This window comes from Phyllostomus discolor, chromosome 3 (genome assembly GCF_004126475.2).
Source record: "Phyllostomus discolor isolate MPI-MPIP mPhyDis1 chromosome 3, mPhyDis1.pri.v3, whole genome shotgun sequence".
Lineage (NCBI taxonomy): Eukaryota > Metazoa > Chordata > Mammalia > Chiroptera > Phyllostomidae > Phyllostomus > Phyllostomus discolor.
In genome coordinates, this window is record NC_040905.2 from 127,710,115 (window position 1) to 127,854,293 (window position 144,179).

Below are 144,179 nucleotides of genomic sequence, written 5' to 3' on the forward strand. Positions count from 1 at the left end.
CCTTGCTGGGTGATTTTGGTGTTTAATACACTTTTCAGGAAGGAAACTTTAAAGGTCCTGGTATAATTTAAATAGCATGTTTCCATGAAGCATGAACAGTATGGCCTTATCTCACATCAAATCTGATTCATTAATTTGTTCATTCATTCACTTATTCATTCAAAACACTTATTGTTTGTCTATATTGCCAGGCACTGTTCACAGCTTAAAGATATGGCAGTGCCCATGAGGGTGAATGTTCTTCCTCTCTCATGGAGTTCATGTCTTGGAAGAGAAGAAACACATAACATACAAGAAAGCACATACTCAACATAGTTGCTGACAGTGGGAAGTGACAGGATGATATGATGAAAAGCGTGGGGGCTATTTTATAATGGGGGAATCGGGAGCGGCCTCACCCTGTCTTCTCCATGGCCTGCCAGCCCAGCGTGACAGGGCACAGCAACCTTCCACTGTATAAAAGCTCCCCCACTCTCAGGGAGCAATCTTAGGCAAATCTCATCTCTTCAGTCATCGCTCTATCAATTATTTATTCATCCATTATTCACTCTTCATTCCATCTTTCCACTCATCGGACATTGTGCATATAGTAACGTGCTCTCCCAGCTAAGGATACAAAGGTGAAAAGGAACCACTACTATACTCAGGCAGTGATCTCAAACTTCTTTGCACTAAGGGAATTTGAAAAACAAATACATTCTCTTCATAGATTTTTAACTTCACATCTAAAATTTTTCATCATAAAAGGGGACGTTGAACTGCCTTATGACCCAGCAATTCCACTTCTGCGTAATATGTCTGAAGAAACCCAAAATACTAATTGGAAAGAACATATGCATCCCTATGATCATTGCAGCATTATTTACAATAGCCGAGCTATGGAAACAGCCCCAGTGCCGACCAATAAGATGAGTGGACTAAAATGTGTGGTCGTGTATACAGTGGAATATTGCTTGGCCATAAAAAGAATGAAGTTTTAATCATTGCAATGACATGGGTGGACCTAGAAGGTATTATGCTAAATGAAATAAGTCAGACAGATAAGGACAAATACTACATGATTTCACTTAAATATGGAATCTAAAGAACAAAATAAATGAACAAACAAAATAGAAATAGACTCATAGATGCAGGGGAGGAGGATTGGGGGACTGGGTTAAAAAGGTGAAGGGATTAAGAGGTACAAATTGGCAGTTACAAAATAGTCCTGATAATGTAATGTGCAGTGTAGGAAATATACTCAATGATATTTTAATAGCTATGTTTGGTGTCAGGTGGGCACTTGAAATATAGGGGACCACTTTGTAAAGTAGATGATTATCTAACCACTATGCTGTACGCCTGAAACTAATTAAAATAATATTGAATATAAATTGTAATTGGAAAATAAAAACTAAAGTTTTTCATCCTACCTTTTTTAAAATCATTTTTATTGTTATTCTATTACAGTTGTCCCAGATGCCCCCCCCCATGCCCTCCTCAGCCTATCCCATCCCCACTCCCACAGTCAATCCCCACCTTGTTGTCCATGACCATGGGTCATTCACACATGTTCTTTGACTAGTCCTTTCCCCTATTTCTACCATTACACCCCTTCCACCTCCCCTCTGGTCGCTGTCAGTCTATTCCATGTTTCCCTGCCCATGGTTCTATTTTGTTCATTATTTTATTGATTAGATCCCTCTTATAGGTAAGATCATCTGGTATTTATCTTTTGCCAACTGGCTTATTTCATCATTTACATATTTGCAGAAGAAATCATTTCTATCACATTGTCAACTTTAAATAAAACCATTAGATCACTCATTTGAGTATTCAGTGACATATAACTACCACAGCAATTTGTTTTAATCATTTAAAAATTCTGTCAAAGTAGAATAACTCTTGAAAGGCAACATATGATATTTAAGGGCATAAATGCTAAACTTCCTGATTTTTTATTATAGGGTATATTTTAAATAATAGATGTGAATATATTGTAATAACTATGTATGGTATCAAATGGGCCCTAGACTTAGTGGGGTGAGCACCTCGTAAGTTATGTAGATGTCTAATCACTGAGTTGTACACCTAAAACTAATATAACTATTGTGTGTCAACTATGATTGAAACATTTTTTAAATTAAAAATTATGTATGTGAGGGTTACATAATCTGTGAATTTTATTTAAGACTAGTAAATGTGCTACCTTAGTGGTGTGGCTACAAGCAAGTTGTTTAACTTTCCTGTATCTCTTTTCTTTGTCTACAAGTGAGGATAAATTATTGTAGCAACATTATGATTGTTGGGAGGATTAAATAACTACATGAAACTCTTAGATACTGGCTCAGATACTTGCTTAGATAGCAAGAAATATTTAAATTTGATATTGTTGTTGTCATTATATTATTGTTGGTTAATTTATTGAAAATAGCCTTATAAGAAAAAATAGCAGAGTTAAAGTCTTAAATAAATTAAATGCATACTTGTAATTTTCCCTGAAATAAAAGAAAGATAGCATATTAAAAAAAAAATAAATAAATAAATAAATAAATAATATAAAATAAAAATAAATAAATAAAATAAACTTACAGAAAAAATTGTGAGGATAACACAGTGTACCTGTACAACCCAGAACAAGTTCTCTGTTATTAACAGCTTCCACTAGTAAGGCACATTTTTCACAACTAACAAGACAGTTATGTCAAGTTCATTTTATTCTTTGTTTTTGTGTTTTTCTTTGATGTTTCTCTCTTTCTTTTCTTTCATGAGGCTTTTCTCAACTCAGTGGTGACTCAGATGACCTTTCATACTTAAGAGCTAGGAAAATCATGAAAAGTCTTTTCCAAAGATTATAGTAAGGTATATCACTATATTAACATCTACTATATTCAGTTTCTGTAAGGGAGGAGCCATCCAAGGTAGGAAAAAATTTAAAAGTTTAGAAATATTTTAAAAAATATACTATAAATTAATATCTGATGTGATCAAATAGAAGTAATATCTCAAGAAATATGGTTAATAGAAAAAATGAGAGAAAGTTGTAAAGTAAATGTACTTACTATATCTAGAGAGAAAGGTCCCAGTCAGAGCCTCTGTGCTGCTTGTCATCTGTACCTGTATACCCTTCCTTGTGATTTACAATGGCATCTAGTCACTAGACTACCAATTTTTTATACTTCTATTCCTGACCTCTTCTCTGAACTTCAGATCCAAACACCCACCCACCCACCAATGGGACACCTCCATGATGATGTCTAACATCCACTCCCAAACTTGCTCTCCTTCAGTCTTTCCCAAACAAGGGAATGCTATGCTCTCAGGGTTTTAAGCTAAAGAGCTTGGAGCATGATTGAGCCCTCTCCTTCCCAGCCCACAGCAGCAAATCCTACTGGCACTACCTTCAAGTGGCACCTCAGGTGACAACTTCATACTTCATCCATCTCTTACACCTGGGTTTAATTAAATCAGAACTTTCACTCACCACACACCAGCCACACTCACATCTTTTGTGTTTCTTGAACTGTCCAAACACTTTCCTGTGCATGGAAACATTCAGCAAACACTCATAAGTGTCATTCCTTCACTTCATGAAAAGTTCTATTCAAACAATATCTCTTGAGAGAGGCCTTCACTGTCTACTCTCTAATCCTTTGTCTCTAAATGCACTTTCCTTTTCTTTGTAGCATTTCATAACATTAAACCCATGGTTAGATATTTATGGAAGTTCCAAAAGGGTACCATACTATTATTTTGTGCATTTCTATATTCTAGTGCCTAAGAAAGTGCTCAATAAATATATGTTGATGAATAAATGAAGTAAATTCCACATCTAGAATTTTAAATAATTAACATTCCTACAAGTTAAAAATGATCACTGAAATCAAATTTTAAATCAATGGTATGATGGGCCAAATAGACAAAACTATAAAATTACTGGACTAGAATACTGACATCAAGAATTTTACCAGAATGAAAAAAGAACAAAATTAAAATGTTGGGAAAAAGTTAATTTATATAAAAGATACACATACACATATAAATAAAAATGGAGATTTTATTGTGGTAAAACATATATACATAACACATTTTAACATTTTAAACACTGTTAAGCGTATAATTAAGTAGTTAAGTAGTTATGTGCTTAGTGACTATTTGTATATCTTCTTTGGAGCAATATCTACTCAAAACCTTTGCCTGTTTTTTAACTGGGTTGTTTGCTTTTTTGTTGCTCACTTGTAGGAGTTCTTTATATATTCTGGGTGTTAATTTCTTCTCAGATAGAATAGTCTGCAATTATTTTCTCTCAGAAGTAGGAACTTTTTAAAGAGATGACATAAATAATGAGGAGGAAATAGTCAAAGAAATACTCAGAGGAATTGTTTTAAAACTGAAGACAGACACAGTTTTTCAGTTTGAAAGATGCCATCAAGTAACCAACAGTATAAATGAAAAAATGTTTAACCTTAGTACATATAATACCTGTGTGTACATGTTGTGTGGGTCCCAGCCTATTGACAGTGATGTTCTCAGCTAGGAATGCCTGAAGCACTCACTCGGACTTTATTATTTGTGGCAGCCCCCACAGACATTTCTTCCCTTGGGGCCAGTGTTGTGGCTGAACCAGCCCTTGTGGTTCTTCTTTTTTGTTTTATTTTTAATTTATTATTTTTAAAGAAGGGAAAGGAGGGAGAAAGAGACAGGGAGAAACATCAATGTGTGGTTGCCTCTCACATGCCCCATACTGGGGCCCTGGTCTGTAACCCAGGCATGTGCCCTGACTGGGAATGGAATCACAACCTTTTGGTTCTCAGTCTGGTGCTCAATCCACTCAGCCACACCAGCAGGGACTTGTGGTTCTTATTATGATTTTAAGATGCACCTCAGCAAAACCACCAGGGAATTTTGTGGAATAAGATTTATCAACCCCAGGGTGTGAATGGTACACAGCATGCCCAAGAGCCTGACACAGTGAGGTCATGGGGTGAGGGGAGTGGAGGAGACAGAGGAAGTGAGAGAACCTGGAGCTCTAGCTTTATGAGGGTTCAAGGGTGGGTTTTCTAGTTTCTTGAGTTCACTCTTACTGACAAACTTAAAGTAGGAGAGCAGAAATTAGGGTAGAGGAAAACAGAGGTAGAGTTACTCAAATGGTGAGTTATCTGTCACCCAGGGCTTTCTGAAGGAGGGACCTTCATGGTTGGGACCAGCTTACTGCCTTATCTGGTTGTCACTCTATAGTAGCCACATCATGTAGCTGGCAGTATGTTTAGTCCAGATGGATGTCTTTGAAATCAATACCTCCACTATTGAAAGCTTAATGTCAAGCACTTACATGATAGTACATATAGGTGCACACTATATTATATCATGTAGCTCTATGCACTTAAAATTTTTACATGACTACATCATAAATACATCATTCCCATATTGATGTACCTAGCTATTAGTAAAAATAAACTGGATGCATACATTTTGCATCATAAAAAGGTTACAAGGGTACAGATCTAGCCACAAAACTACAAAGGAGATAAAGAACTATAAACAGCAAACAAAATAGAATGCAGACACGAAGTACTAAATGAGGCAAAAAGGATTGTTTAACACTAATAAAAGCAACAATCATCTGGCGAAAAGACTGAAATAAAATATTCAGCATATGGAGAAAAACAGAATTGTAAACATCAAGCATATAATCAAAAATCCATCAAGGCATTGAGAAAAAACAGCACATGAAAGAGAACTGATGCTCCTGAAAACAGTTACTAAATCAAATACTTATAAACACAGAATTGAGGATAACTGTTTGCTCAGAGGAGACAATGGACTTGTCTATACTCCCTCTGCCATTTCTACAATCCACTCCAATCAGCTTCCATCTATGCCACTGCACACATCACAATTGCTCTGGTCAAGGTCACCGATGATGTTACATCGTCAGAGCCATTGGTTTTTATCTTACTTAGTCTTTCAGCAGTGTGTGGACAGAAAAGTCTATACATGGGTCTTATGTCACAAAGGAAGATGCAGGATGAAACTAAACTAGGTGCTGGCTGATTGTACCTGAGCAGAAGTGCTTGCTAAGCAGCAGCTACCATTAAAAGGTACCTGAAGAACCTGAGGCAAAGCAAATTTGATGTGCAGCAGGGCTAGGCTCAGAGCAGGTATCAGGTTTGCTTTTCCCAACCTGGAGTGGTTGATTTTTCCTGGTCAGGCACTGGCCGATACACTGCTTCTAACATTCAATTTCCAACACAGCAAGCCAAACAGTCCTGACAAATGCAAGTCCAAGTCCATCATTCCTCTGTTCAGAATTCTCCAACAGCTCCATGTCATCTGTGAAAGGGCAGAGTCCTCAGAGGGACCCACAGTCCCATAGAACCCAGTTCCCTCCTCACTCCTAACCTCACCTCCTGCTCCACTCCCACTGTGTCAACCTCAGGGTCTTTGCATCCTCTACTTACAAAGTTCATAGAAGCTGAGAAATTCTTGTAGTATGGAATACAAAAGGACAAAGGTATCCACTGGACATCTGCATGGCTACCTCTCTCATTACTGACTAGTTAGTATTTAAGTAAAAGCTGCGCAGTAAGCCTTCATAGTCATACTACCTAAAATTTCCACCCTTTTGACAATTTATCTCTCTCTTCATTTTTAATTTTTTCTCTAGCATTTACCACCCCCTGGGGTACCATATATCTTACTTGTCTTTATTTTGTTTCTGTCTGGTTCCCTTAGAATATAAGCATCAGGAAGAGAGAGATTTTTTATTGTTTTGTTCACTTCTTTGTCCTTAGCTCCTTAGACTTTAGTGGGTACTCATTAAATATCACTCACATGAGTAAATTAAGAGAAAATGTAGCCTCATGAAAGAAGAACTGGCTGTTATGAATATAAAACAATTATTTTGGGGGGAAGAAAATTAAACTTTATTTATTTTTTAAAACCAGACCACTAGGAAAATGTATCATAGTCCTGAAACAGCAAACAGAATGGCTATATTACTATTTTAAGTAATAAGTTGGTAAAAAGATAACAAGGTCCTTATCAAAATGGTAAGGTGCCAGAGCTGGGGTTGGAACACTACACATTGCAAAGCCCCCAGGCAAAAGTGGTATTTGGTAGTGGAGGGGTTGGGGTGGGGAGGGGCAGCTCCTCTTTTGCTCTAAAGGAGCCACAGCTCACCTGAGTTGCTTACTTTTTCTACCTTGACCTTCCTGTTGCCAAAGGATTGTTTCAGTAGGGCTCTGTTATTTCAGGATGCTAAGTAAGCAATACTGGGTTTAGGTTTCATCCCTGAAAACCAGGTTTTTTCCAAACCCAGTACTTCGTAACTCTCTTAATTAAGTAGTCAACAGTTCCTCTTTCATTGTTCATTCCTGGATATTGGTATACAGCAAAATCAAAAACCCCTCTCCCTTCAAAGTAGAATACCAGTGCAAGATTGTCCTGTCACTCTGCTGCAGACAGGCTTAGGGCCCATCACTGCAGCCAGTGAGAAGGAGGGTCTGCTTCCCATACTCAGCATGACATTGCCTCTTACATTTCTGGAGGATCTCCAAGCTGAAAGATGTCATGATGTATCATAGTCCTGAAACAGCAAATAGAATGGCTATATTACTATTTCAAGTAATAAGCTGGTAAAAAGATAACAAGGTCCTTATCAAAAAGGTAAGTTGCCAGAGCTGGGGTTGGAACACTACACATTGCAAAGCCCCTAGGCAAAAGTGGTATTTGGTAGTGGAGGGGTGACATCATGAAAGATGTCATGATGAAAGATGTGTGAGAATTTAAGAAGTGCACATCTACATCTTCATGGATAGAAACAGCTATCCAAAGGAAGCTTTCAAAGATCTTATCCAAACTACCTTTTCCAACTCCACATATTAAACAATTTCATGCCCTTGTATATACAACAAAACCAAGGAAAACAAATACCCAGAAACTGTTTTTCCCTTTCTAAATTAGTGACCTCATGTATTTTGTTTTACAGCTTATCAAAAATGGTGTGGTGATGCTTATGGTAAACAGGAGGTCGACAACAAAGAGAAACACCTCTCTTTACATTCCACCAGATCACTGGCAGGTGAGAGGAGCCTGTCAGATTGTCGGTACTTCCAAGGGCTCTGTCTTGGTTTGAGGGAAATACCTGCTGCCAGAGTAAGCATTTGCCACATAAAATTTAGGCTCTCAAAAACTCTCTGACCCAAATTTTAGCACCAGTTTTTTCCATTGCACTTTCTAGGATTAAAATATAAAAGAATCAGTGTCCAGAGGCAAGTGATTCATGCTTTAACCTTGCTGCCATCCTTAATTTCTTCATTCACAAACTTTGCTTAAAAGACCAAAATTCTCATTCTTCATTTTAAATAGATTCTTGCCCTCAGTCACAATGGCCAATGGCAAAGGCTTCTATATCTGAATGGATGAGAGAGACTCCTTCACCTTCTTAGTCATAGTTGGAATGAGGCTCATATGGTCATCCACACACTTTGTCACACAACTGTCCAGCTGCCGCTTCACCTGAAGCTCTTTACTCCCTGCATCTATTGAATCTTTGGCTTTGTCATTTGCAATGCATCGTGCATTGGGCCAGGTGGTCCTGAAACTTCTCCAACTCCCTGGTAACCAGGGCCTGGGCTTGTGCCAGAGGCACATGGTAGCACTCGATGCACTGGTATGCCTTGCTGTCCTCACAACAGCCAGTGCTGCACCAGAACATGAAGGCCTGCATCTTCCGGATATTCTCTTTCTCCAGAGTCTTCACCATGGAGTCCACTGCCTCCTGTACCCAAAGCTGCTGCAAGTCCACCATGGGGACCCCATGGTGCACTGCGCCAAAACGGAGCCCACATGGACTCTGCGCCCGGGGCTCACCCCCTCACAACGAGATATTTTAACAACAAAAATATATGACAATTTTTAAAAGTCAATGCAAGGTTGTCTAACAGAATATTCACATCTAGAATGTGAATTCCTGAGCTGGAACATCCATCTGGATACTCTCTCAGTGTGTGGTACAAAAGAAAAAAAGAAGGTAAGTAAGGAGAATAAAGTCAAACTGAGAGACATGCAAGATAAATTTGGGAGCTCTGATATTTATTCAAGGGAAGAAACAAAAAAACTAAATAGAGGAAATATTCAAAGGTATCATTAAAAGTAATTCAACAGAGCCCTGACCAGTGTGGCTCAGTTGGTTGGAGCATCATCCATATACCAAAATATTGCAGCTTTGAGGACTTACAGTCAAGATGGAGGTGTAGGTAATCATACACCTCACAACCACATCAAAATTACAACTAAACTATAGAACAACCATCACTCAGAATCATCAAAAACTGAGTTGAATGGAAGTCTGACAACTAAAAAATTAAAGAAATCACACCCATCCAGATGGGTAGGAGGGGCAGAGATGTGGAACAGGCTGGTCCCACATCACCATGTGGTGGGTAAACATTTAAAAGGGATACCTTGGGAGGGAGGAGTCCCAGTCCCATACCAGGGTCCCACTCCAGGGTTACAGTGCCAGGAAAGTAAGTCCTCATAACTAGTGGCTGCAAAATCCAGCAGGTATTGAGTTGGTGGAAAAAACTTTTGGAGTCCCAAGAAGTTCCTCTTAAAGAACCCAGACAAAGACTTACTCAGACTCACTCCCTCTGAGCTCCCACACCGGGGTAGCAACTTGAAAGTCATCAGTGGTATACAGGGAAGCACTGAAGTGTCTGACATCAAGGGGAGAGCTGGGGAACAGCTTCCTCCTAGACAGAAATGTGGGCAGAGGCCATTGTCCCTTTTCTGAATCCTCTCCCCACAGAGCCACAGAACTGGCAGGCAGGTGCCATATCTGAGATTCCATCAACCTGGCTAACATTGTTTGTCCCACCCAAGCTGTGAACAGTAGCTTTTCCATATGAATGGCTGGTCTTGGCTCATGCTTCACATCTTCCTAAATCTTATCAAACAAGCAACAGCTGGCTTCAGCAAGCCCCCAGGACCCCTAAATCTTGCTAAGTGCCCCAGGCCCAGCACTAGCAGGAACCATCTTCATAGCTTATGCAATATGGCCACAGGCAGAACACAGGTGGGGGCTGACCTTGGCCAGAACCACCTGGAAAACCTCAGAGCTTGAGCACCTAGTGGACAGCTACAGACCATGTTGGAGCACCATCACCTTGCCCCTGTAAGCTGATCCTCCACAGAGGGCAGACATTGGCAGTCAGTGGTCACAACCAGTCCTTAGCTGACCAGCCTGGGTAAATTCATCCCATTGACCTGACAACAGCAATCAATACTCAACTATAAGAGGAGGGTATATTCAACCCACACAAAGAACACACCTCAAGTACCCGGCTTGGTGAAAGCAGAGGTTGTGCTACTGGATCCTACAGGACAACTACTACATTAAGCCACACTACCAAGAAAGGGTAACAGGTATAACATAGCAGCTATACCCAATACACAGAAACAAACACAAGGAGGCTGCCAAAACGAGGAGACAAAGAAACATGGCCCAATGAAAAAACAGATCAAAACTCCAGAAAAAGAGCTAAACAAAATGGAAATAAGCAATCTACCAGATGCAGAGTTTAAAACACTGGTTATAAGGATGCTCAAGGAACTTAGTGAGGACCTAAGCAGCATAATAAAGATCCAGTCTGAAATGAATGATACACTAATTGAAATAAAGAACCATTTATAGGGAAACAACAGTAGAGTGGATGAAGCCATGAATGAACTAAATGATTTGGAACATAAGAAGCAAAAAAACAACCAATCAGAACAACAAAAAGAAAAAAGAATAAAAAAAAAAAAACAAGGATGGTGTAAGGAGCCTCTGGGACAACTGCAAGAGGTCCAACGTTTGCATCATATGGGTGCCAGAAGGAGAAAAGAAAGAGCAAGAAATTGGAAATCTGTTAAAAAATAATGAAAGAAAACTTCCCTAATTTGGTAAGGAAAATAGACATGCAAGTCCAGGAAGCACAGACAGTCCAAAACAAGATGGATGCAAAGAGGCAGGCTCCAAGACAAATCATAATTAAAATACCAAAGGTTAAAGATAAAGAGAGAATCTTAAAAGCAGCAAGAGAAAAGCAGTTAGTTTCCTACAGTGGAGTTCCCATAAGACTGTCAGTTGATTTCTCAAAATAAATTTTGCAGGCTAGAAGGGATTGGCAAGAAACATTTAAAGTCATGAAAAGCAGAGACCTAAAGCCAAAATTGCTCTATGCAGCAAAGCTATCATTTAGAATCCAAGGGCAGATAGAGAGATTGATTCCCAGACAAGAAAAACAGTAAAGAAGTTGATCATCACCAAACCATTATTATATGAAATGTTAAAGGGACTTATTTAAGAAAAAAGAAAAAAACCATAAACAATAAGAAAACCACAATAAGAAGCCAGCTAAGATGGAGGCATAGGTAGAAATGCTTCAATTCTTCACACAACCAAAAGAAGTATAACAACCAATTTAAAAACAAAACAAAACAAAAAATACCTGGCTGGTATGGATCAGTGGATTGAGCACTGCACTGCAAACCAAAGGGTCACCAGTTCAATTCCCAGTCAGGGCATATGCCTGCATTGCGGGCCAGGTCCCCAGTATGGGGTGTGTGAGAGGCAACCACACATTGATGTTTCTTTCCCTGTCTTTTCCCTCACTTTCCCTCTCTCTAAAAAATACAATAAATAAATAAATACAAAGTCTTTTAAAATACAAACAAAAAACAACTATAACTGCCAGAAAATCAAACCGCATGGAAGTTCAATAATCAAGGAGTTAAAGAAACATTCATCCAGACTTGTAGGAGGGCTGTAGATAAGCAGCTGGGCAGGGAGGATGTGTGGCAAAGTGCTGGATCACGCAGGTGAGGTATGGGCTAGATGACTGGGGGTTCCCACATTTCTGCATGGATAAGCTGGGAGGAATAACAGGGGAGCAAGACAGACTGTGAAACCAGGGTTTCAGCACAGGAAACTAAAGACTCAAAACCTCTGGCTATAAAAACCTGTGGAGGTTGCAGCAGTGGGAGAAATTCCCAGTCTCATAGGAAAGGCCAGGTGAGTCCATTGGCGAGACCTATGGGGTTCTAGAATGTACACAAATACACCCACCTGGGTATTAGCACCTGAAAGGGTACAATCACTTGTGGGAAGTGTGGGAAGTGATGGAAAGTAGAGTGAGAGCCAACCAAGTGGTATTGTTTCCTCTTGGACCACTCCCCCACTTACAGAGCTACACTGTAGCAAAGAGAGTTTCTCCACCCTGGTGAATACGTAAGGTTCTGCCCCTTACAACATAACAGGTGCTCCAAGACAAAAAAATATAGCTCAAATGAAAGGACAGATCAAAACTCCAGGAAAAGAACTAAGCGACAAAGAGATAGAGAACCTACCAGATAGTATTCAAAAACACTGGTAATCGGGAGGCTCACAGAAATTATTGAGGTAGGTTGCAAAATGGAGGAAGAAATGAAGGCTCTTTGAAGTGAAATAAAGGAAAATATACAGGGAACCAACAGTTACGGGAAGGAATCTGGGACTCAAATTAATGATTTGGAACAGAATAAACAAGAACTCAAAAAAAAATAAGGAGAGGCTGAGGAACCTCTGGGACAACTTTAAATGTTCCAACATCTGAATCATAAAGATACCAGAAAGAGAAGAGGAAGAGCACAAAATTGAAAACTTGTATGAACAAATAATGAAGTAAAACATCCCCAATGTAGCAAAGAAAATAGACTTCCAGGAAATCCAGGAAGCCCAGAGAGTCCCCCAAAAGTTAGACCCAAGTAAGCACACACTAAGGCACATCATAATTACATTACCCAAGATTAAAGGTAAGGAGAGAATCTTAAAATCAGCAAGGGAAAAGGAGACAGTTACCTACAAAGGAGTTCCCATAAGACTATCAGCTGATTTCTCAAAAGAAACCTTGCAGGCAAGAAGGGGCTGGAAAGAAGTATTCCCAGTCATGAAAGGCAAGGACATACATCCAAGATTATTCTATCCAGCAAAGCTATCATTTAGAATGGAAGGGCAGATAAAGTGCTTCTCAGGTAAGGTCAAGTTCAAAGAGTTCATCATCACCAAGCCCTTATTATACGAAATGTTAAAGGGTCTCATCTGAGAAAAATAAGATCAAAATTACTTACAATGGGTGGGAGAGGGTATACAGGGTGGAGGGGAGTGAAGGGGGGAAATGGGACAACTGTAATAGCATAATCAATAAAATATATTAAAAAAAACTACCTATGAACAGTAAAATGACAACAAACTCACAACTATTGACAACTGAACCTAAAAATCAAAAACAAAAACAAATTAAACAACTAGAACAGGAAACGAATCACAGAAATGGAGATCACATGGAGGGTTATCAGTGGGGAAGGGGCACGGGAGAATGGGTGAAAAAGTACAGAGAATAAGAAAAACAATTTCTGGCACAAAATAGACAGTGGGGAGGTTATGAATAGTATAGGAAATGGAGAAGCCAAAGACCTTATATGTATGACCCATGGACATTAACTAAGAGGGGTGGAATGCAGGAGGGTGGGGATGTACAGGAGGAGGGGTAAAGGGAAGAAAAAAGTTGGTACAACTGTAATAGTATAATCAATAAAATATTCTTTAATAAAAAGAAAACTACAAACAATAAAATGGCAATAAATATATATCTATCAACAATTGAATCTAAAAAGCAAACTAGAAAAGAAGAACAGAGACAGAATCATGGATACAGACAGCATTTTGATGGTTGCTAAAGGAGAGGGTATATGGGGGAATGGGTGAAGAGGTGAAAGGATTAAGAAGTAAAATTAGTTAAAGAATAGCCATGAGGATGTAAAGTACAGTATAGGAAATGTAGTAGCCAAAGAACTTACATATGCATGACAAATGGACATGAACACAGGTGTGGGGATTGCCTAAGGGACAGGGGACTGCTGGGTGGAGGAGGGCTAAGGGGGTAAAACTGTGACAACTCTAATAGCATAATCAATAAAATATAATATAAAAAAATATCATGGGTTCAATTCCTGGTCAGGGTGTTACAGAACACAACAAGGGGGGCCTGGGATGATATGCTATTATTGAAAGAAGGCCCCGGGTCCGTTATGTCCGCCGCCCTAGGAAAGATGTCTCTCAATGCCAGAGATTTGTGAAAAGGAAAGGAAATGTTTATTTAATGCTATACAAACTTAAAGTAGTGACCTAATGTCTTTACCAAAACCCAAAGTCCCTTAAAACACCCACAGACACAGTCCTTCCTTCCTTCCCCCTTTGCCCAGTCCAGAGTACCGTATCTCAGGAAAGGAAATAGAAGTCCATGGCTCAGGCAGTCCTCTGGATCTTCCCAGTTAGTCCTCCATCTCAACTGGGAGACCTCCCTGGGTTCCCGGCACCCTCAGCTGAGTCGCCGGGATCTCTGCTAAAACCAGGTGGTTGTTCCCCCTTCTAAAGCTGTGGGGGTCCCCACTCTGCCAGGCCACGTGGTTCTCTTCTCCAGGGCTGCTGCGTGGTTCCCTCTCTCTGGGATGCGGGAGTCTCCACTCTGCTAAAGACACGTGGTGCTCTCCCTCAGGGCTGCCGCATGGTTCTCCCTCTCTCAGGGCTGCAGGAGTCTCCACTCCGTCAAGTCCGTGTGGTTCTCCTCCTCAATGGCCGCCAAATCTGGGTTTTAAATCCCCATGGCCAATCTTCCTCTGCAGCCTCATTTCCGACTCCTTCCACACTCGGCTTCACATGCCAGAACTCGTGTCCTTCCAGCTTTACTGGGCTGCCCTCATGAGTTTGGGCAGGTGTGGCCCCATGTCCTGGAGCTAATCCTCTCTGAGCTCCCACACAGGCACTGTAATGCAGGGGACCCGCCCGCAGTTACATCGGGGTGGGGAAGTTACTTCCATTCCCCTGGCTTAGAGCTGATCACAGCTACTTAACATATCTATGCAACCAGTCAAAGGTTATAGATATGCCAAACGACCACGCCAGAGCTTAGCTGCAAGGCTGTTGCTATGCTAAACAGCTCTCAATAGCCCTGCTCCATTTGTCCCTTCCCCCAACCTACACCCTGGGCGGGGGGATGGAGACATCCCAAAATCTCCTGGACACCTTAAGTTCTGGACCCCATTTCAGACCCCCCTCTTGGCTGCACCCTGTAAGAAGGGCACATACCTAGGTTGCAGGTTCATTCCCTGGTTGGTGAGTATATGGCAGACAACTGACTGATGCTTCTCTCTCCCTTTTTCTCTCTAAAATCAATAAACATATTTTTTTAATTCTTTTTAAAGTAAAAGTAATTCAACAGAACTGAAGGAAGTTATATAACTACCCGTTGTAAGTGCAAAGCAGATACAATACAATAACAGAAATAATACAATTAAAAACTGAGTAAATAATTTAAATAGACATTTCTTCAAAGAAAATGTAAAAATGGCTAACAAGCACATGAAAGGATTATTAATATTGTAGGTCATAAGGGAAACACAAACCAAAACCATAATGAGGTGCCATTTTACACCCAAATAGAATGAGTACAAACAGAAAGAGGGATGGTGACAAATATTGGTGATGATGTGGAGAAATTGGAACTATCATACATTGCTAGTAGGAATGTAAGATATAATGTTGATTGTTCTCAGTTAATGTCTTTATTTGATTGCTATTAACTTCAACTGGTCTACCCAACCATGGGGCATTGTCCAGTGAGGAACCTCCAGCACAAAATTTTGCAAACCACTTTTGACACATTCAGTCAGTCACAGAATCTTCTCCATACACAGCACAATATATATTTTTTTTGCATTTTAGTTGGGTTTTTACCTTTCTTGAAATAATAAAGCATAATATGCTGAAAATGTTGCATATTTTCTTCCATCTTAATGTTAAAATGGCTACACAAAAATTCACCAATTTTGATGTCTTTTTAAATGTATACTGATACAACAGCTATCACAGTACAATCTAACAAAATTGTTTCAAATGAAGTTAAAGACAACTAAGCACTACTAGAGACATTGTATGGAAAAAAACAAGCAAACTTTTTGGCCAACTCAATAGTAGAGGAAGATGGAAGGAATGGTGATTGAGTGTGTGTCCAACAAGCCAATTGAATTGCCACATTTACCAAGAACAAAATATGACAAAGCCACAGTGTATTTAAACAATATAGTACAAACCACTTAGCCACCAACAAATATTATCCAGAATATACAAAGAACTCTCAAAACCGAACAGTAAATAATTAGCAACCCAATTAGAAAAGAATCAAAAGACACCCCTTCTTCCCTCTAAATTTTTTTTAAAAAGATTGAGGTAGAAATTAGTACATGTCCACAAGCCAAGGAATTACTGGAGCCACCAGAACCTGGGAGGATTAAGAAAAGATTCTCCCCTAAAGCCTTGAGAAGGAGTGCACCCCTTCAGACAATTTGATTTTGGACATCTGACCTACAGATCAGAGAATAAATTCCTCTTGTTTTAAGCTACTGAATTTGTGGTCACTTATTACAGAAACCCTAGAAAATTAATACATACTTTGGTACTTGGAAGTGGAATGTTGCTCTGACAAATACCTAAAACTGTGGCCACAGCATTGGAATTAGGTAATGAGTAAGAGGTAGAAGCATTTTGAGACACATGAGAGAAAAAGCCTAGACTTCCTTGAAGAGTATTAATAGAAATAGGGACTTTAAAGGCAATACTGGTGAGAGCACAGAAGGAAGTAAAGAGTGAGATAAAGTTTCTGTTATCTTAGAAAATGCGCCTTCAGCATGACTAGAATATGGGTATTTAAGGCATTTCTGTTGAGGGCTCAGAAGAAAATGAGGAACATGTTGGAAATTGCAGGAAAGGCAATCCTTGTGATACGGTGGCAAAGAACTTGGCTGGATTTTGTCCTATAGTTACATGGAAAGCAAAACTTGTAAGTGATGAACTTGGATAATTAGCTGAGGAAGTTTCTAAGCAAAATGACGAAGGTGTGGGCTGTTATTTATAATAAAGTATGAGGAAAGAGGTAAATTTATGAAAGAACTGATAAGCAAAATCAAACCAGCACTTGAGGATTTGGAAGGTTTTGGCTTATCTGTATCACAAAGGATGAAGAAAATTAGTAGACACACTTTTGGGAAAGTGTGCTCTGGAAAGAGATCCAAGGGCAGCTGGACAAACTTTTGCTGAAGAGATAAGCCATATGACTCACGGATCGAGTCTATCTGTCAGCAGAGCCAGGAATAGAAATGGGGCTATTCAGGAAAGATCTGTGGGGGACCCTCTTATCTAATGTCATGAATCCTCATGACGTACATACATGGTAGACCCACAAGGTTTTTGAGAATATTCTATCAGCGCAAACACTTTTAGGTTGGCCTGAAAGGACAGAGATAGGACAAATGAAAGAGAGCTATCAGATTTTCAGTAATTCTACAGGTAGGAAATGGGCTGATATAGAGCTACTAAGCTGTAAGCGTATGATTCCCTTCAACAAAAAGAAAGAATAACTACAAGGACAGAATTATGGATGCAGAGGTAGAGGCCAGATGTGGGAGAAAAAAGGCCTATCAAGCTGCCACGGGGACAGAGGCGTATGGAGCTGTAGGCCCAGATGATGTACATTTGAGCCACAGAGGGTCATTCTCAGGCCTTGAAATAAAAAAAAACAAACACTTTCCCGGCTGTATTTCTTACTTGCTTGAAACTGATGACTTCTTTATTCCTTCCATTTTCTCCCTTTTGGAATGGGAATGTCTGACACTTGCGTCACCACTGCATTTTGTAAGTAACCTTGTAGTTTGATAGGTCAATAGATGCAGAAGAATTTTGCTTCTGGATGGATTATATCCAGAGGCCCACCCATACCTGATTTAGATGACTTAGATGAAGATTTGGGATGTTTTGAGCTCATAATATTTAGATGAGGGTTGAGACTTTTGGAGATGTTAGGATGGAATAAATGTATTTTGCACATGGAGCAGATATAAATTTGTGGGGCCAGAAGTTCAACTGTGGTGGGTTGAATGGTAGCCACCAAAAGACATGCTCATGTACTAATCTCTAAAACCTGTGAATATGGTCATATTTCGGTAAAGTTTCTTTGCAGATGTAACTAAGTTAAGGCTCCTGTGATGAGATCTTCCTGGATTATCAGAATGGGCCCTAAATCCAATGATAAGTGTCTGTAGAGAGGCTCACAGAAGGAAAACAAAGAAGAGAAGGCCATGTGAAGACAGATGCAGACATTGTAATTATGCAGCCACAAGCTAAAGAATGCCTGGAGCCACCAGCAGTTGGCAGACACAGGAATGATTCTCCTCCAGAGCCTTTGGAGGCAGTGCAGCCCTGCCAACACTTTGGTTTTGGACTTCTAGCCTCCAGAACTGTAAGAGAATCAATTTCTGTTGTTTCAAGCCACACAATTATTGATAATTTGTCATAGTAGTCCTAGGAAAATAATAGAGAAAATAAAATTGCTTCATAACCAAAAATATCCCAAAGCAGTGTCTTAAAATAACAATCATCATATACTTTGTTCATGAGTTTGGGGGATGTCTGGGTTTAGGTAGGCCTTTCTTACTCAGGGTCTCTCAGATGGTTGTAACCAGAGGCTGGCTAGAGCTGGACCATCTTGAAGGCACTTTCCCTCATGTCTAGCACTTGGACTAGTAAGACTCAAACAGCTAGGGGCTGGAGCTGGGGCCCCTTGGCCATCTCTTTCTTCTTCTGCATGGTCCCCACATGATCTTTCTACATGGCAGCTGCATTCTAGAAGCTGTCACAAATATATGCCCAGCCACAAAGGAAGAGAACATATACTCTACCTCTCCATGGGCATGTAAAGGAATCTACAGGTAGCACCAATGACTCAATTCAGGGGAGATGATAAAGTTGTCTCCTCAGAGTTTTCTTGCTTTGTGAAGCAAGGAAGCTGCAATATTTATATCCCAGCAACGATCAGTTATCCACCAATTTATAGGCTGCTGGGAAAAACAAACATTCTCAGATCTTTCCAATTCTCCATGAGAGCAGGAAACATGGGTTCTGGCAGGCTGAAAGGCACTGTACTGGATTCCTGAGGATGTTGGTAGAGCTCTGAGATAATCTGGGACATAGTATCAACTCCATGTGGAAATGTAATGCATCATGCTGATGCCATTTCCCAGGGCTAGGGAAAGTCAGGATTAGGCAAATAAACAGCACTGGGAAAATTTGTTATTCCATTAGGAAAAAGTAATATTAAGGCCTAAGCCTCTCATCATACAAAAATACAATTTCCTGAGTAATTACATAGCTAATTGTAAACAACAACAAACTGCTGCAAGTATGAAAGGAAAACATATGAGTGGTGAAGATGGTCTTTCTAAGCAAGATGCAAACCCAGAGGTAATAAGGAACAGATTGACACTTTACATAAAATTTAAAATGTAGGTGTGACAGGAGACAACATAAACAACTAGCCAGAAACTGGGCAAAAATAACTATCACATAGGATATGGGAAAACATAAGATATTCAGAATGTATAAAGATATCCTATAAATCCATAAGAAAATGAAAAATAACCAATAGAAAAATGGGCAAAGAATACAAACTGGAGATTCACAGAAGGACTAGGCATGCCAATAAACATGAGAATTTGCTAAATCAGCAGCATGGAAAATAAAACTTAGTACAGTACCATTTTACCTCCATTAAATTGGCAAAAAACTTCAAAAAGATTAATTATCTTCATGAGCTGGAGTGTGGCTATACTTCCACACATTTTAAATTGGTTGAGCCTTCCTGGAGAACAGTATGGCAGTATTTATCCACATTAATAATATGCATGTTCTTTGACTAAAATTCTACTTTGAGGAAGCTCATCAGAAATGCCCAGAAAGATATACACATGTAGATGCTTCGTACAGCATTATTTGTAATAGGGGAAACGTGGGAAAAAACCTATGTGTTCAATGTGAGAAAATGTTTAAATAAAATGGAACAAGAAATATATATAACCAATTATTCCAGATAGTCTTCTTCAGCTATTAAAAAATTACAAGATTTATAGACAAAAAACTACAAGAAAAAAATAATAATAGAAAAAAGCAACTTGTAAAACAGCGTTAGCCCTATGATCCCTGTCGCATTTAAGAAATCAAATGTAAGGGTATGTGCACACCATGTTTGCATGGGCCTACTGTGAAAAAGTACTAAACTTGTCAAGTTGGAGGCTGAGCAGGGGACACATGGCAGACCTTACAAACTAAGTGACCCAAAGTAACTAAATAGGATAGTATTGTTACAGAATGGACCTGGGGATTACAGGGCTCTTCTGTCACTGTGGATTCTTTGCCTGCAACCAGGGAATTGGAATTATGGCTCTCAATGCCAGAGTTTGGTGAAAAGGGAAGGAACTATGTATTCAAAAATTATACAGACTTAAGAGTAATGACTTAATGTCTTCATTAAAATCCTAAAGTCCCTTAAAATACCCACAAACACACAGAGTCCTTCCTTCCCTCTTTGCCATAGCAGGCCAGTCTCAGAACATGCCAGTCAGAAGAACTGTCCTCCAGAAGAAAAAGAACAGAAGTCTACAGCTCACTTCTCCCAGTTCCTCTCAGTCATCCGTGATCGACTGGTTTTCCACTGTCCCCAGCACTATCAGCTGTGTCCCCTCGATGTTCAGTTCTTAACCCAAAACCACATGGCACCTTCTCATGGCCCACCAGCAAGAGTCCTTTCACCCCTTTCCCTCCCTGTAAGGTCTCCCATTGTCCCCATCCCTAGTCCTGCATTGTCTGTCCTGCGTTCTTTTAAACTATTAAGAGCGAGCTCTGGATGGCTGCTACATCTTGCTTTTCTGCTTCCTAAATCTCCTGGTTAAGAGAGCCCCTTCTACTCCCCAAAACCGTGTGGTTAGCCCCCTGACATGGCTGCTGCACCTAGGTTTAAATCCCAGCGAGAATCTTCCTCTGCAACCCCCATCTCCGACTCCTCCCACAATCGGCTACCTGTGCTAGCACTCCTGCAGTTTTCAGCCTTCCTTGGCTGCCATAGTAAGTCCAGGCAGGCATGGCCCCATGGCATGGAGTGAACCATCTCCAAGCTCTCATGCAGGCATTGTAACCAGGGGGAGCTGCCTCCCAGTTATGTCATGAGTCGAAGTTACTCCACTCTCCCTGGTTCAAAGCAGGGCCACAGAAACTTAACATATCTATGAAGCTAGCCAGCTGTTATAGATATGTAAAATAACCGTTTCTGCATATCAGGTATGAAGCTGGCCAACTGTTGTTAAGCAAAATAACTCTTAATGACCCTGCTCCAGATGTCCCATCCCCTAGCCCAGATTTGTGGGTGTGGGGACATCCTATATTTTTATATTTCTTGGACGCCCCAAGTTCGGACCCCGTTACAAACTTTTCACTTGGGGGGTCCTTGCTGCACCCCATTACATTATGAAGAAAAAAATAATTCCTAACTAAGCTGGTCATGGTGATTAGTCAAGTCCCAGGCCTATAGTTTTCATGATAAAGATCAATTTGTACCTTAACTAAGGACTGTCTATCGTCTTGGGGCATCTAGAACAAGTACCTTTGAAATGTCCGAGTAATTTTTTTTCCAGACCCCTGGAAGGCACAACTGTGGGCATCAGAGCAAAAGAAACTTTTCATTATCTGGTTACCTGGATAACATCTGTTGATTGTGAATGTTAAATGTTAACTACCTGGCACCTACCAATGGAAAAGAGGTATGTACGTCTCCATTTCACTTTTAATCAAATCCTAGAGATTAACCGCTCCACCTCCACAGCTGTCTCTCATCTCAATGGATTTCAGGTAACCCTCCTTACCTTATCTCCTCTGACTACAATGTATAAAATGAGCTCAAAACTGCCATTCTACAGAGCATTTTCTTAATCTGGGAAATTGTTCTAGGCATGTCCTCGAAATTTTGGCTCAAATAAACTCATATGAAAAAACTTTTCATTAGGTTGGACATTCTTTCATCTGACACTATTAAGACACTGGAAGGTTCCACACCTACCTGCTCTATAACAATACCTGCAAAGCCTTAGTTCATGCATGGCACACAGTACTGTGTAAGAGTTGGCTAGTTTTATTCATATTTCTGTATCTTTAATGATAATACATTGTGGGTCTACTTATGTAATTTAAAAGGAAAGATTATGGTTTTCAATTACATTAAAAACTCTCCCTCCACTCAAACGCAGGCAGAAGGCAAGGTACGCACTTAATTCCTCCATCCCGAAGCCCAGAACAATGGCTAGCACATCTTTGTCGTGTAGGAATACATCCCAAAACCCAGCGAGTTGTTTCCAACGCTTCCCGCCAGACTGCAAGACCCTCAGTGCGTAAATATTTAACCCAAGCGTCAGCGACCTAGGTCTTTCCCTTCCAGAGCAGTCCCAGCCGCCAAGCGCGCAAGCGCGAGGAGGCGGTGTCCAGCGCTCGGTTGTCCCACCCCCAGGTGCTAATACGTCAATGGGCCGCGCCACGCACGGAAACTCGCCTTCCGGAAGGAAGCTTGCTTGGGTGATTATGGCGACCACCACGGAGCAGTGGGTACTGGTGGAGATGGTACAGGCGCTCTACGAGGTGAGTTCCGCAACCCAGCGGCCCACGACCACACCCGGCCCTGTGGAAGTGGGACGACTCGTGTGGATTTGTGGTCTGGGGCCTGGGCGGAATTGGCTCAGTCACGCCCGGATCCGCGACTGGAAGGGCTCGCTAGAGCGCGTCGTCCCAGCGGTGGAGGGTAGGGAGGGAGCGGCAGGAGCGGGAACAGAAGGTTTAGTTTTGAGCTCCGCCTGGCGTGGAGCCCGCTGTGGGTCCTGTCGTGGCTCTGGAGAGGAACATGTGGGAGGGGGCACAGGAGAGAGGTTGGTCCTTAAAAACCGGAGTTGGGACTGATGGTAAAACGGGTGGTGAAGATACAGTGGAAGAACTCAGTCTCAGGATGTGCAAGGGAAGTCGGGTCCTGAGAACTGTGGAGTAGGAGACGGGGGAAGAATTGTGATAAACTGGAGTTTGTCTATTTTTGTCGAGACGTCAGGTTAGAAAAGAAGCTGAGTTATTTAGGATTTAGGTATATGAAATACAGTCGTTTGTCATTCCTTTCGTATGTCCCATTTTCTACCTTGTAAATGGACAACTCTTTTGGTAGAGCTTTAAAGGAAGGATGGTCAAGAATGTGTTGAAAGTTTAGCTATTTCAAGTATGTTAGATAACATGAAACCAAGTGTCAATCATAGAGAATGTTCATTTGACATGTGTTTAACTGAGCTTCACCACAGTGTCCGATAGAACTTTCTATTCTCTGAGCTATTCAATATAAATAATATTCACTAACTGCATGTGGCAGTGAGGCACTTGAACTGTGTCTAGTGCTACTGAGGGACTACATTTTTTGTTTAATTTAGTTTAGATGTAGATTTAAATAATCACTTGGTGACAGTAGTTAAGGCATTGGACAGCACAGGTCAATATGCAGGGATTAGTGCGGTGAACAAACAGGAAAAAGTCCCTGTGTTTATAGAGCTCACAGTCATTTAGAGTGAATCTCGGTTTTGTATTGACATTTTTTTAAGCTTAACATTGCTGTTTACTGGTGATACCAATAGCCTCACTGGACCACTGGGAGCAGGGGGGGAACAAGAGGGGCTACTTGAGGAGATCATGAACCACCCCAAGCAGTGGGTGGTGGTGGTGTCCAGGTAACAGAGCTCTTGTCTTGCCAACCCTGGGCCCCATTGTGGAATGTCCTGCTCCTGGTTGTATATCCCCTTCCCCAAGCACAATGGTGACAGAAAGAAGTATTGCACTGAGCTTTGGTAAGGCAGGAAGATAATTGGATAGAGGGAAAAGCTCTCCTACCCCCTTGTAGTACCTGATTGGAGGTGGGACCAAGGGAAGGAATGCACACGCATCAGGCATCAAGCAGGGCAGAATGGTGTCTGGCATGGGAAGGAAGGGAAGTGCTCTCTGACCCATCTGGCAAATGGCTGGCTGGTATGTTCATGGGAACTTCTGGCCCTGGAAGCCACATGACCAGTGGCAGCACAGATACCACATGTGGGTTCTAGGAGGGAAAATGAAGCTGGAAAGTAGCCAGGAAAAAAGCTGAGCTGCCTGGATGACACCTCAGTGGCTGCCTGAGGTTCCCAAAGGAGGTACTTTAAATGAGAGAAGGAACTCTGGACACTGCCTTTGGTTTTGGACTGGCTGGACATGTGGTTTTTTTCTCTGGGTTTCTCTGAGGGGGTGGGCTTTGAGACAATAGTCTGCCATTCTTCTGGATTATGAAACATTTGAATAAAAATCTCTTAACGTTTCTCAGTAGCATCCACCTCTAGAATTTGCCCGTTGGTGGCAGCAGGCCCCTGAACTCCCACTTTAGTTTGGTAATTCTAGCATGGCTGATGGCTGATAATGGTGTCTGCCATTGCAAGACTGATCAGGACTTGCTGAAAAACAGTTGACAGCAGATACGGATTAACTGATGTCTAACGTTAGTTAATTATAGTAAAAAAAGCCACTAAAATGTAATTTTTTCATAAAGGAATAATTTTCTGTTTTCTGTTGATGTTCCCATCTTGAAAACTGCACAATTGATGAAGAATTACTCCTGGAAGAAGTACTCCTGGATGTAACATTTCCAGGAAAAGAAGCTGCATCTGTGATATTCGTTAATTTACTACACAATTAATATCTCAGTTTTCCTTAAGATGCTTTTTTTGTGTAGTGAGGATGTTTAGTGACTTGGGCAATTACTGAGAAAACCAAATAGATATCAAGACTAGAGTTCTTATTCTTTCTTTCTTTTTTTAAATTTTTAGACAGAAGTGAAGGGAGGGAGAAAGAGAGTGAGAGAAACATCAGTGTATGGTTACTTCTCTCATGCCCCCCACCAAGGACCTGGCACACAACCCAGGCATGTGCCCTTACTGGGGATTGAACCACTGACCCTTTGGTTCACAGACCAGAGCTCAATCCACTGAGACTCACCAGCCAGGGCTGGAGTCCTTATTCTTTGTTTTTTTAAAAAATATATATATGTATATTTTATTGACTATGCTATTACAGTTGTCCCATTTCCCTCCCTTTACTCCCCTCCACCCTGCACACCCCCTACCATCCACATTCCCCCCCTTTAGTTCATGTCCATAGGTCATACTTGTAAGTTCTTTGGCTTCTACATTTCCCGTACTATTCTTACCCTCCCCCTGTCTATTTTCTACCTACCATCTATGCTACTTACTCTCTGTACCTTTTTCCCCCTCTCTCCTCCTCCTTCCACTCCCCTGTTGAAAATCCTCCATGTGATCTCCATTTCTGTGGTTCTGTTCCTATTCTAGTTGTTTGCTTAGTTTCTTTTGGTTTTGCTTTAGGTGTGGTTGTTAATAATTGTGAGTTTGCTGTCATTTTACTATACATATTTTTTATCTTGTGTTTCTTAGATAAGTCCCTTTAACATTACATAAGGGCTTGGTGATGATGCACTCTTTTAACTTGACCTTATCTGAGGAGCACTTTATCTGCCCTTCCATTCTAAATGAAAGCTTTGCTGGATAGAGCAATCTGGGATGTAGGTGCTTGCCTTTTCTGACTTGGAATACTTCTTTTCAACCCCTTCTTGCCTGTAAGGTTTCTTTTGAGAAATCAGCTGAGAACTCCTTTGTAGGCAACTGTCTTCTTTTCTCTTGCTGCTTCTAGGATTCTCTCCTTACCTTTAATCTTGGGTAATGTAATTATGATGTGCCTTGGTGTGTTCCTCCTTGGGTCCAACTTCTTTGGTACTCTCTGGGCTTCCTGGACTTCCTGAAAGTCTATTTCCTTTGTCAGATTGGGGAAGTTCTCCTTAATTATTTGTTCAAATAACTTTTCCACTTGTTGCTCTTCCTCTTCTCCCTCTGGTACCCCTATAATTCGGATGTTGAAATGTTTAAAGATATCCTGGAGTTTCCCAAGCCTCTCCTCATTTTTTTTAATTGTTTATTCTTTTCTGGTTGGATGTTTCTTTCTTCCTTCTGGTCCACACCATTAATTTGAGTACCACCTTCACTGTTGGTTCCCTGTACATTTTCCTTTATTACACTTAGTGTAGCCTTCATTTTTTCATCTAATTTGCCACCAAATTCAACCAATCCTGTGAGCATCCTGGTTACCAGTGTTTTGAACTGTGCATCTGAGAGGTCGGCTATGTCTTCATCGCTTAGTTGTATTTTTTCTGGAGCTATGATCTGTTCTTTCCTTTGGGCCTTTTTTTTTTTTTTTGTCTTGATGTGCCTGTTATGTAGTGAGGGGCAGAGCCTTAGGTATCCATCTGAGCAGGGCAAACCATGTTGCTGGGTTGTGACGCTGTATGTGGGGAAGGGATCCAAGAGGGAACAATGATGCTTGCTCCACTCTCTGCCAGATTTTAGTCCCTTCCCCCTCTACCCACAAGCAAATTGGGCCCTTCTGGTGCTGATTCCCGGGTGGGTGGATCTGTGTACATTCTTGGACCCTGTGGGTCTCTCCACTGAACTGTCCTGTGGGGCTGGGAGTTTTCCTACTGCCGCCTCAACCCCCACAGGTGTTTTCAGTCAGTGGTTTGAGGCTTTATTTCCTCGCGCTGGGACCCTGGGTTGTGTGGTTTGTCCCACTCCCCAGTTTCACCTGGTTTATCTGCATGCAGATGTAAGATTGCCCAATCCTCCAGCTGGCTCCTTGTGGGCCAACTGCAGCCTTTTGTGTTGTGTCCTGTTCCACAATCTGCTGCCTCACTGGATCCACCAGCTGCCATCTTACATGCCCCAATCTGCCAGCCTCCACTTTACCAAGAGTCCTCTCTGCCCCAGCTGCCCGACTCTGCCGGTCCTACCGGTCTGGATGAATGTGTCTTCTTAAACTCCTTGGTTGTCGGACTTCCATGCAGTTCGATTTTCTGTCACTTCTGCTTGTTTTTTTGTTTTTAAATTGTTGTTGTCCTTATTTTGGTTGTGCGAGGAGGCACAGTGTGTCTACCTACACCTCCATCTTGGCCGGAAGTCTGGAGTCCTTATTCTTTAATGAGTTATGTCCAAGGGGGATCAGCAAATTTAAAAAGTCATCTTAAAGAAAGATTTTGTGCTTGCTCCTAATTTCTAGGTACTTGGTGTGTAGAACCTAAGAGGCTTGTATTGTGTAACCAAAAAAGAAAGATATAATAGTGTGTGTATATACCATATGTATATAGTTTGAAAGTTATTTTTACATTGACCTGAAAGTTTACATATGAATTTTTCAGCAGTTTGCCTGTCTCCACATTCTAATTTTTTTTAATGTGGTGAATCATCATCACTTTCTTTCTGTATAGTGTTTGAAAATAATCATTGTTTACATTTCTAAATACCTCTTTTAAATTTTCAATAACAAACTATTGGTACTAGAGCACCTTGTAACTGACTGGTGTTTAGTTCATGGCGTGGAATCTTCCTCATGCTCTTTGTACGTCCAGTTGAACAAAAGTTAGAAGTCACCTTGGTCTTTATACTGGAAATGTAGAGCTGAAAAGATGTGACATGGAATATTTAACTGAGGTATCTTTATGCTGTTGACCTGGAAAACACTACATATTTTGGGGAACTACAGTAGAAAACCAGACCTGTCCCTTTCAGCATTTATATAGTCTTTTTCTTCAGCCATTTTAGAGGAAAGATTTTAAAAGGCTTACTAGAAAAACACAAACTGTGTAAGACATGCAAAACTCTAAGAATTATGGAAACTGGTTTCCAAATAAGTTTCTTAACTCATCCATGGTAGATGGGGTTATAGAAGGCTTGTGAAGCTGTGAAGTCTTTGTTCCGGTCATCTCCCAGCAGTAAAAGTTTAATTTACCAATAGGATCTCATAGTTGATTTTGTTTGACATGTTGGGATTTTGTATGAGATGTCATTTTAAAGATTTTTTTTATCTAAAGATGTTTTAAATCTGCAATATTAGAGATTTTTAACGTGTAGAGGAAATTGCATACTGTCAGAAATGGGAAAAGGAATCAGGAGAAATGAAAGGAGCTTTGAAAGTAAATTATAAGAAGTAATAGGTTAACAGCAATTGGAAACAGTATTGACATGTGCATTAAATTTCACATGCAGGTTTTAGAAGTGTTTATTTCACGTTCTGTTTTGTTTTCAACTTGCTCTTAGGCTCCCGCTTACCATCTTATCTTGGAAGGAATTCTGATACTCTGGATAATCAGACTTCTTTTCTCTAAAACTTACAAACTGCAAGAACGATCTGATCTTACAGTCAAGGTAAGAAATTAAAGCCCAGTGTTATTTGGTGTGTGATGATAGTTGCTCCATCTTCAAAAAACCACTTGTAGTGGCCAACTATGTGCTCAAATGTTTTCTGGAATGTAAAGAAATCAAGGGGAATGAAACACAGTGTAGGAAGAATATGGGAAAGCCAGGATGAAGTACCTACCCAGAGGAGTTCCATGCCACAACTTCTCTGCTTTGCTAGGGGCAAACTGCAGTCTCACAAGTAGGTGATAAAAGAGAAGCATGGGCAACTACTGGATTTCCAATGTCCAAGTGCAAGATTTTATATGAGTTGCTTGAGAAAAGCCCCACTCTTTCTGAAGTCTGAGTGAGTTTTCCCTGTAGTAAGACTCCTTCCCAGCCCACAGCCCTCACCTCCCCACCCCAAGCCAGGTGAACCTTAGGAATTAGAAGTGCCCAGAGCATCGATGGCACTGCCCACTGCCATCCATTAGTGTGCAGGACGATGTAGGAGCACTTAGTGGCCACCTCAGTGGGAGAGAGGAAGAACAATTTTGACTGCAGCATAGTTTCTGTCACTGAGGTTGTTGTGCCAGGTACTTAGGGAGGCAGGGATTGTGAGACATGTTTTCCTGAAAAAATCTCTAAAATGTTGGTTCACAGGGCAGTATTGGGTTACAACAGAAAGATGAAGCAGTGGGCTTTTCTTTACTTCCTGGAGCATTCACAGAAGGAAATGCAAGTGGAATCACCACAGCCTTATACGATTGCTTCCCTGGTTTCTCTTCTGCTGCTGCTGTCCTGATCATTAATGTTAATCATGAAACCGTCAGGCACTGTCTCCTAGAGAACATGCAGTGTGTGGTTCTGAGGGCAGAAAATTTTGGCAACCCGGGTAAAGCAGAAGAAAGAGGCATCTCATTGCATGATTTCTTATAACCTTTAGTATGCTGGTGCATATTTGACCTCTGTTTGGAGGAATGCCCTAAACTTGACCACAGTTCTCTCCCTCTCCCCCTGCTCCTTTTAACGAATACTTTATGGAATTATCTTGCCACGGAACAAATACTATTTCTGTAGCATTGTAGTAAGGCTGAGCCCTCCAAGTCAGAAATCCTGCGTATACTTTTCCCTTGGTGTTTAGGAATTTTTTGAGGATAATTGTGTGACCATGACACAAATAAGTCCAAATGTTCTTAGTTTTCATTTAAGCATATCAGTCCACACATATATACATTTTCAAAAGAGTGCTATGTAAACCTACTTTAGAGTGATCCTCTGAAAGGAAACTTTGCTAGAACAGGAGTTAGTAATCACTGATACCTTACCCTAACCGCAGTGGAAGAAAAAGGAACTGTGAGTGTTGTGAGTGGGAAGTGCCCTTCTGTTAGATAGGTCTACAGAAGCTCCTCAACAGGAGGGCATCCTGAGTGGATTCTAACATGTGTCTTCATGGTAGCAGTGCCCAGTGTGCATTTACTCCATGTACTCCAGGCTTGTTCGGGCTGCTGTCCTCTTCCATGAGGTCATTGGCAGAAACACATGAGAAATTTAGTGGTTGATTTATTCGGCCAGCGTTTTTGAGTGCCTGAAAATCAGGTGACTGTGCCGTTGGTCCTGCTCTGGAGTTGCCCATCAGGAGAAGAATGCACAAAAGCATTTATCAGAAGTATGAGGATAGATTTCAATGTTTCTGGTTATATTTTGCTTGCTTGCTTGTTTTGTTGATTAGGTTCCATTTAGGGGTGAGGTCACAATGTATTTGTAATTAAGAACAAACTGACAATGACCAGAGGGGAGGTGGGAGGGGATAATGGGAAAGGGGGGGAGGGTTTTCAGGGACATCTATAAAGGACACATAGGCAAAACCAAAGAGGGGTAAGATCAAGGGTGGGAAGTGGGGATGGCTAGGGTTGGAGAGAGCGGGGGCAGTAAAATGGAGACAACTGTATTTGAACAACAATAAAAAAAGGTAAAAAATAAAAAAGCATGAGACTAGAACTCTTAAGAGATGATCTGTTTGCGAGGCAAGAACTGCTGTGGCCATCATGTTAATTTAGGTGCCTCACCTCATCCTGCACCTCCAGACTACATTTCCAAAATTACCTGTTTTTCTGATACGAGACGGGATAAGAAACTCAAAATAGTCAATATAGTTATAACAGATAAAAGGAATAAAATAGCTTTTTATGAGAACTTCCAAGCCAAATCCCATTGTAGGAATCGTGAGAGGTTTTTTTTTTCCTGTATCTCAGCTACACCTGAATTTCCGTGATGGCTTGTAGAAATAGTGCTTTGTGACCTGGTTGATCCCTTCTCATAGTGGTCACCTCCATAAGCACTTCGGGTGTGGCTTCCTGTGTTGTCTTGGAATAGAGGCTGAGCTGACTTACCAGAAATCATGCTTCTCACCTTTGTATTGTAGACTTTCTTTTTGTTTTACAATTTATAAGGTGTACTTCATACTTCTCACAGTGAAAAAAATTCTGACCTAGCAATAAAATTTCTTAACTTTTCCAGTCACCCGAAAAACTACATGGAAAAGAGCCTTTAGCCTGTGGTAAGAGGTGAGGAGGGTAAGTGTCCAAAACTCAGAAGTGATTCTGTTTCATTTCTAGCCACAACTACACCTGTTTCTCACAGTGTGTTCATTATGACTGTTCCACTACAACAATTTACATGCTGCTGGGGTCACTGTCCAGTGACTAGCATTGTGCTGTGTTGTAACACCTTTTCTCCCGTAGGAAAAGGAAGAATTGATTGAAGAGTGGCAACCAGAACCTCTTGTTCCTCCTATATCAAAAGACCATCCTGCTCTCAACTACAACATCGTTTCAGGGTAAATCACTTTGCTGCTCAAAGGACTTGTACTCAGTTTCCTGTGGTTAAATTGCCCAAGTGAACAGTGGTTTCATGGTGTTCCTTTTCTACCTGAAATATAAGCTTTAGATATTTCTGCAGGTCAGAAACTGTCTGCTTCAGTTTCCAATATAAAAATTTCTTTTAGGAATTGTGTGGGCATTTTAAAAACGATTTTATTTATTTATTTTTGGAGAGAAGAGAAGGGAGAGACAATGAGAGGGAGAGACACATCAGTGTGTGTGGTTGCCTCTCATGCACCCCCCACTGGGGATGCCTGTCGTCATGAAAATATTTAGTATTTTGTTTAAAATCATGACGCAGGGTAATGCTCCTGATTGTGTCCTTCTGCTTTGATGTAAGAGAGGCTTGTATTCTTCACTTCCGTGGATTCTTTGATCTTACAAAAATTTTGCATGTTCTGAAATCAGACTTAACCAACCATTAATCTTGTGTAAGAAATCCTTCCCTACCCCAAAGGTCTGATTTGCCTGTTTTCCATGTGATGGTCACTTGTCCCAGCATTATTAGCTGAATGGTTCATTTTTTACCTATTGATTAGAAATTCCCCTTCCTTTGTGTACCAAGAACCCTTATAAAAGGTCTGCTTCTCTCTTTGTTTCTGTTCTTTAGGTGCCCTTGTCTCTCCCTGTTCCAGAACCTCACTCTTACAAATGACACAGCTTGAGAGTAGGCCTTGACAAGAGTGAGCCCTTCTGCTCTTGAGAATAGTCTAGACTTAGTCTTGACTCTGTTCTTCACTGTGAGTTTAGGTTCAGTTGATCAAGTAGGACCAAAAAGTGGGTTTAGATTTGTGACTAGCAGTGCATTAATGAATCTCATCACCCTGTACCTGGGCTGTCACCTGTATACTTAGGTCGTTTATGTCACACAGTAAAGTTACATGACTTTCTTCATAAAGACTTGGCTGCTTATCTTTTTTGTTTCTACTTTCATTTTGAAATAATTGTGGATTCACATGCAATTGTAAGAAATGATACAGAGATCCTTCTTAAGTTTTCCCCAAGGATAATGTTTTGCACAACCATAGTACAATATCACAACCAGGAAACTGATGTCGTATCTTCTAACGGACTCGTCCCTAGGTTCCAGAGTTTTACTTTCTGTCATGAGAAGCAACCTTTCCTTCTGTTCCTGTGTTATTTCACTGGCCGGGGCACCTCCCGTGCAGTGTTGAATAAGAGTGGTAACAAGAACCTCGGTGTCCCTGGCAGTTTATAAGAGATAACCTGTATCAAGTTATGGGCCTGCCATTCTCTTCCTGGTTTGCAAAGGGAACGTTTTGGTTTTCTAATCAGAATATTAAAGTTTATCAAATTTGTTTCTGTGTCTATTGAAAGACTCATGGTTTTTCTCCTCCAATCAGTTACCATGTTAAATTACACTGATTGGTTTGGTTTTTTTTTTGTTTGTTTGTTTTTAAGATTTTATTTATTTTTAGAGAGGGAAGGGAGGGAGAAAGAGAGAGAGAGAGAGAGAGAGAGAGATACAGAGATACATCAATGTGTGTTTGCTGGGGGCCGTGGCCTGCAACCCAGGCATGTGCCCTGACTGGGAATCGAACCTGCGATGCTTTGGTTCACAGCCCGCGCTCAATCCACTGAGCTATGCCAGCCAGGGCACTGATTGGTTTTTAAATTGGTTATGCCTATACATAAATTCTTATTAGAGAAACTGCAGTCCCCGGAGCCTCCCATCCTCACCCCCGATTCCCACTCTGTGGAAGTAATTCCTTTCTGTTTCTTGCGCTCTTTTTCCCCCCCTGCTATTTGCTTCTGTTTTTCTAAGGAACTCGCTTATGCTGTTATTTCCTGAATTTTTTTTTCTTTCGGGCCACAGTAGCCCCTCTAGTGCCTTAGTGTGGACTAGAAAAGCCCCTTCTCCTCTGGCAAACACAGCAGCCTGCTGTGGACCTTGGCTGCACAACCACCTGCAGCCACGCTGTTCATCCTTTCTCCCAATAGAGTTCTGTGTTTGCATCATGTGTTCTTAGATTATTTCATGCTTACATTTTTATGGCTGCATTAATATCATTCATTAGTTAAGGTTGGCATTTATTTTTTCAATATGCAGACTATTTTAATTACATTGTCTTTCTTGTTGTCATTTCTGTTTGCCCACTTGCTTGCTCGGTTTTACATATTAGCCTACTTCATCCCATTGTCTTCCTCCAGAGTTATTTCTTGGGTCCATTTTCATTTTTCTTCCTGGAACCGTTGTCTTCTTGCTCCAGTCCTGACTGGGTGCTACATAGAGCTGCTGCCCAGGGTGGCCCTGGGATCTCAACCTCTGCTTTAGCTCAGGAGTCCCTTTGTCTCTTTCCTGCATTGGGAGTGTCCTCTGTCTGAGTTTACTCCTGTGTATGAGTAGAGTAAAGGCAGACTCCTGAGGAAGGCTATGGAAGGAAAAATTTTTGAAGCCTTATACATCTTAAAATTGCTTTTCATTTAACCTTTTACACTAGAGTGATTGCTTTATCTGTTTTCATCACTCTCTTAGACACGCTCTAAATGCCTGGTGAACTTACACACATTTTTCCCAATATGCAGAATAGTTTCATTGTAATCATCAGCATAATGTAAATAGTGTGCAAGAAAAACCAAACAAATGATGTTTTGTTGATATTGATAAACTTAGAGTTACTCTTCAATTTATGAAGTACCTCTTTACATTCAATACTGGGTTAACACAAGAATAAGTGAGTTTACTTAACTTGGATGGATTTTTTCCCTTTAAAGAACAGTCTTGTGGAAATATAACCCATATACCATAATAGTGACCCTGTTAAGGCACCCAGTTAGGTGACTTTTTAGTATATTCACAGAGCTGTGCAACCATTGCCACCGTCCAATTCCAGAATACTTTCATCAACCCCAAAAGAAACCACACACCCATTAGCAGTCACTCTCCCTTCCCCCCACTCCCCAGCCCCTGGCAGCTGTTTATTTACTTCCTCTGTGGATTTGCCTGTTTTGGATGTTTTGTATAAAAGGAGTCATATCTGTAGTACTTGGCCTTTTGTGTCTGCCTTCTTAGCCTAATATTTTTTGTGTGTCTTTCCCTTAGCCTAATATTTTCAAGGTCCATTCATATCGGACCTTGTGTCCCACATGTGTCAGTATTTCATTCATCCTGATGGATGAATGATACTCCACTCTGTGGGTAGATCACTTACTGTTTGCACATTCATCAGCTGATGGATGTTTGTGTTGTTTCCACTTGGGAGTACATGAAAAAGGAAAAAATACATTGGCATATATATCACTCCTATGAATATTTGTGTTCACATTACTGTGTGGACACATGTTTTCATTTCTCTTGAAAATTTACCTAAGAGTAGTGGAATTGTGAGTCATATAGTAACTCACTTTGAGGAATCACCAAACTGTTTTCCTAACTGCCTGAATCATTTTACATCCTACAGGCAATGAATGAGAACTCTAATATCTCCATGTCCTGGCCAGCACTTTTTGATTATCGCCATCCTAGTAAGTAGGAAGTGGCATCTCATTGTGGTTTTGATTTCACTTCCCAAATGGCTAGTGAATTGAACATCTTTTTATGTGCTTATTGGCCACTTGTATATCTTCTTTGGTGAACGGTCAATACTTAAAAGATTTTGCCTATTTAAATTTGGTTATTTGTCTTTTAATTGAGTGGTAAGATTTCTTTATATATTTTGGATAGTAGGCCCTTGTCAAATATATGACTTGTAAATATTTTCTCCCATCGTGTGAGTTTTTGTATCTTTTTTCCTCCCAGTGTACTTTGAGACACAAATGTTTTAAATTTATTTAAGATGTAAAGTTTTTTGTTGTTGATTGATTTGAGAGAGAAAAGAAGAAAGGGAGAGACTCATCAATTTGTTGTTCCACTTATTTTGCATTCATTGGTTGATTCTTGTATGTGCCCGGGTTTTGGACCTGCAACTTTCACGTGTTGGGATGATGCTCTAACCGACTGAGCAACCTGGCCAGGGCCACATCTTTTTAATTTTAATGAAGTCCAACTTATCTATTTTTATGTTTGTTGCTGTGCTTTTGTATTATATCTAAACATCTTTGCCCCATCCAAGATTATGAAGATTTACTCTTTTGTTTTCTTTTAAGAGTATATCTTTTTGCTCTCAAATTTAACTCTGATTCACTTTACTTTTTATAGTGCTGTGAGGTGTAATAATGAAGATTCATCTTCATTCTTTTACATCGGTATACCCAGTCCAGGATCATTTGTTGAAAGGACTATGCTTTCCCTGTTGAATTGTCTTGGCTCTCTGTTGAAAATCTATTTTTAAGAATGAGACACTGAAATGCTCATTGGAAGCCCTGTGTAAATGGGCTGGGCTTCCTGGCTGGTCGTGGCATCACTAGAAAAGGACCTGTCTGTTTGTTTGAGGGGACCCCCAACTCAGTATTTTCTGCTTTTCTTCTCTTGATTTTGAGTTTTACCTAAAAGAAATCCTTCAGTATATTGGGGTAGGGGTGGGGCAGTCTTGGGGGTGCCTTTAATCAACCTGGTTTCCAGCCTTTGGGAGCTGAGTTGGAGGACAGACAAGGGCCCAGTGTCCCGATTTTATTATGCAGATTTATACTGATTTCTGTTTCCAGAGTGGCACAGGACCCATCACTGGCCCTTAGGACTTTCAGTTTACATCCAGCCTTTCCAGAGTGCATCTCCCACCTTTCTGTGGAGCCGGAGGGGATCTGAGGAAGTGACTCCTGTTGAAGATTTTGAAGTCATCCCCTTGAGCCCACGCTGCCTGCTCCCTACTGTCACAGGGAGCTTTGCCCCCAACCTGAGAGCATTTTCTGGTTTGCTGCTGGGCTTTTCCCTGCCAGCCTACATTCAGCTTTCTCGCTGATCTCTTTGCCTTACCAAATACAGCCTCTTCATTTACTTTCCAGTTTCCAACTTTTTGTTACTGTCATCTCCTTCTGTGTCCTGCTTCTGATCAAGTTAGACATTTTAGACTTTGTAGGCCTTTTTGTGAGAGCTATCAGAAGTGACCAGAGGTTGAAGTGGGGTTTTGTTGTTGTTGTCGTTGTTGTTGTTGTTAATTTTATTTCATTCTGTCTTGTTTAGCAGGATTCACTGGTAGGTTTTTCTATTAGTAAATAATCCTTACATTCCTAGAATAAACCCTGCTTAAGCATGAATATTTGGTTTTTATACATTGCGGGATTTATTTTGCTAATATTTGGGAGTTTAACATCTGTGTCCAAAGCTGAATTCAGTCTCTTCTTTTTACTTTTCTGTGCTGGTCCAGTTTTGGTAACAAAGATATATTAATCAGTCTTACCATTTTCTTAGCAACAGTGTGTATTTCCTGTGGTATTCCATCGAGCGTAGATTTTTCATCCTGAATTCATTGCCTCCAAAGAGTTTGTAAAGCTAATCAGTTTTCCTTCTTAAGGTTTGCTTACCAATATTTAGTCATTGTCCATTTCTTCTGTTTTCAAATGTACTGGCATGAGTAATTTATAGGTTTATCCTGGGAATGCATTGATAGAATACATGCATAAAACTTTATTATACAGATGGCTATAATGATACATCTGTGGAGTTTGTGTCTCCTTCTTTCTCGCTCAGATTCTCCAGAGGCTTGACTTCTGGTTTAGTGATTTTCTGGTTTATTTTGTACATTTTGAGGCTTTGGAGACACAGGCATTAACCGTCTGCTCAGCTTCACTCTTGTCAGCACCCACATGAGATAGTGCTCATTTGCTTTGTTCTTTGTTTTCTTCGCCCCTGGTGCCCGCTTCCACTCTCGTCCCCCTGTAGTATTTCCTTATGCTTTCCATCATCATTTTGCGTGTTATATATTTTTATGTTATTAAAATGATATATTTCATTTTTATATTGTATGATCGAAACCACATGATTTTAATGTTTTATGAATGGATATTTTTAATTTTGTGCTCTAGGCTGCATTCTGATTTTTACGAGATTTTTACTCAACACATTTTTGTCAACAAATACTGGAGCACCTACTGTGTTTAAGGGATGTGCTGAGTACATTGACTATTATAGCAATAAATAAAAATCTTAGTTTTCTTGGGGCAGACAGACCAAATATGAAATAAATATAATATTAGCTGGTGTTGGGTGGTACGAGGAAATATTGAGCAGGGCGTACAGAGGGGTGGGAGTGCTAGATGGACTTCTTGTCATTTCTTCTCACTGCTGCCTATTTTCTTATATAGAGCCACTGAGTTTTACCTAGCTATTTTTCTCCAGATGGAAAAATGCCATCTTGAGGAGAAAGATGCTATAACTACTCCCGCAATTAATAGTCCCTTGCACACCTGTTTGAGTCCTTCTGGGTTTATATAGCCAGCAACGGGGTAATATATGACCACCTGATTTTCCTGAGGGATTTTTCTTCATCATGATTGCCCTGTGGATGCCCCCCTGAGTTTGTTTATTGGGGTTCCGGTCCCCTCACTGCCTGGGTTGGTTACATTGTTTTATTTTGCGTTTCTCTGATTATGTGAGCCTGTGAACATTATTTCATCTCCTTATTAGCCATTGGGGTTTTGCCCTTCTGCGAATGCCTCTTCATGTCTTTTATATCCTTCTCTTGTCACCAACTTGTCAATTAATTAGCAAGAAACCCTCAAACCGTGCAGATTCTGATCCTTGGTCAGTCTTTGATGTAACACTTGAATGCATTTATTCTCCAATGTACTTTTTCCCCTCTGTTGTAAGATCTCTGAATTGGAAGTGAACCTTACAGCTGCTGTAAATCATTGTCAGCCAGGGGGCATGGTGGTTGGTGGTTTTCCTCACCTGTGTACCAGTGAACTTGGTCACAACTAGGTTCACTGCCAGCACTTCAGCTGAGTTATGTGCCCTGCTGGTGAGGAAATCAGCTGATGGCAGGAGACATGGCCAAACCACTCTGGGCAGATGAACAGAGGCTGCTGTGACTGAGGATTTGAACATCCCTTTGTCAGACTTCTGCTGCCTTGGGATGATGCCGGCCTGTTTTGTAGAAAATGTGGCTCAAATGGCAAAAGATGAAACTAGGAGTTTAGTCCAGTAGGAAAGTTCCAGCATTAAAACGTAGAGAATGGGTGACACCACCTTGTCAGGTAATCTTGGAGCTGGTAGGGGAACGTCCTGCTGAGCCAAGGCCTGGGTGTTAGGTGGCAGGGAGCAGAACGTTGTGTGATTGTCCATGGTGTCTGTGACTTAGCAGAGGAGAGCACAGCGTTGGAACTTGGGTCAGAAGTGTCTTGGCTGATTTAATTGCTTATAAGTACAAAAGATTATAACAAAAACCTCTCTCTAAGAGTGCCCAGTGGATCTTTTCATTCAATATAATCTATGAAATTCTAGATGACAAGAAAACATTGTGACCTGACCTTTTAGTCGATAGTGTTTTCTTCCTTAATGGTAGGTAATAATACAGTTGGTGCTTTCTTAGATTTCGTGAGATTCAATACAACAAGTCTCTCTGTTACCCATCTGTTTACTATGTCTTTGGTGTTCTCATTAAGCCAAAATTCTTAATTTTGACATGATCAGATTCATTCATCTTGGCCTTGTGGTTTGTGTGTTTTCAGAGTTGTTTAAGAGAACATTTCCTACTCCCAAGGTCACAAAAACATTTTTCCTACATTTTACTTTATTGCCTTACCAAAATATCCTTTTGGTTTGTAACATGTCTGGAATTTACCTTTTGTTCGTGGTTATACAACTTTATTTTTCTCCATCGAGAAATATCTGTGCGTAATGTAGTTGTTTGTGGGACAGATGCTATTATCTGCCAGTTCCTTGTGTATATACACCATTCTCTTGAGTTCTAGATTCTCTCTTTGGTCTGGTTGTCTATTCTCACAGCAGCACCAAACGATATTAATGGGGTCGGTAATATTTGTTTCTTTCTGGTAAAGCACCATTCTTTCTAAGGTCACATAGCCTTTTGGGAAGCTTTATTCATCCATGTAATTTCTGGCTGTCACTAGTGAGGTGGTTGTTTTGGTTGGGAAGGGTTTTACAATATTTTTGCTCCTTCCCATTTTCTGAGGCCTTGATTGCGGAGGTGTCTTTTTAGTTTGGTTTTATTTGCTTGTGCAAGGTGACCTTGAAGGGTGTTATGCTCCAGGCTGTGTCGGGTACATACCCACATGGAGCACAGATCTGAGCCTTCCATTTCTCACTGGAAACTGTTTTCCTTTTCTTTGTCCCAAGTACTGGGCAAAAATGAGATCCCGGCATCCCTGTGTCGTGCTGCCTCTTGACTATGGTCAGGGACTTCTGGCTGTGTGTATTCACAATAGTTTGATTTCTCTGTGTGTTGCAGTTTTTGGTGAATGGCCTCAACTTGCTCAGCAGCAACCATTACTACAGGTTTGTCTATGTAGGTGTTTTGTTTCTTTTTTTTTTTTAGTTTATTATTTATTTTTAGAGAGAGGAGAAGGGAAGGACAAAGAGAGGGAGAGAAACATCAATTTGTGGTTGCCTCTCACGCACCCCTTATGGGGGGACCTGGCCCACAACCCAGACCTGTGCCCTGACTGGGAATTGAACCGGCAACCCTTTGGTTGGTTCGCAGCCCGTGCTCAATCCACTGAGCTATACCGGCTGGGGCAGGATGCGAGCCGGGGCAGGTGTTTTGTTTCTTAATCTTTTTGTGAGTTCCAGAACCTCCACACCAGAGAGGACTCGGGAAACTTTAAGAAGCCCTGAGAAGGATGAATCACAGTGTGTGAAAAGAGAAGAGATGAAACCATAGGGCAGAAGGAAGAAAATATTCAGAGAGCCTCTCTTTGGGCCAGGCCCATTTATAATGGAAATTACCTTGAGAAAAAGTTCTCTCCCCACTTTATAGATGAGGAAACTGAGGCTCACAAAGCTCAGGTAACTTACACAAGTTTCTGAAGTCATCAGTAGCCTCAACGCCAATGGGATGTCTGACTGATTCTACAACCCATGTTCTTTTCACCAAGTCATCTTGCCTTTTGTGAATTTGTATCTGCTTTTCGGACTTTACTTGAACTTGCTGTTCATTTCCTTCTCTGGTTTTCCAGCATCTTTTTTTTTTTCCTCATAGAAAATCAGTTCTTTTTAAACATACTGATGAGAGCAGTTCCTCAGTCTTTTCTGGCCACAGTGCATTTTCGAGAACAGCCCAGCTTTACGACCAGTGCAAATGTGTAACTGGAGTAAGTTGCGGGCACAGTCCTTTTCCTTGCGCTGGGCTGTGCTTTCTGATAAGCGCAGTCCATCCTATTCTTCTGGTTGCCTTTAGTTAAAATAGCCTGGCTGTGTCAGAGTCAACTGGTCTTACCACGCTGTCATTGCTCATGACCCATAGCTTGGCCCTGTATTTCTGAAGTGTGGCCACAGCCAGTGTTCATCAGCCAAGGACGTGGACTGTCTGTTGGGACGCCACCTGCTGTGCCAGGCATACTCAGGTGCGTGCACCTGTGGAGTTGGCCACTCTATTTCCTGTAAAAAAGTTTTTAGGGGGTGCAGGGAAGAATTTCTGGTGAATAGTATTTCAGCATTAACTTTAGCAATTGAGTACATGTCCCACTTACTCTTTTTAGTGGCTCTTAAACCACAACACCGTAAGATTGTAACTTGCTCTGCCTATTCCTGCCTTTGAACTTGGTCTTTTTGTATTTTCTCCATAGTTATCTTATCCCAGAATTTTTCTGAGGTACTTTATTTAGCTATTCTTTCTTAAGTGAATTTTAAAATCAAAACAAATATTTTCCCTCTACCCGTTTTGGAATTCTAGCACACTTCTTAATTTAAGTGTACAGGGTAGCCTATTAGGAATAAAATTACTGGCTGAGTATTTGATTTTTAATATGCCCATGTCTGATTTTACTTTTTAAAAATAAGAAGTAAAAGTTAGGTGACCAGTATGCAAATAGGGCAGAATAACCACACTTCCATGTCCTGTCTGCTGCCAGGGGCTAATGTGATAGCATGTATGCTGAAACATAAATGTCAGCTGAAGTAAACCATTCTCATTTGTTTTCCCCAGCCCTCCAAGTCACAAAATTGTGGTGAATGGAAAAGAATGCATCAACTTTGCCTCATTTAATTTTCTTGGTTTGTTGGACAACCCTAGGGTCAAGGTAAGTAGTACCTATGGTGAAGTGAGCATAAAATCAAAGACAAATGCAGAACATGAAAAAGGGCTCTGCGAGTGTCTGCCATTACTCCTTTCTGGAAGAGCTGTGACCTGGATTTCCACAAAGGGTGGCAGGAGTGTCTGCTGTGGCTTGGTGTTGTAGGAGGCAGACCTGGTGACCATCAGAGATGTGTGTGGGAAATTGCTTCATCTCCTATTGGAACTGTCGGCCAGTAAATATTTTTGAGAACAGACTTATGTCCACAAATGCCAAAAAGTGTAAAAGCATTACATTAACCAGGATTTGATAATTGAGTTAGTAGAACATCTCCATGTTTTAAGTTATATCCCTAAATCTCTATGTCAGTCTTTTCTTTATGTCCTGTTGTTAGGATGTCATGGTTCCATGAAAGGAAAGAAAATGGAGGGAGTAGTTAAATGGGTTAAAAAATAAGAATTGCCAGCTTTTAACTCCTACTTTCTTTTCTTCCTGAAAGGCAGCAGCTTTGGCATCTCTAAAGAAGTATGGTGTGGGGACGTGCGGACCTAGAGGATTTTATGGCACATTTGGTATGTTTCTGTTGCGTTTCTCAGACTACTGCTTTCAAGAATTGAGATGCCATTTGACTTCCAAATTCCTTGGAAATGATATCCTTAATTAGTTGTAGCATTAAGCTGGTGCTATTGCTTACCCTACTTTCTAGAACATTGTGTGTTTGGAACGTGTGATGGGGCATTGGATGTCATTTGTGGAGAAGACCCGTAGTTACATTATCTGTGTAGAGGTCTTAGTTCAAAGCCTGAGCTGTTGTTCCACGTCCCCCTAGAGGCAGTGATGTGAGGAGACAGTTTGTGTCTGTGGGATGTGACAGTTGTAAAGGGAAGGGTCCTGTGTGGGTTGGTCTGCTCTTCCATGTTGTGCAAGAACCAGGATATCCTGTTTGTTTCTCCAGTGTGGAGAGCACCGTCCTTGTCTGCGTGCATCCAGGTGGCAAATTTAGGGGAGTGCAGGGGAGCAGTACACTTTTAGGCAGGCAAGTAGTGCTGCATATCACTTTGTCCACATTTCCTTGGTGAGACCATAACCCAGCTCCTGCCTCGCTGCAAAGGGAACAGGGAAGTAGCTCTAGCTGGATAGCTAGCACATTACAGGGAGAAAGGCAAGAACGGGGTGGGGGGGGCATGATAGACTCTGTAGCTCTTTTCCTTCTAGAATGAAGATGAAGGGTCATTGTTTTGAGTGTGGGTGACTCTGGGAAAGGCTAATTAAATATTAGGATGCCTATGTGTGATTTCAAACACCATGAACTCCCTAACTGAGACTTTTCAAAGACAACCGTGACATTTTCTGGTTGTGTTTATTGAATGTATATTGGTGTTTTTTTCTTCTGAAAATTTTGAAACTGTTAAATGGTCGTTCCACTGAACATATTCCCGGAAATAACATTCTGGCTTACAAGATGTCTGAGTGTGGGGAAAGTAAAGCTGGGGAAGTCTCTTCTGCCTTTATTCCCACTTCTGGGTCTTTGTGTGGTTTTATTTTTTCTTTCTTTGTTTTCCCCCCCCCCCCCCCTTTCAGTTAAGACGTTTTTATTTAACAAAGCATCTTTATTCCTTAGCATGTTTAGCACTTAAATTTTTTATATTGGAAATAGGTGACAAGGGTTAGTGTTTAAGAATCCTACAGCTGTAAAGAATTTTAAAAATCCTGTACTCCAGCATCCCAACTATTCATAAGGTGAATAGAAAGACCAGAGAGGTTATGTGACTTCCTCACAGTCACACAGGTCATTAACTTCAACCCCAAAACTAGAAACCTAGTGTGCTGACTCATGGTCTTATTTTTTTTCATTGAATAGTTCTTTCCTTAAATATGGTTTTAATTTTTCATCAATAGTTGTCACACAATATCGTACTAGTTTTAGGTTTACAACATTGGTTTGTATATTTTAGAATCACTCTGTTAAGTCTAGTGCTTATCTGACTCTCTCTCTCTCTATATATACATACTTACTATAATATTGACTGTATTCCCTATTCTGTACTTTACGTCCCTGTGACTTACTTTATAACTGCCCATTTATAGTTCCTAATCCCTCCACCTTTTTCACCCATCTCCCCAAAACCCCCTCCCATCTGGCAACCATCAATTTGTTCTCTATATCTATGAGTTTTCTTTTGTTTTACTTGCTCATTTATGTTGTTTCGTTTTGCTTTGTTTTTACATTTCCCATATGAGTGAAATATGATCCTTGCTTTTCTTTATCTGACTTACTTCACTTAGCTTTATGTACTCTTAAGTCCATTCAGGCTGTGCAAATGGCAAGATTCATTCTTTTTTATGGTTAAGTCATATTCTTTTGCATGTATGTACCACCTCTTCTTTAGCCACTTGTGTATTGATGGGCACTGAGGCTGCCTCCATATCTTAGCTATTGTAAGTAATGCTGCCAAGGACATTGAGATGTATATGTCTTTGAATTTGTGTTTTTGGTTTCTTTGGATACATACCCAGAAGAAGAATTATTGGGTCCTTCTCTGTCTTTTGTTATAGCCTTTGTATTAAGGTCTGGTTTTTGGGTTTTTTTTTTCTGGTCCTGTCTGGTGTGGCTCAGTTGGTTTGAGAGTCATCTCACACACTGAAATGTCACAGTTTCAATTCCCAGTTACTGCAAATACCTAGGTTGCGGGTTCAGTCCCCAGTCTAGGCACTTACAGAAGGCAACTGATGGATGTTTCTCTCACACATTGATGTTTCTCTCTCTCCCTCCCTCCCTCTCTCTATAAATACATCCTTTAGGCCTCAATGAGGACTAAAAAAAATAAATAAAATAAAGTCTGTTTTTGTCTGGTACAAGCATTGAGAGCCCAACTTTTTGTTCACATTTTCAGTTGCATTAAATATGTTTTTCCATTCCTTTATATTCAATCTGTGTGTCTTTCAATCTGAAGTTGGTCTCTTGTAGACGTCATATGTAAACATCTTTTTTAGGTCCATTCAGCCACCCTAAGTCATTTGATTGGTGCATTTAATCCATTTACATTCAAAGTAATTATAGATGTGTATGAATTATTGCCATTTTATTATCTTTTTCCTTTTTCCTCTTGTTCTTCTTATTACTTCTTCCTCTTCCTTCCACCTTTCCCTTCTTCTTTGTTTTCTCCTTCCTTCTTCTCCTCCTCCTCCTTCACCTTTTTCTCTTCTCCTCTTTTTCTTCTTATTTCGTTAACATTTCTTATAATAATGGTGTGGTGGTTTTAACTCCTTTAGCTTATTATTTTTTTTTTTCTGTCTGGGGAGCTCTTTATCTGTCCTTTGATTCTAAAAGAGATCCCTGCTGGGTGGAGTAATCTTGGTCATGGGTTTTTGCTTTTCATCACTTTGAATATTTCATGTCAGTCCCTTCAGCCTGCATAGTTTCCATGGAGACATCATTGCCAGTCTTACGGGAGCTTCCTTTGTAGGTAACTAAGTGCTTTTCTCATGCTGCTTTTAAGATTCTCTCTTTGGCATTGTAATTATGCTGTGTCTCAGCATGGGCTTCTTTGGATTCATCTTGTTTGGCACTCTGTATTTCCTGGACTTGTATGTCTGTCTCCTTCACCAGGTTAGAGAAGTTTTCCATCATTATTTCTTCAAATTGGTTTTCAATCTCTTGTTGTCTCTGTTCTTCTTCTCATACTCCCATGATGTGAATGTTGGTATGCTTGATGCTGTCCTAGAAGCCCTTTAAACTATCCTCATTTTTTCGATGGTGGCGGGTGGGGGGGGGGATTCTTTTTTCTTTCTGCTGTTTTGATTGGGTGTTCTGTGCTACTTTCTCCTACAAATTGCCCATTTGCTCCTGTGCTCCATCTAATCTCCTGTTGATTTTCTCTTATGTGTTCTTCATTTCAGTTATTGTAGTCTTCCTTTCTGATGGGTGGTGTTTTATGTTTTCTCCCTCCATTTCTATGGTTTCTGTCTTTTTGTTAAAGTTCTCACTGAGTTCATTGAGCATCTTTAATAACCATTGTTTTGAACTCTGCATCTGGTAAGTTGTCTCCATTGCGTTTAGTTCTTATTCTGGAATTCTGTTCTGTTCTTTTATTTGGGTCATGTTTCTTTGTCACCTCATTTTGGCTGCCCTTTCTGTGTCTGTTTCTATGTGCCTTGGTCTTGGTAGTGGCATTATGTAGTAGGTGTCCTGTGGGGCTCAGTGGTTTTATCCTCTCAGTGGTAACCTGAACCAGATGCTCCTGGTTTGTCTCTTGTATAGGATCTGTGTGACCTCCTGTTGTAGTTGAGCTTTGATTTTTGTTATCAGGTCAGCTGGAAGGATTGACCCTCAGGCTGATTGCCTGTGAGGAACGGCTTGACTCCAATGAAGGAGCTATTTTGCAAGGGCTGACCCAACGCCGCAGGATTTGCTTTGGCAGGGCTCTTGTGCCTGTCGCGTCTGCCCTTTATGCGTGCTGTTTGTGATGGTGGGGGGCAGTGCTCCAGTGTGGTCTGAAGTGGGCCACCTGGTGTGTTGGTTATGGAGCCTCTTGGAAAGCACCGTGGTGCATGGCAAGGTCAGTCGTTGCCCGTGCCCTGCCGTGGGCCATCAGACAAAAGCTACAAACTGATCTGCAGATGGTTGCCACTAGTGCTGGGCTTGGAGGCAGCTGGAAATGTCTAAACTTCTAAACGAGGCTGGCCACAGTTTACGCCTGACTTAGAACTGCCTAGCGAGAGGTATGGGAGTCACTGAGCCCAGATGCTGCTTGTTAGGGATTCGTAAACCCTTGAGAGATTTTTGGAAAGTCCCTAGCATGAGCCAAGACCTGCCATTTGTATGGAAGGGCCACTAGAAGCAACTGGGGTGGACAGCAAATTTGGTGAGGTGGGATCTCAGGGAATTACAGTGTTAACCAGGCAATGGAGCCTCGGATATGGTACCCACTGGCTCTGTGGGGAGAGGGTTCAGCAAAGGAACAATGGCCTCTGCCAGCACTTGTGTGTGGGAAAAAGCTTCCCCTCCTTCCCTCACCCAAAGCCAGACAATTCAATTCCCCCTTGGTGCTGTTTGAGCTGGAGCTCAGAGAGAGTCCATCAGAGTAAGTCCATGCTCTGTCTCTTGAAGAGGAATGCCTGAGACTCCAGAAGCCCTTTATCTCAGCCACAGTCTTCACTGGTTTTCACAGCCAGAAGTTATGCGGACTTCTCTTCCCAGCACTGGGACCTTGAGGTGGGTAGCCTGGTGTTGGGCTGGGACCTTGCACTCCCCAGTGGGGATCTCTGCAGCCGAGATATCCGTCCTCATTTTTACCCACCACAGAAGGGTATGGGACTGGCTTGTTTTGGTCTCTGCCTCTCCTGCCATTCTCAACATGGCTTCTTCTGTATATTTCATAGTTAGAGAACTTCTGTTCAGCTGGTCTTCAGGCAGTTCTCAACGATGGTTGTTCTGCAGTGTAGTTGTATTTTTGATGTGGTAGTGGGAGGAGGTTTATCTACTCTGCCATCTTGACCAGTGCTGACTTCAGTGTTAATGGCAGGTTCAAATGGTTAAATGAGCTCCAGTCAGACTCCCTCCTTGTTCTAAGCCTACTGTAAACATGGGTTGTTTGCATGGTTCTGATCGGTTGAGTTGGGAACGATATCCTTTGTAAGTATGAGAAAACTGGAAAGGCATTTTTCGTGGGGTTGTTTGTTGTAATCTGATCAACAAGACTTTCTTTCTATGAGCTACCTATTGAGGTAGTGCAGTTGCTTTTCTAAAAGCCTCACTGTCTAGTGGGTTTTATTTGCGTGTGTGGCCTTGGCCCCTGCTTGGGAGTTAAACTGAGGTGCTAACTCAAGTCAGGAAAAACAAATGTTTTAAGCCTTCAAGACCAGCTTTCCCAAAGCTATAGAAATATATTGTTATAACAACCCAGTCACCTTGCCATTTGGATCATCTAAAATTTAATGTGCATAGTAGGATGTTATATGCTTCTAAACAGGGGGTCTTTAGATGAATGGCTTTTAAATTAATTCTCTTGACTGAATAATTCAGCCCATGTATACACTTCAGTAGGTTTCTGGACAGAGAGAGTGACAAGTCTTCCCTTTCCCATTGCCATCCCACCTCCCCCCAAAAGGCAGCTTCTATCAGTAGTTCCTTGTTACTTCTTCCAGAGACTGTTTTTTAGCATTCATAAACCACTTCCACACATATATATTTTCCCCCATTTTTGCAAAAATGGTAGCATACCACACACATGGTCTTTACCTTGTTGTTGGAGTGAGTGTTTTAAATTGGATTTGATTTTCCAGGTGTGTGTGAATGTGCCACCTGAGGCAATGTGAGCATACTTAACACATTGTGTATCAACTCCTCTGTCACAGAATCATCTTTATCCTAAGTGTAGCTGAAGCTTTAAACAGACTGTGTCATCTTGTGGGGGAGCTTCGTCCCGCACAACTCTCCCAGCTGCCACAGATGAGAATAAGTCTACCAAGGCACGATCTGCTTGGGGAGGAAAGGCTGACCAGTCTCTCAGAGGAGAAAGGTGTCGAGCCTCTCTCTCACTGGGCTTTTATTTGGTTTAGGTTGCATAGGGATGCATATCAAAGAGAGGAGGTATGGCTTCCAGATAACATTTCTGGGATGATGAGGGTCCTTTGGGTCAGGGTCTCGTAGACGGGGTGATGCCAGTCGACTGTAAAACCTTGGGAAACAAACTCATTTCGTGTTTGGACACTAACATTTTAACTGAGGCCATTCTTAGCCTGCCAAAGCAGGTTTCACAGGATTTAATACATTCTTTCTTAGGCCTGATTGCCTAAGAAACCACTGGGGACCACCAGTTCTGACACAGGGCTGCACCCCCCTTTGGCATTGTTTCAGGCTTGAATCAGGCGAGGGAAGCAAGGCAGCCAAGAGATGACGAGACTTTTTACAGACAGAATGAGGACTCGGGGTATGATAAAGCTGAGGGGTGAGCGTCTTTTGTTCCTCCTCCATAATCCCCTAAGTCCTCCCCTGATTTATGGAGAGAAGTTATTTTTTTTTCTTTAGATGCCCATTTGCTATATTTCTCCCTTTTTTTGTTTTCCAACAGGGTAGTTTCTATGTCTTTCCTGTTTTAGCAGTAATCACTTAAATTATTGTAGCTGTGTTAAATTGTCTTGAAATTTCAGTGTTAGATAAGATCAGAGAAGCTACTTGAGGTCAGGAAGGGTAAGTTTTAAAAGTCTAAAAACCCTATACAATTAACTTACCCTGGATATTTTGGGTACATTTTCCCTTTTCCCTGATTAGTAAAGCAAATTTGGCAACCTCTTTCCTTTTCTTTGTAGTTGCTTGTGTATTCGTGAGGTCTGAGGATCTCTTTTCCTGGTTCCCCAAAATGTTGCCTTTAATTTTGTCTTTTCTTTTTTCCTAAAAGTCTCACATTCAATTTTCAAAGATGAAATATTCTTTTAGCTCTTTCATCAGCCTTATAAATGTGAATTACTTATTCACACATTCTCTCTCTCTTATTTCACAGTAACTATTAGATGGTATTAGGTAATTAATACAGGAAAACAAAATCAAACAACAGTTGAATCAAAATTCATCTAGCAACCCTTGCTGGCGTAGCTCAGTGGATTGAGCGTGGGCCAGGAACCGAAGTGTCCCAGGTTCGAGTCCCAGCCAGGGTACATTCGTAGGTTGCAGGCCATAACCCCCAGCAACCACATATTGATGTTTCTCTCTCTCTCTGTATCTCCCCCCCTTCCCTCCCTAAAAATAAATAAATAAAATATTAAAAAAAAATTCATCTAGCTTATTAGGCTAAATGTTCTCCTGTCTCCTGAAGGCCTGGCTGGCAGAACTAACTGTTTTTATGATAGTCTTCTAAGGACTGCATAATGAGAAGTTTCTCTTCCCTCTCCTTTTATTGTTTTAATGTGTGATTTAGAACTCAGCAAGTGGTTTTAGCAGGCTAATTTGGCCCCAGTGTGCTTCATAGTTTCTCTTGCTGAGAACTTCTTTGTTTGTTTTGATCGTGATGCATGCAGATATCATTTACCTGTGGTTTATTGCTGATTCCCAGTATCTGCTTTGTATATATAATGCTTACTTGGCTCTTTGGTCTCAAGCTAGATCAAAAGGCAGTTAGTGGGAGGATATCATGGTTAGAGAGAGAGGCATTTAATTGTATTCTAAAGCCAACCGTAAACAGTTGTTTGTTTGTTTATTTTTAAATATATTTTCTTTCTTTGTTTTACAATAGTCAACTGAGCCATGACTCCATGTTTTAGTAGGAAGAACATTGGGTCATAAAATTCCCAGATCTGCCACTTTTTCCTCCTAGTCACAGGAGTACACTTTCCCAGAGTAGAAGACAAATAGTCCTTGTTTGCACAGCTAAGAACATTTTGGTAACAATGACATAAGATTCTATGCAAATATTTTTTAATATTTTATTTATTTATTTTGGGAGGGAGAAAGACAGGGAGAGAAACAGCTGTGTGCAAGAGAAATGTTGATTGGTTACCTGTCACACAACCCCAGCTGGGGACCCGGCCTGCAACCTAGGCATTTTCCCCCCACCAAGAATCAAACTGGCAACCTTTCAGTTTACAGGCCTGAACTCTTTCCACTGAGCCACACCAGACAGGGAAGATTCTGTGGAAACATTCTGAGAAACATTTAGCACTTTATTTATGTTCTAATAAGTGCATAAGTAAATTATTTTTACTTTTTTAGACAAACTGTTCAAGTCTTCAGAGATTAAAAAATGACAGTATGTAACACAAAAAATGGAGACCTAAAGAAAAAATATAGTTGGTTGGTTGTATTTTAACCTGTTCTAATGTTGATATCTGCTCTTATTAGAGTAAGAGGAGATATTACATAGATGGGAAATCAAACAAGTAACTAGTTGTTCAATATTCTGGATTTGGATAAATTAATTAGAAAACAGTGTAACTGTTTTTACCTTTTAAAAGAAAACCTTTTTTTTTTCTTAATTCTAGAAATGTTAATTTAATTGAACAAACATAGTTTATTTCCTTTTCCATGCAAGGCATTGTTCGGAGTTTTATAAACTCCAGAGATTCCCTGTAAAGCAGGTTCAGCTTTTACCATTTGACAAAAGAAGGACCTGCCAGGCACAGGGCAGGTTCCCACCTGTCCAGGGTCCACACCTGGTGATGAAGGGAGTAGCCCGGATCTGAACCCCTTGACACTTGCCATGACCAGACCCTGAGCTCAGTGCAAGGCATCCTGTACTGACCCTACCTCCCAGCTTTTCTCTTTGGTGAGGGAGCAGGTGCAAAGGGCAGCCAGTGCTGGAAGAGACAGAGACTTTTTTGGCCACCTGCCCCTATGGCCTCTTACCTACCACTTCAGTTCTTAGTAATGGGTGAATGAGAATGTAGCGCATGCAAATCTTATGGCATCAATTAGTGAAGTAGATCCTACACTCAGAAGACAGGCAGACAGTGGTGAGTAGGCCCTGGCAGTTTTCCTATTTGCTGTCTTCCTGTCCTTGGGTCAAGAGTTCCTTTGTTGAACAGAGTAACTATTATATATCAGGAGAAATTATATAGGTTATTCATATTTACCTATGACAAAACCCACTTCACAAGGCTAACATCACCTAAAACCCAGTGTCTTTAGATAGGAGCAGGACAAGGGCAGGGGTTTTTTTTAAACTTTTAGGACTGGGCAAAAAAAAACAATAGAGATTCTTTGTACCACTTTATGACAAGGACATAAAAACAGTTTTGAGTATATATAATGATGAGAGTATTCCTAACATACAATTTTCATCAACTGGGTAAAAACTCTGAAGCTCTAAAACAAAGCCAGATTTGTTTTACTGTCTCATTGCTAATCAAAGAAAATAGTTCTTTAGAGCTAAGTGTATAGAATGATTTAAAGTCGCTTTTGTAGTTAGCAAACGTAGCTTGCATCCATAGCATTTTTTTTCTTTATGAAATAGTGATGGAATGAAAGCAAAGCCCTGCAGCTTGTGTTGTCCACATGCCTAGCTAAATTGTGATGATTTGGGGTAGGTAGGCAGCATTGTAATTTGAAGGAGACTTTCCACAGGGGATCTGCCTTCGTGTCTAATCGGAAGTGAGAGGTGGCAGGTGGTGGGGACCTGCCTGTAGGGTCACATCCTTGGATTTGGTGGTGTTGATGTTGCATATCTGATGCTCGAAGAGCCAAGCACCCTTTTGGTACCATTTTGACCTAATGGGATATATTCTTTGTTATTATAAAAATCCCAAATTTATTTAATGTTGATGTAATGAAAATGTCAGTTCTATAAAGTGACTATAACTGATTAGTAGTGTAAGTCGTGTTTTTTTCTGTAATAGATTAGACTACGTTGGTATACATATTTTTTAACTTATAAATGGGATGAAGCATGTTTAGATTTTTTTTATCGTCACTTGATTGGAATAAGATAAATAGCTCATTTTTACAATTTTGTAACATGCTATAAAAATCCATAAATAAAGAGGGCACTTTCTGGCTTTTGTTATTGAATTTTCTCGTGTGTGTGTGTGTGTGTGTGTGTGTGTGAATATCTTGAAGATGTGACTTAGACTTATTTTGAAGTCTAAATCTTTACAGAGTCAGCTTTATGAGACTCACGATATCTGTGCTCTGTGGGCTGCTTTGGAATTCTATTCTTTCCTACTGTATTTGAGAAACCAGTCATGATTCATCTTTATTTTTTAATTTTTACTTATTGATTTTAGAGAGAGAAGGGAAAAGAGAAAGTAATAGAGAGAGAAACATTGATTTATTGCTCCACTTACTTATGAATTAATTTGTTGCTTCTTGTATGTGCCCTGACAGGTGATCAAACCCACAACCTTGGTGTATCAGGACAACACTCTGACCAACTGAACTACTGGCCAGGGCTGCTGCTGAATTTTCTAATTCCTTGCCGTATCTCTCTTGCCATCCAGTTGAAGTTTAGTTTAGACCATCTGTGTCTTTCTGGTTTCCACCACCACCTCTGGTTTGTTGTTGAGTGTTCTTTGTCTTTAGTCAGAAATCACTGTGGGTATGCTGTATTTCTGAGTGCGGAAGAGACCCAAGTGTTTAAGACAAGTTTGTTGAAAGCATAACTTCACCCTCTGGCCCAGAGTTCTCTGATGACAGCTGCGGATGGCTCACTTAGCTGTGGTAGAAACCCTGATCCAGTGCTTATCAGAGTATCTGTCTTTATGCAATATTCACTAAATGTTTGATTAGTAAATGAATTAACTGAGAAGATTGTTGGATCCCCCTCATTTGACTACTTTTTTAAAATGTAGGCCTTTGTGAAGTTATAATTTTCATAATTAAACAGCATCATACTTGCCTCATAAATCAGAGAGTATGTTCCCAGATTTTAGATGCTTTGTTCATATGTGCTAAGGAAGTTGTTTGTTTATTTTGTAGCTGAACTGCCCTTACTTGTCTCTCCCTTAAAGGTGGTAAACCCCTTGACCTTGACAGTTAATCTTGTCCCCTACAGTGGAAATACCTACTCCACTTAGAGTCGAGCTTTGTACTCAGCTGGGTTAAGTCATCTCTTGTGTATCTCAGTTCTTCAGGTATTGTCCCTTTTCCCCTTCTCACCAAGAAGGCCTCTGAGGAGGAGGTGGCATACCTGTCCCCCTGGAGTAGGGAAGTGCAGGGCCCTGCCTCCTCCCTAGTCTCTGGAGTGAGGTGCCAGTGCTTCCTGCAGGGAAGGCTAATGCTGAAGGTGGTAACGTTCACTGGTCTCTTGGAGTGATGCTGCCACCCACAGCACAGAGTCTCAGCATCTGGCCTAGAGGGCTGTGCCAGCTCCTCAGCCCTCCTCACCATCCCTCATTGGGGACTGTCTAGGTCCCTGCTGCTGCTGGGACTTCTGAGTGCCCCTCAGTGGCTGTGTTGTAGCTCCCTCTTCCATGGTCTCAAAGTCTGCCTTTACCACCTCTGACCTCTCTTTTCCGTGAAGCTGCAAGTCATCTTTCCTTATCAGCTTCTTAGTTCTCCTTGCGTAAGGCATTGTGGTAAAACCATGATTCAGTTCTCCAGGTTTGGGTCCTGCCATAGTTATAAGTGCTAAAGGAAGTTTAAAATTTTTTTCTTTCCTGAATAATGCATATTTTAAGACCACTTTGGAGTTTTCAGGTTCAAAGCCAGTCTGTGCACTGTTTATTCTAGACATTGCTAGTTCTTCCATCCCAGGGTATAAAGCCTCATGGCTTAGCCTGGGATGGTGAAAGCCTCTAAGAAATCATATGAGAGGGAAAAAACAGTTGAATAATTTCAGTTTGTTTCCATTATTACATCCACATTCTTCTTAGGCTGTCACTATAAAAGGACCACATTTCTCTTAGTACTTTAAATTTGAATTCCGCAGTACACTTGAAAAGGAATTGAGGCAGAAACTCAGTCCTGCAGAGTGATCGCAAATGCTACAACTAGGTACTGACACTAGCTGCAGAGGAGTGAGCACCACTCCTCAAAGTCACTGTCTGGATGCAGAGTATGGGTTTTTTTATGTTTTAAATGAAGTACTTTTCTTGTTTTTTCCATTTAAGAGCTGGTTGACCAGTTGCCTTGGTGCCTGGTTTGGTACCTTCTACTGAAATGCAAAAAGTCATTAATAATTAATATTGTACATTAGTAAAGTACTGTTGCCCTTGGTTGAGGGACATTAAGCTGCTAAAGTCACTGTGCCTTGAATTCTTAAGCTAGAGTTATCAAAGCAAAACCTCAGATTAGAGCCATTGAGTAGCTGATTCACTTCACAGATTTTAGAAGTAATGTTAGCTCAGAATTATCTTAATAGATCTGATGTAATTTATAACTTAAAAACAATTACAGTTTGGCCATAAGGTGACAGTATTAATAACTAAACTTTATTTTTATTCTTTAGTTAGTAGAAAAGTTATATGACAGTTTAACCATTTAGTTTTTTATTATTGAAATAGATGTACACTTGGATTTGGAAGATCGTCTAGCAAAATTTATGAAGACAGAAGAAGCCATTATCTATTCGTACGGATTTGCTACCATAGCCAGTGCTATTCCTGCTTACTCTAAGAGAGGGGACATTGTATTTGTGTAAGTAACCTTTACCTAACATTTCTAGTCAAAATTCCTGTGGAAATAATATTGACCCTCCTGAAGAATTCCTTTCTTAGAGGTTATCTGCCTAAAATAATAATGGATACTCTGTTTGTAAAGAAATATATATCACCCCAGTCAAGTAATTCTATAGAATATCTGAGACTATCATTAGAAAGATGAGTACGTAAGGTGTTGGTACTCAGTTGTCTTTCATTATGATTTTATTTATTGATGTTGAAAAGCCAAACCTGTACAGGGTGAAGCCAGCCATCTGCCTTCCATATGCAACTCTGTGACAGTATGTTATCCTTGTGAGTGTGTGGTCACAACCCACTCATACTGCCTGGCAGAATCACTCCACTTATCAGCACCCCCACCCCAGTTCCTGGTCTCTGCTGGTCTTGCTTTGTGGTGTGTTGAAAATATAAAAGCCATGAGTTGAGGACTTCCTTCACTTCCCCTGAGCATATCCACACACTCAGACATGTGTGTACTGGATGGGTTGCCATTTATGTGGAGAAGAAGGGCAAAGAGAAGAGGGTCATGGGCTGGGGTAGCCCAGGCAGGTGCTTGTACCTGTCAGAAGTGCCTGCCTCTAGCTCAAGCCTCTGTTATGTTTTGAGTGGTCTGTTAAATGACTTGTTTAATTTTAAAAACAAATTTACTTTTGCTTCTTCTTTTTAACACCATAGCCAGGATAATCTTTTTTAAAAAATGCAAATCTGGTTGTGTTACACTCTTTTAAGAGCTTCCATTGTTCCTAAAATAATACCCAACTTTTTATTTTGATCTTGTGAGTTCTAGACTACTCTTCAGGCTCATTTCATGCCATTTCCCCTCAGGTCATCGTACTGTGGCATCACCAGCCTTATATACTAGTTTCCTCTCACCTCAGGGTTTTTGCATGTACTAAGAATCTTGTTTCTCATCTCATCTCATGCTTAGTTCATGCTCACACTGCATGCAATATCAACCTATGCAGGAAAGTCTCCCCTAATCTCTCAGACTAGGTCAAGACCCCCTGCTACATGTGGAGAAGACCTTACAGAACGAGGAGTCTGGTGCCTTATGAATCTAAGACCACATGGGCGCTCACTTCCTGTCAGAGTCCCTCTGCTCCTCAGGCCTCCTCATGTACACATGCATGTGCACCTACACACCCTTTGCTCTTTGCCCATCTTGCCTTTGACTCATTGGAATCCTCTTTTATTAACACTGTCAATAGTTTATAGCAGTTCATTGCCTATGGCGGCATTTGCCTTTTAATAGTGCTCAGTAAATACCAGTCCAGTAAATGAGTGAATGGAGGCTGGCTCTCCAAAAAGGGGTAGAGTGACTTGGCTTCCCAGCCCCAGTTAACTGGGCCCCTGCAGCCTCCTGCTGCTTTTCTCTCACTGTTAGAATTCCTTCTAGTGTAGCAAGCCCCACATGGGCTGCAGCACTGGCTGCCCAGGGTTTCATGATACATGCTGCACCTTTCCCTGTCACCTTGCAACAACCTGGGAGCTCGCCAGCACATGGCTTGTAACAGTGTTTTCCATGTGACCATGGAAATGAATGCTTTTATTAACTCTTTGCACAGTTAAAAAATCAAATAAGAAAGACTCATCACAAACTTGAGAGCTGCTTACTTAAATAACATTTCTAGTTTTTAGTAAAAACATAGTTACAGACAACTATAATGTCATCCAGTAGCACTTCATACAAGCACCCCACAATAAATTTCTGTTTGAGTTTTAAGTCCAGAAAAAGTGTACAGTTACAACTGAATTTGTATTCTTCCTTTGTCAGATAATAAGCACTATGTCATCTTTGGTTTTAACTACTAGGAAACATAGGCTAAATTCACATTCATACAGTTTCTACTGAGTCATTAGACAATTTATTCTCTTTTTTTTTTAAATAAGACTTTACTTTTTTTTTAAATATTTTTCTTTCTTTATTTTTAGAGAGGGAAGGAAGGGGGGGAGAGAGAGACAGAGAGACATCAATGTGTGGTTGCTGGGGGTTATGGCCTACAACCCAGGCATTTACCCTGGCTGGGAATCGAACCTGGGACACTCACAATTTATTCTCTTATACAGACTTTTAAATATTCTGCTTCAAATTCAGTAGAAGCATTAGAGGTAAAATGGTGTTTAGTAAACTTAATTCATTAGGAATGGACAATATTCCCAGTGCTTCCTTTTCTTTCTTTTTCAGTCAACAGTGATAATGCCTTACCAGTGGTAGGTCTCAGCACAGTGGTTGTTCATACACTTGTCTGCCCTGGTCATTCTAATATCACTTCATTTACCTTTTTTTTAACAAGGTGTTTTATATCGAGATACTTGTAGATGTGCATTCATTTCTAAGAAATACTAACAGATCCTTTGTGTCCTTTACCTAGTCTCCCTCAATGGTCACCTCTTGCAAAACTATAATACAGTTTCACAGCTGGGATTTGACATTGATAAAGTAAAGCTACAGAACATTTCCATCACCAGAAGGATCCCTCGTGTTGCCACTCCCATGTCCCTCTCACCCTACCATCTTTTTTTTATGTTTTAAGGTGAAGTTTATTCTATATTTGATTTAATTAAGTCTGTCAAAATAGTGTCATTTAACATACAATCAATATAAAAAATTTTAGCAAATTATTTTACATTGTGTTTTTTAACTTTTAATTTTTCAATTATGGTTGATATACATTATTATATTAGTTTCAGGTATACACCCCACAGAGCTTACTTAGTAAGCTTATATAACTTACTAAGTGATCATCCCAATAAATCTTGCACCCATCTGACACTGTACATAGTTATTAGGATATTATTGGCTATATTCTCTATGCTGTACTTTATATTCCCATGACTATTCTGTAACAACCTATTTGTACTTCTTAATCCCTTCACCTTTTTTACCCATCCCCTCAAACCTCACTCCCATCTGGCAGTTATCAAAATGTTCTCTGTTTATTTTGTTTTTTCAATTCAATTGTTGATAGGTGTGTATTAGCATTTTTTCATTTTTATTGCAGTTTTTCATTATCATTTATCCCCCTTATAGTCCTCTCCCCCCAACAATCTCCACACTGTTGTCCATGTCTGTGAGCCATTTTTCCTTTTAGCTTTTGTTTTTCTTATTATTATTCTTAAAGAAGGCCCTTTAACATTGCATATGCTACTGGTTTGGTGGTGATGAACTCCTTTAGCGTTTTCTTGTCTGGGAAGCTCTTTACTTGTCCTTTGTGTGATTCTAAATGATAGCATTTCTGGATAGAGTAATCTTGGTTTAGGCCCTTGCTTTTCATCACTTTGAATATTTCTTTCAAATCCCTCTGGCCTGCAAACTTTCTGTTGAGAAAATAGCTGAGAACCTTATGGGAACCCCCTTGTAGGTAACTATTTTTCACTTGATGCTTTTAAGATTCTTTATTTTTAACTTATTGCATTCTAATTATGATGTGTTTTGGTCTGAGCTTCTTTGGGTTCATCATCTTTGGGGATCTTTGAGCTTCCTGGACTTGTGTATCTATTTCCTTCAGCATGTTGAGGAAGCTTTCTTTTACCAAATAGGTTTGGTACCTATACCAAATAGGTTTTTGATTTTTTGCTTTTTTCTCCTTGTAGCATGCCCATGATACAAATGTTGGTATAATTGAAGTTGTCCCAGAGGCTCCTTACACTACCCTCATTTGGGGGGATTCTTTTTTCTTTTTTTTGTTTTTCTTATGGGGTGTTTTTTGCTTGCTTATATTCCAAATTGTTGATTTGATTCTCAGCTTCATTTACTCTATTACTGATTCCCTGTGAATTATTTTTCATTGCAATTGGTATATCCTTCATTTCTGACTGGATCTGTATTATGCTGTTGAAGTTCTCACTAAGTTGAACATCCTTATAACCAATGTTTTGAGCTGTGCCTCTACTAGATTGCTTGTCTCCATTTTGTTTGTTGTTTTTTCTGGAGTTTTGGTCTGTTCTTTCATTTGGGACATATTTTTTTGTCTCCACATTTTGGCAGCCTCCCTGTGTTAGTTTCTTTGTATTAGATAGAACTGCTATGATTCCCTGGCTTGGTGGAGTGACCTAATGTGATAGGTGTCCTGTAAGGTCCAGTGGCACAGCCTCCCTGATCGCCCAAACTGAACACGTCACATACCCCCACCACCACCACCATGTGGACTGTATACACCCTCCTCTTATAGTTGAGCTTTGATTGCTGTTGGCACTTCATTGGGAGGGATTTACCACAAGGCTGATTAGCTACATAGACTGTCTTGTGACCACCAACCACCATGGAGGATCATCAGTGCAGGGCCAACACCATAGAGCAGGACTTAACTTCAGCAGGGCTCTGATACCCATTGAGTCCACCCCTTGAATGTGTCTCTTGTGGAGGTGGTTAAATGGTGTGGTCTTCCACATGGTCTGAAGCTATCTGTTCAGTGTGCTGGCCCTGGGGCCTGCTGGGAGGTACAGGCCAAAGTCAGCTGCCACCTGTGTTCTGCTCAGGGCCACCTGGCATGGGCTACAAAGCACTCATGGCTGCTACTTGTGCTGGGCTAGGAGGTGCCCAGGCAAGACCATGCTGTGATGCAAGGCCAGCTGATAATCAGTGCTGGGCCTGGGGCCACTTAGTGAGACATACAAGGGCATTCTGAGGCCATACGTTGCTTGTTTGAAAGATTTTAGGAAAATCTGAAGGAGAAACCAAGATAGGCCATTCTGTGAAAAAGCGACTGGTAACAGCATGGGGGGTGGCCTGAAAGTTGGGTAGGGCAGGGCCTTGGGGAGTCACCTGGCCAGAGCAAACAGTGTGAGCCAGGTTAATGGAGACTCAGATGTAGTACTTGCTGCTGGCTCTGTGGAGAGGGCTCATCAAAGTAACAGTGGCCTCTGCTAGCACTTCTGTCTGTGAGAAAGCTGTCTTCCAGCTCTTGCCCTGATGCCAAATACTTCAGTTCCTACCCATATGTCCCTGGTTCCTTTTGAGCTGCTGCCCCAGCACTGGAGCTCAGAGGGAGTGAATCCAAGTGAATCTGTGTGGGGGCCCTTTAAGAGGAACTGCCTGGGACTCCAGAAGCCTCTGTCTCCCATAGCCTCAATCCCTGCCAGTTTTTGTGGCCAGAAGTTATGGGGACTTACCTTCTTGGCACTGAAAACTAGGGCTGGGGAACCAGGTGTGGAGTTGGGACCCCTTCCTCTTCAGGGGGGACCTCCACAGCTGAAATATCCCTCCCAAATTTATCCACTGCCATGTGGGTGTGGGGTCAGCCCTCTTGTGTGTCTCTGCCCCTCCTACAGATTTCAATGTGGCTTCTTTAGTTCTCTAGTTTTAGGACTTTTTTCAGCCTGATTTCAGGTGGTTCTGAATGTTTGTTTTGTAGTTTAGTTGTAATTCTGATATAGTATTGAGAGTAGGCAAGTATCCCATTAACCTATGCTTGTACCCACTTTTTGATCCCTGGCAAACCACCAGTCTGTTCTCCATTGTTCTCTATAATTTTGTCATTTCAATTTTGTTGTATAAGTGCAGTCATACAGTAGGAAATATTTTGGGATTGCTTTCTTCAATCTCTGGAGATTTCTTCAAGTTTTTGTGTGGATCAAGAGTTCATTCTTTGAAGGGCAGAATCATAGTTCCATGGTATGGCTGCACCACAATTTGTTGAACCGTTCATCTCTTCAGGATATCTGAGTTATTTCCAGTTTAGGACTCTTACAAACAAACCTTCACATACAGGTTTTTCTGTGAACATAAGTTCTCATTTCTCTGGGATAAATGCCAAGGAATGCAGTTGCTAGGTCATACGACACTGTATATTTAATGTTTTAAGAAATCGCCAAACTATTTTTCAGAGTGGCTGTATCATTCTTCATTGGCATCAACAGTGAATAAGTAATCTAGTTTGTCCACATCCTCAGAAGCATTTGGTATTATCAGTATGTTTTTATTTTAGCCATTCTGATAGATGTGTAGAGATATCTATCTTACTGTGGTTTTAATTTACATTTCCCTGATGGTTAATAATGTTTACTTTCTTTGGACTTTGGTCTCAGCATCAGAATAATACTTCATAAAATCAATTGGAAAGTATTCCCTTCTCTTCTATTTTCTGGGGAAATTGTATAAAATTGTTAATCCTTTAACTGTCTGGTCGAGTTCTCCTGTAAAACCAACTGAACCTGGAGACGGAAGTGTTTTAATTATGAATTCAATTTCCTTAGTACTTACAAGGCTATTCATATTATTTACGTCATATTGGGAGAGTTGAGATAGTTTGTGTTTTTCAAGGAATTTTTCTGAAGTTGTCAGAATTTTATGTGTAGCGCTCTTTGACCCTTGTTATCCCTCTAATGTCTGCAAAACCTGCAGTGATAACCCTGCCTGCATGTCTGCTGTCCTTTTTGTCAGCCTTGCTAAGGGTTTGTCAATTTTATCGATCTTTGCATGGAGTCAGCTCTTTGCTTTATTGATTTTTTTCATTCTGTTTTTGTTTTCAGTTCTGTTTAGTTTTTGTGTTATATCCTGCCTTCTCATTACTGGTTTATTCTGCTGATTTTCTAGGTACTTGAGGTGTAAGCTTAAATTATTGATTTGAGATTTTCCACTTTTCTAATGCATGAGTGCTATGGATTTCCCTCTCAACATTGCTTTATTTGTGTCCCACAAATTTTGATGTGTTTATTTTCATTGTAATCTATTTCCCTTTAACCTTCCCTTTGACCCCTGGGTTAGTTATATAGAAGTGCATTGTTTAGTTTCCAAGTGTTTTGAGATTTTAAATTTGTTGCGGTTTGTTTTGTGGCTCATGATGTAGTCTGTCTTAAAATATGTTCTGTTGTCACTTTTAAAATGAACATTTTCTTCAACTGAGCATGTCTTGGTTTTCTCCTCATTCCTAAGGGATATTTTTGGTAGCTTTAGGGTTTGGATTGACCTCTTTTTAGTTTGTTTCACCATTTAAAATAAATTGTGCTCTCTTCTGGTCTCCATGGTTTCTGATGAGATATCTACTGTTATTCATACTGTTTTTCTCTTCTATGTAAAGTGTTATTTTTCTTGGGCTGCTTTCAAGATTTTTTTCTTTGTCATTTTCAAAAATTTGACTCAGATTGTCTTGACATTTATTTGTCTAGGTTTATGTATATGAATTTTGCTCAACTTCTTTAATCTTTAGGTTTAAGCCACTTGTAAAATTTGGGATATTTTCAGTCATTATTTCTTTGAGTACCTTTTTAGCCCCACCCTCTTTCTCTTCCTTGGGACCCTACCGGTGAGAATGTTCCATCCTTTAAGTCTCAGAGGTTCCTGTTTCTAGTCAGTTCGATCTCTGTGGTTTACATTGAGTAATTTCTAGTATTACAGTCTTTTAGTACACTGATTCTTTCTTCTCTCTTTTCCATTCTGCAGCTGAGCCCTATGCACCAAGCTTTTTCGTAAGGTTATTTTGTTTTTCAGGTCTGATATCTTCATAGGGTTCTTCTTTGTATCTTCTGATTCTTTCCTGGGGCTTTCTGGTTTTTAGATTTGTTTCAAGATTGTTCATAATTGCTCATTGAAACTTTTAAATAGTTTTACTTTAGGGTAACTATGTTACTAGTCTTTGAAACAGCAGGGAGAAAAATTAAATTTTTAAAATAAAAATTCAAAATACCATATGATCCCAATTAAAAATATAAATTGCAGAATTTTGCATGGTTTCTGTTTTACTTTTAATTTTTTTAATTACACTTTACATTCAAAATTATTTTGGCTTAGTTTCAAGTGTACAACATAATAGTTAGAAACCATATACTTTACAAAGTGTTCACCTTGCTATTTCTAGTACCCACCTGGCACTATACATTGTTATTACAGTATTATTGACTACATTTCTGTGCTGTTACATCCCATAACTCTTAATTAACTTTTGTTCTTTAGATACCACATACAGGGGTGGGCAAAAGTAGGTTTACAGTTTTGGGTACACAAAACAGAGAGTTTATTCTTGTATTATTGTTTATTATATTACAACTGTACGTCTATTTATGCCCACCCCCTGTATAAGTGAAATCATACATTGTTTTTCTTTGAATGACTTATTTTACTTAGCATAATTCCCTTTAGGTTTATCTATCCTGTTGCAAATGGTAAGATTTCATTCTTTTTATGGCTAAGTAATATTCCATTGTATATATGTACCACACCTTTTTATCCACTTCTCTATCGATGGGCACTTGGGTTGCTTCTATATGTTGGCTACTGTAAATAACTTTGCAGTGAACATAGTGATGCATATGTTCTTTCAAATTAGTCTTTTTTTTTTTTTTTTTTTTTTTTTTTTTGAGAAACCTCCATACTGTTTTCCAAAGTGGTTGTACCAGTCTGCATTCCTGCAGACGTGCACTAGGGTTCCCTTTTCTCCACATCCTTGTTAACGCTTGTTTGTTGGTTTACTGTTGATGGCCATTCTGACAGGTGTGAGATGAAATCTCACTGTGGTTTTAATTTGCATCTGACGATTAGGGATGTTGCACATCTTTTCATATATCTGTTGGCCATCTGTATGTCCTCTTTGGAGAAGTGTATGTATGTCCTTTGCCCATTTTTGTTATTGAATTTATTGGCATGATATTGGCTAACAAAACCATACAGGTTTCACGTGTACAACTCAAGAAAACATCATTTGCATACTGCATTATGCACCCATTGTCCAAAGGAAAAGGTCTCTTCCCATCCTGATTTATCCCCTCTTTGCCCCTTCCACCTCCCCCCCACACCTTTGTTTCCCTCTGGTTATCACCATAATGTTGTCTTTGTCTCTGTGGGGTTTTTAATTTAATTTAATCATTGTTTTTTAACCGTCACCTGAGAATGTTTTTATTAATTTGAGAGAGAGAGAAACATCAATGTGAAAGAGAAACATTGATCAGTTGTCTCTCATATGCTCCCCAACCAGGAATCAAACCTGCAGCCTAGGTATGTGCCCTTACCAGGAATTGAATCCACCACATTTTGGTGCATGAGACAATGCTCCAACCAACTGAGCCACTTGGCCAGGGCTGTTTTACATATATACGTGTATGTGTGTGTGTGTGTGTGTGTGTGTTTTGCTTAATCCCTTCACCTTTTTTTCACCTAGCCTCCCAAGCCCCCCTCCCAGCAGCTATCAGTCTAGTCTCTTCTATGTATCTGTGCTTCTGTTTCTAATTTGTTTGTTATTTTGCTCATTAGATTTAACATATAAGTGAGATCACATGGTATTTGTCTTTCCTTGCCTGGCTTATTTCACTTAGCATAATATTCTCCAGGTCCATCCATGGTGTTGCAAAAGGTAAAAGTTTCTTTTTATACAGCCAAGTAGTATTCCATTGTCCAAATGTGCCACAGCTTTTTTATCCATTTATCTACTGATGGGGAGTTGGGCAGTTCCCAGATTTTGGCTGTTGTAAAGAATGCTACAGTGCACATGGGGGTGTTTGGGGATTCTTCAGAAACATTCCCAGAAATTGAATTGCTGGGTCAAAAAGCAATAGACTGAATTCCCACCAAGAGTGCACAAGCCTCCCTTTTGTCCAAATCTCTGCCACCACTTGTTTATTGATTTATTGATGCTAGCCAATTTGACAGACATGAGGTAATATCTTATTGTGGTTTTTATTTGCATTTCTCTGATGACTAGTAACGTTGAACATCTTTTCATATGTCTATTGGCCACCTCTATGTCCTCTTTGGAGAAGTTCCTGTACACATCCTTTGCCCATTTTCTCATTGGATTGGTTATTTTGTTGATGTTCAATTATAATTAGTACTTTATATATTTTGGACTTCTAATCAAGTGTATCATTGGTGAATATGTTTTCCTGTTAAATGCCTTATCCCATTTTTAATTAGATATTTTTATGTTGAGTTGTATGTGTTGTTTATAAATTTTTTTATACTAATCCCTTATAGATGTATCATTGGCAAATATTCTCTCCTATTCAGTGGTTGTCTTTTCATTTTGTTGATGGTTTCCTTTGCTGTGCAGAAAATTTAGTTTAAAGTAGTTTCATTTGTTTGTTTTTTCTTTTGTTTCTTTTGCCAAGGAGATATGTCAGGAAAAATATTAAGAGAAATGTCAAGATTTTACTGCCTATGTTTTCTTTCTTTTTTAAAAATTTTATTTATTTATTTTTAGAGAGAGGGGAAAAGTGGGAGAAAAGGAAGGAGAGAAACATTAATGTGTGGTTGCCTCTGGTATGCCCCCCAACTGGGGCCATGGCCTGCAACCCAGGCAGGTGCCCTTACTGGGAATTGAACTGGCGACACTTTGGTTCACAGGCCAGCACTCAGTTCACTGGACCACACCAGCCACAGCTACTGCCTATTTTTTCTTCTAGGATTTTTGTGGTATTAAGTCTTACACTTAAGTCTTTAATCCATTTTATTATTTTCTTGTATATGGTATAAGAAGGTAGTCTTTTTTTGGAACATACATGTTCAATTTTCTCAACACCATTTTTGAATAGACTGTCACTAGTCCATTGTATGTGCTTGCCTCCTTTGTCAAATATTAATTGACCATATGGGAGTGGGCTTATTTCTGGACTCTTCTGTTTCATTGATCTATATATTTTTTATGTCAGTCCATATTGCTTTTTTTTTTAAGATTTTATTTATTTTTAGAGAGAGGGGAAGGGAGGAAGACAAAGAGGGAGAGAAACATCAATGTGTGGTTGAGACGGATACTGGTCCAGCAGTATCCATCGCTGCGGATGCTCGTCGAAACACAAGAAAAACATACACACGGACAACCGAGTCCTGTGGAGAAATAGGAACGAAACGGTCACTCTGTCTAGTGGAGAGTGCCTCGTTCTCCCGCCCAAGCAGGCTTTTATTTTTGAATACAGATACAGTTTGCAAATTACAAGTAGTTAGTTAGCTTTGAAAGGCACTGGCAGATCTCCTGCTGGGATTCTGAGATTTTGGGGTTTTATCATTTAAAAAGACTACAGGACCTAAAAGCTTAGTTTCACTTCCCGTCTATGCCTTCATATTCTAATTAAAGAGCATCCTCCAGGAAGCAGGTCTTATAGGATCTTTCGTATTCTATGTCTCAGGTCTGATTACACCAGGAGTCCGCCGACTCTGGTCTGGACTGCACTGCCCCTGTTATTTCCGTAGGCCTGAGTCAGGCAGAGGAGACAAAGGCAGCCCTGAGACTTGGACTTCTCAAGGACTCAGGCTTTGGCAAAGCCGAGGGGGCAGGGGTCGATGTCAATCACCCCTTCGTATCCACAGCCCCCCAAGTCCTTCCCTGAGACCTCCACGTGATCATGCCTGTCTTAGGCAATTCTCCCCATGGGAAATCTTACCCGTCATTGGCTAACTGATCGAGCATTGGAGGCCAGGCACAGAACAGGCAGCGTTCATGCCAGGGAAATAAGTTTTGTCTCCTTAATGTCTCCTGGTTCGGAGGCCTCTTACTCAGCCTTAGCCACAGGCAGTTACAGTTTTCCTGAGACCAGGCAGGGGGAACCTCAACATGTCGTTGCCTCTCACGTGCCCCCTACTGGGGACGTGGTCTGTGACCCAGGCATATGCTCTGACTGGGAATTGAACCAGTGACCCTTCGCTTTGCAGTCTGGCTCTCAATCCACTAAGCCACTATAGGAGACTGTTCTGTGCAGCGTGGGCCCAGCTCCTAGTGGAAAGCAGGGTCCAATGCACAGAACCCACACCCATGGATAAGTTCTCCCATGGAGAATCAGGCCTGCATTGTACCTAGGCTGCTTTGAGACTTGCTTTTTGCTAAAATTCCCTCACACTGAATTGAGGCATCAGGTGCTTACTTGAATTTCCTAAAGTCTGTGCTGAACCTGCCCAGTATGGAGTGTAACCAGTTGAATCACTTTTGCCCTTGGTCTGCTACATCCTTCTCTTTGAAGTAATTAGCAACATCCTCTCCTTTGTTTTCTGTAAAGGGTAACCACCTAAAGCAAACCTGTGCATAGTAAATGAGGACCATCACGTAATGTGCCCAGAAAAGCAATAAAAGTATGTCAAAGCAAGGGTCGGAGGAGCTCTCCCCTTGAGAGAGTGGCCACGCCGTCCATTTTCTTCCACAGGACTCGGTAGTCCGTGTGAATTTGTCTCATCTCATCGACAATGCTGCGGACCCCATGAACCAGGGTTTACATCAGCCATACCAGCCAGGGCCCATATATTGTCTTGATTACTATGATCTTGTTGTATAGTTTGATATTAGGTAGTATGATTTGTTAAATTTGGTCTTTCTCAAGATTGCTATAGCTATTTGAGGTTTTTTTATGGTTCCATATAAATTTTTTGATTATTTGTCCTAGTTCTGTGAAATATGCCATTAGTATTTTGATAGGAATTGAGTTAAGCAGTCTATAGATTGCTTAACATACTATGGACATTTTAACTATGTTAATTCTTCTTATTCATGGGCTTAGTATATGTTCCATTTGTTTGTATCTTCTTCAGTATTTTTCTTCGGTGTCTTAACATTTTACAAGTACACGTCTTTTACCTCCTTGGTTCTATCCATCTTTGGGGTTCACTGCAATATCTTGTCATTTGGAAATAATGACAGTTTTTCTTCTTCCTTTACATTGTGGATCCCTTTTATTCTTATCTCATGGGTATGGCTGGAATTTGCAGTACTGTGTTGAGTAAGTGGTGAAAGTGGATTTTCTTACTCGTCCCTGATATTAAGGGAAATAATATAATTTTTCCCCATTGAGTATATTAGCTGTGGGTTTGTTATATGTGGCATTTATTATGTTGTTATGTTCCCCTACTTTGCTGAGAGTTTTTATCGTAAAGGGCTGCTGGATTTTGTCAAATGCTTTTTCTGCCTCTAGTGATATGGTCATATGATTTTTATCCTTCATATAAAGGATATGTTTATATGGTATACCACGTTAATTGATTTGTGGATATTGTACCAATGTTGCATCTCAAGAATAAATCCCATTTGATCACAGTATATGATCTTTTTAACATATTGATGGATTTGATTTGCTAGTATTTTGGAGAGGATTTTTGCATCTGTGTTCATCAGGCATATTGGCCTATAATTTTTTTTTCTTTGTGATTTCTTTATCTGGTTTTGGACTTAAGATAATCCTGGCCTGGTAAAGTAAGTTTCAGAGTCTTCTCTCCGCTTGATTTTTTTGGGATAGTTTGAGAAGGATAGGTATTAATTCTTCTTTGAATGTTTGGTAAATTCACCTGTGAAGCCTCTTGTCCAGGAGTGTTTTGTTCGAAGTTTCTTTGATTACTACTTGAATTTCATTAGTTGTAATTGGTCTGTTCAGATTTTCTATTTCTTCTTGATTCAGTTTTGGGACAATGTATGTTTCTAGAAATTTCTTTATTTCTTCCACATTGTCCAATTTGTTGACATATAGTTCACAATATTTTCTTATAAGGTGTTCTGTTTTTGTGATGTCAGTTACTTCACTTTTGCTTCTGATTTTATTTATTTGGGTCCTCCTTTTTTATTTATTTTTTTAATGAGTCTGGTTAAAGGTTTATCAGTCTTGTTTATCTTTTCAAAGAACCAGCCTTTGATTTCACTGGAAACTTTTTAAATATATTGTATTGATTATGCTATTACAGTTATCCCAGTTTTTTCACCCTTTGCCCCTGGCCACCCAGTGCCCCCTTCCCTCCAGAAATCCCCCCACTTAGTTCATATCCGTGGGTCATGCACATATTTTTTGGCTTCTCCATTTCCTGTGCTATTCTTGACATCCTCCTTTCTATTTTGTACCTACCAATTATGCTGTGGTAGGTATGCTGTAGGTATTATGCTGTGGTAGGGATTATGCTTAATCGCTGCACCATTTCCCCCATCCTCCCCCCTTCCCCTCCCAGCTGATAACACTCCAAATAATCTGCATATCTAAGATTCTATTCCTGCTCTGGTTGTTTGCTTAGTTTGTTTTTTTAATTCAGTTGTTGATAGTTGTGCATTTTTTTGCCCTTTCAATGTTCATAGTTTTGATCATCTTTTTCTTAAATAAGTCTCTTTAACCTTTCATGTAATAATGGCTTGGTGATGATGAACTCTTTTAGCTTTACCTTGCCTGGGAAGCACTTCATCTGCCCTTCAACTCTAAATGATAGCTTTGCTGGATAGAGCAATCTTGGATGTAGGTCCTTGCCTTTCATGACTTTGAATACTTCTTTCCAGCCCCTTCTCACCTATAAGGCTTGTTTTGAGAAATCAGCTGATAGTCTTATGGTAACTCCTTTGTTGGTAACTCTCTCCTTTCCTCTTACTGCTTTTAAGATTCTCTCTGTATCTTTAATCTTGAGCAACTTAATTATCATGTGTCTTGGTGTGGTCCTTTTTGGGTCCAACTTGTTTGAGACTATCTATGCTTCCCAGACTTGTATATCCACTTCCTTTACCTAATTAAGGAAGCTTTCCAGAATTATTTTTTCAACTAAGTTTTCCATTTCTTGCTCTTCCTCTTCTCCTTCTGGTATCCCTATGATTAGGATGTTGGTATGTTTAAAGTTGTTCCAGAGGTTCCTAAACCTATCCTTATTTCTGTTTTTGTTTGTTTTATTCTTTTTCCTTCCTGCTGTTCTGATTGGAATTTTTTCCTTTCTTGTGTTCCAAATTGTTGATTTGATTCTTGGCTTCATTGTCTCCAGTGTTGGTTCCCTGCATATTTTTCTTTATTTCACTTAGTGTAATCTTTATTTCTTCCCTTATGTTGTTGCCAGACTCAGTTCTTTGAGCATCCTGATTACCAGTGTTTTGAACTCTGCATCTAATAGTTTGATTATCTCCATTTCATTTAGTTCTTTTTCTGGGGTTTTGTTCTGTTCTTTCATTTGGGCCATATTTCTTTGTCACCTCATTCTGTCAGCCCAGGGAGGGCTGTTTGTTTCTGTATATTAGGTAGAGCTGCTTTGACTCCCTGTCTTAGAAAAAGCACCTGTAAATTGTGTGGGACAGAACCTTACATAATTACTAGGGTGTGAAGGAGTCAAAAACCCACTTCACCGCTTTGTGGGTCTGTGTTGGGGAGGGTTCGGAGAGGGGACAACGTGGCTGCCTGGCTTCTGGAGGTTTGGCCAGCATTTGCCCCATTTCCAGTCACTTCACACATTTCCCATATGTGACTGTTACCCTTCCAACTGTTGCCTTGTTGGTGAATCCCTGAGTGGGTAGGTTTGCATATGTTCTAACTCTGTGCAGGACTTTTAAATGGACTGTCCTGAAAATCCTACAGTATCTTCTGCTGCCCCAACTCCTACTTGTTATAGCCAGAAGTTACAGGGATCTGTTTTCCTGGCACTAGAACCCTGGGCTCTGTGGTCAGGCCTGGGGCTGGGATCACTCACTCTCAAGGTATTCCTCCTGATTTTTATCCATCACATGTGAATGTGGGGACCAAACAATCTGCCACTGCCTCCTCTCCGTGCCACACATCGTCTCCACACCTCTCTGCCCTACTCCATGACTCCACCCCTCCTATTCATCTGGATGAATGTGGCTTCTTTAAATCCTAAGTTGTCAGACTTCCATACAGCTCAAGTTTCTAACAGTTCTGGCTGTTGTTTGTTTTGAGATATATTTGTAATTCACTCTATCATTGTGCAAGGAGGCAAACCATGTCTACCCACACCTCCATCTTGACCAGGAGTCTCCCATTGGAAACATTTTTATTGGTGTATAATTGACATACAATAGCCTATTTGTTTCAGATGCACATTGTAGTGATTTGATGCTTAATGTATACATATGAAGTGATCCCCAATTAATTAATTAAGTCTAATTACTGTCACCCTACAAAGCTATTACAATATTATTGCTATATTCTTATGTTATACATCACACCTCGCTGTACATCACACCTCATGACTCGTTTAAAATTTTATAACTGGAAATTTGTACTTCTTAATCCCCTGCACCTACTTATCCAGCCCCTGAATGCCTCCCCCCTCTTGTCAGCTCTAGTATGTTTCTTCTGTGTATGAGTCTATTTCTACTTTTATTTGTTTGAGTTTTTTTCTTATTTTTAGTTCCACATATAAGTGAAATTATATGGTACAAGGTATTTGTCTTTCTCTGTCTTATTCCATTGTGTATACCACAACATTTTTATCCACTTGACTGTAGGTGGGCATCTAGGTTGCTTCCATATTTTGGCTACTATAAATAATGCTACATTGAACATAGGAACACATACTCATTTGAATTAGTGGTTTCATTTTCTTTGGATAAATACCCAGAAGTGGAATAGCTGGATTGTATGATAGTTCTATTTTCAGTATTTTGAGGAAACATTTTTATCATGACTGCTCTAAAATGATCAGAAGTACTGGCATCTCTCTTACCTCAGTATTAATATTTGTTGGTTGTTTTCTTTTTATTGTATTTGATATCTTCTGGTTCTTGATATAACATGTAATAGTTGTTGAAACCTCAACACTTTCATGTTATGCTGTTATAGTTCATGTTTTATTTCAACCTATTTTAATTGCCTTTCTCTGACACTCTTTCAACAGCTGTATGGGGGCACTGCTGACTCACTACTGCCAAGTGGATGTCCCCATTCAGCCTCTGTTAGCACCAAGTTGGGGGTGTTTTTTTCTACCTTCAACTCTCCCCTTAGCCTCCTTTGATACAGCACACACTGAGAAAGGGAGGGTGCCCCTAACTGCATGGTGGGTGGAAGTGGAGGGGATTTCCACGTGGTGTCACTGACAGCACAGTTGGGGCCACATATTATTGTCAGGCACAGATAAAAGTCTTAACTCCCTTACCTGACAGCATCCTGGGGTTATAACCTCACAAGTGTCAGAGCCTAGATCCCTTATTAGCCATTGCTGGTGCAGAGGGGGTCGGCCCAGGTTTTTCCACGGTGTGGCTACAACTCTCCCCTGTAGAGCCATCACTGTTTTCTAGGCTGCCCACTTTCTTCTCCCCTTGGCTACAGAGCAGAGGCTTCTGTTAGAACTTTATGGTCCTTGTAGCATTTCAAGGTAGCCAACTTTATCAGCTAAAAACTCCAGGAAACTCATTGATAATCAACTTTATCAAGTCTAAAAACTCCAGGAAACTCATTTCATGTAATTTCTCAGGTCCCTAGCTGGTCTTTTATCTCCACATTTCAATCTTCTTATGTTTATTTTATATGAAGTCCAGGGGTTTTGGTTATACCTAGGAATAAAGATAGGGAATATATGTCTGTTCCATCTTCCCAGAAGTGGAAATCTTGCATATACTTTGATTATACAACTTAATTTAAAAATATTTGAAATCTGTCTAGAAAGTGTCCAGCCATGTAATACGAAAAATAGAGGCATTTAACAAGATACAGGAAACATTGTACCTAGGACAATGATACCTCAATCCCCTTCAAAGTAGGCACCTTGATACCTCACAGTTCTCCCAATTGCCACCACCTGCCCTGTCATATTTTCCTGTATCTCATCAATGGCCTGAAATCTCTTCCTCTTCAAAGGTGATTTTAGTTTTGGGAAGAGCCAGCAGTTGCAGGGCACCAAATCTGGGCTGTAGCAGGGCTGAGTCACCTGGGTGATACGATGTTTCACCACAATCTCTGCCCAAGGCATGATGCACGAGTGGGTGAGTTGTCATGATGAAGTTGCCAATCACCAGTGACCCATAGCTGCAGCCTTCTGAATCATCTAAATAGTCTCCACAGAAGCATGTTCAAGGTTAGCACAAAATTTAATTCAGATTCGTCACTCTACTTGCTGAGTCATTTTTAATGCAATGGCTACACAGTACACATGCTCACTCAGTGGCGTCTACTGCCTCCACTAACTAGTACAGTGAGTGGCCATTGGGCACATATGCGCATTCCGGCCCATTCTCCTTGGCTGCCGGGTGACACCAATGTCACGCATACCGTTCTTGTTATATTAACAATGGTTAGACTTTCTGAACCGGCCTTTATTTCCTCCTAACTAACCAGTTTAGAGGATCTCATGGAAGTTTAAGCTGCAAGATTCAGTGTTCCGCCCTGTGTTATACAGATAAACTGTCCAGTATTGCTTCTCATGACCAAGTATAACAGCACAGGAATGAGGCCTTCAAATCAGAGACCCCACTGATGGTGAAATGCACAGCATTTTTTGTATTTCTAAGAAAGAAAATTACTGTGAGTAAACTAAGATGCCATCCGTGGTAAATTCATGCTAACTTCTGAGAGCTGAAAATATGGCATGAGTGTGCTTAGAATTGAATCAGTACACTAGTTTTGTGAAAAGAACTTGCAGAGGGAGTACAAATAATGATTAGCCCAGGATGATATGATTCAGTGGGTTGATTGCCAGCCTGTGAACCAAAAGGTTGCCAGTTTGATTCCCAGTCAGGGCACATGCCTGAATGAACAGGTCCCCAGCTGGGGGCATGCGAGGGGCAACTGATCACACATCAGTGTTTCTCTCCCACTTTTTCTCCCTCCCTCCCCCCCTCCCCCCCTAAAAATAAATAAATAAATTTTTAAAATAAATAAATGTTTAGATGTGCTTTATTTGTTTGTCATGTTCCTGTTAACAAGTATAGGCTGCTCATCCTTCTAAAACAAGCATTCCTTTTTTAAGAATGTTGACAAGGCCCTTTAAACCTCAGTTTGGTTGTTCTCTCTTCCTTACAGAGATCGAGCTGCCTGCTTTGCTATTCAGAAAGGATTACAGGCATCACGTAGTGACATTAAGTTATTTGAGCATAATGATATGGCTGACCTGGAGCGACTGCTAAAAGAACAAGAGATCGAAGATCAAAAGGTATAATTCTTTTGAAGAAAATTATGTAGTTCTTTTGTACTTTCTAACCAGATAAATTATATGTGAAATGGTAATTTGTCATGAAAACTTGCCTGTGGGTCACATTTGGATATTAAGGATATTCCTGCTTATTAAATGTACTTTATGTTATAGAGAGCCAAGTCTGATTGTAAATTGCTTCGTCACTGCCATAGTTACATATGGCAAATTTGGAGGAAGTTAATCAGACAAATATCTGAAAGGGGGAGAGAAAAATAGCCTGCACTTTGTGGGTAGGGGATATACACTTTCAATTCTACAGAAATAGCACCAGAACTCATTAGCATGTTAATGAACTATACCTATTGAATTCAAAATAGATTAATTTATATCAGAATAAATCATGTAGCAAGTAAGTGGAAGAAACAGTGACAGCAGATCTTAATTTATGAATTTCTGAATGAAGTGACACTAATTTCTCCCCACCCCCTCTTCATGCTACAGCCCTGAGTGGCAGCTACTTGTGAGAAGCAACACCTAGACTTGGTTTCCTGGCATCTTGCAGCCATTTACACTTTTTCTTCTCACTGGGGAGTGGTGCTCGTTCCTCCATGCTTGATTAGAGTGTGACAGAGGAAATGTGTTCAGGGCATGGCTGTTAGAATTATCAGTTGTTTTCTTGTGTGATGACATGGATGAGAAAAGTTGTTCTGGCCTGTGCTTCTGCAGGAACCATAGTGTGGCGACTGTACTAGGAAGCTGGTGAGCACAGCCTTCCTCTCAATACCAGTTTGAAGCAGGCTTTTCCAGTACAGCTCATTCATTACTAGGGTAACTGGTGAAAATGTACATTCCTTAATTTTGTGCTCTTTTTGTTTTCCCAGATAATTGGCATTATTCCTTTAGGATTTTGTTATCTTTGTTTAGGTGATAGTCTAAAAGCAGCTCTTAATGAATACATACATTCTATGATGAATTTTCATGTATGATGGATATGCATAGACTGTCGCTATTTTAATGCTAGATGTGCTACAGGCCACTGTTTATAGTCACACAGTTGAGGAAAGTCTTAAAATTGAAACAGTCACATTGATGACTTTTTTCTACATGTTATAAAAAGGTGTCCTTTATACTGACATAGTAATAGAATGATACCAGAAAACTGCCTTAGGCAGTGTTACCAATGGCCAGTCTGCTGTAGAGTTTATTTTGTCAAGTTAGTACTGTACAGATTTAGAAAACATGATATTCAAAACATGATATTTCTTGTGTGTGTTTTACCAGATTTATTTTTCATGGAACTTTTTTTTATGAATAACAACAAGAAATAAAATTACCTTGAAATTTATTTCCATTTTACAGTTTTTACTTTTTTACTAATTAATTTATAATACATTTTCCTACTAAGAGTAGGCTTTCTAAATAACTCTACATTTGGATTTTAAAAGTACTTTTCCATTTTATTTTCACATAAATATGTTAAATATTTGAATATTTTCTACAGAGATACTTATCTTTCCATTAAAACTGAATTAAAATGTTGCAGATTAGTCCAGGTTTGGATTATTTTATGTTGTTAATTTCTCAAGATGTTTCTCATTTCTTTTCCTACAGGATTCTCTTGTCCCATATTCTTCTAAAAATAAAGGACAGTAGATAAAAAACAGCATTTTATAGTAAGAATAAAATAACTGAGCAAATGAAACATAGAATTGCTTCACTAACAATTGGAGAAATTAGGCTAGGAGGTTTTGCCTATCCAGTAAGGGAACTTAATAGTATTAATCAGTGTCAACACTGATAGGTGTGATGAGAAAGAGGGCCCTCCTATAATTCTGGGAAGAGTTTCAATTGAAACAGCCTTTCTAGAGTGTAAGTGGGCAGGTATATTCCAGTATTCTTAAATATCTATATCCTTCAGACTTGTATCTAGAATGCTGTCTTTAGAAGGTAATCTGAAGTGGTGTCAGACTTCCGGCCAAGATGGAGGCATAGGTAAACAGACTGTGCCTTCTTCCACAATCAAAAGAAGGACAACAACAAATTTAAAGACAAAAAATAACCAGAACTGACAGAAAATCAAACAGTATGGAAGTCTGACAGCCAAGGAGTTGAAGAAACGTTCATCCAGATGGGTAGGAGGGGCAGAGACGGGCAGCTGGCTGGAGAGGACTCGCAGCAACTTGGCAGCTGGTGGACTGGGTGAGGCGGAGGCTGGCAGACTGGAGGTCCCACATTCACGTGCAGATAAACTGGGAACAATAACTGGAGAGCAAGATAGACCTCACAACGCAGGTGCCAGTATGGGGACTAAAGCCTCCAAGCCTCTGACTGGAAAATCCTATGGGGGTTGAGGCAGCAGTGGGAGAAACTCCCAGCCTCACAGGAGAGTTCAGTGGAGAGATCTGTAGGGTCCTAGAACGTACATAAACACACCCACCCGAGAATCAGGTCCAGAAGGGCCTAATTTGATTGTGGGTAGTGGGGGAAGTGACTGAAAAGCACCAGAGAGCTGAGCAAGTGGCACTGTTCCCTCTCAGTCCCCTCCCCCATAAGCAGTGCCACAAAGCAGTGATGTGGGTTGCCCCCTCCTGGTGAACACCTAAGGCTCCACCCCTTACTATGTAACAGGCTGGCTGAGGGAAAGAAAAATGGCCCAAATGCTAGAACAGATCAAAGCTCCAGAAAAAATACAACTAAGTGACAAAGAGATAGCCAACTATCAGATGCACAGTTCAAAACACTGGTAATCAGGATGCTCACAGAATTGGTTAAATGTGGTTGAAAATTAGAGGAAAAAATGAAGGCTATGAAAAGTGAAATAAAGGAAAATATATAGAGAACAATCAGTGACAGGAAGGAAACCAGGACTGAAGTCAACGGTTTGGAGCAGAAGGAAGAAACATTCAACCAGAACAGAATGAAGAAACAAGAATTCTGAAAAATGAGAGGCTTAGGAACCTCCAGGACATCTTTAAACACTCCAACATCTGAATCATAGGGATATCAGAAGGAGAACAGCAGCAAGAAATTGAAAACTTACTTGAAAACATAATGAAGGAGAATTTCTCCTATCTGGTAAAGGAAGTAGATTTCTAGGAAGTCCAAGAAGCTCAGAGAGTCCCAAAGAAGTTCGACCCAAGGAGAAACACATCAAGGCACATTATAATTACATTACCCAAGATTAAAGATAAGGAGAGAATCTTAAAAGCAGCAAGAGAAAAGGAGAGGGTTGCCTACAGAGGAGTTCCTATTAGGCAATCAGCTGGTTTCTCAAAAGAAACCTCGCAGGCAAAAAGGGGCTAGAAAGAAGTATTCCAAGTCATGAAAGGCAAGAACCTACATCCAAAATGACTGTCCAGCAAAGCTATCCTTTAGAATGGAAGAGCAGATAAGGTACTTCCCAGATAAGGTCAAGTTAAAGGATTCATCATCACCCAGCCCTTATTATATGAAGTGTTAAAGGGACTTATCTAAAATATGAACAGTAAAATGACAACAAACTCACAGCTATTAACAACCGAAGCAAACTAGAACAGGAACAGAATCACAGAAACAGAGATCACATGAAGGGTTATCAGCGGGGAGGTGGAGAGGGGAGAATGGGGGAGAAGATACAGGGAATAAGAAGCATAAATGGTAGGTACAAAATAGACAAGGGAGGTTAAGGATAGTATAGGAAATGGAGAAGATAAAGAACTTGTATGTACAACCCAGGGACATGAACTAAAGGGGGGGAATCCGAGTGGGAGGGGGTATGCAGGGCTGAGGGGAATAAAGGAGGGGAACGGGACAACTGTAATAGCATAATCAGTAAAATATATTTTTTTAAAAAAAGTGGTGTCAAAGATTGAAAGATTATTTATTTACAATACAGTGTAAAAAAGCAAAATGAGGGGAACAACCTAAATGCAACATTGGGAGAATCATTAATTTGTGGTAAACCCACAAGGTGGAATATTATTTCTCCTCTGAAGTGCTTTAAATAATATGGAAATGCTCATAATATAGTATTTTTAAAATTCTGTTACTGAAACTTGCAGTAAAATCCTGGTTTCTACAAAGTAATTTTTAAAGATATTTTTTACAAGAAAGACAAGTTACCCATGTGTGATGTGAGAAGCTAATTTAATTATTTTTGTACTTTTTCATTTCTCAAGAGTTCTACATTGAATATTTTAAAATCCTAAATAAAATACGTCATTTTTAAAAGGCAGGGAGGGATAGGATGCCCCGTGTCCTCAGACCCCCAGCAGGCCCATGGCCTTTGGATATGTGTGCAGAGTGGAGATGATCAAGCACACTCAGTGAGGGATACTTTTGCATGCTTAAACAGACAACTTTCTGAGTGTTCTAGCCATGAGTTTTAAAATACCCCTTAAAAGCATAGCTCTGATCTTTGAGTTTCTAGTTGTTCATCAGACAGAAGCTTAGAGACAAGAAACCTTAGGAAGGTGGTGGTAAACTCTGTGTGCAGATCTCAGTTTTTTACAGCCTAGGACACCTGAAGCATCTGTACAGTCAGCAGTGGGACTTGGAATCACTGGGGTGTGAGTAAGGTGTGTGTTGTCTGAAAAAGTCCCTCTACACCACTGACTTCCAGTATCACCAGATGTGGTCAAGTTTTACATGGCCCCATAGTCAAGAGTAAGGAGGGGGAAAGGTTTTATCTGGGGGGTTTTTTTGTTTTGTTTGTTTTTTGTAAACAAAGTTAATAAAGCAGGGTTCATCTGTTTTTAAACTTTTTATTATAGAAAATTCCAGGCACATTCAAAGGAAACAGTATAATGAAGTCCCTTCTTGTTATCAACATTCTGCCATTCTTGTATTATCTGAACCTCCACCTAACTCAGCATCACATCTTGATGATGATGATGATGATGATGATTTATTTTAGGTACAATAAATTACAGACAATGAAATGCATAAATCCTAGCTATACAATTTGAACCAGTGGTTAGACCCATGTAACCCAGGTATCATGGCCCCAAGCATTCTATCATCCCTGAAAGTTCCATTGGTCCCTTCCCACTCATTCTGGGTTCAGAGGGTTTTGTTTGTGTTGTAATAGTCTCAGAATACCTAAGCTCTGTGTGTGTGTGTGTGTAAGGTCTCCTAGTTAGTATATGAACTGAAAAAACATGTCTGCAAGGAGAAAGCACAACTCTTTCTTTCATAATAGCGTGATCTCAAACCCAGGCTTGAAATTCATCCATACTATCTAATTATTTATTTTGATGAATAAATCTTTGGAGTCACTAAAATTTAAAACGTCTGGGGTTTTTTGTTTGTTTGTTTGTTTGTTTGTTTCTCTTTTAAAGAATCCTCGCAAGGCTCGTGTAACTCGACGTTTCATTGTAGTTGAAGGGTTGTATATGAATACTGGAACTATTTGTCCTCTTCCAGAATTGGTAAGCAACCATGATTGTTTATTATTTTAGTATTCAGATTATTTGGCAGTTTGCCTTTTGTTTATAACCACTTTTAATGTATATTGTCTACATTGCTTTGCACAGTAGGTATCATAAGCGCATTCTGATCATACTGGGGAAGTATATTAACATTAAATGCCTACTCTGATCTTTAAAGAGTAATCAAAACTCAACTTTTTAAAACCAGCTTCATTGAGAGAAAGTTCCTTCTTGCCCCTTTGTAGTCAGTACCCCAAAACCTGGCCCAAGGCCACCATTGATCTACTTTTTGTTCCAATAGTTTTGCTTTTGTAGAATTTTATATAATAAAATTATACAATGTGCATTTTGTGAAACTTAGCTTTTTAACAGAGAAACGCAACATACTCTATTTAGAAACCATGACATGAAATTTTTTTATTTGAGGTGAAATTTACATAACATAAAATTAGCTATTATAAAGTATACAGTTCCGTGGCATTTAGTACACACACGATGTTGTACAACTATCAACTATCTAGTTCTAAAACTTTTTCATCACTTCAGAGAAGACCCCTGTACCCAGTAAGCAGTCACTCCCCATTTTCCCTCTCCCTTAGTCCTGAACAACCACCAGTTTGCTTTCTCTCTATGTGGATTTACCTGTTCTCGTTATTTCTGTAAATGGAATCATCCTAACAAGTATTATATACAATAGTCCCCCGTTACCCATGGGAGACACATTCCAAGACCCCAGTGAATGCCCAAAACTGCAGGTAGGATCAAACCCATATTATACCATGTTTTTCTTATAAATATGTACATAAAATAAAAATTAATTTGTACATTAGGTACAGTGAAAGATTAATAATAGAACCCTTACAGCAATACACTGTAATAAAAGTTACATGATTGTGATCCCTCGTTTCAGGGGCTTCCTTGGTGAAGTCTTCATATATGTCAGTGCTTTCTGGTGCAACATGTTGCCATCAACTGGAACACGTTTTCTGTTCATGTCTTCTACTCACAAATTTAATGCCTTTTCCATCTTAACAATGCACTTACACACTATAACCGTAATGTTTGTAGTTTGAGGTAAACTAGCAGAACTGGCACAAATTTCTTTTTCCTTCACAGTTTCACAAATAAAAGATTCATTCTCGTAGAACTTAGCAACCTCAGCACTATTTTGTTTGTTTTCTGAACTCGAGAACTTTCACCTTTTGATTTAAAGGAAGCACTCAGTGGCTTCTCTTTGGCTTCTCTAAATTCTACATTGCCACTCTTGCACTTTGGGGTCAAAACTAACTAAAATAACAGTTACTTGAGCACAGTCACTTGCAATACCTCAACAGTACATCTGATATCCGAGACAGCTACTAAGTGTTTGTATACTGCGTGGATGCTCTGGAGAAAGGATGAATCACGTCCTGGGCAAGGTGGGGGGAAGAACATGCTATTATATATCTCACTGCTCAGAAGAGCATACCATTTAAAGCTAATAAATTGCTTATTGAGTTGTTTATTTCTGGGATTTTCCAGTTAACATACTGAGACCAAATTTGTGAATAAGTGAAACTACAGACTGCTAAGGGGAGACTACTACAATACATAACCTTTTGCACCTGGCTTCACTCACTTAGCTTATAGTTTTCCTAGTTCTCTCAGTTTATAGCATGGATCAGTACTTTATTCCCTTTGAAAGTTAAAGTAAGATTACATTTTGTTCATGTGCTGATAAATATTTGGATTGTTTCCACCTTTTGGCTATTGTGAATAGTGCAGCTATGAACATTTATGTACAAATATCTGTTTGAATCCCTGTTTTCAGTTTCTCTGTGTATATATCTAACAGTGTAATTGCTAGATCATACGGTAGTTTTATGTTTAACTTACTGAGGAAGGCCATACTGTTTTCCACAGTGGCTGTGCCATTCTGTTAATATGTTACATTACATTGGTTGCTTTTCCTCTTGAACCACCCTTACATTTGACCATTGAAATTTGAATCTGTGAGTCCATCCATCAAGTAAGGATTTAAAATAAGGGTTTTAGATCTTATTTTAAAAGATTTTCACTGTGTTTTGAGAAAATATATATACATTCTAAATAGTGAAAGAGATGTGTGTATTTTCTCTCCTTGTTTTCATGAGTGTCAAAGACTGATAGAAAAACAGCAGGTAGTGGGTCAAAAGATGGTAGAACAGCATTTTATAGGGGTACAACAGTAGGGCAGTAGCGTTGGACAAGTATACCATCAAGCAATGAAACAGCACCTTAAGTATAGGGACAGGTCAGGTGTATGGAAGTGCTGAGTATGGAGGAGTTACAGGGTACAAAATAGGTTTTGATTGTGGGGTTTCTCTTTTCTTTCATTGACCTGTGTACTTACATACCAGTTCTACCGTAATATTATTAAATATATTCTAAAACATGATTTTTAGAAACTATTTCTTTAATATTAATAGATGGAAAAGAGTCAGTGTTGAAAGATGTTATTCACCCTAAATGAGTTTATTCATTTTTAATTAAAATCCAGCAAAAAGCTCTGTACCGCCACGCCAGATTTGATACTGATTAGCAAGATTAGCCAATAAAATCTTGATGATTAAAAAATAAATTACCTGAGACTTGTGATACCAGACATCAGCCACCTGAAACTTTTTGTGCATTATTTCTATAGTTTCAGTGGGAAAAAATCTTAAAATTAAACCTTTAGTAATTAAGATGCTGACACAAGAAAAGATACATGAGTCATGGGAATATTTGTGAGGTCATCTTCTTGTGCCATATGTATAAAGTTTAGAGGTTGATAATCATTGTGTTTTAAGTTCATTGTGAAACTGATCACGTGCATATCATATGGGGTAATTAAACATTAGGGGGCAAAACCTATACACAATCATGTGTATGTTCAGCTTCCCAGTGTGTAAACGAAAATATAAATTACATTAAATACTTAGAAAAACATAGATAAATATGCATCTGAACCTATCTTTGATGAGAAAGGACTTTCCTATAAACCTAAAAAGGTAAAGGGAAAAACACAGTGAAAGTGTTTTCTGCATTAAAAAAATGCCACAGAGCCAAATTAAGACACAGTGCCACTGAGGAAAGAGCATGTACATTTCCCAGAAGTTTTGTATGATCAGACCAGTATTTAACAGATAGATTACATGTCTGTGCTCATAATGTCTTAGCACTTACTTTAAAAATTGGCATCGTGCTATATGTATTATTGAGTTAGGGTGGACACTTTAGGGCTTCTAAAGTACCATCGATTTTTGTTATTCATGGTACTTATGTTTTAGGAACATACTGCAAATACTGAATTACAGCATTTTGAACTATTACTTCCAGACAGACAGTGTTAGTTTTCTGCATGCCTCTAGTTACAACATTTTCATCAGTCATTCAGTACATGACCTCATTTTATATGTGTTTCTCTTTAAAGACACCCTATTTAATTGATACCGTTGATTCATTCACATTGAACTCACAGCCAAAAGTGCTGTAATTCCTGCCTGAATGAAGCTTATCTAACACATATTTTCTCTGTGAGGCATATCACTGCCTTCTTACACATAAGAACACCAGACAGCACTTCAGCACAATGCTTGAGATCGTTTTAAACAAGATCACCAACAAAAACTACAAAATGCAAAAAAGTGGCAATGAATAGGCTGTGAGGACACTTGCTTAATGTATGACCTGAAGCAGTCACTTGTTTAACTGAGCTGGAATATGCAGATCAGGGAACTCAGAGTTTTCATTCCTCTGCCCTTGTGCCCTGAGTATTGATTCAGGAGCCACAGATAAATTTCAGCAAGTGGACAGATTCACAGATAAGAATCTACCTATACTGAGGAGCAACTGGAAATGGTGTTTTGCTCTTTTCATTTAAGGTTAATTTTGTTCTTACTGGGGTGTTGTGTTTGCTGTCACTAATCATTAGAATTGTAAAGTTATGTTTTATTAACACATAGGTTAAATTAAAATACAAATATAAAGCCAGGATCTTTCTAGAAGAAAGCCTTTCATTTGGAGTCCTGGGGGAGCATGGCCGAGGAGTCACTGAACACTTTGGAATCAATGTAAGTTCTCCTTTTTTGGAACATTCTCTCATATAGGAAGTATGCTTTTCCATCCTGCTGAGCAGGTTCATGGGCACAGACAGCACCCCTCGTGGATGTACAGGGCCATGCCACTGGTGTCTGTCACTTTATCAGCCCAAGGAGGCCATACTGGGTCAGCCAAACTAGCCGGCCTATCTTCTATCAGAACTGTCAACTCAGAGTGGTTTATCATAGAATTTGTGTTATGTTTACACAGTAGAATTGGACCCTGGATTTCAGTGTTTCTTTAGAAACAGTAACAATTTCCTAAGTGGTCCTTTAGAAAGTATTGCTCTGCCTGGTGTAGCTCAGTGGATTGAGCATGGGCCTGTGAGCCAAAGGGTTGCTGGTTAGATTCCTAGTCAGGGCACATGCGAGGGTTATAGGCCAGGCCCCCAATAGGGGGCCAGCAAGAGGCAACCACACATTGATGTTTCTCTCCCTCTCTTTCTCCTTCCTTTCCCCTCTTTCTAAAAAAAAAAAAAAACATAAAATCTTTAAAAATATGTATCTGTCATAGCAGTGAAATGATGTTCTTTTAATATTTAAAGTTCTGACACATAAACATATAAACATCACTGGCACAGATTCTGCAAAGCCCTCCAAAGTCCCAGACAACTAAAGTCAGTTTATCATGTTTTCTTTTGTAAAGGAAAGTGAGCCCCAGTTGCCACTAGTCTTAGTGGCTTGTGCTCCTGGAGCCTCAGGGAGGAACTAGTCAGCCCATCTGCAGAACCTGTCTTCATCCCCCACTATGTATAGTCAAGTTGAAGGAAGCTTTTCCCCAAATCCTATGCGTAAAAGTTTTGCAACCTGTGTTAACAAGTTGAACTGTAAAAGATAAAATCACCTTAGGTTAGAGAAGTTAGATTGACATAGGCTCCTCAAAGACAAACCAACATTTGACAGTTACATGCACTGAGGAATCAAGGATAAAATGGAAACATAATTCAAGTAAACGTTACGGAATGAAAATTTTAGAGAAGGGAAAAAAGCACTATCTAATGTCAGGGCGTGAGTAAGAGTACAGATTATATGAGCCTTATTTGGATCCTTAGTCAAACAAGTACTGTTTTAAAAAAAAGCTTTATGAGAAAAATATTTAAACACTGAATATTTGATGTTAAGGAATTTTTCATTTTTTAGGTGTGGTAATAGTTTTATGATTATATTTTTGAAAGAGTCTATATCTTTGAGAAATGTACACTGAAATATTTAAAGATGAAACCATATGAAGTCTGAGATTTACTCCAAAGAAATGATGAGGATAATAGGGGCTATTTGTGGAATGAGATTGTCCATCAGTTGCTAAAGGAATCTGGGTGATAGGATACTTTCTCCTATTCTACTTTTGTATATGTTTAAATTTTTTTACAATAAAAGGATTTTTTAAAAAAATGAGAGTATATAGATTTTCTTGTTAGATCTGAGGAACATCTTAAAAAAACAACAGATGTGATCTGACCAGTCATTATTATGGCCATTGGTGAGTAATTATTGAATGGTTACTGCGTAGCCAGAATAAAACTTGATTCTGGGGGCTGGAACAGAAGGTGAGGATCAAAAGAATACTTAAATTGTATTCTTTTTAGAAGCCCAGGTAGAACTCAGAAGCCCATGCGATACATTAGGATCATCCACTGTGCAATTCATCCAGTTTGGTCACAGTCAATTACCATGTATGGTTTCATTTTTGGAAAGGTGAAAGTTAAATGGAATATAGGAACAAAGTACTTAAAGTTCCGGTTTTTATTTACCTCAATGACCTTTTGTGAGGAAAGCCAGGAAATTATTTTATTTTGTACCTGTGAATATTTTTAGTATCAAACAGCTTTGGGTTTCATATTCTTGTAATTTATCTCTCTCTTCCCCGTTGTGTATAAATCGTTAATGCATGATGAAATGGGAAAAAGGTGGGCTTTGAAACATCAGTCCTTTTAACAACAGATTTTGTGTGGTGTACCCTCTGTTTTCATTGAAATAGTTCATAGAACCCAGATGTTGACATGATTAGTGCAGAAATTTTAACTCCAGACTTGACATTGGTTTGTTTTTAATTGAGGAATAATTGCTACCCCCTGTCTTTTCTGACAGATCGACGATATTGATCTTATCAGTGCCAACATGGAGAATTCACTTGCTTCTATTGGGGGTTTCTGCTGTGGCAGGTCTTTCGTAATTGACCATCAGGTACGTTCTTTTTAAAAGCAAAAGTGGCGGCTGAAACTCATTGCTCCATTTGTCATCTCAAAATGTAACTTTATCAAAATTTCATTCACAATCACACAGTTTTTTAAAGACTTTTTTATTGATTGATTTGAGAGAGAGAGAGGAAGAGAGAAAGAGAGAAATTTCCATTTGTTGTTCCACTTATTTATGTATCCATTGATTGCTGCTTCTGTGTGCCCTGAACACAAGTTAAACACAAGCTTGGTGCATCAGGACAGTGCTGTAACCAACTGAGCTACCTGGCCAGAGCCTAATCACCAATTTTTATTTAAAAGGATCACTCAAAATACTTACATTTAGAAATTAGCTCCCTTTAATTTTTTTTTTAAATTCTCACCCAAGGATATGTTTATTGATTTGGAGAGCGGATGGGGGCCGGGGAGAGAGAGAAACATTGATGTGAGAAACTTTGAATGGTTGCCTCCCATACACACCCAGGGAGGGAACCTGTCTCTGAGGAATTGAGCCCATAACCTTTCGGCATATGGGATGGACACTCTAACCAACTGAACCACCTGGCCAGGACAAAATTACCTCTCTTTTTTTAAAAAAAGTCTTGTATTACATGCCTGGATCTTACTACCTCACAATTTGTATATATTGTTAAGTCAGTGATGGCAGAAATTTGGTACCTTTAGACTTTTTAGCCAAAAAAATAGGTTTTTAACTTGTTTGTTTCTTCTCAGAGACTTTCTGGCCAAGGGTACTGCTTTTCAGCTTCGTTGCCTCCCCTTTTAGCTGCTGCTGCAATCGAAGCCCTCAACATCATGGAAGAGAATCCAGGTATAACCTTCAGACCCAGGAAGTCAGACTTTGCAAGTTGTATGAGCCATGTTCCTGGTATATTTTTTGGAGGAATTAACTAGAGAAAATGATTTATCAGACAGAGCTCTGGCTCTGAATTTCATTACCAGGTATTTATAGAAAGAACGGCAGTGAAGCAGTTGTTGCTGCATCAGGGACTGCATGTAGAGCTTCTCTCCTGTTCCCAGATCTAGAGCCAAAGCACTTGTTCCCTTGGTGGGTAGAGGCACCGAGAGGAGGAAGGGTCAGCTCTGGGCCAGTTGTCCTTTGTTTTATCATCTTTGGAGAAATTAGTTGAAGTGTGCTAATAATTTTTGTTATATAGTTTTATAATTGTTTTCTAGTTTCTCCCTCAGCCTTTGAATTATCAGTTGGTATGTAGTTTACCAACTATTAAAGCTTACTTAACTGGAGAAATCGACTAAATTTCAAATGTGGCTTTGGGTGTGATCATGCCTCCTCACCAAAGTGTAGAACAGAATTTGAAAAATAGGCATTACCTGGTATCTCTGAATTTTAAATCTAAATTTCTAAATTTTCATCTCTGGTTTTAACTCAGAATCAGGAAATGTGAGTATTTCTCTGTGTCTCTTTGAGTGCATTCATATGCCTGCTCAGTAGATGACCTGGCCCTCCCACCTCCTGCTCAGACATTTTAGTTTTTGAGTTTTCCTGGAGAAAGGGGAAAATATATGTGAAAAGATCAGAAACATTACTTAATTACATACAGTCTCTATTTTTTACAAAATTGTTTGGGCTCTAGAAATAAAATATAGTTGTGCCCTTTTATTCTTAGCCAGGTTATTTAATAGAATTTTGATAAGAACAACAGTCATCAGTCATCGTTTTAATGTAGAAAACGTCATCCCAGATTTTTGCTGAAAGTGGGGTGAAAAGGTGTCAGGATGAACTAAGGATGAAAGCTTGGGCCTCCGGAGGGGTTTCTGACTATCTGTGTGCTGTTAGCATGTAGAAGGATTTGTAGCATTTTAAATTGATGAAATTGAACTGGATCTTTAAAAATATTTTTAGATTAGTAGTATCAAAGTTTCCAAATACGTAGTTGATCCTTGGACAACACGGATTTGAACGCCATAGGTCCACTTGTATATACTGTTTTCAATCTGTGGTTGGAAGTTCACTGAGCTGTCATCTTGTATAGGTGACGAATATCTGCAGATTTTGGTATTCCCACCAAAGACCAAGGGACAACTTAAGTTTCTGAGAAGTCAAAAGTTATATGTGGATTCTCCATGCACAAATTATGTGTGCATGGAGAGGGGGTTAGCACCCTTAACCCTAGCACTGTTCAAGGGTCATCTGTACTCTTGACTCTATTTTTTTCACTCAGGTATTTTTGCAGTGTTGAAGGAAAAGTGCAAACGAATTCATAAAGCTTTACAAGGGTAAGTTTTATATGTTTTCAACCAACTTAACGTTCATCTGCACCACATTAAAACACTTAATGAAAAATTTTGAATGTCATCTCTTTGGTGCTGGGTACATTTGATAGGCTTGGGTCATTTTGACAATTGCAACTAAGAAATCAAAAACTCAGTTAACTTACATTTGTCTGTATGAAACCATGGTATCCATTGTGTTGTTATTTTAAAGAATCATGATTGTTTTTCTAAAAATGATACAAGCTCATTAATAAAATATAGCAATATACAAGATAAAAATAGGTAACTGTAACAATTAAAAGTAAAAAATAAAAAACAATAAAAATAAAAAGTACTTGAACAGCAATTAAAATTTTAAAAAGAAAAAGAAAAAAAAACCAAATAACTCAATGTGCTACTACCAGAAATAACCAGCATTAATATTGGAGAATCTCTCCACATATGTATAAATAAAAGGATATAACTATATGCTATGTAATTAGATTACAATGTATTCATACTATCCAAATTCCTTTTTAGAAAATTAAAGTTAATATAAGAAAAAGAAACAAGTGAAATTGAAAAGAACCTTATGAGTAGTTTATTTGTTTTAACAACACAAGAGTACTTTAACATTCTTCTGCTAGAGTTGAGATAAAAATAGTTTGGTCCTATTTTCAGGCAGATTTCTGTTCTTATAGAAAATATCTCACATTGCCCAGGGTGTTTCTTTTTTGCTTTTTTTAAGGTGAAACAAGCCATTTGGTGATGATAGGTCTCCCTCTATTGCCAGATATGGAAACTAGAAATTTTTCTAAAAGACAGGGACAGTTAAAAAATGAGCAGATCACAGCTGTTCCCGATAAAGTAGGGGCAGAAATAATTAAAGTTCTGGGTGTGTCTACCTTATAGTAACAAAAGTTCTTGCATGATTTATGATCGAGAGATATTATTTATATTGGTTCCAGTTACATTGGTTGATGAAATATTAATACCAACACAGGCCAGCACATTGGAGTCACTGTAAATTCAGGAACATAACCCTTCATTCTGTCTGGCAGTATTATGGTGTTTATTTTGTAAGTCTGGTCTCCCACTTTTCCGAGCTCTTTCACACCTTTTCATCTCTCCAATATCCTTAACCCTCTGTCTAACTTCATCTATGTTTAGCTGACAACCGTGCCTCATACTGTCCCTTGGGAACTCCCTCATTTTTCCTAACACACCTGTGCACTTAACTGGTATCTGAACCTGTCTGATGTGTTACAGCCAAAGAAATATTCCTCCAACCATCACCCCTCTTCTTTCTAAAGACTAAGTGCTTTTGCTGTCCCTTTTCTTTTTCATCGGTCTTTCCCCTTCCTGAGTCATGTGATTAGCATTCAGGTACACTCTGCATATACATTCCTTTCCCTGACCCGCCTTTACCTCTAGCACTAGCTTGTATTCTGCTTCTCTTATGGCTCATCTTCCCCAGAGTTGTTAGAACTTTCTCCACACCTTTACCTCTCATTTACACTTGAAACTACTGAATCTGCCTGTGCTCTTGCACTTTACCCAGACTGTTCCTGTGGAGGTTACCAGTGACAGCCTTGTTGCTAAATCCAGCAGACCATTTTCAGAGCTCGTCTTACTTACCTTTTTCAGCACAGTTGATCACTGTCGTCCTTGCAGCACTCTTTCCTTGGATTCTGTTACTCCATACTGTGGTTTTCTTCTGCCTTTCTGAATGGCTTCATCTTGGTCTCCTTCAAAGCCTTTTCTTTAGCACCCTCCTCTTCAGGACTTAGTCCATGGCTCTTTTCTCTGTTACCTTCTTGGAGAATTTCATTCTTCCACCTCTGGAGCTTCAGATCATGGCATCTGCATGTGGGCAACTCACAAATTTGTATCTCCAATGTATCCCTCTCTGTAGGATTCCAGGTCTCACATCCAAAGGCTTACTTTTAGCATCTCTACTTAAAGGACTCTGTAGGCACCTCATACCAAACACACAGTAAGGCAAGTGTGGGAACACATCGCACAGGTATCTAGATATGTAGAGGGAACAGGAAACAAAACATCAAGGATGTCAGTGTGGCAAGAAGGGAGAACGGGCCAGGGCATGCCTTTGAAGTCCGTGACAAGAACCTGGCTCAAGTAGGAAGCCATGGCCTGGTTCTGAGCAAGAGTGGCATGACATGACTGAACTTACCTAGCAAAATCACTCTTATGTTGTGTGAAAAGATACATAATATACCTGGTGGCAAGTACAGAAGTAAGGAAACCCGTGAGGATATTGTGTGGTGCCTCCTGTGAAAGATGAAAGTGACTTCAACCTTCATAGTAGCAGAGGGTTTTAGATATATTTTGAAGGTGGTATTGCCAGAAGTTCATATTCAGGATGAGTGAGAAAGAGAAGATTCAAGTTTGATTTTAAGGTTTTTGGTCTGAGTAACTACAGTTGCTAATAAGTGAAATGGTTAGAACTGTTTGGGGAAGATTGTTTGTTGGGGAAGTTCAGTGTTGGATATATTAAGCTTGAAATGCTATCAGACACCCAGGAGAATGTAGCAGTTGGACATAAAGTTTGAAATTTAAGGGAGAAGACTGAGCTGGAGATAAATTGGGGGGGGGGTGTCTATTGCATATAAATAGTATTTCAAACATTTCAATGTGCAAAGTTCAGGGACCAGGCAATGAGACTGATAGAGGAATAGGCAATTCAGAAGAGTCTAGTGCCAAACAAGTGTAAGTAAGTCTGTGTGTCCTGTGCTGCTGCTGATAGATCAGATAAGAGCACTGAGAGTGGTTCCTTTGGTTTCATAATGTGGAGGCTATCGTACTTGATTCATAGTTGCAGGGAAGTAGTGGGTGCAAAATGCTTGATAGAACCAGGTTCAGGAGAAATCAGGAAGAGAGGCAATGGACACAGTTACATAGCTGTTTTGAGGAGTTTTGCTGTTAAGAGGAACAGAGAAATAGGATGCTGGCTGGAGAAATAAATGAGGTCAAGAGAGGGAGGTCTCGTTTATTTTAATACTAGTGTCATTAGTTTCTAAATATCCAGATACCACATCTTTTCTTCACTGGTTGGTCTCTCTCATACACCAGTTTCCTTCTTACTCTGATTGCGGTTTTCAGCTCTTTCTCCTTCATTGGTTATTTGCTCAGTCCTCTGACTGTGTTTGGTACTATCTCTGTTTTTATCACTATATAACCTTGGGCACATGTGCTGCCAAAGTGAGCCCAGTCACTGTGTAAGTTTTGGAATAAGTTCAAGTTCCACCAAAAATATTACTAGAATTTTCATTGTAATTGCATTTTTTTTTAAGAGGAGTTTGACTCTGACTTTGGTTTTTTGTTTTTTAAAGATTATATTTATTTATTTTTAGAGAGGGAAGGGAGGGAGGGGGAGAGAGAGAGAGAGAGAAACATCAACATCAATGTGCAGTTGCTGGGGGTCATGGCCTGCAACCCAGGCATGTACCCTGACTGGGAATTGAACCTGCAACACTTTGGTTCGCAGCCCGCGCTCAATCCACTGAGCTACACCAGCCAGGGTTTAATTGTAATTGCATTTAATTTTCTGATTAGTGTGGAGGGGATTAGTGTTCATGTACTTGAATTTTTCTTCATGTCCTAATCCTCCAGCCAGCATCCTGTTTCTCTTTTCCTTTTAACAGCAAAACTCTTCAAAAACAGTTATGTAACTGTGTCCAATCTCTCCCTTCCTGGTTTCTCCTGAACCTGCTCCTCATCAGGGCAATTTAAATTTTTCCCTAAGCTCTTGTATCTCTATGGGACCTTTAAGGGTAGTTTGTAGATATCCTGTAGATGCTATTGCTATTATGAATGGGGTTGTCTTTTCTCTTATATTTTCTAATTGTTGCTGATTTATAAGAATGTTACTGTTTTCTCTAAACTGATCCTACATTCAGGAGTCTATAATATCTTACTAATTCTAGTAGTTTGTTTCGTTCTGTTACAATGATATACATAGAAATCCTATAATCTGCAATAATATTTTTCTCTTAATTCTTAAGCATTTTAGGAGTTCTTTTTCTTCTTTTATTACATTGGTCTGGGTCTCTAATACTCTATTGAACGATAGCAGTGATACCAGACATCCTTCTCTTATTCCCAATATGGAAGTGTTTATTAAGTGTAAAACATGAGCCCTGGCCCATGTGGCTCAGTAGTTTGAATAACAGCCTAAGAACCAAAGGGTCACTGGTTCAGTTCAGTCAGGGCACGTGTCTGGGTTGCCGCCCAAGTCCCTGGTTGTGGATATGTGAGAGGCAACCAGTTGATGTATCTCTCATATATCAATATTTCTCTCCTTCCCTTCCCATGTCTCTAAAAATAAATAACAGGGTTTTTTTTTCTTAATGTAAAACATATGATAGGTTTTGTGTAGGTGGCCTTTATCAAATGAGTCCTAGATTGGGGACTTTTTTTAAATTACAGATTTATCTCATGCTGAATTGCATTGGTATATTTTCTGATGTTAAGCCATCTTTGCATTTCTGACTAAATTCCTACTTGCTTACAATATAATTTTCAACACTATTTTTTTCTTTTTAAATATATTGATTATGCTATTTCAGTTGTCCCGTTACCCCCTTTCACTCCCCTCTACCCTGCACACCCTCTCCCACCCACATCCCCCCCTTTTAGTTCATGTCCTTGTGTCATAAGTTCTTTAGCTTCTACATAACCCATACTATTCTTACCCTCCCCCTATTTTCTACCTACCATCTATGCTACTTATTCTGCATACCTTTTCCCCCTCTCTCCTCCCATTCCCCTGTTGCTAACCCTCCATGTGATCTCCATTTCTGTGAGTCTGTTCCTGTTCTAGTTGTTTGCTTAGCTTCTTTTTGTTTTGTTTTAGGTGTGGTTGTTAATAATTGTGAGTTTGCTGTCATTTTACTACACATGTTTTTTATCTTCTTTTCCTTAGATGAGTCCCTTTAACATTTCATAAAATAAGGGCTTGGTGATGATGAACTCCTTTAACTTGACCTTATCTGAAGAGCACTTTATCTGCCCTTCCATTCTAAATGAAAGCTTTGCTGGATAAAGCAATCTTGGATGTAGGTCCTTGCCTTTCCTGACTTGGAATACTTCTTTCCACTCCCTTCTTGCCTTAAGGTCTCTTTTGAGAAATCAGCTGACAGTCTGATGGAAACTCCTTTGTAGGTAACTGTCCCCTTTTTCTTGCTGCTTCTAGGATTCTCTCCTTAATTGTAATCTTGGCTAATGTAATTATGATGTGCCTTGGTGTGTTCCTCCTTGGGTCCAACTTCCCTGGGACTCTGAGCTTCCTGGACTTCCTGGAAGTCTATTTCCTTTGTTAGAATGGAGAAGTTCTCCTTTATTATTTGTTCAAATAAGTTTTCCACTTGTTCTCTTCCTCTTCACCTTCTGGTACCCCTTTGATTCAGATGTTGGAGTGTTTAAAGATGCACTGGAGGTTCCTAAGCTTCTCCTCATTTTTTTGAATTCTCATTTCTCCACTCTTTTCTGTTTGGTTGTTTCTTTCTTCCTTCTGGTCCACTCTATTGTTTTGAGTCCCAGTTTCCTTCCCATCACTATTGGTTCCCTGTGCATTTTCCTTCATTTCTCTTATAGTAGCCTGCATTTGTTCATCTAATTTGTGACCAAAATCAACCAATTCTGTGAGCATCCTGATCACCAGTGCTTTGAACTGTGCATTTTATAGGTTGGCTATCTCTCAGTTGCTTAAAAGTACTGGTTGTGAGGCTTTCAATTCTGTTTGAGCCACCTTTCCCCCTCACCCTTTGGTGTGGTTGTGCCTGTTATGTATGAGGGGTGGAGCCTTAGGTGTTCACCAGGGCGGGGTACCCCAGTTGCTGGGTTATGACTTTGTATGTGGGGGCGGGGTCCAAGAGGGAACAGTGGTGCTTGCTCCATTCTCTGTTGGACCTCAGTCCCTTCCCCCACTTCCTCCAAGCAAACTGGGCCCCTCTGGTGCCACTTCTCATGTGGGTGAGCTTGTGCACTCCGTGGGACTTTCCAAGGACCTCTCCTGTGAGACTGGGAGTCTCTCCCTGCACCTGAACTCCCACAGGTATTTTCAATCAGTGTCCCGAGGCTCTACTTTCCAGCGCTGGGATCCCGGTTTGCGCACAGTGTCTTGCTTCACAATTGCAGCCTGTCTGGGTCTGCCATTTGCCACCCCTCAGCCGGGGTTTACCAGCTGCCGCTTGCACGCTCTGGGTCCGCCCTCTGTGGTCTTGAGCGCCCCAGATGCCTTACATGCACCCGGCCCCAGTGCTCTCTGCTCTCCATGCCTCAACCCACGCCTGGCTGCCCGACTCCACCCCTCCTATGGGTTTGGATGGATGGGTCTATTTTAACCTCTTGGTTGTCCGACTTCCATACAGTTCAGTTTTCTGTCAGTTCTGGTTGTTATTATGTTTCTAAATTGTTGTTGTCCCTATCTTGGTTGTGCTAGGAGGCACAGTGTGTCTACCTATGCCTCCATCTTGGCCGGAAGTCATTTTCAACACTACTACTAAATGCAGTTAGCTTATATTTTAATTTGAATTTTTATATCTGTACTTATAATTTATTTTTTTGTAAATTCTTTTTATTATTATTTTATTTATTTGTTTTTAGAGAGGGGGAAGGGAGGAAGAAAGGGAGAGACATTAATGTGTGCCTGGCTCCCAGATGCCCCTACTGGGGACTCAGCCCACAAACCAGGCATGTGCCCTGACTGGGAATTGACCTAGTGACCCTTTGATTTGCAGGCCAGCGCTTAATCCACTGAACCACACCAGCCAGGGCTCCATACTTATAATTTAAGTGGTCCTATAATCTTTTTTATACCAACCTTGTGTAACCTAGGAATCAGCATTTTGATAGCCTCAGTCAATGATTGAGCAGTTTTTCCACACTTCCTGCTTTCTGGAGCCATTGTGTGTGACAAGGCTTAATTGTTGTCTTTTCAGAATTGGGTAGGATGCCCAGCCTTTTAAGTTTCTCTAGGTTCAGGGCCTTCCATAGGTATTGTTTGTGATTATCTCTCCTTGGCTATATTATTTCCCTTTTAAATTTTGTGTTCCTTTCTTTTGCATTTTTATGATAATCTTCCCAGAATTTTGCCAAGCTCTTTATTTTTAAATTTAATTTTGGTTTTTTAATCATACTTCTTTCATTTTATTTCTCATTTTTCTACTTTGATTGAATTTGTTCTTACTCCAACTTCTTACATTTAGGTTATTGGTTTTATTTCTTATTTTCCAATAGATTTCTGAAAGAAAAATAAAATCAAAGGCAGTGTTTTCAGTGTTTACCTCTAAGTAATTTTTTTTAGTCTCTTCTAATCAGTGACTTTCTTCTTTCTTCTCTGAGGTTGTGTTTGGAAGAAGTCAGAAGCCTGTGCTAGTTTGATTCCTTGCTGGAAACTTGAGGAGTCCCTAGATTCTAGCAGATTGTTATTTGTGTCCAGCTTCCTCCCTGACTGGCAGCACATGCTGGAGGCCACATCTAAACTGTTGATTGCTCTGTTCCTGGGGCCTAGCCCAGTACTTATCTAGTATTTACCTATTTGGGTAAAATAATATGCCTTTCAAAATTTTTATTTAAAAAGTATTGTAGGCCCTGCAACACAGCTTTTGAGTTTCTGAACTCAAGATATAATTTTGTGTCCATTTGGTTTTAATTACATTTTCATCTGACATTCAGTCATGGCAGCCAGAAAAAGGGCGTTTTGTTTCCTTCCTTCTCCCACCAGCCTGCCTCACCCACTGTGTGAGATCAGCCCATTTGATGGAAGCACAGGTTCAGTTGGGCTGTAGGTACCTTGTATGTGTTAAGAAAAATCTGAGCCATTTAATTGATATGAAATGCTATTTGAAAAGCAATTTTAAAAATTCTCCCCTGAGAGTACATGATGTAAAGACAATTGGTACTTTTTTGTGTACAAGTTTAGCACATTCAGAGTTCACATAGGATATGGGTTTTTAAAAAGCATGTTCTTTTGCTCCTACATTAGTAAAGAAAACTAATCTAGAAGGTTGTCCCACCTTTCAGAAGCCCTGATTCTAAGATTCCATGATTCAAATTTGTAGTCTAATTTATTGAGAGATCACAGCATGGTGTGTGGCATTTAAAGAAAGAAGACATGCCCTGACCACTGTGGCTCAGTTGGTTGGGTGTTGTCCCACAAAGCAAAGGGTGGCAGGTTCAATTCCCCATCAGGGTACATGCCCATACCTAAGTTCTGTCCTGGTCAGGGCGTGGTTGGGCCATATGTGAGAGGCAACCGATCTATGTTTCTCGCTTTGCCATTTCTTTCCCTCTCTTTCTCCCTCCCTTCCCTTCTCTCTAGAATCAAATAAGTAAATTTTTTTGAAAAGAAAGAAAGGAGACACAGTTCAATAATGTGCAATGGTTGCTTGAAAGTCAGGTGATGTTTGCTTCCAGCACCTCCCATGCTACTTGGCATGTGGTAGACATTCAGTAAAAGTTTGTGGAGCCCTAAACAATATGTGAGGAATCATGTATGCTCCCACATGCTTTATTTTGAAGGGAGAACAGATCTTTCTAGGAGAAACAACCTAAATGAAAGCAACCCAAAATGTTTAGCCTAATTTCAAGAAACATGTATTACCATTTGTGTTCTAGGTCAAACATCCTTAAATATCTTTCTCCCTGAGAAGCAGCAGATTTCTGTGCTATTAATTCTAAGAAAGAAGAAAAGTATTAACTCAAGTAAAATTTAAAATTAAACATACAAATAAGAAGTAAACTTTTCAATCTAAACATATTGCTGGTAGTTGAATTACAACATTTTAAATGTCAGGTTACTTATATAATTTATAAGATAAGGTACAGACCAGACTTAGATAACAAGCAAGGAAACAGTTGTAGTAAGTAGTCTCTGAAGTGAAGGAAACAAACAGCAAGTACAGAAAATAATGGTGCAGACCCTTCCCTAGAGTGGGTGATGAGGGAACCCCTGCGAGTGACACTGGGGCTGAGACCAGATGTGTCTGGTGCTAACAGCAATGGGAGGATGGAAGAGAGCAGATGGGGAGAGGAAACAATAAGGTAGAAGCCTAGGGACTGATGGCCTACAAGGAGCCCAAGGAGGAGAGGCCTCCTGAGCCCGGGTAGGTGAAGGAGCAGGAGCATAAACTTGGTGGGAGACTGGAGGTGATTCCTGTGCTTTCTGTGACATGTGATCCAGAGGTGTCCACCGGATGGGCACCTTCCTCCCAGCCCTGCTCACAGAAACAGCATGAGGGGTCCTGGACTGGGAGCACTGCTGAGAGCATGCATCTTACTTTTATCAGAATTGGAATCCACCACAGGATGGTTTCTTGTAACAGTCACAGGTTTCTGTCACATTCTTTAATGCAGACTGTAAAATTATTTGTGTGGAGGTATCTGAGCCTGGAAGGGAGCTGAGTTGTAATATGTGTGTTTTTCCTTCTTCAGTATTTCTGGTTTAAAAGTGGTCGGGGAGACACTGTCTCCAGCTTTTCACCTGCAGCTACAAGAGAGCACTGGGTCACGAGAAAGGGATGTTAAACTACTTCAGGAAATTGTAAATCAAGTAAGTATCCAGTTATTTGAGTTATTCTCCTTTACCACCCTCCCCTGAACCCAAGCAATTTTTTTTATGTCGTTTGTAAGAAAGCCATCTTTGCCCCAGCGGTGGTATACAGTGGAAGTTGCTGGTCACCCCTCTCATGAAATTGCTTCAATGCCCAGTTGAATCTGTAGCACATGTTGATAGAAACAGTTCATCCCATTGGGTCCATTTTCAACCTGCATTGAAGATGTAGTGTTCCATACCACATTTTATTAAAATATAAAGTACACTTTGCTTCTACTCTGAATAACCTTCCAGAAAGCCCTTTTGCTTACCATTTACAAAGCCAGGATTTCTTACATGTATATGGGGACAGTGTTGTTTGTAATGACCACACACAACACTGGACAGCTACCTGTCAGGATAAACCCCCAACATAGCTCAGAAACAGGCCATAATAATCTTGTAACCAAAAAGGAAGGAAGGATCTGAAAGTCAGCTTACTACCAATTGTAACTCAGTTCTTAGCCAAGAAATGCTCGCTGGGGAAGACTACTTGCCCTTTTCTGTTCAGCAGAGCTGTGTCTCCTGGAGTCCTCCCTCCTCATTTTCCATCATGCTGCTGCTCCTCCTCCTAAGAAATGTCCAGTGGCCCTGCAGCTTCATGACAGTTCGTGTCTTGTACTTAAATCTGAAATACATCTCGTGTGTATTTAAGAATGAAAATGGGCTACACTCTGCTTCCTTGACCTAATTGTTCCTGTTAATGTTTTCTTCTGGAGGTTCCTCTCCGAGTGCCCGCTGCTCAGCAGCAGGGAAATTGTGAGGGCTGCTGTCTTTTGTTTCTTTGCCTGGCTGTGGCTCATGGAGGTCCACAGCTGTGTGGCTTGCCTGCAGTCACACAGCTGCTTGGTATGAAGACCGCAGTGTGAAGCTAGCCTCTAGCTTCATAGCTTGTTTCAAGTGTCCTGTGTTCTACGATATGTGAACACATAGTCTGGACTAATAGATTCCTGACATCATCATATAATTCATGGCCTTCTGGAGTCAGTCCTCTTAAAAAAATATATATTACCAAACCCAGAATGTAAAATTCCAATTAAGGAAACATGTCAGATTATGAATGCTTGGGCTGGAGTGACTTTCACCTTGCTGAGTGAGGAAATGTCACAGATGTCCCCTCAGGTCCAGCTTTGCAAATGTGAAAAAAGACTAGCTGTTTTAAAGGGACAGACTCCCACCAACCACATTTACTGCCTTGGTGTTTTCATTGTAACGTGTCTTAAACATGTACAGACAGAAGGTAGAACATCGTCCTTGAGATTAGAGTTCTTATACAAATGTGATACTGAAACAAGTTTATAAATGAAACGAGCTGAAGGGACAAGTCAGGGAGTCACTTGAATCACATTGCCTTTCTGGACAGTGAATTTGTTTCCTGGATGGCCTGGTGGTATGACCAATGTGACTGCTGCAGAGCAGGCCCCTGAGGCTGTTCCCTATGTAGGAATTTGCATTGGCCCCGTCATTCTCTGAGTCTCCCCAGAGCCCCTCAGATGGTCCTCTGCACATGTTTGTGTGCAGGACGTGGGCCTCTCTAGGTGTCGGGGTGTCAGATCCTTGTTAAATCCACCTTTGTGTTTTGCTTACTGGACAGCAACAGTTTAGGTCTCACTACTATGTGCAGAAGAGAAACACAGAAGAGGACAAGTGAGTGAGATGACTCGATAGCTTGAGCTGGCCCCCGCTCAGCGTGGGTTGTGTTCAGGAAGTCACCTTGAGAGGTCAGTGAGCAGAGAACAGGTCCTATGGAGAGGGAACAGAACCCTGTCTGGAAAGCACATTGTGGGAAGGAAAAAGGAAGCTCTTAGCACTTCTGTGCAGTGTTACAGCTTCCATCTTCAAAGTCTTCTGTGCGCTCCTCTCCACTTTTCCTTTTCAGTATTTGAGGGAAATAAAAGATCATGGAACTGCAACTCTTGTCTAAGTCTTGTAGAACTGAGAGGTTTTGTCAGCTTGTTGAGTTGCTTGACAAAACACTGTTTTTACAAACTGAGTGAAGATTTATAATGTTCCGTAACTAGCCAGGGCTAGAGACAGGCAGTGTGTGTGTCTTCAGGAGGAGTAAGTTTTTGTGGGCATAGCTCCAGGCTGAGACACAGCACAAACCTGTCCTCACTGCCCAGCTTCTACCCTTTCCAGTGGAAACCCTGCCTGGCAGCTCACACAGGGTCCCACTCCCAGCATAGGGAATGGCTGTCCTCTTCTCTTGTAAATTGGTTCTTTTGTAAAAATATGATTCATATACTACAGAAGTCACCCTTTCAAATTATGCAATTGAGTGGTTTTCATATATTTTCAAGGTTGTGCAACCATCACTAATTCCAAAACGTTTTCATCACCCCAAAAAAACCCACTATAACTACTTGATCTGATTTTTATACTTTCTTTATTTTGATAGAGAATGTTTTAAGTTTTTAAAAATGTCAGCAGGTGATTAAGGCATGGGAAAGCTGTGCACAAATATGTGGCAGCAGACCCTTCTGTGCCTGGTAGCACCTGGCCAAATGTAGCAGACAGGAATCGGAGGCACCGCTAGTGTTTGGAGTAGGAGCAGTTTCTGTCTGAAACATTCTACTGCCATTATTCTTAAGTCCAGCTCTTGGTTAGTATATAGAGCTTTGGTGATACTGGTCCCCTGTGTTGTAACTCAGCTATGTCTAAAATAACTATTAGCTACCGGTGGCTATTTAAATTACATTGAACTAAAGCTCAGTCTCCTAGTGGCACTAGCCATACCTTAAAGCACCTGATTGGCACATGCGCTCATGGCTACTATAGTGCACAGTCCAACAGCACTGCCCTCAATTGCATTATGCTGTGTCAATTACATCTTCCAGCAGTTATTATTGGACAAATGAATTAAAACTACTGTGTAGAATAGCATTTAAAGGTACCTTCCTGTTTTAAGTACCACAGTGTCCGAAGTCCTGGTTTGAATGTATTTCTTTTCTTCCTGCAGTGCATGAACAGAAGCATTGCATTAACTCAGGCACGCTACTTGGAGAAAGAAGAGAAGTGCCTCCCTCCTCCAAGGTTGGTGCATTAAAGTGTGAACTTTTGTTTTCCTACCCTAAAACCTGTATGAAATGTATCATGTCTTGAAGTTCTTTAAAAGGCTATTAACAGGGCAAGGAAAAATGTTTATCATTAAAATATCAGCTCTTGTCTGTTCTTAAACTAGATGTTTTCCAATTTTAACTGAAAAGCCCCAAAAGACTCATAGTACCCTCTTACTTGACTGAAAAGTGTCTGAGATTCTAAGAACAAACTGAGACAGTAGAAGTTTCCATCAGCAAATACCTTCCACACCCCTCAGAGCACACACTGTGCCAGCAGTTTCTGCCATGAGGACACTGCCTCTGGCTGGAGTACCGTGGGGCACTCGATCCCACAAACCCTTACATAACATTCAGGGAAAACAGCAGTGGCAGGAAATCACAAGGATCAGGAAGCCCTACGTGGGATGCACCTAGATTCATGATTTAACAGAACATCTGATCCTGCCCTCCACATACTGACAGTGTAGTTTAAGGAGGGAGACACCTGAGGCATGTCATGGCAGGGGTCAGTGAGGTCACAGAGAAATAGGCCATGGTTTGTCTGGCCAGGGAGGGACTCAGATTTCTGAGAGAGACTAATGAGTAAGCTGAGCTCAGAAAATTGAATACGTAAGGCACCTGGTGGGCATTGTGGCCTTCTGGTAGGGAGTAGGGTATGCCGTGGCATGGCCACCTATAGGCGTGTGTGGGAGCCAGAGCACAAGCTTGAAAAGGCAGCAGTGAGAGGGAGCGTGGAGAAGGCCCAGGACAACCTAGGAGTGAGTGGGAGTCAGCGCTGTGCAGACACGGGCTGGGCTGGGGTTCTGGAAGACCCCTCTGGCATCAGTTCAAAACACCCTACAGATCCTGCCCTCTCATTTCTTGCTGTACCCAGGAAAGATGTGATTTAGTGTGTTGAGGACAGAGGCCATCTTGGCTTTATGCTCTGGGCTCCATGCCCAGCACTGCAACTCAATAGATGTGTCCAGAGAATGAAGCAGATGTTTGCAGACAGAGGTAGAATTGACTTGAGGAGCCAGTATTTGTCTTTACTTTTCTGCAGACTTGAAAACGTCTGCCTTGCCTCAAAGTATTATAGCACTTCCTCATGACTTACTAAATTACAAATGTGAGCAAGCAGACAGTTTACTCATTTGAGAAATTGAAATTCTCACCTCAGACCTAGTGCTGCTTGAGGCAGTAGGTTATTTGAAAAGCCAGTTTGCTGGCGTACCCGGGCAGAGCCCTACTGGAGGCGACTTCAAGTAGACGCACACACAGTTCAGGCAGGGCAACAAGCTTCTGTGAATGGCCTGATAGGAAATGTCTTCATTCTGCAGGACATAGGGCCCTGTTCCCACCCCTTACCCTGCATCATAGCAAGAAAGCAGCTGTGACAGCAGGTCAGCTGCTGGGCGGGCTGTGTTCCAAGAGCTTTTTCACAAAACAGATGTCTGTTATTATCTCTCAGCATTAGGATTGTGGTCACAGTGGAACAAACAGAAGCGGAACTGGAGAAAGCAGCATCCACAATCAAGGAGGTGGCCCAGGCTGTCCTGCTATAGTCTGTTTCAGGGCCTGGTGGCCACCTCATGATACATAGAGGTCCCAGTGCTGCTGGGAGGGAGTGTCAAAAGATCCTTCACATACCTGACACTGCTATTGCAGCTGCAGTGGGTGTGAGCTTGGTGTATGACCACGAGCCAGATGCTGGTTATTTCTATAAAGAAAACATCTTGAAGCCCAGGAACTGATCTTTTTTAAAGGAAAACTATTGACAGCATATAACTGGTATTCAAATTGTACTGTGTCTTTAGTACTATTTAAATGTTTAAATGTTTTATTATAGCAGTAGTTTATATTCTTTTTTGTTGTCATTGTTTAAAAATGGAGCTTCAATTTATCTTTTATCCCTTCTACTAGTGCAGATTATCTAAGCACTCTTTAAGACTTCATAGAAAAATGTCTACAACATGTATGTATTCCTGAAGATCTAATTCACCTCTGTCTTTTCCAGTCTTCACCCTGTGAAGCTCAATGGTGGCTAACATATAAAGAAACACTTCTTGTGCAGTTATCATAAACTTTTCATTCTATTTGAATCCTAGAATTTTTATAAACACTTAATACTGCTGTTACACCATTTTGGACAGCTTATTTTGAACATCTCTAACCAGAAAATAGTCATACTACTTCCTAAGTGGACAGTAACTTAAATCAGATATTATTTTATTTTAATAGAATATACCTTTCCATTTATTATATGTAGACCTAATCTGTTTTAGGAAGAGGGTTATTATGATCATGCTGAAATATAAATTATGTCCTAGCTACTTTAGAAAACCTTGAATGTATTCCTTTTTTGTATAGTGGGTTTGCCTAGGGACATGTAACTACAGACTTTTTATAAGCTAAGGGAAATGAGAAGTTTTTTTCTTTTCAGCTTATTAATTCCAAATATTCAAAAATGATGCAGAGTATTAAAAAATATTTAAGCTGTACTTCAGCTGTTTTTTTTCCTTAGCAAACCAAGTTAGGTGGTGTCAATGTTTGTGATGTTCCACATGTGTTGCATAAATATTACACCATTATTTTTTTCTCTTACTAAAGGTAAAGGAATGATATTGTAAAAAATATCATTTTTATAATTTATGTTCACGATCTTTTTAAATAACACATTTTTTAATATTTGGTTTCAGTTTTGCTTGAGGTATTACATACATAAGTGCCTTGTGATTGCTGCTGCTGCTTAAAGGATGAATCGGTATTTGTTTGTTTTTCATGAAAATAAATCTACATTGCTAATGATGACTCTGCTTGCATGTGTAATATATTCAACATACTAGCCCCTTGATTTTTTTTTTTTTAAAGATTTTATTTATTTATTTTTTTTAGAGAGGGAAGGGAGAGAGAGAGAGAGAGAGAGAAACATCAATGTGCAGTTGCTGGGGGTTATGGCCTGCAACCCAGGCATGTACCCTGGCTGGGAATCGAACCTGGGACACTTTGGTTCCCAGCCCGTGCTCAATCCACTGAGCTACGCCAGCCAGGGCCCGAATTTTTTTTTTTTTTTTTTTTTTAAGATTTTTATTTTTAGCTCTGGCTGGCATAGCTCAGTGGATTGAGCACGGGCTGCGAACCAAAGTGTCGCAGGTTCGATTCCCAGTCAGGGTACATGCCTGGGTTGCAGGACATGACTCCCAGCAACCGCACATTGATGTTTCTCTCTCTCTATCTATCTCCCTCCCTTCCCTCTCTAAAAATAAATAAATAAAATCTTTTAAAAAAAAAAAAGCGTAGCCATCTGATTAAGGTTGAGGATATTTAAAAAAAAAAAAGATTTTTATTTTTAGAGAGAGGGGGAAGGAGAGAGAAAAGGAAACAAATACCAATGTGTGGTTGCCTCTAGTGTGCCCCCTACTGGGGACCTGGCCCACAACTCAGGCATGTGCCCTGGCTGGGAACCAAACCAGTAACCCTTTGATTTGCAGGCCTGTGTGCATTCCACTAAACCACACCAGCCAGGGCTTGATTTTATGTTTTTTACAAATCTAGGATGGCATTTTTGTGGGGGTTGGGAGGGTTAGAAAATACCAATTTCTGAATACTTTATTTCACTGTATAGTAGTACAATATCTGAGATTTCCTAAGTTCCTACTAATTTAAGCCTTGGCCACATAGAACTACACAAATACCAGAACCATGATGTTAGAAAGGATGAGGGTTACAACTTTTTGCCTTGGCCACATAGAACTACACAAATACCAGAACCATGATGTTAGAAAGGATGAGGGTTACAACTTTTCAACTACTTTATACTTTCTAAGTCAAAGTTGCAGCATCTAGATTTTATTGCTACTTTTGAAAAGTGTAAATTCCTTTTACAATAATTTTTCAAAAGATGGTGGAACACACATTATTTAACTTCAGTCCTTGAAAAACACCAACATTTTAAACAAAAATAACATCTATTAAAACTGTAGAGTAGATTACAGGAACAAATTTGGAGGACACATGGACAAAAACCAGGGGTGGGGGGTAATGGGGGGAAGGGGGGAGGGTTGGGTAGAGGGGCTGGAACGGGAGTAGGGGGGAGAAAACTGTACTTGAACAATGATTGAAATAAAAAAAGACTGTAGAGTAACCACAATCCGATAATGTACAGCACCAAAAATATCAGCTAAACATAATGCTAAGAAGAAATAGTCCTCTCAGGTCTGATGCAGATTACAAATTTCTCTTAGAAACATAAGGTTCTGCAGAGCTCGTAATGATCTCTGTTGAGAAAGGCAATGACTACGGCGAACAACATTTGTAACATTGGGAACCCATTTCCACTCTGCACAGTTGCCCACAAGGGATGAAGGAGCCATGTGACTGCTCTCTTTCTGTTGTCGGCAGTGAGAGTAGAGTCCAACTCAGGAAAAGTTGGCTTTGAGGCAAGTGAGGACACTAACTGGACCATGTACTTTTCCTTTATGTTCTTTACTATCTGTAATATGCCATCAGTTGTAAAATGCATTTCAATGTCACAGAGGTAATGTGGATGGGTAAAGTACATCCTAAAATCTATGAATTAAGACAATAATAATCTGATATGTAGGCCTGATGCCATCTTTCCTTGTGGACCTAAAACCTTAGTCCCAGAAATAACTTTAGTCCCAGAGATGTTTGAGGATATTTCCATGTGATATTATGATGATATTAAATAAAACTATCCATAACCTACACCTATAGTATGGATTATGTTGTACAGAATACATAAAACTTTATTTTCCTACTACTGTCTGATAAACAGAATGGTCTGGGAGGCTTAAGGATGATGGAACAGAAAAAATACATAATAATTCATCTCAACAGCAGTATACAAAGCAAAACAAAAGTGAAGCAGCATTTTTTAAAAATGCAAGGCAAAAATGAGTGTAAGTCAAGGACTTTATAACCAGAAAGCTGTCTTTCAAGTATCAAGTTTAGCAAAACAATTTAAAATTAGTGCTCAATACTGTGTCCGTGAGCACAGTTCCATCAAATCAAGAAATAATGGGAAACTTCAAAAGAACAAATATGAGTGATGAATATATTTAATTAGATATAAGACTAAAGATCAGACAAGTAGAAGAATATATAAATTTTAACATACTCTGATAAGCGATACTAATAAAATATTGGAGGAAAGGGAAGAGGGAAAACTTCAGAATGAGCTTTCTGTATAGGTATGAGAGACAAACCTATACTCAGTGGCTCAAAAAAGCTAAACATAAAGAAAAATGGAAATAGAAAGCCAAAACAGTATTCCCGATGTGACGAGGTAGAATTCAAGCCAATAGACATTAAGCATGTAATGCTAAAGGGCACAGTTTAAAATGATAGAACAATTACAAATAATCTTACACTAAATATCACAACCCAAACTCAGCATATACTATATACTAGGGAGAGATTCAAGGGAAACTAGAAATACACTAAAGAATAGGAGGTTTGAACTTTTAGTACAAAAAAAGTCAAGTGGGAAAAAACTAAGGACTGTAGATGACCTAAGGAATATAATATAGATAGTATAGCAATGTCAAATTTTATAACTGGATGCTAGAAAATAAGCTTATTCCCAAACACACACGGAATTTCAGAATTAAAAATCCATGAATTAATTTCATGGATTACAAGGTTTGCAGAGAAATAAAGTGTGGCTCACACTCTTAACTGGATGCTAGAAAATAAGCTTATTCCCAAACATACATGGAATTTCAGAATTAAAAATCCATGAATTAATTTCATGGATTACAAGGTTTGCAGAGAAATAAAGTGTGGCTCACACTCTTGTGAAGTGTGGAGCAAGAAGCAGCCAATAGAAACTATCTTGTTCATCCCCACATGATGCATTTAGCAAAGATTTTAAGGCTGTTGCTACAGGTACATCAAAGTATAGGAAACCATGTTTATAAAATTATGACAATAATGAATCAGTAGGTAACTTCAAAGAGAATTATTTTAAGAGTAACATGGAAATCCTGTAGTTGAAAAATAAGAAAACAAAACCCACTAAGAGGGACACCACAGAGGATCAGTAACTTCAAGATAGATGAGTAGCAAACAACCAACCTGAAGAAGAGAGAACATAATGATTGAAGAAAAATGACTAGAGAGAGCCTCAGACACCTGTGCAGCCATATCAAGCATCCCAGCATATTTGTATGGGAGGGGCAGAAGAGAAGAAGAAAAAAGAAAGGGACAAAAAATATACTGGAAGAAATGTTCAAAAACTTACCATATTTTATTTTAAAAAATGAATTTACACATTCAAAAATTTCAGTTTTTAAAGATTGCAGCAGGATAAGTGGGAGTGGAGCCCACTTTTCTGGCTAGAACCCCTAGCTGACTGACGAACAGAGTGAATGGCCAGTGGAATCCCAGCTAATACGAAGTTTGGGGGCCAAAAATTGTAGAGGACATTGAAAAATAGATGGTAAAGAGATTGCATTGGGATGGTAAGTTCCCTGGGATGTGCTCAGGTACCAAGGCTGCTGTGACCCCCAGCCCTGCACCTGCCTCAGGATCCTTGGAATAGAGTCAGATCACCAGCTCCCTCCCCTATCAAAGCAGGGAGGGCAGCAAGGCACCAGGAGGGCCCTGGATACTTGAAGTTGCTGAGGGGAATAAAGACAAAGTGGGAGGCACACAGAGGTGGTGTTAACCTGCTGGGACTGTGGGGCTAGGTCATTGCCAGAGAAATTGGAGAGCCAGGTGACACCTGGAGAAGGGAGAAGAGTAGGACCACGTCAGGCCCTGAACCAGACAGTCTCTGGTCTGGTTGGAAAGTTGGGCTGTTTGAAAAGCTGTGCACCTGTTAAGAACAGCAGGCTTAAACAACAGGATTTTACTCAAAAAAAAAAAAAAAAAAGGCTCTCAGCCTCTGTTTAAGGAACTCTCAAGCACATGGGCTGGCTCGTGCCTCTCCCCTGGAGGCTAACTGTTGCTGCTTTCCCGGTAGTATGCTGCAGCCACAGTGGGCTGGTAAAGAGCAAGGAGGATGTGCACCGTCCAGACCACGACACAATTGGCAAAATAAAGGCACCGGCCTGGACAAATGGACAGTGGGGGACATTTGGGGAAAAGCACCAGCCTGGCCATATGGACAGACAGAGGAACTGGGCTGGAGACTGGGCAACTGTGAATATTGCAGCCCAAACCTGGCCCCCATCTTCAAAAAAACCATAGGAAGGGAGAAAAGTGAAGCCCAGACCCCTCTGCCTGTGGCATCCAGGAAAACCAGATGAACTTGCTTGGTGGGTTTAAAGTCAGCAGCAGGCTTTTTTTTTCCCCTCTCTTTTTTTTCTCTTCCCCACCCCTGCCCCCACCCCACTGCAAGTGAGACAGTAAGACCTGGAGCTGTGAGAGGTCCAGAGACAGATCCAAACAGGGAGCACAAGGCTAACTCCACAACTGAGAAACTGAGACAAATTTCACTTTGCTGTCCTACAGAACTTGCATTTTATTTATTTGTATTATTTTTTTCATTATTTTCACTTCTTTTATTTTATTAGTATTTATTTCTCTTCTTTCTGTTTAGTCTTCTTCATTTTATTTCTTTAATTGCATTGTTTGGTTTTCCTTATTCTCTCTTTCATATTGTATTTTAATTTTCCTTCTTTCACTTCACTCATGTTCCAATAACACACTACTCTTGATTGTGTACTTTCTATTCTTGTTATTCAAATCATATATTTCTTGTCATATTGTTGTCCCAGTACTATTGAAAATAATTATTGTTCCATATAATTGTAAATACTACACAGCACCCCTTCCTGATCTTAGCCCATTTCAATATCTCCCTGAGCTTTATTACTGTTGTAGTCAACTCTGTTCTCTCTCACACCACACCTACTTTCTATCCTTTACTCTCACTATAGCTCATCTAACCTTGCAGAGCCCACTGTTTTCTGGATTCAGCTCGATCCTTCTCCCCTTTAACAAGAGTCTTAATGTATTTTTCACCTTTTACAAAAAGTGGCTAGTTCAGTGAAATATGGTTAACACTACACTTACATAAAGGATCTCCTATTTGTTTTGTCTCCTTGTTGGTACTTTAAATCCCATAGAATACTCTCCTGCTGTCTTAATCCATTTTGCCTTCCCTCTGCCACTGATCACATACAAGATTAGGTGGGAGCTGTGAACATCAGTATATCTGCTGGAGGAGAGAACCCACCAACAAAGGAACCACCAACAGGTAAAAATGGAAGTACAACAAGAGAGCCCACACAAACAGAAGAAAGGGCAAAACTGGAACATCCAGACAAGGAGATCAAAGAGACCACACCACTGAATCCCATAAAATTCCTACCATACAAATCCATCCTACAAAGACAGCTAGCAAAGCAGAACATCAGGAATTACAGAAATAAAAAAAAAGAGTCACCTAAAATGGGGAGACAAAAAAAAAAGAACCTGCAATAAAGGGAATGGAAGTCTCCCCAGTAAAAGAGCTAAATGCAGTGGAGGTAAGCAAACTATGAGAAATAGAACTCAAAATAATTGTTATAGGAAGATCAAGGTACTCACAGACAACTACAAGAAACTGAGCGAAAACTACACCAGTATGAAAAAGGAAATAGAAACTATAAACCAAAACCAGAAAGAAATGAACAATAAAATTTTGGAAATAAAAAACACACTAGAAGGAATTAGAAGCAGGCTGGATGAAGCAGAGGACCAAATAGTGAGCTGGAAGACAGGTGGAAAGAAACACCCAGGTAGAGCAGATGCATGAAAAAAAGACTGAAAAAATATGAAGCTAGCTTAAGGGAACTCAAAGATAACATGAGATGCAACAACATTTGAAATCATAGGAATATCAGAAGGGGAAGAAAAAGAACAAGGAATAGAAACCCTGTTTGAAAAAAAATAATGACAGAAAACTTTCTGAGCCTGGAGATGGAAAAAAAGCATGCAAGTTCAAAAAGCAGAGTCCCAATTAAGATGAACCCAAAGAGACCTACTCTAAGACATATCATAATTTAAATACCAAGTTTTAAAGACAGAGAATCTTAAAAGCAGCAAGGGAGAAACAAGAAGTAGCATACAAAGGAGCTTTGATAAGGCTAGCAGCTGATTTCTCAGCACAAACACTCCAATCCAGGCAAGAGATATTCCAAGTGATAAAAAACAAAGCCCTGCAACCAAGACTACTCTACTTATGAAAGCTCTCAATTAAAATGTTAGGCAAAATAAGGACTTTCCCAGACAGAAAAGGCTGACAGAATATACCTCCACCAAACCAGCACTACAAGATATACTAAAGGGACTATTATAAGAAGAGAAAGGAAAAGAGTGAGAGAGGAACACAGGTACAAAGGGGGGGATTAATAAATATCTAACAATAATAACCTTAAATGTTAATGGAAATGCCAGAAAATCACATGGCATGAACTCTGACAGCCAAGGAATTATAGAAACAGTCAACCAGACCAGTAGGACCATGTGGGTGAGACTGACTTGAGAGAACCCTCAGCAAGGCAGGAGACCGCAAAGGTAGGGCAAGCTGAGAGAAACTGCGGCAAGGCAATGGGCTGTGGGAGAGGGCTGATTGAGCAGGAAACTGAGACTCCGGGCTGACTGTGGACTATGGCAGTTGCCACGGTGTGAGAAACTCCCAGTCTCACATGAGAATTCATTGGAAATTGGGCTAGAGCCAAGCAGGTGCGCTGCAGTGTTCCCACTCTGACCCCTCCCCCACAGGCAGTGCCACAGAGCAACAAGGAGGTTTGCCTTGCCCTGGTGAATACTTAAGGCCCCACCCACATACAACTTAACAGGTGCCCCATGACAAAGAAATAGGGCCCAAATGAAAGAACAGAGCAAAACTTCAGAAAGAGAACTAATCAATGAGGAGATCGCCAACCTACCTGATAGAGAATTTAAAGTCCTGGTAATCAAAATGCTCACAGAACTGATTGAGCTTGGTCCAAAAATGAAAAACAAATTAAATATACCCAAAATGAAATAAAGCAAAATATTCAGGGAACCAACAGTGACAGGAAGGAAACCAGGACTCAAACCAACAATGTGGAACAAAAGGAAGAAATAAACATCCAACCAGAAAAGAATGAAGAAACAAGAATTTTTAAAAGTGAGGAGAAGCTTAGGAACCTCTGGGACAACTTTTAACATTCCAATATCTGAATCATAGGGGTGCCAGTTGGAGAAGAACAACAGCAAGAAATTGAAAACTTATTGGAATAAATAATGAAGGAAAACTTCCCCAATCTGGTGAAGGAAATAGACTTCCCAAAGTCCAGGAAGTTCCCAGAGTCCCAAAGTAACTGGACCCAAAGAAGAACACACCAAGGCACATCATCATTAAGTTATCCAAGATTAAAGATAAAGAGAGAATCCTAAAAGCATCAAGAGAAAAGGAGAGAGTTACCTACCAAGGAATTCCTATAAGGCTATAGATGATTTCTCAAAAGAAATCTTGCAGACAAGAAGGAGCTAGAAAGAAGTATTCCAAGTCATAAAAGGCAAGAACCTACATCCAAGATGACTCTATCCAGCAAAGCTATCATTTAGAATGGAAGGGCAGATAGCTTCCCAGATAAGGTCAAGTTAAGAGTTCATCATCACCAAGCCCTTATTGTATGAAATGTTAAAGGGACTTATCTAAGAAACAGAATATCAAAACTATGAACAGTAAAATGACGACAAACTCACAACTATCAACAAATGAACCTAAAAAAAAAAAAAAAACAACAAAAACAAAAGCTAAGCAACAGGAACAGAATCAGAGAAATGAACATCACATAGAGGGATTTCAGTAGGCAGAGGGAAGGGAGGAATAGGAGGAAAAGGTACAGGGAAGAAGAAGCATAATTGGTAGGCATAAAATAGATGGGGAGAGGTAAAAAATGGTATAGGAAACAGAGATCTCAAAGAACTTATATGTATAACACATGGACATGAACTAAGGGGGTGGAGAAATACTGGGAGGTTGGGGGGTGCAGGGCAGAGGGAGGATAAGGGAGGATTGGGAAAACTAATAGCATAATCAACAAAATATACTTTAAAAAAAAAGGCAACATGACACACACATATGCTGCCTATAAGAGACACACCTCAGAACAGAAGACCAATGCAGACTGAAAGTGAAGGGTTGGAAAATTTATTCCAAGCAAATGGACAGGGAAAAAACCCATGGTAGCAATACATGTCAGACAAAATAGACTTCAAAACAAGGGCCATAAACACAGACCCAGAAAGACACTTCATAATACTCAAGGGAAGAGTCCACCAAGAAGACATAAACATTATAAACATATATGCACCCAACATAGGAGCACCCAAATACCTAAGGAAAATCTTGGAGGACTTCAAGAAAGATATTGACAGGAGCACTATTATAGTAGGGGATTTTAACACCCCACTGTGAAAAATGGAAAGATCTTCCAAATAAAATATTAACAAAGATATTGTAGCATTGAAAAGTGCTCTAGATAAAATCTTTCATCCCAAAGAAGCAAAATACACATTCTTTTCAAATGCACATGGGACGTTTTCAAAGATAGAACACATGATAGAACACAAAACAAGCCTCAACAAATTCAAGAATATTGAAATTATATCAAGCATTTCCTTCAACCACAAGGGACTGAAGCTGAAAACCAACACCAAGGAAAAAACTCAAAAACACTCAAACTCATGGAGATTGAATAGCATGCTATTAAACAACTAATGGGTAGAGAATGGGATCAAGGAAGAAATTGAAAAGTTTCTAGAAACAAATTTAAAAACGCACAACAATCCAAAATTTATGGGACGCAGCGAAGGCAGTCCTGAGAGGGACAGGCCTAGCTAACAAAAGATAGGAACATTTCAAACAAACAACCTAACCCTACGCCTACAAGAACTGGAAGAACAACAACAAAGACAGCTCAGAAAGGAAGACAGCTTAGAAGGGAGAAAGTAACCAAGATCAGAGCAGAATGAAATGGGATAGAAACTAAAAAAGCAATTCTAAGGATCAAGAAATCCAGGAGCTGGTTCTTTGAAAAGATAAACAAAATCAACAGGCATTTAAGTGGACCCATCAAGAAAAAGAGAGAGAACCCAAATAAACACAATCAGAAGTGAAAGAGGAGAGATCACAACTGATACTACAGAAATACAAAGGCTTATAAGAAATTACTATGAAGAACTATATGCCAACAAATTTGAAAGCCTGGGTGAAAGGGACAAGTTCCTAGAAAAATATGATCTTCCTAAACTGAATAAAGAAGGAGAAAACCTGAACAGACCAATAACACCTGATGAAATAGAAGCAGTAATCAAAAAATTCCCAGCACACAAAAGTCCTGGACCAGATGGTTTCACAAGAATTTTTAAAAACATTTAAGAAAGAGCTAACCCCTATCCTTCACAGACTATTCCAAAACATTCAAGAAAATGGAAGATGCCCAAACTCTTATGAAACCAGCATCATCCTAATCCCAAAGCCACTGATATCCCAATATCACTGATAAACATAGACACTAAAATTCTCAACAAAATATTGGCAAACCACATCCAGCAACACATTAAAAAGATCATGCACCATGATCAAGTGGGATTCATCCCAGGAATGCAAGGATGTTACAGTATTTGCAAATCAATAAATTATAATAAATCAATAAATGCAATAATACATCACTGAAACAAAAGGAAAAACAAAAATAACATGATCATGTCAATTGATGCAGAAAAAGCATTTGATAAGGTACAGCACCCATTTATAACGTAAACACTTAGCAGAGTGGGAACAGAAGGAGATCTCCTTAACATAATAAAGGCCATATATGAGAGCCCTACAACCAACATCATACACAATTGGCAAAAACTAGCTTTCCCACTAAGACCAGGAAAAAGACAAGGGTGTCCACTTTCAACACTTCTATTCAACATAGTATTGGAAGTCCTAGCCACAGCAATCAGACAAGAAAAGGAAATAAAAGGCATCCAAATTGGAATGGAATAAGCAAAATTGTCAATATTTGCACATGACATGATAATGTACATAGAAAACCCTATAGACTCCACCAAAAAACTACCCAACCTAATAAGTGAATTTGGCAAAACAATGAAATACAAAGCCAATATTCTGAAATCAAAGGCATTTTTGTACACCAACAATGAAATATAAGAAACAGAAATCAGGGGGGAGGGGAACCCATTTGATATAGGAACAAGAAAAATAAAGCAATGAGAAATAAACCAAATAAGGAGGTAAAGGATCTATACTCAGAAAACTATACAACACTGAAGAAAGAAATTAAGGAAGACACAAATGGAAGCACAAATGGAAAACAAATGGAAGCACATACCATGCTCAGGGATTGGAAGAATTAACATCATCAAAATGTCCATACTACCCAAAACAATTTATACATTCAACACTATCCCTATTAACGTACCCATGATATATTTCACAAATATACAACAAACATTTCAAAAATTTATGTGGAACCATAAACAACCCTAAAAAGCTGCAACATATTTGAGAAAGAAGAGCAAAGTAGGAGGGATTACAATACCTGATATCAAACTGTATTATAAGGCTACTAATCGAAACAGCCTGGTACTGGCATAAGAATAGACATATAGACCAATAGAATAGAATAGAGAGCCCAGAAATAAACCCAAGTCTATATGGTCAATTAATATTTGACAAAGGGGGCAGAAGCATAAAATGGAGTAAAAACAGCCTCTTCAACAAATGGTGTTGGGAGATCTGGACAGCTACTTGCAAAAAAAATGAAACTCAATCACTAACTTACACCATGCACAGAAATAAATTCAAGGTGGATAAAAGACTTAAATATAAGTCATGACATCATAAAAGTCCTTCAGGAGAACATAGGCAGGAAAATCTCAGCTATTCCAATTCCATGCAGCAATATTTTCACTGATATGTCCCCTGGAACAACGGACATAAAGGAAAGAATAAACAAATGAGATATCATTTTTATAAAAGCGTCTTCACAGCTAAGGAAAACAACATTAAAATTAAAAGAGAACCAACTATATGCAAAAACATATTTGCCAATGATACCTCAGACAACGGTTTGATCTCAAAATATATAAAGAACTCACATGACTCCACTCTAGGAAAAACAAAAACCCCAATTAAAAAAAATGGGCAAAAGACTTAAACAGATACTTCTCCAAGGAGGACATATAAAGGGTCCAGAAACATATTATAAGGATGCTCAGCATCACTAGCCATCAGAAAGATGCAAATTAAAACCACAGTGAGATAACACTTCACACCAGTGAGAATGACCACCATAAACAAAGCAACAAAGAACAAGTGTTGGAGAGGATGTGGAGAAAAGGGAACCCTAGTGCACTCTTGGTGGGAATGCAGACTGGTGCTGCCACGGTGGAAAACAGTATGGAATTTTCTCAGGAAACTAAAAATGGAACTACCCTTTGACCCAACAATTCCACTGCTGGGGTTATATCCTAAAAACCCTGGAACACCTATCCAAAAGAACCTATGCACCCCAATGTTCATAGCAGCACAATTTACAATAGCCAAGTGCTGGAAGCAACCTAAGTGCCCATCAGTAAATGAGTGGATCAAAAAAACAATGGTATATTTACATGATGGAATAGTACGCAGCAGAAAGGAAGAAGGAGCCCCTACCCTTTGTGACAGCATGGATGGAACTGGAGAGCATACTGCTAAGGGAAATAAGCTAGGCAGTGAAGACAAATACCATATGATCTCACCTATAAGTGGAACCTAATTAACAAAGCAAACAAACAAGCAAAATATAACCAAAGACCTTGAGATTAGGAACAAACTGACAGTAACCAGAGGGGAGGTGGGAGGGGACAATGGGGAGAAAAGGGGGAAGGGTTTTCAGTAACATGTACAAACGAACATGGACAAAACCAAAGAGGGGTAGGATCATGGTTGGGGAGTAGGGACGGCTGGGGTGGGTAGGAGTAGTGGGGGTAAAATGGAAACAAGTGTACTTGAACAATTATATAAATTTTTTTTAAAAGCCAGACAGACTCAAGGTAAAAGTAACAAATACATAAATAAATAGATAAATATATACATACATACATACATATCAATGTTTTTATTTAAAAATTTTCACATGTCGCAGGTTCGATTCCCAGTCAGGGTACATGCCTGGATTGCAGGCCATGACCCCCAGCAACCCCACATTGATGCTTCTCTCTCTCTCTCTTTCTCCATCCCTTTCCTCTCTAAAAATAAATAAAAATAAAATCTTTAAAAAAAATTTTCACAAACATGAAGTGGGATAAACACAGAGATTCACAACCAGACCCATTCTAGACAGAATGTTGAAAGACAGAAGCCTGAAAGCAGCAAAGGAAAAGCAACTCATTGTGTAAAAGGGAGTAATATGGTTACCACTGACTTCTTGTGGTATAACAGAAGCCAGGTGCATAGAAAGGCATTTGAAGTCCAAGAAGAAAAATCCTGTCAGACAAGAATTTGGTCTCGACAAATTAATCCTTCCAAAATAAAAGTGAATAAAGACATTCCTAGGAGAACTAAGACAAAGAATTCATTGCTAGTAAAGATACCTCACAAGAACTACCAAAGGAAGTTCTTCAGGCCATGAAGAAGTGACACCAAACAGAAATTTAGACCTGCAGGTATAAATGAAGATGTCCAAATATGGTAAATATGCAGGTAAAATTTTTAAACTATAACTATATTTCCCATTTTTTCCCTCTACTCTTTTAAAAGATATGATTGTGTAGAGCAATATCTATAATACTGCTTTTGGGAGTTTATAACATACACATGTGATATATATGGTGATAATAACACAAAGAAATAGACAATAAAAAGAGAAAAGTTATATATTTTACCAGAATTAGATAACTGTTATTCTGAGGTAGATTATGATAATCTAAAATGTACATAGAATCAATAGAGAAAGCAAGAAAATAGCTCACAAAGTATAATACAAATTAGAGGAATTAAAATAGTGAACTAAAAAATATTTAACAAAAAGCAGTAAAGGAGCAATGGAGGTACAAAAATGATATAAAACAAATAGTAAAAACCCAACTATATCAATAATTCCATTAGAATACGAATGGGCTAAACATTTCATTCAAAAGACTTAGTTCAGCAGGCTGAACTTTTAAAAAACTGATGTTTATAAAAGGTACACTTTACATTCAAAGACACAAGTGGGTAGTGGGTAGAAAGTAAAGAGATAAAAAGTAATGTGCCATGCAAACAGAAACCATAAGAGAGCAGGAGTGGTTCAATGTTGGAAAAATAATGGACTTCAAGACAAGAATTGTTAGTAGAAATGGAGATATATCAGAATGATAAAAGGGTCAATACATAAAGAAACTGTAGCTATTATAACTATATATGTTTCTAAAAACAGAATCCTAAAATATATGAAGCAAAACTAACATAATAGAAAGGAGAAATAGAGAATTTAACAATAATCATTGGAGATTTGAATAGCTCACCTTAAGTAATGATATAACAACCAGAAAGAAAATTAGTAAGGATATAGAAGATTTGAACAACACCATCAACCAACTTGAACAAACATATTTATTGAACATTCCATAGAGTTCAAAATACATAGTATTTTCAACTGCACATGAAACAGCCTCCAGGATAAACCACAAGCTGGGCCATAAAACAAGTCTCAATAAATTTAAAAAGATTGAAATCATAAAAAATATATTCTCTGTCCAAAACATAAATAAGAGATCCACAATAGAAAGAAAACTGGAAAAAAACACAAATATCTGTTAATTAACCAACATAGTGGTAAATAAATAATTGATCGAAGAATTACAAAAATTTTTTTTAAATGTTCTGAACTGAATGAATTAAATACAACACATCAGAATTTATGTGACACAGCTATAGCAGTGCCAAGCAGGATTATAGCTTGAAATGCCTATATCAGAAAAAAAGAAAGATTCCCAATCAATATTCTAAGTTTCTACCTTAAAAAGTAGAAATAGAACAAGCTAACCCCAAAACAAGCCAGAGGAAGGCAATAATGATTAGAGAGGAAATCAATGAAATAGAAAACAAAAACAACAGGGAAAATGAATGAAACAAAAGCTTCCCTCTTTGAAAAGATCACCTAGTTTGGCAAATTCTTAGCTGGACTGGTCAAGAAAATAACATAGAAAACAGGTTACCAACATCAGGACCTAGAGAGGCAGCATCTCTACCAATTCTACAGATATTAAGAGGATTATAATGGGCTGTCACAAACAAATTTGTGCCAATAAATTAGACAATTTAAATGTCAGATGCCAAGAAAGACAAAATTTATCAAAACAAACTAAAAGAAATAGAAAATCTGAATAGAATTATATAACAAGTAAGGAAATTGAATAATTTTAAATCTTCCCATAAAAATGTCCAAATCATAATGACTTCACTAGTAAATTCTACCAAATATTTGAAGACAAAGTAATACAAATCACAGTTTTCTTTCAGAAAAACAGAGAAGATAGGAACATCTCTCAATTATTTCTATGAGGTTAATATTACCGTAATACCAAAGCCAGACTATTACAAGAAAAGTACATACTAAACTAAAAATGGAACTGCCTTTTTTTCCCTCATGATCACAGACACAAGAGCCTTAAAACTTTACTGAAGAATCTAGCCTGTGCAGTAGGCCAAGATAAAAAAGAAAAGAGGAGGAAAAGAGAAGAAGAGAAGAGAGAAAATTAAAGACATCTAAATTGGGAAAAAAGAAGTAAAAAGTACACTTATTTGCAGATGACATAACACTATTTAAAAAATCCTAGGGAAATAAATGCGTTTAGCAAGATCAGAAGGTAATAAATGAAGCCCTGGCTGGCATAGCTCAGTGGATTGAGCACGGGCTGCGAACCAAAGTGTCGCAGGTTCAATTCCCAATCAGGGTACATGCCTGGGTTGCAGGCCATGACCCCCAGCAACCACACATTGATGTTTCTCTCTCTCTCTCTTTCTCCCTCCCTTCCCTCTCTAAAAATAAAATGAATAAAATCTTAAAAAAAAAAGAAGGTAATAAATGAATTGTATTTCTATATATTCCCAACAAATAATCTAAAATGAAATTAAGGAAATAATTCCAATCATAATAGCATTTAAAAGAATAAAATAATAAGAAGTAGCCCTGGCTGGCGTGGCTCAGTGGATTGAGCGCGGGCTGCAAACCAAAGTGTCGCAGGTTCGATTCCCAGTCAGGGCACATGCCTGGGTTGCAGGCCTCAGCCCCCAGCAAATGCACATTGATGTTTCTCTCTCTCTTTCTCCCTCCCTTCCCTCTCTAAAAATAAATAAATAAAATCTTTTAAAAAAAAGAAGTAAATTTACAAAATGTAAGACTTGTACACTAAAAACTATAAAATATTGTTATGAGAAATTAAGATTTATGTAAGTAGAGAGACATTCCATGTCTATAGATTGGCAAAATTCCCCAAGTTGATTTATAGATTCAGTGCAATTCTTATAAAAATTCTAGCAGATTTTATGCAATAAGCAGATCCTAAGATGCTTATGAAAATATAAAGGCCTATAGTAGCCAAAGCAGTTTTTTAAAAAGAGAACAAAGTTGGATGACTCATAATACCTGCTTTTTAAACTATTATAATACCACAGTTAGCAAGACAGTATGGTACTAATTCAAGGATATATCAATAAAAGAGCTAAGAGTTCAGAAATAAACCCTTAGATTATGGTCAGTTACTTTTCAACAAAGTGCCAAGACAATTCAATGGGGAAAGGATAGTCTTTTCAACAAATGTTGCTGAGAACTGGATAGTCTAGTAGATTGAATAATGGCCACCCAAAGAATCAAGTCCTACTACTCACTGGCCCATGTAAGTATTACCTTATCTGGAAAAAAGGACCTGTGTGACTGTGGTTAAGTTAAGAATGCAAGGATGAGATTACCCTGACTTATAACCACGAGCCCTAAATGCCATCACTAGTGTCCTTATAAGATACAGGCAGAAAGAGATGATGATCAGATGCACAGAGAAGGTGATACCAGAGAAGAAGGTAGTGTAAAGACTGGCAGAGGTTAGAGTGATGGGCAGCTACAAGCCCAGAATGCCAGCAGCCTCCAGACGCTGGTAGAAGCGGAGCTGAGAACAGGAGGCAGCCTAAGGCAAATTTGAAAACACAAAACCCTAGAGAGCAGGCAGATTCTGGCCCAGCTCTTTACTCAGTCTCTGTGAGACTTTGGATGAGACCCTGCTCCTCACCGTACAAGTTCTTACCTGTGAAATAGAGGGTTGGGTTGAAGAACTATATTTGATTGCATTATCCAAATCCTCCTGTTCTCACTGGGTTCTCCCAGTCCACTTAGAAAATTCTGTTTGGCTCCAGACAGATCTCCATTGCAGAGAAAGAACTAACATACACACCTTTCTCAAGGGAAGTGCAGAGCTGCTTTTATTTTCTCTCATGCTGGTCCAAGTCCAATTTTGGTGATAATGCATCAGCCAGAAAACTTCAAATACTGGGCTGTATTCCTATAACTATCACTACTTATCTGCAGAGTGTCTCTGCCCCCATTGCCCTACACCATCCCTCCCCCCACTTAATAGCTTCCATGCACTTTCTTCAAGGCAACCTCCTGTTGTGTGTGACTGCAAGGACCCTTTGTCCTTTAACCCTCCCTTGTTCCATGGACCTTGAAATGTGCAAAGAAGCCACCTAGGGCTCCATGCACAGCACAGCAGAGTTCAGGGCCCAGGGACAGGTCACCCAGATCTGGAACCACATCACCACCTACCATCCCTGTGAACCTCACCAGTGGCTTAAATCTTCTCATCTGCAAATTAAGAATAATCATGTTCAAACCCACAAAGCCATTGTGAGAATTAGATGAGGTGATACAATTAAAATTGTACTTGATGTTTCATGAGTGCATATTATATGTTATTAGTTTGAATGATAATAGCATGACAGACAAATTGACAAAAAGAAGTCTATACAGAAGTACAGGTCTCTTACCTCCTATGGGCTCTGGGAGGAAGTCACTCCAGGACTGTGACTTCCATGACGCCCAGCTACATGATTCTCCTGCAGTGCTTCACAGAGGACTTCCAGGAAAAGGAGTATTTCTGTCCCCTTTCACTCACATGTATGCCTCCACTGGGGCGAGAGCTGAGGTCACTGAGTGAGAGAGGCCTCTGTCCAAATCCCTGGCATGTCTTCTGCACCAGCACACCATCAGTGAAGGAAAGGGAAGGGGACAAGTGTGCTGTGTTAACTGGTCCCCCAGCTCTTTCCAGTAACTCCACCCTTCCTCAGTTCACCAGCCCTGAGCAGAAAGTGAAGTCTGGAGGCCAGGAATCTCTGGAGGCTGCCTCTACACAGGTGGACCTGGGTCCCCATCACAGTTGGCTCTGTCTGAGCTACCTGACACTGAGGAATGTTGATCCAGAACAGGGCCAAGCTGCCATTCTCATGGCCTTGGACCTGTGGGTGACAATTCATTTTATGGCTGTCACATCTGCCACTTCCAATTTTGTGGTTATTGTTGTTGTTCAAATGAAGAAGAAACTGTCATCTGTCCTCATGCAGATGATCCACAATCTCTGCTTGGAGCTAAGCATGAAAGGGCTTATTTTTGTGTGTCCCACACCAACTTGGTCCCTTCATGTCTACTTCCTGTACTCTAAGTCCTTGGTGGTGTCAGCTTCTTTCACTCTGAGTTTAACATGAATGTGCAAGGTTCTTATTCATCCCTGGTGACAAGAGACCTTGCTTTCCTGTTGTTTACATTTTTTCAAATCACATAGCAATATGTGCTCATACTAAACATCTAAACAATAAGGAGGCATGATGAATAAAACTTAAAAATTCTATTGGTACTCCAGTCCCCTCCTCACTGGTAGCTCTCTTCACAGTTTGTTGGGGAGCCTTCAAAAATGGTTTAAAAACATTTATGTATAATATCCCTAAATGGATTTTTTAACTTAATTTTTATTCTTGATACTACTACAGATATCCTCATTTCCCCCACCCCCTTTGCCCACCCTCTTGCCCACATGCCCTTCCCTCTGGCCATCACCACACTGTTGTCTATGTCTATGGGTTATGCATCTATGTTCTTTAGTTAATCCGTTCACCTTCTTATATCCAGTCCCCTCTCCTCTATGACAGCTGTCAGTTTGTTCCATGTGTCCATGCCTCTGCTTCTATTCAAATGGATTTTTAAAAACGTAAATAGAACAAGTTGGGCCTTGGCCAGGTAGCTCAGTTAGTAAGAGTGTTGTCACAATATGACAAGGTTGCGGGTTTGATCCCAAGTCAGGGTACACACAAGAATCAACCAATGAATGCATAAATGAGTGGAGCAACAAATCATTGTTTCTCTCTCTCTCTCTCCCTTACTTTCTCTTTCTAAAATCAATTTTTTTAAAGAAAGAAAAAAAGGAGTCTTTAAAACAACAACCTATCAGGAATTTTTCCACTGTTGATTTATCCCTTTTACCCTGTGCAAAATATTCTGTAGCTTGGATACATTACAATTTATTTGACCACTTTTTTTTACAGACATTTAAGTTTCTTATTTTTTCCTATGACAATGCAGAAATGAACATGGTGAACTTATAATTTTGAGTGCCTCTGCAGGAGTTTCTGTGATGTGAATTTCTAGAATTTGAATCCCAGTCCAAGAGTTTGCAAAGTCTTTCTTTTGATATCTACCAGCAAATATTTTATCAGGCATTTACAGGCAAACCTCTGAGATATTGCAAGGTCAATTCTAGACCACCACAATAAAATGATATGCAATAAAGCAAGTCATGTGAATTTTTTTGTTTCCCTGTGCATACAAAAGTTATGTTTACACTATACTGTAGTCTACTAAGTATGCTAGCATTATGTCTAAAACAATGTGCGTACCTTAACTAATAATACTTTATTGCTAAAAAATGCTGACCACCATCTGAGCCTGTTGAAAAATGACACTGGACCCCTGGCTGGCATAGCTCAGTGGATTGAGCGCGGGCTGGGAGCCAAAGTGTCCCAGGTTCGATTCCCAGCCAGGGTACATGCCTGGGTTGCAGGCCACAACCCCCAGCAACCGCACATTGATGTTTCTCTCTCTCTCTCTCTCTCCCCCCCTTCCCTCCCTAAAAATAAATAAATAAAATCTTTAAAAAAAAAAAAAAAAAAAAAAATGACACTGGTAGTCTTACTTGCTCAGGGTTTCCCCAAACCTTCATTCGTGAAAACACAGTATATGCAAAGAATAATAGAATGAAGTATGCCTTTATATCACAAATATTTTTTTCTTTCTTAAGTTTATAATCTCTCCACAACTGTTTCAAAATTTATGTTATCAAATCTGCCAATGTCATCCATTATGGTCTACAATTTTTGCCTAAAACAAGTATGCCTACCCCAGAATTATAAGAAGGCCATCCTTTCCCCTCTAAATACTTCTTCCTGTGGATTCATTGTCTCTTGGTGAACTGTTGGTCTTCTCTTGGTCGATACCTAAACTTTCCAACTGTTACTGGCTCTTAATATGTTCTCATATCCAGCAGGACGAGTCTCCTGCCTTTCTCTTTTTCACAATATTCTTGGTCATCCTTACACTTTTGCTCTTCCAGAGGAATGTTAGAATCAGCTTATCATACTTGAAAATTGGCATGGTGTATCTGCACTGTACCACCTTCACACATGTTTATGGAGACATTTATTCTCTCAGGTACAAAATACCTGGTGAGGTCCAATGTTATAACCAGCTGTGTTGATGAAATCCATTTTAAACACACAAGACTAGAAAGTCCACTTGTGGGGGGCTTGGGGGGACCTATATTTATTTCTCTCTACCCTCCCAGCACCAGCACTACATGATGCTACTTAGTTATAAATTCACAATACCAGCTCTTCTTCATAGTACAACCCTGGGTAAATGGTTTTACCTCTATGACATTGGCTTTCTCATTAATAATATGGGAATGTGTTACATGACCTGCCTTCCTCACAGGGTAACTCTAGGACCAAGTAATACAGTGAATGCAATGTGGAGGCTAAGTTCTGGGAAAGTGCACTAAGTGAAGCTCACTCTAATAAAATGAGAAGTGGAGAGGGGTGAAAATACAAGTAAAAAGCCAGCAAATAAAGCATTGTCCCCCAACTATCTGTCATACATTCCCCATCACCCACATACATTCCCACCATCACCTCTAGAAGAAGCGAGGGACACCCTGTTCTCGGGTTCTCTGGAAGACCCCTCCTCCCATCCTAACACTCACCTGTCATGTGCCTCCTGTGCCTTCTGGCTATCAGAAATCAGACCCAAGGGAAACAATGTTCCTTTACTGAAGGCCTACACTGTACACTCTGAGCATTTAGTAATCCTCGTGAAAACCCTGAGAGGTAGGTACTATTGACATTCGAATTTTATGGCTGATAACATTGAGATGCAAAGAGGTGGAGTGACTTGCTCATTGTCATGCAGCCAGTAAGAGGTAGAGTCTACTCTACATCGGTGTGCCTCCAAATCACAGAGTCTCTGGTCCACTTTCATTGTGCTTTCTGTTGATTGTACACATCTGAGAGCCTTGAGAATGTTAGAGTTTTGAGAATGTTCCCCTGTGATGTACAGCTCTCTTCAAAGCAAGGTGTCTGGAGTGATGTTCAGCTAATGTTAATAGTAGTTATTTCCAAGTGCTTGAATTTTGGGAAATGGTAGCTTATTTTTTATTTTCTGCCATACTTGAAAATTCAGTAAATAATTGCTTCAGTTGTAGAACATGAAATTCACATTTCAAAAAAAGAATGCTTTAGAAATTGTAATATTCTTTTTTTTTCTTAAGTACATTTATTGATTATGCTATTACAGTTGTCCCAATTTTTTATCCCCCTCCACCCTGCACCCATTCCCCATAGCATTCCCCCCCTAGTTCATGCAAATGGGTCATACATATAAGTTCTTTGGCTTCTCCATTTCCTACACTATTCTTAACCTCCCCCTGTCTATTTTCTACCTACCATTTGTGCTTTTTATTCCCTGTACCTTTTCCTCTGTTCTCCCCCTCCCCACTGATAACCCTCCCTGTGATCTCAATTTCTGTAATTCTGTTCCTTTTCTAGTTGTTTGCTTAGTTTTTTTTTTAGGTTCAGTTGTTGATATTTGTGAGTTTGTTGTCATTTTACTGTTTATATTTTTGATCATCTCCTTGGGAAAACTGTAATACCATAATCAATAAAAAATACTTAAAAATAAATAAATAAATAAATTTAATTTTCTTAAAAATACTTATTTGAACAAATATTGAAGGAAAACTTCCCCAGTCTGGCAAAGGAAATAGACTTTTAGAAAGTCCAGGAAGCTCAGAGAGCCCCAAAGAAATTGGATCCAAGAAGAAACACATCAAGGCACATGACCATTAAGTTATCCAAGATTAAAGATAAGGAGAGAATCATAAAAGCAACAAGAGAAAAGAGAGAGTTACATACAAAGGAGTGCCCATAAGACCATAACCTGATTTCTGAAGAGAACCTTACAGTCAAGAAGGAGCTGGAAAGAAGTATTTGAAGTCATGAAAGGCAAGGACCTACATCAAAGATTACTCTACTCAGCCAAGCTATCATTTGGAATGGAAGGGCAGATAAAGTGCTTCCCAGATAAGGCCAAGTTAAAGGAGTTCATCATCACCAGTCCCTTACTATATGAAATATTAAAGAGACTTACCTAAGAAACTGTAATATTCTTTAAAAATAAAAACTGTTAGTTTAAGTTTAAACATTCTTAGCCCTGGCTGGCATAGCTCAGTGGATTGAGTGTGGGCTGCGAACCAAAGTGTCGCAGGTTCGATTTCCAGTCAGGGTACATGCCTGGGTTGCAGGCCATGAACCCCAGCAACCGCACATTGATGTTTCTCTCTCTGTTTCTCTCTCTCTCTCCCTCTGTTTCTCTCTCTCTCCCTCTCCCTCTCTTCCCTCTCTGAAAATAAACAAATAAAATCTTAAAAAAAAAAAGACAAGGTGTCTACTTTAAAAAAAATTTAAACATTCTTTTGCACTTCATGTCTTGCATTCACAATTTAATTTTTCTGTTTAATGGGTTTTTATATTGAATCTGCTAAAAATGTCTTATAGAGTAAAAAGGAATGTATTTAATTGCTATATGGTTTATTAGATCTATTTTTATTTGCCAAATAAACACTTATTCTTAACGATTATACGTTGCCATCACTTTTGGAATTATATTTTAAACTTTTTATTCAGATGCAAAGTTTTTAGTATGCAGTTGACCCTTGAACAACACAGGACTAGGGCACCCACACCCTTGAAGTTGAAAATGATTATAGGACTATTCATGTATCTATTTGATCTTACTCAGTAATTGTAGTTTGTGGTTTTCAAAATATTGCTCCATTTCTTCTAACTTATAAAATTGATGAGGATGGAGTTGTTTGTAGTATTTGCCTGTTAGTTTAACAACTGGTGGATTCATTGTGATACCATCTTTTATTTTAACATGGATTTGTGTCTTCTCTTTTTTTTATTTTTGTCTCTTGCATTAGTAGTTTGTCAATTTTATTGATTTTTTTACAAATACTTTTTTATTAATTCATTTTCCCTCTTATTTTAATTGATTTGTGCCTTTTTACATTACTTATGCTTGCTTTGTTGTTGTTTATTTCTGTTCTTTTTCTAGTCTTTTGAGCTAGGAACTTAGATATATTTTCCCTTTTCTACTGTAAGCATTTAAGGCTATAAATCTCAGTATTGGTTAGCTGAATACCACAAACTATGATACGTTGTATTTTCAATTTTACTCGTGAAATTTTTTATTTTCAGTTTTTAACTTCCTTTGAGACTTCCTCTTTGACCTATGGATTATTTAAGAGTGTATTGTTTAATTCCCAATTATTTGGAGATTTTTCTGTTGCCTTTCAGTTATTGATTTTTAAATTGATTCCATTATGGTCAGAAAACATACTCTGTATGATTTCAGTTCTTTTAAATTAATTAAGGTTTGCTGTGTGACCTAGGACATAGTCTTCATGGCCAATGTTCCATAGGCACTCTACTAGAATGTGTACTCTGCTTTTGTTGCACGGCATGTTCCGTAAATGTCAGATCAGTAGGCTGGTGGTGTTGTTCATTCCTCTGTATCCTTGTAGAATTTATCAATTTCTACAAGATGGGTTTTGAAATCCCTGAGTGCAATTGTGGATTTGTCTATTTCTCTTTTCATCTTTATCAGTTTTGGCTTCATGTATTTTTAAATTGTTGTGTGCTACACACACACTTTGAATTGCTGTATCTTGGTGGATTGATTGATCCTTTATCATCATGTAGTACTTATTTTGTTCCTACTAATTTTCATTTTTGTTGTTCATAGTATTCTTTCATTATCCTTTTCATGTCCATGGGATATGTATTGATTCCCTCTTTTTTCTTTTTTAAAATATATTTTATTGATTATGTTATTACAGATTTCCCAATTTTCTCCCCTTTATCCTCCCTCCACCCTGCATCTCCCAACCCTCCAGCATTACCCCCCTTACTTCATGTCCATGGGTTGAACATAGAAGTCCTTTGATTTCTTGGTTTCCTATACCATTCTTATCCTCTCCCTATCTATTTAATGCCTACCAATTATGCTTCTTATTTTCTGTACCTCCTCCAACCCCATTCTTCCACTCCCCCACCCACTGAAAACCCTCCATGTGATCTCCATTTCTCTGATTCTGTTTCTGTTCTAGTTGTTTGCTTAGTTTTTTTCCTTATTTTTTATGTTCAGTTATAAATGGTTGTGAGTTTGTTGCCATTTTACTGTTTATAGTTTTGATCTTCTATTTCTTAGATAAGTCCCTTTAACATTTGATATAATAAGGACTTGGTGATGATGAACTCTTTTAACTTTATCTTATCTGGGAAGCACTTTATCTGTACTTCCATTCTAAATGAAAGCTTTGCTGGATAGAGACATCTTGGATGTAGGTCCTTGCCTTTCATGACTTGGAATACTTCTTTCCATCCCCTTCTTGCCTGTACGTTTTCTTTTGAGAAATCAGTTTATAGTTTTATGGACACTCCTTGGTAGGTAACTCTCTCCTTTCCTCTTGCTGCTTTTAAGATTCTCTCTTTATCTTTAATCTTGGTTAACTTAATGGTGATGTGCCTTGGTGTGTTCTTCTTTGGGTCCAATTACTTTGGGACTCTGGGAACTTCCTGGACTTCCGGGAAGTCTATTTCCTTAACCAGATTGCGGAAGTTTTCCTTCATTATTTGTTCCAATAAATTTTCAAGTTCTGGCTTTTATTCTTCTCCTTCTTGCACCCCTATGATTCAGATATCGGAATGTTAAAAGTTGTCCCAAAGGTTCCTAAGCTTCTCATTTTTTAAAAATTATTATTTTTTTTAATCATTGTTGAAGTACATTTTTCTGTCCTTTACTCCCATTCCAGCCCACCCACCCATCCCTCCCCACCTCCCTCCCATTTCTACCCCCCTCCTAGTTTTTGTCCATGTGTCCTTTATATTTGTTCCTGTAAACCCTTCCCATTCTCCCCTGAAATTCCCTCCCCTCTCCCCTCTGGTCACTGTCAGCCTGTTCTCTATTTCAGTGTCTTTGACTATATTTTGCTTGTTTCTTTGTTTTGTTGTTTAGGTTCCTGTTAAAGGTGAGATCATATGGTATTTGTCTTTCACTGCCTGGCTTATTTTGCTTAGCATAATGCTTTCCAGCTCCATCCATGCTGTTGCAAAGGGTAGGAGCTCCTTCTTTCTTTCTGCTGTATAGAATTCCATTGTATAAATGTACCATAGTTTTTCAATCCATTCATTCTCCCCATTTTTATAAATTTTTGTTTCTTCATTCTTTTCTGGTTGGATGTTTATTTCTTCCTTTTGTTTCAGATCATTGATTTAAGTTCCAATTTCCTTCCCTTCACTGTTGGTCCCCTGTATATTTTGCTTTATTTCACTTTGGGTAGCCTTCATTTGTTCCTTCATTTTGCAACCACATTCAACCATTTCTGTGAGCATCCTCCCAGTGTTTTGAACTCTGCATCAGGTAGGCTGGCTATCTCCTTGTCACTTAGCCCTTTTTCTGGAATTTTGATATGTTCTATCATTTGGACCATATTTCTTTGTATACACCTGTTATATTGTAGGGGATGGGGCCTTAGGTATTCAACTGGGCAAGGCAACTCACTTTGTCCCTTTTTGGTGCTGTCTGTGGGGTGGGGTCCAAGAGGGAACAATGTAACTCGCTTGCTTGGCTCTAAGCCCACTTTTCAATAAACCCTATCACATGAAACTGAGAATTTCTCCCACAAGGCAACCCCCATGATAGTTTACAGGTAGCTTGAGTTTCCCATTCAGCCAGTCCTGCCTTGCCCATGTGGTCTATTGCCTTGCTGCGGTCCTTTCTACACACTCGGCTGCCTGTCTCTGCCCCTCCTACCAGTCTGGTGAATGTTTCTTTAACTCCTTGGTTGTTGGAGTTCCATGTAGTTTGATTTTCTGGCACTTCTGGTTATTTATTGTTTTTACACTGGTTGTTATCCTCCTTTTGGTTGTGGGAGGAAGCAAAGGGTTTCTACCAATGCCTCCATCTTGGCCGGATTCTGTTCCTAATAATTTTCTTTGTTCTGAAGTTATTTGATGTTATTATGAGCCATTCTTGCTTCTTTCCATCTTTTTATTTACTAATTATCTATTGTTACTTTTGAAGTCATATGCTTATAGACTACACACAATTGAGTCATTATTGTTATCCACCCTAGTTTTTTATATTTTAATTTTTCCATCTTTACTGAGTAATGATTGACCTCTGTCTTTTAACTGATGTATTTCTACCACTTATATTTAAATTAATCATTGATGGGTTAGAGCTTAAATCTACCATTTTAGTATTTGTTTATTTGTACCCATTGTTTTTCATCCTGGATTTTTTCTTCTGCCTTCTTTAAGAGCTACTTGAACATTATTTAGCATTAGATTCTTCTTTATGTATAATTTTTGTACACCAGTTTGTATATTTGGTTGATGCTCTGGCATTTCCTCATGCTTCTGTAATCTATCACCACCTACAGTGTCAGGGTTTCACCCTCTGAGTGAAGTGCAGAAACCTTATTTCCATGTAAATTCCTTTATCATTCCCACTTTTTAAATACAATTATCTTAAGTGTTTTCACTGCATACATTGAGCATCATATCGAGTGGTGTTGTAATTTGGGCTTCAAACACAACGTATAATTAAAGGAACTAAAGTAGTAAAGAATGGTCTGTTGTATTTGTTTCTCTTTATATTTCCTTACTCCATTGTTCTTTCCCTTTCTGAAGGTCCCATCATTTGTTGTCACTTTCTTTTTTTTTAATCATTGTTCAAGTACAGTTTTCTCCCCCCTACTCCCATTCCAGCCCACCCACCCAACCCTCCCCCCTTCCCCCTATTACCCCCCACCCCTAGTTTTGTTGTCACTTTGTATATTTGTTTGCTCAGGTTGTCAAAAGAAATACTACAGACCAGGCAGCTTAAACAACAGAGATTTATATCTCACAGTTCTAGAGGCTAGAAGTTCAAGATCAAGGTGTGTGCAGGTTTAGTGTCCCCTGAGGTCTCTCTCCTTGGATTTCAGCCAGCCATCTTGGCTCCCTGTCCTTACATAGCCCATTTTTTTATGTGTAGACTCTCCCATCCCCATCCATCTCTTTTTTTTCTTATACAAGTTTTATCATGGATAAGGCCCCAACCCTTATGACCTCAATTAACCTTAATTACCTCCTTAAAGTTTCTATCTTCGTATGTATTCTCATTGGGGGTTAGGGTTTCAACATATGGATTTTCAGGTGACATTATTCAGTCCACAGTATTTTTTTAATATTTGAGAAGCTTTATTCAGCCAATCTTTAAAGGTAAGTCTGCTATCAACAAATCCTCTTAAGTTTACTTTATCTGAGAAGTCTTATTTCCCCTTCATTTTTGAAGGATAGTTTTGCCAGATATAGAATTCATAGTTGACAGTTCTTTTCTTTAGTCATTTTAAAAATGTGTATTCTGGCTTTGATGATTTCAGATAAGAAATCTGGTGGCATTAATTTGGCCTTCCTGTATAGTTAATGCATCATTTATCTTTTTTTCTTTTCTTTATTTTTGTTTTTGTCTTTAGTTTGTCAGAAGTTTAATGACGATGTGTTTTTCTGTGGATTTCTTTGGGTTTTGCTAAGATACTTGAATTTGTAGTTTCATATGTCTGACTAAATTTGGAAAATAATCAACCATTATTTCTTTCAATATTTTTCAGCTACACTCTCTCTTTTTCTCAGGGACTCCAATGATAGCATGTTAAATATTTAGTTAAACATGAATTGCAAAGACCTCTGAAGGTCCATTTATTTTTTTCAGTTTCTCTTTCTGTTTTATTCAGATTCAATAAACTCTATTGATCTGTCTTCAGGTTCATGGATTCTATTCACTGTTATTCCTACTCTACTATTGATGCCATGCAGTAAATTTTCAAAATTTTAGTTATTTTTTTCAGTTCTATATTTCTCATATGGCTATTTTTATAAGTTCTATATCTTTGTTGAGATTTTCCATTTTCTTATTTGTTTCAAGAGAATTTTTAATTGCTTACTGAAGCATTACAACTGTTTTAAATTCCTTGTCAAGTAATTTCAACATAATATTCATTTCAGCAATAGCAATAGTTGGTTTTTTTCTCATTAAAAGTATGTTTTTTCTGATATTTAGTAGAATGGGTAAATTTTTATTGTATCCTGGACATTTTTGTTATTATAATAGGAGACTCTTAATGCTATTTAAATCTTGTACTTTAGCAGGTAGCCACCCTTTTTAAGTTGAACGCCTAGGTTGTGGCCTACTTCTATGGGTTGTGGTTCCAGTGACCGTTTGATTTTTGGAGCCCTTGCAGTTCTATTTTTTTCTGCCTCATTCTTCTGGCATTTCTGGGGCTGTCACTCAGTCCCTGCTGTGCTACTTGAAGAGATGAACGTTGCTTCCAGGGGCCATGTGGTATTGCAAGTCCACCTTCTGCCATGGGAAGTGGGAAGAGTCAAAGCCAATGGGTCTTTGTCTTCTCATGTCACTGAATGAAGAGCAGAGAGATGTTAGGCTGTGCCACTGCTGACCCTCAGTGGATCAGCCCATCCACCATTGCCCAGGTGTGGAGTAGAGGTTGGGTCAGCCCAGCAGGATTTTGAGGGAATATTGGGCCCCTGCTGTGCCCCCTAATAAAGAAGGCTCCGTCTATTTTCTCCTTTTCCAGTTCTTCAACCAGCCCTTTCTTGTTTGTTTGTCTGTGCTCCATGGTGGTTCCAGGTTTCAGGACTCTCTGGTGCCCATATGGGACATATGGGAAATAAAAGGACTTACCACATCATCATTCCTCAATTCCTGAGGTTTCAAACCAGTCTACCTTATTCTTTCCAGCTTTTGGAATCCTTTATCATTGTGCATTGGATTATTTCCAGTATATTTAGTTGTTTTTTAGGGGGAGGATGAGGGATAGTGTCTTCTCTTGTTCTGGAAGTACCATTTAAGATTTTGCAAATGGAAACAGAATGAAACATTTAAATTCCATGGTTGTAAGAGTTACTCCTGGGCTTTGGTACAGAGTGGGTACTCTGTAATAATTATTGGTTAAATGAATGAGGACATGGAATTTTCCATACTTTAATTTCAGTGTCCTAATGGCATAAAGATCTTTGTATCTCTGAATTCTTGGACAGGTACTATTCAGGGCATTTAGGCTGCATCTTTCTGAGAAAAGACCACATGAACTGGTACTCTGCAGGTAGGAGATTGCTATTTTCCAAAAGCTGATGACAACACTATCCACTTATATCTCCCTATTCAGCTGTACATCTATCCATCCATGTTTCTGTATGTATGTATGTATTTATCTAGCCACCTTGAGGATCATTATTATTCTGTTTCCAAAAAGAAGGAAACTTGTTATTCAGTATCCAGATATATTTAGCATAATAGATAGAACCAGACCTCTTTAGTTGGAACCTTTCTCAGAAAAGAGGCCATTATTTAACATAGATAAATGACAAATTTTTAAATATTTTGCACTTAACAGCATCAGATTAGTTTGACAAAATGAGAGCATTTTTAAAGACTTCAATGTTGAGATTTTAGCAAGATTTCCTTCATTTCATGCTCCCTTTTCTCTGTAAATATTATGGTGCCTCTCAGATGTGGTTGTTTAAATAAAAGCATCTTAATGAAGCCTTGAATAACTCTACCTAAGAGGGTCAATGTGTGCAGTGTTTCGCAAAGGATCATACTCATAGGTTTCTTTTTTTATAAATCTGAATTTTATTCCCCAGCAGATACCCCACATTTTGTATTCAAGAGATGAAATACATAAGGAATTCATTAAAAAAATCAGTCTTTGGTGGACAGCTTTGATTTGCCACTTTTGAAATATGATCCAGGTCACAGCAGCAAATGGTGCAAACCGCTGTTTTGGCAACAGCATCTGGACTTGATTATTTTAAATTAGGTAGTGGGGTGCTGGCATCTACCCTTCTATGAAGCTGCTACTAAAACAGACCTTGTATCCCGAGATGCTGTATGAAACTAGTGTAAGTTCTAAATACTTAGAAATAAGCTTTTATATTAATTCTCTACTTAGTTGTTTCAGTACCCCATTTTAATTAGTTTTTAGAATGTCACCTTTTATGTTTAATCAGTAATAAGGGCTTTCATGAAAAAGATAAATTAAACCTGGAGCATTTTATTAGTATTTAATTTCTTCCCTCAGAAACATAAGTGATACTGAATAGCTTCTTTAATGAATATTTATTAAATGAATGGGAATTACTCCAAAATAATGAGCCATCAATGTAGGAGTGTGGTCTCAGAGGGAGGGTGCTATGTGGTTCTCTGCACTCTGTCCCATTGGCTTTATGCCCTTTGCATCTCCAGAGGGCAGGAATTCAAGACCAAACATCTTTCTTACACCCTAACTGTAGTAAAAAAAAAAGTATAAAATTGGAGAAACCAAGTTTCAGCAGTTAAGCTGTGTTGTTTTATGATTTCAGGAATGTTTGTATTTGGAGATTCATTTTTCAGCATCAGAGTCAGTTAGAAGAGAAACAAAAAAGAACACTATCACACCTAAAGAGCTTACCAACTATTTGTATTCCTTCTTTTATGTTGTTTCAGAAATAGTCACATAGCCATTTCTCAAATAAACCAATTTCCAAGTGCATTTACATTTTAAATATGAATGGAGAATTTTGATGAGCTTTCATATTTGGAAAGGGTTTAATAGTCAATGTTTGGGGAAGAGATTCTGTACCAAAAAGACCCAAAAAGCACCTCTTCAATTGCACACACATCAGGCAGTTAGATCACACTTACACTTCTCCTCAAGGCTAAGTTTACATCCTTGGAAGACAAGGAATGTTAGCATCTTCAGTCTTATGTCTCTAAGCTCTCTAAGAAACTGCATCTCATTTGAATTGCCACAAAATCTACATACAGATGAAAAAACAGAGACAAAGATATTAACTTGTGTCTGGTTCCAGAGTGAGGATGCCACCAAGACCCTCTCTTGATTCCTATTCACCTCAGTAGCTGAAAGTTTCTCTTTACCTCAGCAATCCAAAATGGTCTAAAAATAACCTTGGAGAATAAAACCCTAGGAAAACAATATTTTCATAAAAAGCCCTAGCATCTCCCTTGAACTCTAACCTGACATAGCTTTCCTTTGTTCTGCTACCTCCTACTTCTAAATTGATATTTTTTCCCTTCAAATTATGGTGTTTCTCATTTTCTTTTGTGTACCTAAAATGACTCTTATACATCACAAAGTGAGAGAAACTAATTTATTTGTTGATGAACAAGTGTTTATAGTCTTGGGAACATTAATGATATTCCTGAGGCTGTTGTTTCCAAATCACTTTGCATCAGGTTCCTGCACTGCAGGTGCAGCAGATTCTCCCCTGTTGAGAACATCCGACTTTGGAGTCAGGAGGACAGAATTTCAGCAAGAGCCTCCCAGTTTCTTGGCAGTATAACCTAAGGCAATGTTTTGGGTGTTGTTTTTTAATTGTTTAAATTACAGTTTACATTCAGTATCATTTCATATTAATTTCAGGTATTGAGCCTCAGTTCACTTTCTGTGAAGTGAGGTGAGACAAGTGTGGAGAGCAGGACCAATAAAATGTCATTGCTCTGGTCAAGATAGCATAAAGTAGACTTCCAGCCAAGATGGAGGCATAGGTAGAAATGCCTCCTCACACAACCAAAAGAAGGACAACAACAATTTAAAAACAAAAAACAACCAGAACAGACATAAAACTAAACTGTATGGAAGTCCAACAACCAAGGAGTTAGAGAAGACATATTTATCCAGACTGGTAGGAGGGGTAGAGTAGGGCAGCCAGGGGCAGAGAGGACTCTGTGCAAGGTGGTGACTGGAGGACCAGGGCAGGTAAGGTGGTGGCTTGCAGACCCAGTGATGTGGTGGACTTTGGAGTGGGGTGCACAAGGCTGCAGCTGGCCAGCAAGGCAGCAGTGGGCGGACCAGCAAGGTGGGGGATTGTGGACAGGGCTGTCCCACATTTATGTGCAAATAAACCTAAAGAAACAACTGGGGAGCTGGACAGACTGTGCAACCCAGGGCCCCAGCTCAGGGAAATAAAGCTTCAAACCACTGATTGAAAGCACCTGTGGGGGTTGAGCCAGTGGGAGAAACTCCCAACCGAACAGGAGAGTTCATTGGAGAGACCCACCCACATGGGAGTCAGCACGAGAAGGGCCTAATTTGCTTGTGGGAAGCCAGGGAAGTGACTGAAAGCTGGCAGAGAGCTGAGCAAGCACCATTGTTCCCTCTCAGACCCCTCCCCCACAAACAGCATCACAACTCAGCCATGTGGTTTACCCTGCCCTGGTGAACACCTAAGGCTACCTCTCACTATGTAACAGGTACTTCAAGACCAAAAAAAATGGCCCAAATGAAAGAACAGATAAAAGATCCAGAAAAAAATACAACTAAGCAATGAAGACATAGCCACCCTATCAGATGCACAGTTCAAAACACTGGTAAACAGGATGCTCACAGAATTGGTTGACTATGGTTGCAAAATAGAGGAAGAAATAAAGGCTATGCAAAGTGAAATAAAGCAAAATGTACAGGGAACCAACAGTGAAGGGGAGGAAACTGAGGCTCAAATCAATGACTTGGAGCGGAAGGAAGAAAGAAACATCCAACCAGAAAAGAATGAAGAAACAAGAATTCAGAAAAATGAGGAGAGGCTTAGGAACCCCCGGGACATCTTTAAATGTTCCAACATCTGAATTATAGGGGTGCCAGAAGGAGAAGAAAAGCAAGAAATTGAAAACTTATCTGAACAAATAATGAAGGAGAACTTCCCCAATGTGGCAAAGAAAATAGACTTCTAGGAGGTCCAGGAAGCTCAGAGAGTCAGTCCTAAAGAAGTTGGACCCAAGGAGGAACACACCAAGGCACATCATAATTACATTACCCAAGATAAAAGATAAGGAGAGAATCTCAAAAACAGCAAGAGGAAAGGAGAGGGTTACCTACAAAGGAGTTTCCATCAGACTGTTAGCTGATTTCTCAAAAGAGATCTTGCAGGCAAGAAGGGGCTGGAAAGAAGTATTCCAAGTCATGAAAGGCAAGGACCTACATAAAAGATTGCTCTATCCAGCAAAGTTTTCATTTAGAATGGAAGGGCAGATAAAGTACTTCTCAGATAAGGTCAAGTTCAAGGAGTTCATCATCACCAAGCCCTTATTATATGAAATGTTAAAGGGACTTATCTAAGACAAAGAAGATGATCAAAACTGAACAGTAAAATGGCAACAAACTCACAACTATCCATAACTGAACCTAAAAATAAAAACAAAAACAAATTAAGCAAACAACTAGGACAGAAACAAAATCAGAGAAATGGAGATCACATGGAGGCTTTTCAACGGGGGGAGGAGGAGAGAGGGCGAAAAGGTACAGAGAGTAAGTAGCATAGATGGTAGGTAGAAAATAGGAAGGGGGAGGGTAAGAATAATACAGGAAAGGTAGACGCCTAAGAACTTACATGTATGGCCCATGGACATGAACTAAAAGGGGGGAATATGCAGGTGTGAGGGGAGTGCAGGGGGGCAATGGAACAACTGTATGTAGTAGCATAATCAATAAGATATATTTAAAAAAATATAAAAGATAGCATAAAGTATATAAAATGTGGAGTCACTCATTTCAACCAAGATGGTTGCCAGTCACACTTTGGTTCAAGAGGGAAACTACCTAAGTCACAGTCAACACATCTGGCAAGAAGACACACCTAAAACATCTGCACACATGACCAGAACAACCATGCCTGCAGAGCTGGACCACCCATAGATAGGCTCCCAAATAAATTCCCTACTTGCTATCAGGGGTGCCAAGACCCTTATCAAAGGACCCAGAAGGGTGGGGAACACCACCCTTAAGGGTGTAACTGACGCAGGCTCCAGGCTGCTGCTGAGACAGCTGGGTGTGGACACACCAGAGTGCTGCTCCACACCACACTGATTTCCTTTGGCATCAGCCATCAAGGGAGGCTCTGCCTTGTGGACTGAGGACTTTGTCCTGCTGCCCACTGGGCTCTGGAGATTCTCCCTTGCAAGACACTGACAGCTTCCTTGTTTACTGTGCTGCCTGCCTCCCAGACTTGCAGACTGTGACTCTGGGACTCAGGTTCATTATCCCCAAATTTTGTCTGTGATGTTATTACTGATTGTGTCTTATTAGTATTAGTAATTAGTATTGTCATTAGGTTAGTAATTAGCATTTAGGTTAGTAATTAGTAAGTAGTATTAGTTTCTATAAGTATTAGTAATTAGTGTTGTTATTAGGTTAGTATAGATTTGGATTAAATCTGCATTAATAAAAGCTGAGTGAACCTGCATTGACAAAATCTGAGTGACTAGCATAGTCACCTGTGTTGGCTCCCTGTTATTTCTCAGTGCCGGTGTCACCTATAGAATGGGTAGTCCTACAGGCAGCTTGGCACTTTTGATTTTTAAGGCCTGGGTCAGACATCGGAGCGGGAACTGAAGGCTGACTTATAGGAAAAACCATATTGCAAACATATGCTCAGGAGAGCAAGCAGCTTCTCATTGCTACACAGAGGGAGAGGCAGGTGATCCAGCCACACCAGGCGGCACTGACCATGGTCCACACACAGCCAGTCAGAACTGGTGCTCATAGGCTGCCCTCCAGGTCAGCTCCACCTAAGAGGAAGCACATGGGGTGTGTACTTGGTGCCAGCTGAATGTCCACTGTGTCTGAGCTTGGGCTTCCTCAGAGTTGCTCAAGTCAGAGGATCAATCACAGCAGGTGATCTAGTTGGCCATCCCAGGAAGCACCTGCAGAGGAGCAGGAGGCATTGACATTGCTCCAGCAACAGTGTCAGTGACCGATTCCCTGTGGGAGCCCGAGCTCATCCCTCTGGGGAGTCAGTGGCTGGCCAGTTACCACACCTCTACCCGCTATGGGTGAGGGCAGCTGCAAGCACATTCTTGTCCCCTGCACTTATTCCTGTGGCCACAGACTCTGGCAGTAGGGGTCACGGATCTGTAGACATAAGCTCTGCAGGAATGTGACATCAACATTGTCTGCTACATCAGCTATTGCAAGTTTTGCAAAAGAGAACTCACTATTTATGGAGTCCCCAGAGTGATATTGGTCACTTTGGCAGAGTTAAACTGAGGAATTTGGGGGACCCTGAACCTGCCAGCTGCTCAAGTTCATAGCCAGACACAGGTATTCACCTCCACCCAGCATTGAACAAGGCTGTCCCAGGCGGGTGCTTGAAGGAAAGGGCTCTCTACATGGAGGCTGGCCCTGAAAGAGCTGACAGCTAGGGCAACAAGCTCTTCCTAGAAGGAGGAACTGGATGGCATGTCTGTCAGACACCTTGGCCTAACTTGCTTCTATAATTCTGGCAAGCAGCGCCACCCCCTCCAAGGGCCCTTCTTTGGGCAAAAGACCCCAGGTGCTGACATGTAGAGTGATAGAATTGGATACTTGACAAGCACATCCAGTGAGGACCAGTAGGCCCCAAGCTCCCCTCACCCATATACAGCCCGCTTCTTGTCCCCTGACTCTCAGCATGAGAGACAGACAACGGTCACCATCATGGGAGGAACCAAAACAGATTAACAAGCAAAACAGACAATTTAGGTAGATTATTCACACACACACACACATACACACGTACACACACACCACTGTGGTTGGATATCAGAAATAAAAGAGCAATGGGGAGGCCCGGAGGGGTGGGCTGGAATGGGGGTAAAAGGCAGAAAACTGTACTTGAACAACAATTTAAATAAAAATTTAAAAATGCAAAAAAAATTTTAAAAAAGAAAGAAAAAGGAAAGTTTTGCACTCACGAACTGAGAATAATCATCAGATACCAAAATTAATCTAAATTATTTTTTCTACAAGTTCAGTAGGTGAGTGAAACACAAAGTTAAGGGAATTCCAGGGTAAGAGGGGAAAGAAGTGGAAAAATATAAGAGAAAATATAAGAAATGAAAGGATCAGTCTAAGAGATACAATATCTAATTAACTGAATGTATAGAAAGAACAGAAAAAAATTAAATGAACTAACAGCTTAACTAACAAAAATATTAGGTAGATGTTGGACCTTCTAGAAAGATAATAGATTTAAAAAAACAGGCTTCTCACTCTTCAAAAATTAACCCATGGAAATTTCCCACAACCTGGACATGAGTTTCAATGTTGGAAAAGTTTACTGAGCACCTTTGGAAATAAGTTAAAAGATTCAAAGTAAAGCACATTATTATGAAATTTCAAATGTCCTAACAAATTGAGTTTTGAACTGTGTTTCAAAGTTGACCTGTTAAAATGACGTTATTTATTTATAATATATATTCACAAAAGGCTATATCTTGAGCTATGCTTCTAATTTTGTCATTTAGAAGCGGCTGAGTTAATCACAGTGAAATGAAGTCAGAGTGAGTCACCAGAGTTGGTGAATAAAGTCAGCCTTTGATGAAAAAAAATTCAGTTGACACCTTCAAGTGAACACAGTTGTCTATACAAAGTAGTCTAAAAACTTGCACTATCTCATGATAAATGTGCTGTAGTCCCAGGGTTATAAGAAAAGTGTTCAAAACTGTTAACACAATACTACCAGTATGATACAAAAGCTTGCACTTCTTGTCAGGAAGACTGAGCCAGAGCTTGCCTTTCTGATGGTGAGATAGAGTATGCATGCAGGTTTAACAGGTTTGTCACTGAACATTTCCTTACAGATCTAAAACAATATTTAATGTCTGATGCTGGGCTGTTCTTTTTAAAGCACCTGTTTTAACAGATTCTCATTTTCTCAGGGGTTTTCTTTAAATGCTTTTGCTTCAGACAAATGTTCTAGTCAAGGCTGAATTAAGGAATATGGGGCTTAGGGTTACCTACTTCCACCCAAAACACCAGAGGGATTGATAACCCTAAACTTTCAGAGAGGAAAAAATACAGACCCTTTGTAGTCACAGACACTGCAGATGTCTACCCAACTGCCCTTTCCCCTTTCAGGCTTCTTTGAACTCAGAAAGGAGGCCTGCACTATGGCCTCTCCAGGGGTGGGGATCATGGTCAGGCCTGGCGTGGTCTTCTAGGGCCTCTGGACTGTGAATGCTATGGCACTGTCCTGACCAAGGAAATGCAGGAAGACATCTGCTGGGGATGGTTTAATCTTATTACTACTCTACGTGGGCCTCAGGCTGTGATGTTTGGGGCTGGTACAGCCATCTTACCCCAATGAAGAGCACAATTGTTAACACACTGAGGATGAAGAGAAAGCTGAGAGAAGTCTGGGACATTGATGAGTGTGGAAGGTGCCAATCCAACCTTGAGGTACTTCCAGTCCTATTAAGGGAACAATCACTGTGCTCCTGCTATTTTTAGATAGATGTTATGTTCTTTTTTAAAAATATATTTATTGATTGTGCTATTACAATTGTCCCATATTTTCTCCTTTTTATTCCCCTCCATTCTGAACCCCTCTTCCCACCAGCATTCGCCCCACCCCCCACCACAACCCATCGCCCCTTAGTTCACATCCATGGGTCTTCTCTGTTTCCTATACTATTCTTAACCCCACCCCCATCTATTTTGTGCCTACCATTTATGCTTCTTATTCACTGTACCTTTTCCTCCTTTCTCCCCCATCCTCCCCCAGCTGATAACCCTCCCTGTGATCTCCAATTCTTTGATTCTGTTCCTGTTCTAGTTGTTTGCTTAATTTGTTTTTGTTTTTATTTTTAGGTTCAGTTATGGATAGTTGTGAGTTTGTTGCCATTTTACTGTTCAGTTTTGATCATCTTCTTTGTCTTAGATAAGTCCCTTTAACATTTCATATAATAAGGGCTTGGTGATGATGAACTTCTTGAACTTGACCTTATCTGAGAAGTACTTTATCTGCCCTTCCATTCTAAATGAAAACTTTGCTGGATAGAGCAATCTTTTATGTAGGTCCTTGCCTTTCATGACTTGGAATACTTCTTTCCAGCCCCTTCTTGCCTGCAAGATCTCTTTTGAGAAATCAGCTGACAGTCTGATGGAAACTCCTTTGTAGGTAACCCTCTCCTTTCCTCTTGCTGTTTTTGAGATTCTCTCCTTATCTTTTATCTTGGGTAATGTAATTATGATGTGCCTTGGTGTGTTCCTCCTTGGGTCCAACTTCTTTAGGACTGACTCTCTGAGCTTCCTGGACCTCCTAGAAGTCTATTTTCTTTGCCACATTGGGGAAGTTCTCCTTCATTATTTGTTCAGATAAGTTTTCAATTTCTTGCTTTTCTTCTCCTTCTGGCACCCCTATAATTCAGATGTTGGAACATTTAAAGATGTCCCGGGGGTTCCTAAGCCTCTCCTCATTTTTCTGAATTCTTGTTTCTTCATTCTTTTCTGGTTGGATGTTTCTTTCTTCCTTCCGCTCCAAGTCATTGATTTGAGCCTCAGTTTCCTCCCCTTCACTGTTGGTTCCCTGTACATTTTGCTTTATTTCACTTTGCATAGCCTTTATTTCTTCCTCTATTTTGCAACCATAGTCAACCAATTCTGTGAGCATCCTGTTTACCAGTGTTTTGAACTGTGCATCTGATAGGGTGGCTATGTCTTCATTGCTTAGTTCTATTTTTGGAGCTTTCATCTGTTCTTTCATTTGGGCTGTATTTTTCTTTGTCTCCATGTGCCTGTTATGTGCTAAGGGGTGGAGTCTTACGTATCCACCAGGGTGGGGCAACCTACTTAGCTGTTTGTATGTGGGGAAGGGATCAGAAAGGGCACAATGCTGCTTGCTCAGCTCTTGGCTGGCATTTAGTCGCTTTCCCTGTCACCCACAAGCAAATTGGGCCCTTCTGGTGCTGATTGATAGGTATGTGGGCTTATATACATTCCAAAACCCTGTGGGTCTCTCCAACCAACTGTCCCATGAGGCTGGGAGTTTCTCCTAGTGCCTGAATTCCCACATGTTTTTACAGCCAGAGCTTTTGAGGCTCTGTTTCCATGCGCTGGAATCCTGTGTTGTGCAGTCTGTCTTGCTCCCCAGTTGTTCCTCCTGGTTCATCCACACGTGAATGTGGGACCACCTAGTCCATCAGCTGCCTCCTTGCCCACCCAGTCCTCCAGCCACTGCCTAACTACAAGTCCTCTTCACCCTGGCTGCCCATCTCTGCCCCTCCTACTGGTCTGGGTGAATGTTCCTTCTTTAACTCCTTGGTTATTGGACTTCTGTACAGTTCAATTTTCTGGCAGTTCTGGTTGTTTTTTGTTTTTAAACTTGTTGTCATCCATCTCTTGGTTGTGGGAGGAGGCAAAATATAGATACGCCTATGCCTCCGTATTGGCCAGAGATGTTATGTTCCGGGGAGGATCAGGACATGACACCACAAAATATGCCACACTAGCATAAGGATTATTTTGAATGGGAGGCAATAAAGAAGCAGCAGACAAATAGAAAGGTTCTTGACTATCTGCCTAAAAATGGGGCATAAATTTCCCTTTGTGAAGGTGTCTCCCTTTCCTGTACCACAAAGGGAAGAACACTGTTTACCACTGGAGCTGGAGGTAGCACTGAAATAAGTCTGCAACCAAACTTTACTAAATTACCCTTTCTTTCTGTTGCTTTCTTCCGTATATATACCTTCCCATAGTTCCTGCCTCTAGAAGCCCAGACTCCTTACCTTTGTCTACCCTTGTCTCCACAATTTATCACCCTTTGCTAAAACGATATATAAGCCTCTAAGTTTCACTGCCTCTTTGGGTCTTTACTTCTTTACTATTAGAGCCTCCATGTACAACATAAAAAGTAAATTTTACCCATCAAATAAAATTTGTGTATATCTTTTCTCCTGTTAATGTGTCTTGTGTCAGTTTAGTTCACAAATTACAGCTGTTGAACCTAAGAGGCAGAGGAAATTTTTTTTCTCCCCTACAGTTCCCTGCTACCTAATGTATCTTAATTAACACACATACAAATAATCAGCAATAATAGCAGCATGGGACTTTTCAGCAGCAATATGGAAGTTACAAGATAGAGGGAGAATTTCTTTGGAGCTCAGAAGACAATCAATCAACCATAGTGGCAAGAACTCCATATTCTTGGTCCAAGAGGGCACTTTTCTCATGGGAAATGTCATGCCCTGCTTTAAGATGGAAAGGAGGAGAGCAAAGAACCCTTCCTGCACCTGCCACTTCTCAAGTGCCTTCACCTCCCAGGGATGTCCAACCTTTGGGCATCTCTGGGCCACACTGGAAGAGAAGAGTTGTCTTGGGCCACACATTAAAAACACAAACACTAACAAAAACTGATGAGCAAAAAAAAAAGATTTTAAGTAAATTTATGATTTTGTGTTGGGCTGTACTCATAGTCACCCTGGGCCTCGGGCAGCCCATGGGCCAAGGGTTGGACACCCCTATGCCAAAGTGGCCTGTCTGGGGGTGGCATGTTCTGATCCCTTCACTGAGTAGGTCTCCACACTTTTTCTTCTATCCTCATCCCACCAGCCTTTTCCCAGGATAGAGTCATCAACTTTCATTAAACAAGTAAATAGCCTGGAGCTATTAACCAGGATTATTATTATTTTTCCATGCAAATAATCGCTCTGGGGACTCAGATGAGCTCTACTGCAAGACCAGAATTTGTGAGGCTCTGGCATTTGGGGCCCTCCTGGAGGTCTTTCCAGTGTTAGCCCCTCTGCTGCCCCTCCAGTGGACTTTACCTAAATCATTGAGGAAGGCTGCTGACAGCCCTACTTCAGTCATTCCGTTTGAACTAGAATTCAGGCTGGGCAGCTTTATTCTGTTTATTGAATGACAGTGTTTTCAACGTTAATTTCTGTAAAAAGAGTTTTCTGAATTAAACCCTAAGGCTTAAAACTCTATTCAAGTTTTTAACAGAGCATGGTGAACAAATGCTGTTTTAATGTTGTGCTAATAATACTCCTATGCAGTTATACTTAAGTAAAGAAACTCTGATTGTTTAATTTAATCCAGTCCTTGGCTCACAACGCTCCAAGACTTTGGTGGAGTTTGTTTAAGCAACCCTGCTTTCAAAGTCAAAACATGAGTAAATTAAAATTCTTTACTGTATTGGGGAAATTTTAACAGATCACATCTTTCTGGTGGTACTGTTTTCAAAAGGAGAACTATGGACAAAATTGGGTGTGTTTTACAAGCTTAACAAAATAATCTCTGTAACACCATTCTAATGTATAAACAAATGAGTATGTGTACCCAAGGGAAACAACTGTGCATTTCAATACGTATGGGTAATGGGGGGGGGGGCATCCTGCCTCTTCAACAAAGTGAAATCACCATGTCTTTATGAGTAGGGTTTAGGAATTACATTACAAAATGTTTCAAATAAAACTTTATTATATTAAAAGAAATAATATTCACTGTATAAAAACTTTAAAAGTTCAGAAAAGTACCAAGTACAAAAATCACCCTTAATCCTGCCACATAGAGAGATGTAACCAACAAATTATTAAGACTTGAAATTAGTGTACTAATTAGTGACAGAGTTAGTTCAGGGAATAGAGAAGTAATCTTTAAAGAAGGAGTAATGTTTGAATATATACAGTCCACTTAACACTTTGAAACAAAATAATATACATATAAAATAACCGTGTCAGGTAGGTATTATCTCCATTCTAGAAATCAGAAATTCTTTCTGAATGAGTTTCTGCTGGCATCTTTATTATCCACTTTGTAATTACACTGCACCTGGATGGTGAGAACATGACAGTGATGAGCATTTAACGAGTCCCTACAATTTGTCAAGCACTTATTTGATTCACTCAAAAAACAGACAAAACCTCCCACAAATTTCCAAACTTTTTATGGCTTATGAATTTAATCATGAATCAATATAAATTATTAGGATATTATAGTAAGATATTAGAAAAACCCCAGTGACTTTTCCATGAAACACCCATTGGAATGGTGACTAAAAAAAGGCTGCTCTGGCTTTAGAATAGTTTCGTATCAGTTGCATGCACAGGAGGGAGATGGAGCTCAGAATTCAAACACAAAGGATGACAAAT

At 39.7% G+C, this 144,179-nt stretch overlaps 1 protein-coding gene and 1 pseudogene across 2 annotated transcripts; one reads left to right on the forward strand and one right to left on the reverse strand.

Moving 5' to 3' along the window:
* Nucleotides 1-7,759: 7,759 nt before the first annotated feature.
* Nucleotides 7,760-8,813, reverse strand: LOC114512576 (annotated as a pseudogene).
* Nucleotides 8,814-22,453: 13,640 nt separating this feature from the next.
* LOC114512563 (serine palmitoyltransferase 1) lies at nucleotides 22,454-102,384 on the forward strand. Of its 2 annotated transcripts, none has more exons than XM_028531493.2 (15): nucleotides 22,454-22,570; nucleotides 28,141-28,248; nucleotides 30,963-31,057; nucleotides 41,102-41,195; nucleotides 41,689-41,761; nucleotides 54,123-54,255; nucleotides 72,891-73,020; nucleotides 78,321-78,410; nucleotides 82,376-82,483; nucleotides 84,599-84,694; nucleotides 85,420-85,516; nucleotides 86,889-86,943; nucleotides 96,376-96,493; nucleotides 99,495-99,568; nucleotides 101,045-102,384. In XM_028531493.2, exons 1-15 carry the CDS (start codon nucleotides 22,457-22,459, stop codon nucleotides 101,136-101,138), a joined length of 1,479 nt encoding a protein of 492 aa, XP_028387294.1. In that variant the 5' UTR covers nucleotides 22,454-22,456; the 3' UTR covers nucleotides 101,139-102,384. The 2 variants fall into 2 exon arrangements, with proteins under 2 accessions (XP_028387294.1, XP_035877324.1); XM_036021431.1 differs by having other exon boundaries at nucleotides 22,464-22,570; nucleotides 101,077-102,384.
* The last annotated feature ends 41,795 nt before the right edge of the window (nucleotides 102,385-144,179 follow it).

Bases quoted from the DNA above. Each gene is read 5' to 3' on its own strand.
- LOC114512563 (XM_028531493.2), top strand. From the start codon at position 22,457: ATGGGCCGCGCCACGCACGGAAACTCGCCTTCCGGAAGGAAGCTTGCT. The intron at 82,484-84,598 runs GTAAGTTCTCCT...CTTTTCTGACAG, and splicing joins CTGAACACTTTGGAATCAAT to ATCGACGATATTGATCTTAT. The intron at 96,494-99,494 runs GTAAGTATCCAG...TTCTTCCTGCAG, and splicing joins TTCAGGAAATTGTAAATCAA to TGCATGAACAGAAGCATTGC.